Source organism: Oryza sativa, chromosome 11, assembly GCF_034140825.1.
Source record: "Oryza sativa Japonica Group chromosome 11, ASM3414082v1".
Lineage (NCBI taxonomy): Eukaryota > Viridiplantae > Streptophyta > Magnoliopsida > Poales > Poaceae > Oryza > Oryza sativa.
In genome coordinates, this window is record NC_089045.1 from 12,327,389 (window position 1) to 12,456,718 (window position 129,330).

The 129,330-nt window shown below is 42.7% G+C and overlaps 2 protein-coding genes and 2 long non-coding RNA genes across 10 annotated transcripts; 1 reads left to right on the plus strand and 3 right to left on the minus strand.

Moving 5' to 3' along the window:
• Positions 1-25,551: 25,551 nt before the first annotated feature.
• On the minus strand, positions 25,552-33,294 carry LOC107278362 (uncharacterized). 7 transcript variants are annotated; one of them, XR_010737802.1, is made up of 10 exons: positions 32,800-33,294; positions 31,136-31,253; positions 30,721-30,780; positions 30,210-30,636; positions 28,051-28,167; positions 27,515-27,802; positions 26,820-26,927; positions 26,587-26,723; positions 26,023-26,079; positions 25,552-25,896 (listed from the first exon to the last, which is right to left on the minus strand). It is a non-coding gene; the product is annotated as an uncharacterized lncRNA (long non-coding RNA). The 7 variants fall into 7 exon arrangements; XR_010737805.1 differs by having other exon boundaries at positions 26,023-26,076; positions 26,587-26,644; positions 27,573-27,802; positions 32,800-33,254; XR_010737803.1 differs by lacking the exon at positions 26,587-26,723 and adding an exon at positions 30,867-30,949 and having other exon boundaries at positions 32,800-32,940.
• Positions 33,295-63,009: 29,715 nt separating this feature from the next.
• Positions 63,010-78,963, plus strand: LOC4350353 (probable pre-mRNA-splicing factor ATP-dependent RNA helicase DEAH4). Its single transcript, XM_015762344.3, has 16 exons — positions 63,010-63,287; positions 63,859-63,951; positions 64,031-64,135; positions 64,962-65,179; positions 66,766-66,818; positions 67,397-67,513; positions 68,803-68,894; positions 69,658-69,744; positions 69,875-70,089; positions 71,444-71,536; positions 75,500-75,623; positions 75,702-75,843; positions 77,200-77,269; positions 77,687-77,844; positions 78,287-78,462; positions 78,547-78,963. Exons 1-16 carry the CDS (start codon positions 63,055-63,057, stop codon positions 78,695-78,697), a joined length of 2,127 nt encoding a protein of 708 aa, XP_015617830.1. The 5' UTR covers positions 63,010-63,054; the 3' UTR covers positions 78,698-78,963.
• Positions 78,964-103,539: 24,576 nt separating this feature from the next.
• On the minus strand, positions 103,540-105,414 carry LOC136354161 (uncharacterized). Its single transcript, XM_066305842.1, has 2 exons — positions 104,460-105,414; positions 103,540-104,012 (listed from the first exon to the last, which is right to left on the minus strand). The coding sequence occupies exons 1-2, from the start codon at positions 105,412-105,414 to the stop codon at positions 103,540-103,542; spliced, it is 1,428 nt and encodes a 475-aa protein (XP_066161939.1).
• Positions 105,415-110,320: 4,906 nt separating this feature from the next.
• On the minus strand, positions 110,321-112,619 carry LOC4350354 (uncharacterized). The gene is made up of 5 exons (XR_010737526.1): positions 112,419-112,619; positions 111,800-112,081; positions 111,600-111,704; positions 110,693-110,754; positions 110,321-110,598 (listed from the first exon to the last, which is right to left on the minus strand). It is a non-coding gene; the product is annotated as an uncharacterized lncRNA (long non-coding RNA).
• Positions 112,620-129,330: the final 16,711 nt, after the last annotated feature.

Genomic DNA, 129,330 nt, shown 5'->3' on the forward strand with positions numbered 1-129,330 from the left:
GGTAACTACAATGTTATTTTGGGTCGTTGTTGGATTCATGCCAATTGTTGTGTGCCTTCTACCTTGCATCAATGTTTAATTCAATGGGACGGCGATGATGTTGAAATTATTCAAGCGGATACATCGGCCGAGGTTGCAATGGCCGATGCTACTTTTGAGTGGCGCCATGGGAATATCCAATGCTTATCGGGGAGGGATCTTTCTAGCTACGATTTTATTAGTATCTCCGATGGCAAATTTGTATCTATCTCTGTAAAGCCGGCTAGTATAGCACGACTAAGCCATATAAATTTGTATAATGAGTAAGGAGGCTAATTTAGAATGGTTACAAAAGAGGGTGCAAGAATATCAGTCTACAAAGAACGATATTGGTGAAATCGTTGAAGGTTTTGATGAAGTGGAGAAGCTTGGACAAGGGTTTACATCGGCCGATCCATTGGAGGAAGTAGACATAGGTGATGGAACCAAACCAAGACTGACTTTTGTAAACAAAAATATGAGAGCCGAATATAAGGTTAAGATAATCGAGCTACTTAAAGAATATGTTGATTGCTTTGCATGGGAATATCATGAGATGCTGGGTCTTAGCCGTGAGCTTGTTAAGCATCGGCTTTCAATTAAACCGGGTTTTAGGCCTTATAAGCAACCGCCTTGTCGTTTTAATCCTTTGCTATATGACCGAGTAAAAGAGGAGATTGATCGGTTGTTGAAGGCGGGGTTTATTAGGCCATGTCGTTATGCGGAGTGGGTTTCTAGCATAATCCCGGTGGAGAAGAAGGGGAGTCGTAAGATTAGAGTTTGCATAGATTTTAGAGATTTAAATAAAGCCACTCCCAAAGATGAGTATCCTATGCCTATAGCCGACATGATGATTAATGATGCATCGGGTCATAAGGTAATTAGCTTTCTAGATGGTAATGCTGGCTACAATCAAATCTTTATGGCGGAAGAGGATATGTATAAGACGGCTTTTAGGTGCCCGGGATTTGTTGGTTTGTTTGAGTGGGTTGTCATGACTTTTGGGTTGAAGAATGCCGGTGCAACCTATCAAAGGGCAATGAATTTGATCTTTCATGATTCGCTAGGTATTATCTTAGAGATCTACATTTATGATATTGTTGTCAAATCGGATGGTATGGAAGGACACATAGCAGATTTGAGGTTAGCTTTTGAGAGGATGCGCCGGTATGGTTTGAAGATGAACCCACTTAAGTATGCTTTTGGTGTGTCGGCGGGGAAGTTCTTAGGATACATGGTGCATGAGAGAGGGGTTGAGATTGATTCTAAGAAGATAGAAAAGATTCGTGATTTCAAAGCACCGACATGTAAGAAGGAGGTCCAAAAGTTGCTAGGTAAGGTGAATTATTTGAGAAGATTTATTTCTAGCCTAGCGGGTAAAATCGATGCTTTTATTCCTATACTTCGCTTGAAAAAAGAAGCCGATTTTACTTGGGGGCAAAACAACAAGAGGCGTTTGAAGAGTTGAAGAGATATTTGTCTACTCCACCCGTTGTGCGAGCGCCTAAAGCCGGAAAACCTTTTCGGTTATATATTGTCTCCGAAGACAAAGTCATTGGTGCCGTTTTGACGCAAGAGGAAGATGGCAAGGATATATCATTACATATTTGAGCCGCCGTCTTTTGGATGCCGAAACGAGGTATGTCTTTATAGAAAGACTTTGTTTATGCTTATACTATGCTTGTAACAAATTGAGGCATTATTTGTTATCTAGTACATGCATAGTTGCTTGCCAAGCCGATGTTATTAAACACATGTTGCAAAGGCCAATTCTAAGTAGGAGAATTGGCAAGTGGGCATATGCTTTGATAGAATATGATTTGGCTTATGAACCATTGAAATCTATGAAAGGCCAGATTGTATGTGATTTTATAGTGGACCATCATGTAGATATTGCTTATGAGAAAGAGATTTGCCTAGTTGAAGTTATGCCTTGGAAGATTTATTTTGATGGTTCTTCTTGCAAAGAAGGTCAAGGCATAGGGGTAATTTTGTTTTCACCTAATGGCATGTGTTATGAAGCATCGGTTCGTTTGGAATATTATTGTACAAATAATCAAGCCGAATACAATGCTTTGTTATTCGGCTTACAAGTCATAGAGATGGTTGGAGCTAAGTATGTGGAAGCTTTTGGTGATTTGGAATTGGTGGTGCAACAAGTCGCCGGAGTCTACAAATGCTTGGACGGATCACTAAATAGGTACCTCGATTCATATTTGGATATTATTGCCAATTTTGATAATTTTGCTATTAAACATATTGCTAGGCGTGATAATTCTAGAGCAAATGACTTGGCACAACAAGCATCTGGCTATAATGTGAAGAAGGGATTATTTCTGATATTAGAGGAGCCGGTGCTTGCTTTTAAATCTTTGTGCGAAATTGGCAAAGCTGGGGACCAGGGGCGGTCTGACCGGCATTGCGTGGCCGGTCTGACCGGTGACCAGGGGCGGTCTGACCGGCTACATGCCGCCGGTCTGACCGGCGACCCCGAGCGGTCTGACCGGCCCTGTGTGGTCGGTCTGACCGGTTCTGGGCAGAGCGCTGGGGGGCACGTTTCAATCAATTTAGAGGCCGAATTAATTGTGAATTCGGACATTTGTGCCCAGGAAGCAGAAGAAGATTGGAGAATTCCTTTGATTCGATATTTGAAAGATCCCACACTTAAGGTTGATCGGAAAATTCGGCGGCAAGCATTCAAATACACATTGCTTGATGAAGATTTATATCGCCGAAATATAGATGGTGTCTTGTTGAAGTGCTTAGATGAAGATCAATCTAAAGTGGCTATGGGAGAGGTGCATGAAGGAATTTGTGGAACTTATCAATCGGCCCACAAGATGAATTGGTTGCTTAGAAGAGCGGGATTCTATTAGCCGAAGATGATTGATGATTGCTTCAAATATTATAGAGGATGTGAAGCTTGTCAACGGTTCGGCAATGTTCAATTGGCGCCCGTCGCCATGTTGAACCCTATAATCAAACCATGGTCGTTCCGAGAATGGGCTTTGGATTTTATTGGTCAAATTTATCCTTCGTCATTAAAGGAGAAAAGGTTCGTGCTAGTTGCTACGGATTACTTCACCAAGTGGGCCGAAGCCGTGCCTTTGAAGAATATGACTCATACGGAGGTAGTTGACTTTATTTTGAAGCATATTATCCATAGATTCGGTATTCCACAAACATTAACTACAGATCAAGGTGCTTCTTTTATGTCTAAGGAAGTGAAGAATTTTTCCGAATCTTATGATATTAAATTGTTGAGCTCTTCTCCTTACAACGCTCAGGCTAATGGACAAGCCGAGTCGAGTAATAAAACATTGTTGAAGTTAGTGAAGAAGAAGATTGAGGAATACCCAAAGAGGTGGCATGAGGTGCTTTCTGAAGCATTGTGGGTGCATAGGATATCTAAACATGGTGCCACTAAAGTCACTCCTTTTGAGTTGGTTTATGGTCAAGAAGCCGTTTTACCGGTGGAGGTAAATCTTGGTTCTCTTATATCAAGCAAGATGATTTGTCAAGTGAAGATTACAAGATGTTGATGGGAGACAACCTTGATGAAGTCATCGACAAGCGCTTGAAGGCATTGGAAGAGATAGAGAAAGAGAAGAAGAGGGTGGCCAAGGCGTACAACAAGAGGGTGAAAGAAAAGTTGTTTCAAGTTGGAGACTTGGTTTGGAAGACAATTTTGCCTTTGGGTACTCGATTCAAGGAGTTCGGTAAGTGGTCTCCTAGTTGGGAGGGTCCTTATCGAGTGTGCGGCATTGTTCGAGGGAACGCGTACTTTTTGGAGACACTTCAAGGGGAGCGTTTTCAGCGAGCGATTAACGGGAAATACTTGAAGAAATACTTCCCGAGCGTTTGGCAAGACGCTTAGGAGGTACTATGGCCGGTAATTGGGTTATCGTCCTAAGACCAAAAACGTGTTCTATGCTTTTAGATTCACGTTGTTCATCAAAAAGATAGGGGGGCATGTGTTTACACCCAAATTTGGCACCTAGGATTAAAATAGGAAAGATTGCCAAAATTTGGAAGTCTACCGGTTTCTTCCGAGTGGGCCGGTCTGACCGCCGTGTGTTGGGCGGTCAGACCGCCGGTTGAGGGCCGGTCAGACCGGCGGTGTGTGGCCGGTCTGAACGGCAGGTCCGAGTCCGACTGTGTTTCATCGGGTTTCGAGGTTTCCTTGCTCGGGAAAGCATGTTTCGGGTTTCCTTTAGTTTCTACCCCGAGTTGGACGTGGAGAAGGGCCTGTAGAGGGCAATACCAACCCCCTATATAAGGGACATGGCTGGTTCATTGTAAAAAACCAATCTACAATCAATCAATCGAATCGTTTTTCATATTGCTTTTAGTTTTCTCTTAGTTTGTCCATCTTTGTCGGTTTGCGCCGTAAACCGTCCGACGCCGCTGCGAGAGTGCGACATCTCTTTGTAGGTTTGTCCTGAAAACCTTCCGTTTTGCCCACGAGACGGGTAGTTATCTAGAAATCGGCTCCACTAGCCGGTTTAGTTATCAAAACCCATCTAGGTTTAGCTCTTTGCTAAATCGAGGTGGTTGGCGACTCTAGGATCACCGCAAGGCTTAAGGTACTGCGATCGTGCTTGTTAACTTGTCAAAAAAGTTGCCAACAGCACCAGAGCAGAAAAGCGAATACGTCGGTACAACGGCGCCCTATTCTTCCACCCATAGCCGGGAGCCGGCATGCAGTTCGTCCACTCGCCGGCGGCGTGATATATCCGATCCATCTACTCTGTTCCCAGGTGACGGTGCAAAACTCTTCGTCCATGCGTGCATGGGATATTCCCAGGCGGTTTTGCTTCGTTCCGGTAAGTCCATTAAGTTTCTTTGATTTTTCTTGCTGATCGAACCTTCCCTTTTGTTTTCTATTAGATCGATCTATTTCTATTCTAATGGAGGATCATCCAGGCGATCTCGCAGTCATCCGCAGACGGCGTCATCGGCAACCTCAGTTGTTCTCAGCCGGCGTCATTGTCAAACATACGTTGGTACTTGGTAGGTCAGAGTGGGCCGGGATGGTGTTATTTCATCGTTCTGCCGTCAGCTCGATTCCAGGGGTCGGTGATGCCCATTCGGATGATCCCTGGGTGTTGAATGCTGCATGCCATGCCGTTCCTCATTCTTTTCTGCTAGATCGAATTCCCATTACTGCTGCTAAATGGCAGTATATATATGGCACATGATTATTCATCTTCGTGCTGCCAAGCCGATGATACCTTGATCGATTACTCAGTATGATTACATACTGCTCGTTCTTCTACAATATGTACTGCTCTTTTTTTTTTGGTTATATACTGTCTTTTCTACCTATGATATGATATAGTCAGATGTATATACTAAGTAAAAGATCATATATACTGCTTTCTTTGGAGAAAAATATACGTACTAAAAGTACTTGAAAAATAGTATATACTGCTCCATCGAGAAATGTAGTATATACAACTAAAAATGACTATGAACATGGATTAATTTGTAGTATGTACTGACAAAAAGAAAAGTATGAACCTAGATTTGTAGTATGTAATGGCAAAAGGAAAGTTGTATCCTTTCATTCTAAGTAGAAATCAGTATATCTCAATTCATAAATCAGTACATACTGATTACTTGAAGAAATCGGTATAGCCCAGCTCTTGAAGAAATCAGTGCATATCCACTCAGACAAAAATCAGTATATACTCATTCCAAGATAAGTCAGTATATACTCGTTTTAAAAAAAATCAGTATATACTCATTCCAATATATGTCAGTATATACTCATTCGGTCGTTCCAACAGTATATTGCAGCTACCAATATAACACAAAGTAGATTATACTGACCAAACATAAAAAGTAGTCTACGTGGTATATACTGAGCAAACAAAAAAGCAGTATAAACTCCTTTAGCCACGATGATGCAGTATACACTGACCAAATATAAAAAGTAATATGTTCAGTATATACTGACCAAACAAAAAGTAGTATGCAGTATCAAACAAAAACGTAGAATGCCTAATATACTGAGCATACGAAAAAGTAGTATATGTACTGACCAAACAGAAAAGCAGTATATACTCATTCAGTCCGGATCGATGTAGTTGGAAAGAAAATTTCAAAGCAACTGCGTGCCAACGCTCTCTCCATTAAAAAAGGGGAGTACATAACACCTAGGTGTACAGAAGAGTCGTCTCTCTCTCTCTATCTCTCTATATATATATCTCCGATGTCAATTGTTCGTCATAGAATAATAATAAAAAACACCTTTGATTTTACAATCTCCTCCTTGATGAACACATTGGCAAACTCATTAAAAATGTTTTGGTGTTTGGAAAAATAAAAACAAAAGTGGTAAAAAGCACACTTCGTACAAACGTACACATCGTGCTCAAAAATCCAAAAGAAAACTTATCCCCCTTTGTAAAAGAAAGAAATTCCCAATTGAACCAACAAACGTGCTCTTCTCAACAACTCTCCAAAAATTCACCTTGCTTCTTCTAAAAATCCAAAAAATTTTACATTACTTCTCCCCCTTTTGGCAATGATTTCATCAAGCATAGGAATTATGTTCATTAATGTTCAAAAGCTTAGCATACATATAGCATATCAAGTCATGTGTTGCAATAAAAAGAAGATGAACCCATCTATAATATAACAAGCATGTATTAAAGTATAACCATGAACCAAAGATTTTACAATTAAGCTTGAATCAACAATCAAAATTCATGATTTCAAACGATTTATAATGCAACATCTTAACAAATACATAGGTTGAAGAATAAACACTAAACACATATACCTATTGCATTTATCACTCTTTCTCAAATAACCTTTAGCACAAAATAACCAAGAGAATTTTTAACTTTTTCTTTTCTTGAGCCTTTTTTCTCATATTTTTCTCTTTTATTCCGGATACGTCCCTGTCGTCAAGACAGTTTCCAGAGATTCGGCACCTATTATTTTGCTCACATCGAATACGTCCTTGTCGTCAAGACTGTTTCCAAAGATTCGGTATTCATTTTTTTTCATATTTTTATTCTCTTTTTCACAATGAGCAATTAAAGCTATTTGAGGAATAACAATTCAATAAAGCATATATATAGAGTATTTACAAATCAAACCATATGCTAGCATCAACATTGCATTTTTTTTAATTCAAGTATAGAATTTAAGTGTCATGCATCATCTCCCTTAAGAGCAAAATCTAAATCTCATGAAAAAACTAGAATACATACAAGCTATGCTAGAGACAAATAAACCTTCAAAGTATTGCTAGCATGCACAAGAAAATACCATATGCATAAACAAAGCTCTCTTTTATCAATTTTTCTCATTGTCATATTATAGCTTGATAAAACCATGAGGTACTAATTCCCCCTCAAAACATGCCAAAAGGATGAATTATGCCCAATTCACCATGAAGAAAAGCAAATCGATTAGAATCCAAAGGTTTAGTGAAAATATCAGCAAGTTGCAACTTTGTGTCCAAAAACTGCAATTCAACATCTCTCTTCTCAACATGATCCCTCAAAAAGTGAAAACAAATATCAATGTGCTTTGTGCGTGAGTGTTGAACAGGATTCTTAGCAATATTGATAGCACTAGTATTATCACAAAAGAGAGGTACTTTCTCAAAAGTAAGACCATAATCTTTCAAAGTAGATAAAAGCCAAAGAATCTGTGAACAACAATTAGCAGCAGCAACATATTCAGATTCAGCAGTTGATTGAGCAACACTAGATTGTTTCCTAGAAGACCATGCAATCAATGATGTACCAAGAAAATGACATGTTCCACTAGTACTTTTCCTATCAATTCTACAACCACCAAAATCAACATCGGAATATCCACTTAAGCATATAGAAGATGAAGTAGAATACCAAATTCCAAACTCAAGTGTATGATTCAAATATCTCATTATTCGCTTGACCACTTGACGATGTGAAGCACGAGAAGAAGCTTGAAAGCGTGCACACAAACACACAGCAAATTGTATGTCTGGCCTAGAAGCAGTTAGATACAACAAAGATCCAATCATACTTCCATATTCCTTTTGATCAATAGCTTCACCATCTTCATCAGGATCCAACACAGCTGTAGAACCAATTGGTGTTGAAATTGGCTTGCAATTCTCCATCTTGAACCATCTCAAAAGATCCTTCGTATACTTCGTTTGATGCACAAAAGTACCTTGAGGTGTTTGCTTAATTTGCAATCCCAAAAAGTATGATAACTCACCCATCATGCTCATCTCAAATTCCCTGCGCATAGTCTCAGCAAAATCTACAACCAAAGCATGAGTCGAACAACCAAAGATGCTATCGTCCACATAAATCTGAACGAACAGTTGATTATCACCATGCTTAAGAACAAAAAACGTTTTGTCAACCTTTCTTATTGTAAAACCTTTCGCAAGCAAAAAGTTCTTAAGCCTATCATACCATGCCCTAGGAGCTTGTTTCAAACCATACAAAGCTTTAGACAACTTAAAAACACGGTTGGGAAAATCAGGATTTTCAAAGCCTGGTGGTTGTTTGACATAAACTTCCTCCTGTATAAAACCATTTAGAAAAGCACTTTTCACATCCATTTGATACAATTTAAAACATTTTGAAGCAGCAAAAGCCAAGAAAAGTCTAATTGCCTCAATTCTAGCAACAGGAGCAAAAGTTTCATCAAAATCCAAACCCTCCACCTGGGTAAAACCTTGAGCAACAAGTCTAGCTTTATTTCTCACAATCAAACCATCATCATTTTGTTTATTTTTGAAAACCCACTTGGTTCCAATAATATTATGTCCAGAAGGTGGTTCAACTAAAGTCCAAACTTTGTTTCTCTCAAAATTTTCAAGTTCTTCATGGATGGCGTTAATCCACGATTCATCAGTTAATGCATGTGATACATCTTTGGGTTCAAAAGAAGCAACAAATGCGGAATTTGCACAAACATCATGAGTCGTTACCTTAGACCTTGTAGTCCGCTCACCTATATTACAAATGATTTGTTTCGGTGGATGTCGTCGTTGAATGTGCAAAGGAGCAGCAACTTCTGAAGTTGATCCACGTTCTGTATCAGTACTGGTCGAAGTAGTAATCTCTGGAGGACCATCTCGAACAGTATCAACAGAACCCTCAGCCGATGACCCTGGCCGGTCTGACCGCTCCTCCTGAGCCGGTCTGACCGGAGGTGTGCCGGTGGTCTGACCGTCCTGGCACCCGGTCTGACCAGCCGAGCCGCCCTCATCGTCGTCGTTGTCGTCGCTCTCGCCTTCAAAAATACGACCATCCTCCCCCTGAACCTGTGACAGTGTACCTGCAATATCGGGTCTAGTACCTGGACTAGCCTCATCAAAAGAAATTTCGCAAGTCTCAACGATTTTGTTAGTCTCCAAAATAAGTACATGATAGCCACGAGTATGTGCGGGGTAACCAAGAAACACTCCATTGGTAGAACGTGCCTCAAACTTATCCAAATTTCCAGATTTCAAGACAAAGCACTTGCAACCAAAAACACGCAAATGTGAAACTTTGGGTTGATGTCCAAATCGCAGTTCATAAGAAGTTTTTCCAAGTTTAGATCTCAAGAAAACCCGATTTGAAATATAACAAGCAGTGTTAATAACCTCAACCCAAAATTTTCTAGGAGTATTATATTCATCCAACATCGTTCTAGCCATCTCAACCAAAACACGATTTTTCCTTTCAATAACACCGTTTTGTTGAGGAACACGAGTAGAAGAAAATTCATGTTCAAGACCTCTTTCATTGCAAAATTGTTCAAAAGAAGCATTTTTAAACTCACCGCCATTATCACTTTGAATTCTTTTCAAAGAACCAGGAAATTCGAGATCCAATCGAAGAAACAAACTATGAAAGTGTTGAAAAGCTTCGTCCTTAGTTGCCATAAAGAAAACCCAAGAGTATCGAGAAAAATTGTCAACAATAACCAACACATACCACTTTCCTCCAACAGATTGCACTCTAGCTAGACCAACAGTGTCCATATGTAATAACTATCCTGGTGCATCCGTCATCACATAAACAATAGGAGCATATGAAGAAGCAACCATCTTAGCATGACGACACGGTGTACAAACCAAATTAAGATCTTTCTTAAGTTTAGGTAAACCACGAACAAGATCCAAACCACTTAACCTAGTGAGATGATCAAAACCAACATGTCCAAGTCTACGATGCCAAAACATCACATCTTTATCAAACTTAGCAACCAAACATGTTATCACAGGTGAAACAGGATTTTCAAAATCAGCTTTAAACAATCTTCCATAGCGAGAAATATTCAACACAGAATCATCACAATAATAAAAAACTTTACTTCCAGTTTTCTTAAAGTGAACCTCAAAATTTTCATCAACAATTTGTGAAACCGAAAGCAAATTGTACTTTAAGTCCTCAAACAAAACTACATTCTTCAATTCAAATTTTTCATTTACCTTAACCAAACCTGTAACGAGAACGGCACTTGTAGAAGCATCACCAAAGATAATCGATTCAGTCTTGGATGCCTTTTTGAGAGAGGAGAACCAATTTTTATCACCGGTCATATGCCGCGAACAACCGGAATCCACGATCCACACGTTCTCCTTCCTTGCCACCAAAGCCAACACACAAGCAGAAGTCGAAGCCTCAGTACAGGGGTTAGCTGATAATAAAAATTTAGGAATCCAGTACTGAGACACACGACCAGAAGATCCAATAGGCATATATCCACGTGCAAAATCAATTCGAGAATTTTCAGAAAAATTTCTTCGAGGCCGGTCTGACAGAGGGTGTGCAGCCGGTCTGACTGGGGGCCGATCTGACCGAGGCTTCACCGCCGGTCTAACCGGTGTCCGGTCTGACCGAGGCACATTAGCCGGTCTGACCGATCGCCGGTCTGACCGCGGGACCCACTGCGGTCTGACCGGTTTCCTCGAGGGAAAACCAGATTTTTGCCACTTTGATTTTGCAAAAGTAATCTCTCTCTCTCTCTCCTTTTTCTGTTTATGAGCTAATCTGAAACAAAAACCAACAATATGTCCATCTTTGCCACAAAAAGAACAAGTATATTTTTCACAATGATTAGACACATTGGTAGCATTAGAAGATTTAGCAACACAAGCAACAATAGGAGGTTTTGCATGGACAACATTGGATTTTGAAGAGGATGCACTCAAGGTAGACATGATACCAGCAGATTTAAACACAGTTTTATTAGCATCAGGTTTAACCAAAATCTCACCCCTTCTAGCACCAACACCTAACACAACAGGAGGATATCTAGAATTATGTGCATAAGAATTAAAACCTAAACCACGATTATGTGTGCTAACCTTTGATTGATCCAAAATCATGTTGAGGTTCTTTTTACCATCAGAAAATATTAGCAAAGAATTTTTCAAATAAGAAACCTCTTTTTCCAAATTAGCACAATTTTCACAATCTACCATGACACCTTTGCTTTTACGACATTTGAGGCAAGAAAGCACTTCATTGTTTTTCACAACATCTTCCATGTACTCAACACGACCTAAAGCATCTTTTAGTTTCATCTTATTCAAATTACATGTTGAGCAATCCAAAACATCATGAGGTTGTTTTAACTTTTTAGAGAAATCATGTTAAACATCAAACTAGCATGAAAAGCAATTTGATATTTTTGCAACAACTTTTTAGTTAAAAACAACTCATCCAAAGTGCGTGTGTGCAAAGCAAAACTACAAGCAAGAGAAGATTTGTTTTTCAAATCATGTGCAACATTAACATCTCTAATTTTCGAAATCTCATTCACTAAAACCACACAATTTTTGCAATCATCATCATTAGGAATAAGAGATTTTAACCTAGCAATTTCAGAATTAAGAGATTCAATGATAAATTCCTGTTTTCTATACATCTTCTCACACTTCATATTTTTTGCACTCAAAATATTAATAGCTTCTTCAAAAGTACTTACCTCATGATCTTCATACTCTATGTCCGATTCACCACGCACCATGACGTAAACACCGGAGATGTTCTTTCCCTTATCATCATCTCCACTCTCACCATCTACATCGCTTGATGGCTCAAATGCGGCGTAGACTTGATCAAAAACCCTCCTAAGATTCTCCTTGAACTTCCTCCCTTGGGATGTACCCTTCGGCTTGTTGTTGTTGGTCTTCTCACCATCTTTGTCTTCTCTTTTGCCTCTCCCAAACTTAGGACAATGCAAACGAAGATGATCAATTGAACCACATTCAAAGCAACGATTTAGATCACCTCTTTTCCTGTTCCTAGCATTATTCATAGCTCGAGCAATTCTGTTAGCAACCAAAGCCAAATCCTCCTCCTCAATCTGTCCGAGTTGATCATCGGATGTGGCATTAAAAACAGCAAGAAAAGAAGACTTAGATGAAGAAGCATCAACATCCAAAGAGGAAGAAGAAGAAACCAAAGCACTCGACTTAGAATCACCTTTACGAGAAAGAACGTTCATCTCATGTGTTTTCAATTTTGTGTAAAGTGAATCCAAAGTCAAAGTAGACATGTTAACAGACTCCTGAATAGATGTAACTTTCATCTCCTAAATAGACATATCAAGACCATTCAAAAAGTGACGAGAAATCTCAGATTGTGGATAATTAGCATCATAAGAAGAATCAACAGATCTAAGATCACTCAAAATTTTATTAAACCTAGAAAGATAGTCATCCAAAGCTTCTCCAGGTTTCATCTCAAATTTAATATACTCCTTTTTGAAAATATCACGATGAAGTTCTTTAATGTTATTTGTTCCTTGATGAAAGTTACTCAAAGCATTCCAAATTTCATGAGCAGTTCGAAAATGCGCAACACGATCATAATCCGAACGAGAAATACCACTCAAAAGAATGTTGCGAGCTTTGCAATTTTGTTCAAAAGCAGTTTTTTCAGCAGTAGTATTAATAGCTTCAGGAATCACATAAGGATGAGAAACTTTTCTCCAAATATCATAATCTTCAGCCATAATGTAAGATTGCATCCTACTACACCAATGAGAAAAATCCGTTCCATCGAAAACATGAGGCTTAGTTGAAAACCTAATAGGAGTAGCCATGGCAAAAACTCTAGATCGATAAAAATCCAAAGAAAAAAACAAGGCTCTAATACCACTTGTAAGATCGAAACACAAGAACTAAGCCAAGCAGAGGGGGGGTGAATGGTTGGTATACCCAAAAACCAAAAAACTTTTAGCAGAAATAAAAGTTACCCTCGAAATCGACGGAAGTCAGTCTGACCGAGATTGAACTGCCGGTCTGACCGAGTGGATGCCGCCAGTCTGACCGCCGTGCTCCCGCCGGTCTGACCGCCGACTTGTCGCCGGTCTGACCGCCGATGAGTTACCGGTTAGACCGCCGAAACCCGGTGAAACACAAATCGAAGAATTCTTAAAGTAGATGACGACTTTATTGATTCTCTCTGTGTTTACAAAGTGCACCAACAGCACTCCTTACAAAAATCTCGACTAAACTCGAAACCCTAACTCAAAACTCAACTCAATTGCTCTCAAAAGCGATACAGGGAAGCCTCACGCTCCCCCTCTATTTATACATGAGGTCGGCAGTATAAAGCCACAAACCAAACTCATACTAAGAGTCCTAAACACCTTAGGAAACCCTCTAGTACAAGACACAAACTTTACATAACCAATCATACCAAATTTGGACTCCTTCCAAATTCGACTCCGCATCCCATACGCACACAATAACTCCATCGTATGCCATATGGAATCTCCATCAACCACGTGCATCAACTCTAGCCTAGGTATCCCGCATGATCTCTGACCACCACGGACGTCGTCTTATCCCCAAGCCGACTCCCGGTCCATCACTGCAAATACTCTCCCGAGGCATCGAGACACCTACACATGAAATAAACAAAGAAACCATATTCCGAGACCAAGCTATCTCCAACTTGACTCATTAGTAGCAAACAATAGTATTACATACATATAGTATCCATCTAGAAGCCATAATCATGAAACAATCACGGATATCCAAACAAACAATCCGAAACCGAAACTGACACAGGGTCAGCCGGTCAGTCCGCGGGTTGCGCCGGTCTGACCGGCATACACAGCCCGGTCTGACCGGTCACATGAAATAACAGCAGTATCCTGTAGATTCACCTGTAAATTCCAATCATCTCCAAAACCACTTCAAAAATAAATTCCCTATATATATATATATATATATATATATATATATATATATATATATATATATATATATATATATATATATATATATATATATATAAGGAATGCAGTATCTATATGCAATCTTGGATGTGAGATTGGTATGTGGCAATTGGATGGTAATCCAGGTTGTTGAATTTATTATTATTATTATTATTATTATTATTATTATTATTATTATTATTATTATTATTATTATTATTATTATTATTATTATTATTATTATTATTATTATTATTATGCAAACATAAATGCAGTACAGGAAATAAAGACAAGCTGTAAATATGAATTATGTACAAGATATAATGTAAATTAGATACTTAGAACATAGTAGGTTTATATAGAACGGTCCAGGTGTTCATTCATATACCTTGATAAGTTGAAGGTAGATCCTTCTGAAGATTACACCAAGGACTTGGTACAACACGTTCGTAATTATACAGGTACAGGACTCTCACAAGGACTCTTACATAGACTCTCACACTTAGACTCTCATGAGTCTTTTATTTAGGTTATACTATAGTACAAACACTTAGATGGAGTGGAGTGGAGTGTGATGGCTGGTGGAGAGGCGAGAGGAATGGTTGAGTGAGATGTGTTGTGGTTGTTGTTCTTGTGAATAATGCGATGCTTGTGGAATGCGATGGTGAGCCCCTTATATAGCACTCGGTAGAGAATCTTCATGATATCTCTTCTTGACTTCAAAGAGTTTATGATATCCCTTTAGACTTCATGGAGAGAATCTTTGGTGATGACGCTTTTGACCTTCAATAAAGATGTCATAATATCGCCTTTTGACTATAGGCTTATCTTATCTAGAATAGTGTAGATTCCTTATCTTGAATAGTGATCTTTGTCGGGGATGACAGGATCTTTATTCATTATCTTGGTGACAAGATCTGTCGTCATACCTTGACTAAATGTGCGTTGGATTGAAATCTGATGTTCCTTCATCTGAATCATTATCTTGCTTAATTGAGTAATAAGGAGGTATTGGCGAAGATGGCTTAATTTGGCTGTATTGTACCATATCTTCGTCTAGACTTCTGCATGTGGAACTAGATTTTGGTGATTCTTCCAATCTTTTAAACATGGTTTCATATACTTGAAGTTGCAATTCTCCCTTTGTCAACTCGGGTCTTGCCTTTAATAATTCTCTTGTTATATCTTCTTTTAATTGAGCCACATGAGATTTCTTGTTTTTGGCTCGAAACTTTCTTCTTCAATTACTGGTGTGATTGCAAACTTATCCCACCATCTTGCATAATAGTTTCGCTTTAAGGTTGCTGGGAACTCCATTCTTTGAATATTGAGATCCCACTTTAGTATCCAAGGCATCCGTGTTTCGGCACAAAATTGCATAAGAAAAAAAGGATATTCCTTGAGATCCTTTTTTGATTCTTGTGTAATAACTTTGATGATTTCTTGTGGTAGGATTCCAGGAATGGCCCCTGCTTTCAGCCACCATTTGCTGAAAAACCACAGTGGTATCTCCTCACATCCTTCTTTGAAGCGAATAAACCATGAATGCTTCATCTGGGAATTTTGTATGAGGAGTACTCTTTCTCAGGCCTTCTGATAATCCCAATAGTTATATCTTTTATTTGCACAGGATGTAGAATATATATTCCTGGCTACATAAGAATTTGATGATTTATCCCAATCATCGATACTTATAATTTTTTGGATCAATAATTTTGTGAATCCCAATTCATCACCATTCCTTGTATGGAATATCTGTGCACTTCTTGTCTCGCATAATAGTCTCATAATAATTTTGATCTTTCCGTGGATATTCAGGGATAAAATATTAGTGTTGTGGGAAATACTTTCCCATAATCTTGATAATATTGAGATCAGAGTCTCCAAATTCTAATGGCAGAATTACTTCCTCTATATTGAGGATATAAGATGAATTATTCCAATACTTTTCTCGAACTGTAGGGGTTCTAGGAATGATATTTCCTAGTTCATTATATTTATGCTTATTTGGTGAACTTTCTGTAGTTCTCCCTTGGGCTGATAAGTCCCTTTTAGGTGCCATAGCCCTGTAAAAATTCACGAGATAAGAAATCTGGTAGGGAGTTTAATTCTCCCTTGATATGTTCTATTTCAAAGTCAAAGCATGATAATATTGCTTGCCATCTGGCAAAAATTTGTTTGGAGACTAAGTTCTCCACATCCTTTTGGAGGACATCTTTTGCTGCCTTGCAATCTATACGCAGCAAGAATCTTTGATTCAATAATTCTCCTTGGAATTTTGATATGACCTTTACTATGGCCAATATTTCTTTTTTGATGGTTGAATAATTTTTTTGAGCCTCATTCTAGGTCCCAGAGGTGAACCTGACCAACTGCTCTCTGGAATCCTTTTTTTGTTTAAGAATTCCTCCATAACCATAATATGAGGCATCTGATTCGATAATTTTGAAGGCAACTTGATCTAGGATATAAAGATAGGGCAAGGTTTTGACCTTACTTTTGATCTTCTTAACAGCTTGAGTATGTTTAGCTGTCCAAGCTGGAGGCTTTTTCTTTAACCTCTCGGTTAAAATCTTTCTGTCTTTTTGCAAGATCTTTATAAAAATTGGAGACATAGTTTAAACACCCTAGAAATCTTTGCAACTCTGTTTTATCTTTTATCTCATCTGGAAATTTTTCTGCAAATTCTATTACTCTTGCTACTGGTTGAACTTGATCATATTGAATTTTATAACCGAGAATTCAGAAGGAGCATTTTTTTTAAACCAAACGGCATTACTTTCCACTCATAATGACCAAAAGGAGTAGTAAAGGCAGTTTTATATCTATCCTCTTCTTTTATTTGGATTTGCCAAAACCCAGACTTCATATCAAATTTAGAATATATCTTTGAACCCTGAATCCTTCGTATTAAGTCATGCTTATAAGGTATTGGATACCTTATCCATTGTAGAACTTTATTGAGAGGTTTCTAATTGATAACTAGCCGAGGAACTCCTCGTTCTTTTTCAGCAGCATTTTCTACAAAGAAAGCTGCACAACTCCAAGGAGAGGAACTTTTCCTTATTAATCCTTTATCTAGCAGGTTTTTTATTTCTTGCTTGCAAATTTCTAAAAGTCAACTATTCATCTGAATGGGCCTTGCTTTAGTGGGAATCTTATCTTCATTAAAATTAGAGATATAAGGAAGACCTACAACATGCTTTTTCCTATGCCAAAAAGCTGATGGGAAATCAGAACATATATCTTTTATAAACCTTTTTTCTAATAGTATAATTTTTTCTTGAAACCTTGGATAATTAAGGGTTTGGGAAATCCTAGCATTTTTTATTTCAGAAGATATGTCACTCACAAATTGCTCTTTTTGTGTGATAATCTCCTTTAAATAGTTTAACATGGTTTGCTCGGGTTTAGAAGAAAATTTTAACTTCACATTTTTATCTCTGATTCTAAACTGGATACCTTTTTCAGTAACAATAAAGGGTTTTATTAAGGATAAGAATGGCGTTCCCAAAATATCTCCTTGCTTTAGATCTTTTATAAGCAAAAAGGAAGTTTTAATGCAGACTCCATTTATGCAAACATGAATAGAAGGGATTTTGTAATTGACTTTTAGTAAATTTCCATCTGCAGCATGGATTTTATGGGAGGATTTTTCAAAGTATTTGAATGGGACAATACCTTCACGAATGCAGTTCACATCAGCTCCTGAATCAATTAAAGTCTTATAGCTGAATTGGAATCCATCATTGAATTTGTACCTTACTTCTGCATACCATTTCTGCTTAACATAACTGTTGATGGAGTTGACAACCTCTTCATCTTGGCCCATGCAACTATTATTTTGTAATTCTAGACTTCGAAATTTACCCTTTAGGTCTCTTAATTCCTTTTTAGTATAATTTTGTTCTTGGAAGAGGTCATTAATCTTAAGTTTTCTTTTGGTCCTTTCTTCCTCAGGATTAAAAGTGCCAAATTGATTTGTATCAGAAATAACAAATATGCTTCCAAAAAGATCTTGCTTATGGACTAGGATTTCATTATTTGTGCAGAAGGCTTCAGCCGAGATTTGATTCTGAGATTTTCTTTCAAAGGAGTTTTTGGTTCGAGAATGGTAACAAAGTGTTTTATTTGGATTAGGTTGGATATAGATCTTGGAGAAGAGAACATTATGGAACAATCTAAATTTTGATCTGGTAATACCTTTAGGATCATCGATTATGTTGTAGAAAGAGGTATTGATGACTCTGGTAATATAACTCTCGAGGTCTCTGTTTACCGAAGAGTCGATTTTGTTATAAAAGGTAGAAACTTCTTTTTGGAGCGTCAATTTATCGTAAGATGACGCTTGGATTTTTGTCAAGGAATTAGACATCTGGTCATTAGTATTAGGAAAATTGTTGGGAATATCAAAGGATTTGGCTACCTTATCTTTAGGAGTGGTGATAAAATTGCCCTTTTGCTGTTCGTTGTTGGCAGTTGGAATAAGTATAGTTGTAATAGGATAAGAATAAGGCAAAAGATAGGTTTCAGATTGAGGTCTAGATACCTCAAATTGAGAGTGGGAAGAAGGATCTTCATGGCTTCTTAGAATAATGGGTTCCATAGGAATTGTTTTGGAATCTTGTTGTTCAGGGGATAGATCTTGAGTTTTCTGTTGTTCTACTAAATATTCTAGGAAATTATTCTCTGTGGATTTCTCATAAGTGCTTTCTGGAAGACAATTTTTTCCTCTGATATCCTGAGATTGTTGAATAAGTTTAAAAGGAGAATAAGTAATATAAGTTTTACTGGTTGACCCATAATCTGAAAAGACCTTAATTACTGACTTGTCATGTTCTTGTTTTCTCTCTTCATTGCATACCCCTTTTCCTTTCTTCTGGGTCTTAAAAAATTCTTCAAAATATATAATCTGGCTATTCTCATACTAGTCAAAGAAGAAAATATTCCTCCTCTGTTCTCTCATTTCGTTATGCCAAACTTCTCTTATCTTCATTCTGAATGATTTGTCAACCTCTTCTAGATATCTTTTAGTTTTAGTTCTATTTTTGGGGAGTCTTAGTTCTCTCATAAGCAATTCTTTGTCAATTTCAAACTCGTCTTATTCTATGGCAATAACAAAGCCAACATCAAGCTCGATAACATTGATATCGAAGTCTGAGATTGAAGGTTCGTCGGAGTTGTCTTCATAGGTAGCATAGACAACATTTTGAGGTTTTGTCCTAGGCCTAGAATCTAGACTGACCGAAGGTCTGGACTGGAGAAAGGCTTTCTGTTGTATCAAAATAGATCACATCGTGTCTTAAGATGAGATTTTTTTTTCGAATGTAGAAAATGCTACTGTATCGAGACATCCTAATAGATCAAAATACACCTTATACTTCTTAAAAGTAGGTAGCAGTAAATCCTACCGATGGCCGGCCACGTCTGTGCGACTTTGATGCGGCGAGGTGGGGAGGTGAGCAGGGGCTGCATGCCTGCAAGATAATTAACAAGGATTTGGATGGTGATTTGTGATTTGTGATATTGGATTCTTGGATTTTTGGTTGGTGATTTGTGCTAGAGTATAGATGACGGCAGTGGAGGTTGTTGCTACTGTCTGATTTGATTTTTTTGGGGGGGTTTTTTAAGTTTTCTGATTTGGGTTGCATGTTCGTCTCTAAGGAAAGCAGGTAGACATCTGCTCAACCTTTTTGTTTATTATTTTTGGAAAGCAATATTGCATATTATATTTCTTCCATCTTGCAAGTGCATGCTGTCGTGAACTTATTTTCAAAATATTGAGCTACTTGCAAAGGAGCATGAATTATGATTTATGATTGGTAATTTCGGGATTAGTAAGGATTCTTGATTCAATTGAGAGGAACAGATCAAGTGAGCTGGGATTGTTGATTTATGATTGGTGGTTAGTCATACTAACTAATTTCTGGTCTCTCTCACCTGTCAGCTCCACGAGTAAAAATCTCAGTATATGTGCTTTTTTTCCATATATCTATTTTTTTAAGATCTCTGTCACCTGATTTCTGATTGGGGCATATATCTATCTTTTTTTTTCATATACTCTGCAAATTTTTGTTTTGGGTTTCTAGTTCATTATACGATATATCGTTTGTGGCCCTATTTTTACAGGTAATATCAAACCCAGAGTGTCATTTATAGATATGTCATGCTCTTATCGTCGTCTAGAGTTATATTGTTGGCAAATTAAAAGAAATGAGGTAATATCATGCATAGAATATTATGTATTTTAAGTAGATAACATTTGTGAAATGTCATTTGGAATGTGTACAAAATTTAAATAAGAGCACAAAATTAAAGTATCGTGCGGGTTATACCCCTTCTGGTTCAGTTTGCTGTTGGGCAGCACCGGAAGTTTCTGGTGCCGCTGCTTTTCTGTGGATCTTGAACTATTTTCCTCCCATTTTTTACCGGCAAGATTCATATGTATAGGTTCTCGCTCTGAATTTTACATGCATTTTCAGATTTAGTGATAAGTCACATGTAGTAGTTCTCTTTACTTTTTGGCTTTTGGTGCTCGGGGAGATAAATTTCGATGTTCTCGTTACTAGTAGCTTCTGAGATTTAAGTAGATATGTCAGTATCTTGTGAGACTAAATTTCCCAGTTCAGAAGTTGATAGGCTCACTGTTTTCTGAATTTTTCTTGTTCAGTAGTGCACACAAATGATCTTTCTTTGAATCCGCCATGTGGTTTAGCTTTTGACTGAATAGTACATACTTCGTGATCTTTTCTCCTTGGATGGATCTTGTGTTCTCTCGATTAACAAGTTCAGTATTTTTTTTTCTCCTTGTTTATATGGTCAATTTATTTGGCATCAAAGCTCTACATGTTGTGCGGGTTATGGGATATAGAGTATTATTTTCTCGATGTCATTTGAACTGGGACGAGAAACCTGCTGACAAGCTTGCGTCTATGTTGATACGGAGTATATTATATTTTGCATTTTCCCTCTATGAACGGATGAAAGTTCTTGGTTGCATGAAAAAGAAAATCTCTTGGTTGATGATATTCCCCTGAATATTTTTATATGCTCCCTTGATTTTATATGCTTGCACAGATGACAGATTTATGTTCAGCTAAATGTCAGCATGGAGATATAACAGAGATACACCATTTATGAATGATTTTTTGGACCGGCGAATGAGCACACATAATTTGTGCACACTTTAGGTTGTCATTTTGTATATTTCACTTTTGGACATCACACGGTGAATGAACAAAATATCAACGGGGGTACCGGTTGTTTTTAATAATAATAACTAGCATGGTGGCCCGCGCAGATTGCGCGGGCTAGCATCATTATATTTTCTCTCATATAATAACATATATGTTTTATCAATTTATTATTAAAATATATTCAAATGACAATATAATTTTAAATTTTACTAACTTTACGAAACTACTAATCTGTATATTCATATTGTATTTTATATACGTGTTAGTTATTAATTATTTTTAATATCAAATTTTAGTTATTTACAAATTATATTCCTATATGGACTCTAGACTCGTCTTTCAATATTTTTTATTTTTTAATTCCGAACTTTCGTTATCTATAAATTGTATTTATATATAAACTCTATGCTCTTCTTCCAATATTATTTATTTTTAATTCTGAATTTTTATTATTTCTAATTGTATTTCCATGTGGACTCTGAACATATCTTTCAATATTCTTTAATTTTTAATTTCGAATTTCAGTTACTTCTAAATTGACTTTAGACTCTTCTTCCCATGTTTTTTTAATTTCTAATTTTAATTAGTTGTAAATTGTATTTTTATACAGGCTCTATACTCTACTTTTAATTTTATTATGTTTATTCCGAATTTTAGTTAGTTTTAAATTCCTATATGGACTCTATGCTCTACTTCTAATATTTTTTATTTATTCATTCCGAATTTCAGTTATTCTAAATTATATATTTCTATATAGACTCTATTTTTCTTTTTTTTTGATTAATATGAGAATTTCTATGCCGTAAGAGCAAACGTGGAGGCTCTTTTTTCTATTCCTTTAATAATAATAATAATAATAATAATAATAATAATAATAATAATAATAATAATAATAATAATAATAATAATAATAATAATAATTATAATAGATATACTTGCATAATACATGTCACTTTTGAATATTATCACATGGTAAGTGAATATAAAAGGCCAAATCTTTATATGTTGTAACGGAATGAGCTCTACTAATCCTATCTTAGTATAAAGTTATCCCCCACTAACTCCTTAACCTTAACATGCAAAGATGCCACATTATCATCCACTAACAAGATGTCACATTATCATCCACTAATTAACAAGATGCCACATCATTATCCACTAACAATCATCACATTTAAACATCATGCAAACATGCTATATTTTTATAGTTTTTATAATTTAAAAGCTTTTCAAATACAAACATGTTAAATTATCATCCAACATAATTCACATAATGTTTCAATGTATATCTTTATTATGTTTTATGATATCATATATACTTATATAGTTCATCCTCACTTAGTTAGTGCTTAAATAATTAATCTATGGTTTAAATTATCTTTCTCTTTTTTCTCTAATTAAGTCATATCACATCAATTGTTTTTAGCCTTTAGATGATTAATCTACCGTCCAAACTATCTCCCTACTTTTCTTTTTCCTTAAAGTCATATCACCTTACTTTTTACGTTTGAATCACCATTCTACGTACTATTTAAATTTAAATTATCATAAACCACATTAATTTACTAATATGATGTTATCTAGCTATCTTACACGCTTTTTTTTATTGTTATCATACTAAATTTTCGCAGCAATGCGCGGGGTTTCACCTACTATGATAAAACCTGCACGTAGCAGCACACTCGCCGTGTACTTCCCTGTCTCCCCTAGCAGGTCAACATGAAAGACAAGGGTCATCGCGTCCTATCCGACCCTACTCGAGCAAAGCAACAGGACACCAAAAAATGAGTTGATCAGATAGCTTGGAGTCGAAGGGTATTATCGGCCGCTCGAAAAAAAAACTGTGCATGCATGCCGTCCTGTACTAGCTTTTCACCTTGATTAATGCGTTCAGCACACACCCGAATATAGGCACAAGTCCATACATATGCGTGAATCTTGGCATTCTTCAATGGTCTAGATTCATGGTGCAGATGCACCTCGGTTCATATGTGACTTTCCATATATATATATATATATATATATATATATATATATATATATATATATATATATATATATATATATATATATATATATATATATATATATATAGGACACTCGTATGGGGCACCATGGTGCCCGGGCACCATGGTATCTAATGCACAAAATCACTCAAATTTTTCAAAATTTTCAAATTGTGAGTATATACCTAGTTATAATAATTTGATTCATACCTATACTTATCAACAAAACAACTCAAATTTAACTTTATTTCACAATCCATGATTACATACCTAACTAATTATATGTATGGATGCTATATACCTAGAATCAAAATCTAACAAAAACAAGTTCAAATTCAGTTCAAACTTGCTTTAAACTAGTTAGTAAAGTAGTTAATGTTAATACCTAAGTAATTGAAAAAGTTTCATACTCATTTGAATTGGGTATATACTCAATTTCAACAATGGTGCCCGGGCACCATGGAGCACCAAACAAATTTACTATATATATATATATATATATATATATATATATATATATATATATATATATATATATATATATATATATATATATATATATATATATATATATATATATATATATATATATATATATATATATATATATATATATATATATATATATATATATATATATATATATATATATATATATATATATATATATATATATATATATATATATATATATATATAATACGTAACAAACACTAGATGCAACTTATCATCTCCAAAACCGACCAGCAAAAACTTCTGAAAACTAGAAAAATAGAACCCTGGCAGAAAGACGATTCCGTTTTCGTAGGTCTCGACGACAACAAGCACATGACGACGGCGACGGCAGTGGTACAAAACGTGACTAGAAACTCAAAACTCTAAACGGACTAGACACTAAGACCAGCAACTCGACGCGACGATGCAACGCAAAACTCAAAAAAGCAAAAACTGAATGAACAATGCAATGGCACAAATATGGCTAGGCACAGGATGCAATTTTTTTGAATGGTAATTTTCTTGTTATAGGTAGATAAAAACTCACCAAGCAACAAAAGCTCTGATACCACCTGATAAACCCTGAGCTCAACTCGAGACACTCAAGGCTGTTGTTAGCCCGATCTTTCGGTGAGTTGATGATAACTACGATTTGGGAGAAACATTAACGACCCCACTACAACCGTACTAAACGTTGTTGTGTTGCGCCTTAGTGATCGATACACCTCTCTGTGGGTTGTTGATCTTGCCGGTGCAGATGAACCTTATTCCTGCAAGCAAATCGAAGAAACAAGCAAGAACAAGATAAAAGCAATCTGAATTGCAAATAGGAATCGAGTACAAATGATAAGTTTGGGATTCTGTAACGAGCAAACCGGCGATCTAACCGATCACGGGATTACCCGGCAAAGTAGCAAAGCTAAACTTTAATCTAAACAAAACCCAAGAAATCCTGAAGGGGTACCTAACTATTTAAGGAGGTGGGACGATGACCTAGGGGTCCCTAGGGTTGTGCTCTATCTGGTTGGGGCGCACCCCACATGGGCCCCACTTGGGCCAGGGTCCCATTGGCCCAATATAGGTGACGCGGCACCTTGTTTCTACGATTGCCGTCGACTGAGATGGAATCTGGGGACAAGACTGGATCCATTGGAAAGAGGATTTGGAGGGCTTTCCATCAAGTACTCATGGACCCAAAACGGAGCTCGTATGCAAATTTGGCGGCCGCTTGAAGTCAGCAGTGTAGCAGGTAGCCGAATTGGATTCCAGAACTTTGTCAACTTGATCTTGATGTTAACTACGGTTGTATCTATAGTAGCCATGGTCACATGAGTGAAATGGCTGAGAATGGGAACATGGGAACGTTGGTGTTAAATGTGCCTATATATACAAATGTTGCATAGGGGTTACAATTGTAAATGTGCGTTCCAATCTCTTGTTTTTTATGCCTAGCTACTGTTGACGGCTGTTGACCAATCTAATTGGTCACTGTTTGCAGCCTGTGCCGTTCCAAGGATGCTCTACCAATCTCAGCGCATATCAACGGCTGTGGACGTGGGAGCATATGCTCCCATGGTCCAAACGACATTTTCATATATACTAGAGGGTGGGGCGCGCCAATGGCGCGCCGTCTGTGCACAGTTAGGTTAAAAAGAACAGGTGATAATTAGAATAGTCGAAAGAATGCAGGCAAACACGAAAATTATCGTCAGAGGTAAGCACACACAGCGCTCTGGATTACATACGCAGAGACATTGCATGACATTTCTATGTTCATTCACCCCAGTGCTAACCGAACTAAACAAGCTGAAATAGGAGACATTGTATGGCATTTCCATGTTCATTCACCCCAGTGCTAACCGAACTAAACAAGCTGAAATAGGAAGCCTAGGTTTTCTTTGGTAGATAGTATATCAAGCTTCTAGATAGTATGTACATACGAAGTGCACTTATGCTGGATCATATTTACAGTAGAATAGTGACCATGCTGCCTGCAAAACAAACATATATAAATTGCTATAAGTATTCAGTAGCACTATAACTGTAAAAATGGACAGTTTTAAAAAAAACCACATATAAAGCACCCACTAAACCAAAAGAGGGATGCAGTGAATTACTTTTCTTTCTTGATTACAGCCTTGGACCTCTGAGTGTAACCTGAAGTTGCATGGCTGCTGAATAAAGCAAATAACATAACCATTTAACTATAGTCAATCTAAAATAGGAGTGCTCAACCAAGTACGTTCAAAGAGTAAAGTGTAATAACACTATATTTTTCTTTCTTTCCTCCATTAGGAACAACAGCTTCTTCCTACTGAACACAAGAGCTAATGTGCTATAAATATTGCTCACAATTTCTATGTGGCTGCTGTAGTGCCAAATAAATAACTGAGATAATAGGCACTATTAACATGACAACTAAATTGTAATAGAAATTGATTGGGGTGTGAATTTAATACTAATATGTACTGGAACTGACCACAATTAATAGATTTTGAGTGTCAAACTATAGTTAAAAGTAATACAAACTGAAACTATAACTATAGTTCGAAATACACATACTATGGAAAAAACGTGATATAATACAAATATGTACTTGTACCTGATACATAAACAGAGTTAGGAAACAATTGCATCAATGCAAAATAAAATAAATCAGGAAATGTAAGTAGGAACATTACTTTGGTATCGCAGTCACTGAGGAGCAACCACCAGAATAGCTAGATCAATATGGACTTGCTGTCCTATGATAGTGAGAGCATGATAAAAACTAACACGGCTGAGATGGGCTTTATTTTGCAACAGCTGAGCTGGCAGACTACAAAGCAAATTTTGAAAAAAAAAAAGAGAAAAAAAAGTGACATGTACAAGTCAAAAGCATTGTGTTGTTCAATGAATTTTGTTGCAACATTACCTCAGTTTCCCATGGATCGATATTCTTCAGCTCAGCTACTGTTTTCTGTTCCACTCAAGCCAGACACCGTGATGCGCCAAAAGATTCAGCCATGTGGTATGTCAATTACTGATTTTAAAAGGCGCCATTTCATAGAGTGCATTGAAAAGAACAGACAAAAGCCATAATCAGGATGGAAGTGCATACCAAACATGTGTATGTGTAAGCGGATTTCATATAGAAAAATTTCCATCATATCTTGTCTAAAAGCAAATGAAATATGATGCAGCAAAATTTATCACCACTCCACAACAATGTATTGACTAATAAGAAACAATCCGAATAGCTATTTCCTGGTAATATATAGTGGTAGTATTTTACGACAAAATTACAGATATACAAAAGGCACATTTTTATAAGTAAATCAGGCTAATGGTACTTATTCTTTTTATTGTAATGGGTGTGTGGAATGTGTTACAACACATCAGACCGATTATAATTTATAAACTGTGTATGATATTACAGTTATATATCAGCCTAGATGATATATACAGTTATATAAGTAATTATAAGCTGGTTATTTCATTAATATATAGCTGAGCCAACCTACAAATTAAAACCGAAAGTATGACAGATCTTTTTACTTAAATTGAAGTGCCATGTGTAATTAACTCGACACAACCTAGGGGTGACGGGATTAATTAATTGATACTTACTATTAATCTTTGTAGTGCCAAAAAAAAATTCCCCTCTGGCTTGTTAGAGACGACGGACCTGGCGTAGTCCTCCACGGTGATGTTCTTCTGGTAGTGGTAGACTGGTAGCACACCTCGCAGCCTCCGACCATCTCGTTCAGCGGCTCTTAGATTGACCCCAGCATGGCTACGTGATATACGGTGACCCACCATTGCCCGTGAGAACACTGGTTATCTTCTTAGCCTACGATAGGCCTAGATTCCGAGCCATGGCTCACAGGAAGTCAGGAACTTGGAGGTCACTTGCCTCTAAGGAATTACATGAAATGCAAGACATGAGAGAAACAAAAGAGAGCATACAACTGATTGAAAGCACAGGCGATGAAATGCCTGATGACGTGCAAAAAAGAACAAAACCAACAAAATCCCCCCAGGGAGAGAAGCAAACCTAGGAAAAACTGGCCCTTTGGTTCATCAGCCTGGAGAAACCAAGAGGCACATAGACAAGTGCATTGTAATAGGAAGAACTATGATTCAGGAAGGTGCCAAGAACAAACCCGGGTGGTGTGCCTCCTAGATCGGCCGCCCGCCCCATCGACCTTGGCTCCAGATTCGCCACCATCCTCAGATCCTCTTCTTTCCACCACGCCATTGGCTACTTGCATCTAATGCCGCTGCTCATGAATTTTCCATGTGAAAAGACTAATTATGACTTATACCTTAGTAATATCTTACTTAAATCAAGCATAGTAGCATCTTACTAAAACCGTAAGAAAAATGAAAGTACAAAAAAATCTCGAGCGAAACAAGACAATCCCATGGGTGTAATTTTTCAACTTGCAAGAAAATTTACCCAAGTAACAATACGCTAATATGTATGAACTATCAATTTCTGACCTAAAAAATTACCAGCACTACAAGATTAAAAGTGAAAATTGGGACTGGCAAAGCTGCTAGATAAAAAAAATCCAAAGCAATGCCCTATAGAAATATTAGGATATCAGAAAAATGAACCAATAGATAATGTTACACCATTGGGAAAAATTTTATCATTGGCAACGCCGTTGTGATTTAAATAGTAGAAAAATGCAATCTTGGCACCATCTACAAAATAACTCTTCGTCTTCATAACAAAAGCACATGTAAACTAATGTTCTACTATTCAATCCATCAGTACATTAAATTAGCATGAATACATGTTGACTAAAAATAAATATGCTGAGGTTTATCTAAAACACCATTTCATTTGAAGCAACACAATTAGAGGATAAAACATATGGCATCCCATATTAAATATTTCCATGGTTTCAACAAGTAACAACAGCATTTGCACCTAGATAATCCAACCAAATCACTGAAACTCATTCTCAAGAAATGCAACTAAATGGAAATTTTGAAATAGCACATTATTCTACCATGGTGTACTAAAATAAATTTGAAAAATTCTAAATCATTATAAGTAATTCATGCTAAAATGAATTTTCAACCACATGATATAAATCAAACAACATGATAATTTAAATATGGTTACAGGTAATGACAAGCATATCATGTATATAAATGCTGGGGGCGCCTTGGCACGCCTCCTATATATAGTTTGCTCGAATTGCTGTTTCGAGCAGTGGTACCTACTATGTATTACTTCGTACATAAGAAAGAAAAATGACAGAAACCTTAAAGGTGCATTATTTGAATGATAAATAGTCAGACTATGCATGAGTCGCTGCATAAAATTGGTCGTGCCTGTGATTACATTCTGTGTTGACAACAAAACATGCAAGTAACAGAGCCCTGCTAAATCTACATGACAAGTAACAATTACACAAGTCCAATGGATTGACGAGATAAGAGTATTAGTCAATAGATAGTCCAGACTTCAGAGAATATATATGATTGCTTCCAAGCGCTTCTTAACGTAGAAATGGGAGATGCAAACTGCTCCAATCTGAATGCTATTGGTTGCCACGAAATCTATCCATCTCATTCTGAGGTTGCAATGACCATCTATTGACGTGAGTATGGTGGTTGGGTCTCCTCCAGCTTGTACTTGAATGGTTTAATTTGAACTGGCTTAGTGGCCATATGTCATGTTGAATACTGTCTTGTGAAATATTGGTGAGAAAAGCAACAGTCAGTTTGGCATGTTTTCAAACTTCGCTGCTCAATGGTTGTCTTGTTAATGGTTACCGTCTAAAATTTTTTAGAATGGTCAAGGACTTTTTGATATTTCCTCTATGAAGCTTCTTGTGTCACTTCGTAGGTTCCTCAAATGGGCGTTCAGTTTATTTGTTCTTTTAATGGATACACTGAAAATAGATAAGATATGAAAATCGATTTGAAATACATATGTGCGTGGATAGTTTGAAAAAATATGCTAAGCTCACATGAATTTTTGTAACTGCATTGATCATCACGGTTACATAATTTATCTGTGTCGCCTTCAGAGGATGCTTCTGTAATGTAACGGAGGAGGATTATGAGTAATATAACTGCTATATGAGGTACTAAAGGCAATAATAACTTTATAAGAGTAGATCTTGATCTGCGTGATTCTAAATTTATTTGAAACGTAAATGCGCAAGGATAGTCTGGAAAGTGGAAACAGATGATAAACTTGCATGGATTTTGGGAACTGCATTGAAGACGTTGATCTCCAAGATATGAATCCATTCAAGAAGAAAGAACGAACGGATAGGGCCGAAGGAGGAAGATTTACCAAGATGAGTCGAAGAGGGTGGCTATTCAACCTTGACGAAGTCAGCATGCCAATTTTTTAGGTCGAGACCAACACCTCAGCAGCGTCATGTTGCTCCTTTCCAGCTCCTCCTCACCACACTGGCTGCTGGCCTGCATCAGCATGTCCTCCGCCGCCCTAGAGTGAGGGCTGCCAACGGCAGCCATCATCTTCTTCACCAATACCATCACCTTCTCGAATGGATCTGCTCCTCCTTCCCCGCGATCGAGGGAGACCGGGACAGCAATACACACAGATAAGATCATATATACACCTTCTTTGAGCCACCAAACAGCAAGCATGTGATAGCTTTCTTGACATCAGAATGACCATAAATTCAAGGGCCAATCATTGAGCAAATCTTGGCATACGCATTTGACCTCTGTACAAATTCTTAGAATTCCATTTCCTACAAACCAACAAGAAAATTAACGATGTAAATATGTTGTAGCACCCTTCAACAAGAAACTTGGAATTTTGGAAAGCAGACTACCTCATCAAGTGTAAAATTTGAGGGACCATTTGAGTTGGCATCTAGGGAGGTACCGTTTGTCTATATGGAATAATAAGATTTATTAGTACAAGGACCATTTGAGTTGGCATGGAGGAACATGGACTCATGGAGTACAAGGACTTCACCTTGCAATGAGGCATTAAGGACCAATGATGTTTTCTCAACAATTGAATATGTATATTCTGTTTTATCCATCCAACATATAAAGCTGCCATATTGAGTTTATATTGCTTACAAGTTATACCCAAACTCCGTACAAGTTACTAAACAGAATATGTACAGGAGGCGCGTTGTTCTAATCTCTACAATAATAAGTGACTCAAACTGCACATTGATTGATTAAAAAGAATTGAAAGCTTTCAGCAAGCAAGCAGATCCTATAGATAATTGTTACCTTCTGAAAAACTGGATATCCAGCTTTAAATCTTATGCAAAGGAAGACCATTATTGGCTAGAATGGCCCAGCTCTTGTCACAAGAATGGGTTGCATAGGAATGTTAATATCTCAAAATCTGTTCATGTTGGAAGAGATGGAGTTAGTTTTTGTTCAAAACCAAAAATTAGTGGAACTTTAAATAAAGGCAAAATTTGCTAAAGAACATCTAAAATTTGTGTAATTGGCTGAAGGACACTGCAAAATCGTGTCACTGCTAAGGGACACTACAAAAATGATGTAATTGGCTGTTGGACACTGGAAGCATTATTTTATCATTTTCGAGCAAAAAGTGGAGAGAGAAATTTTAAAAATACAAGTTTGCCCCTGCCTCTTAATTGCACAATCCAAGCGCTGGTTCACAGCCAAGTACACACTTATTGTGGATGAGCTGCCGCTTGAGCAGGTGTGAGGTGAGGTGCGTCATTGCCGACAGTCAGGGGCATCATTGCCGGTGGGGAAGAGCGCTAGGCCCAAAATTAACCTCTTTCAACTTGAAGTACAAGGCAGCGCAGAGCAGTAGTATCCCAAACGTGGGGGTGTCTCGGCCAGCACCGCCGCCATGAAAGCTTTTCCAGCGTTGCGACCACCATGTCGTTCGCCGCCTCCGTATTTGGCTTCAAGGTGAGCACGAAGCCAAGTCGAATGATGGGTGGGCGCAGAAGAACGCCGCGTGCGATTGTGAGTAGAGCTGCTGATGATGGAGCAGGAGCTCGGGTTGCAAAGGGGAAACAAAATGTAAAGCTCGATACCAAATTTTCCGCATCGCCGCCGCTGCCGCTTGCATTGGACCATTGCCTCCTCGCGTCCGGCCACCCCGCCGTCGCTGCCCTTCCTCTCCCTGACGCGGCCCCCACCTCCACCGCTTCCTCTCCCTAACCCTGTCCGCCGACGCTCCACCATCAGGTCGGCCTACACCGACCCCAAAAACCCATCCCGTTTGTTGCTCAATATTGAGCTGAAGCAAGAAGAAGAACAGTGCCAGGGGCACATTCGTACTTTCCACGGTTTTTCTCTCTCCATTAGCATCAAATATAATAAAATAATAGATCTAGTGCCCAGCAGCCAATTACACCATTTTTATGGTGTCCCTCAGCAATGACACGATTTTACAATGTCCTACAGCCAATTACACAAATTTTGGATGTCCTATAACAAATTTTGCCTTAAATAAAATACTCCATCGGAATATAATCAAACACTGAAACCATTGTAAAAGCCAATATGTCCTATGTATTACATCCACTACGAAGCAATATTCGACGAGTACAATGGAACTTAGAATCTCAATATATGAATTACAATGTATCATTATAAATTTCAGTTGCTTTCAACCTCCTTGCAGTTTTAGGAGTAGGATTAATACATAGACATGGTTACTCTAAACAAATTAGCATGTTACCGCACTTTAAAATAAACTAAAGCATAGTTAAAAACACCCATCCATGACCCGCATGATATATTCCAGGTTAGCAAGTTAAATATAAGCTCAGGCCCTCCTATATAAAGCCGTGGCATTTTGGTTATCAAATTTACAGAAAGTAGCAACGAACACAGAAATGTCACCTTGGTCTACCAAAAGATGCGGTATCAGATGGGACTTTTGCAGGAAGATCTGGGTGTACCTTAGTGCAAAGCTTCTCAGCTTGCTTGTAATCTTTTTAGCTTCAACTTGCATGCAACATTGTTCAAGTCACGAGGCGGAGGCGGAGGCGGCGACGGGCACGCGGCGGTTGTGGCGGCCGTGCTCCGAGATGGGGTCGGCACGAGGCGGAGGTGGCGGCGCCGGAAGAAGGAGAGGGAGAAGGTGAGTCGGGAAGGAGGAGAGGATGACGACGCGAGAGGGAGGCAGAGGTGGCGGCGCGAGACGGCGGCGGCGGCGCGAGGCGGAAGAGGGAGAGGAAGAGGGGGAGGCGGTGGCGGCGCGAGACGGCGGCGGCGGCGCGAGGCGGCAGAGGGAGAGGGAGAGGGAGAGGGGGAGGCGGAGGCGGCGGCGCGAGGAAATGGGGACGGCGCAAGGGGGAGGCGGAGGTGGCGGCGCGAGGGGTGGCGGCGGCGGCGGCGCCGGAGAGGGAGAGGGAGAGGGTGCGGGCGGCAACGGAGGGTTTGGGGAGTTAGGTAGTGGGCATTATTTTGCGAAAAAGCCCCTATTATTTTCACTTTTTACATATAGGTTCCTATCCGCGATTTCTCCTCTCCAAATACGTTACTGAGAGACCTATACGGAATTACGAACAAATATGAGAGTTTCTTTGCAAAATCCGACGTGGCGTGCTCCCCGGCCGCCCAGCCCGCCACACTTAAAGGTTTCTTTTAGTGTTGATTAAATTACTTTTAGAGTACTTTTAGATTTAATTAAATTACTTCCTATACATTCATAATTTTAGATTTAATTAAATTACTTCCTATACATTCATAATGCTAGAGGTGACTACCTATTATTGTTTTAGTCAATTCCATAGTTTGTGCTAATTAATTTAGTTTATAGATAGAGTTATGTTTTTATCCCTACAATGGAATTACCCCTAATGTTATGACAAAGTTACTTTCGTTTTGTCTAAAGTTACTTCTATAATATATGTAAATTACATTTAGACTTTATTGAATTTACTTTTGTATGTCTAAGAAGTAATTTAGTGATATCCAAAAGTGAAGGAGGATCGGATGTGAAGGAGGAATCGAGATAGAGATTGTCCCGGAAACAGAGTGAAGATCGGCTGAAGTCCGAATCGGCTACGACTAAGATCGGCAGAGTTCGAGTCGGACGGGGTTAGCCGATTGAGCCGAATCCGACAATATGACACAGCATATGTTGTCGGTTTAGGTTGACGTGCTTCATGATGATTTCCACGCATGGATAGAGTCCTGAGAAGTCAATTGTATCTATTACTTAGGATATTTTATGTAATTTCCTTAGAGATATGTTTGGGCAAAAGTCTACTGCAAAGACTTATGGTATCTTAGAGTTTGTTAGAGATAAGAGTCGTGTCCGATATGAACATATTTTGTAATTCTCGGGTATAAATAGACCAAAGCCCCATGTAATCAAACTAACACACGTTCAATACAATCTCGGCGCATCGCCACCCTTTTATTTTCGTTTTGTTTCGACGAGTTCTTACTTTTAGGTTGAGCTGCATCGGTTTCGATCTTCAACAAGAGGTAAAACTTGTTATGGTGGCTTGCGTTCTCGAGATTAGTGCTTCCATCTTCATGATACTCTAATCTTGTTTATGTAATTCGACGAGTTATCATATATCTTATATAATCTCCGGCAATATCGCTATCTAACCTACAATCGGCTAACAATTGTTACTAGAAGGCAGCCGATTAGGTTAAATACCGATGTTGACTTAGATTATATAGGATATCTACCACTCTATGACATATCCGACGACTTGATTGTCTAGATATTGTCCTTCTTTTCATACTTATAGCTTCATCAGTTGAGTTTGATCTTATGAGTTGTGATTAGAATCTTAATCTCTAGCCTGTCTTTGGTTGCTGATTAGGGTAGTATTGGGGTTTCAGCCGATCTTATCTGATTTAACTACATTTATCCTACATGCTTCTTTGACATGTTAAATTTGCCCTTTATGTTAAGATCTCGTTGCATTTAAGTATATTAGGCTTTTTGTTTGATATATTCTACTCGCTTTAATATCCTAATATAGAGTAGTATCGGAGTATTAGCCGATACATGCTAGATCTATCTGATCGGCTATGCTATGAACACATATAATCTCATTATTAGTATATATTTCGATCTAAGTGATTTATACTGTCTCGGCATGACGACCGATCTATCCCAATCACTTGATTTAAGTATATATCGATCTAAGGATTATATATTGTTAATATCTGCAGCCAATCGAGTAGATTTAGTTCTTTTTATTTCTTAATGACTGCCGATCGATGCAAATATGACGTCGGCTCAAGGATAAATGATATGTCATCGGCACTTAGCCGATCGGCTATCGTTTATGGATTTAACCGCGGTTTTCTTTGTCTTAGTTTCCTGTTGATTGCATGATCAAATCAACTGGCACGCTCACACACCCAAAGGCAAGTTTTGGACCTGCACTGGAGTTAAGCAGATCACCCAGGCCTCGTGTTTTTACATCAACACGCTTTTGGCACGCCTAGTGGGACCGATTAGAAGTCAGAACCGCAACAGCATTCTCTCATGGCTGAGAAACCACCAGCATCGCCATCTTCGGCTGGCAAAGAGACCCCTACCAAGAATCTAAAGTCTGGTGCATTTGAGGTTCACGAAGGAAACATTGCCCCCGTCACTATAGACAAGCTAACACCTGAGTAGAAGAATGAGCTCAATCTGATGATGCAGCAAACACAACACCAATTCTTGAATTCATTCATGGAGACCCGTAAAGGAACAATTGTTCAGAGGTACAAGATGAAATTAGTTGCTGATGTTCCTAGGACAAATTCTTCCAAGGATGGAGAAGTACAACAGGTCTCAGATGGTACAACTCAATCAGGCGATAAAGGCGCTGCAGATGGCTCAGGTGACAAAGGTGGTGGTTCTCAAGGGGCTCAAGGTGATGGTTCTCAGGGATTTCATGGTGAGAATCTTAACCAAGATGGCAACACGACACAGCTACAGTTTAACAACTTCCAATATCGGATTGACTATGCCCTACAACATGCTTTGATTAATCAATCTGGAATGTTAGTCAACACTTTGTCAAACATGGTGAAGTCGATGGTTGATGGCTCAATAGCTGAATACCAGGCTACAGGACCGGTTTATTTGCCAGGAGGTGTTTTCCCAAACTATTGGCCCTTGATCACTAATAATCAGCCAGCTGTTCAGCCAATTCCTCCCAATGCACCATCGGCTCAACCGACAGCACCAGTATCGGCTCCTGCACCAGCTACGCCATCATCGACACCAGGTCAATTAATTAATCCTCGATTGTTGGTAAGAGAGCAGCCATAGCATAGTGGACAAAATGTGAATCGGCTAACTCAAGACCAAGTTGCAGCTATGTTTTTACCACCTCAGCCTACTGTTGACCTAGTCCAGCAACAGCCGATTCAGCAGACGCCACCAAGGCAGCAGGTTGTGCAGCCGATTCAGCAGACGCCACCAAGGCAGCAGGTTGTGCAGCCGATTCAGCAGCAAGGTTTGCTAAATGCATCGGCCGGGTTCAGAACACCCGACAATCAGCCAAGGCAGCACGCTGCAAATCAAGTTGTCCCAGAGCATTTAGTTCATAATGTGCATCCAGATCAAACGGTGATACCTCAAGTGATTCCCGAACATTTGGTGTGCAATATACAGCCAAACTTCCAGAATTATCAAGGGGGCAATTTGAATTATCAATATCAGCCTCCATCACCGCAAGTTCAGTATCAATAAGGAGGATCGGCTCAGCCTCAGTTTGCTCCTCAATACAATCAATTCGAGCCCGTGCCACAACAAGCACAGGGAGTGTCTCAGCAAAGGCAATGGGCCGATATGATTGCAGATGTGATAAGAGAACAGTTTGGGCTCAAGCCGAAGAATGCTGGAAACTTGTATCGGCATCCATACCCTGAGTGGTTTGAGAGGGTTCCATTGCCTAACCGATTCAATGTTCCAGATTTTTCAAAGTTCTCAGGACAGGACAGCGTTTCAACCTGTGAACACGTTAGCCGATTCTTAGCTCAATGTGGGGAAGCATCGGCTGTGGATGCCCTGAGGGTCAGGTTGTTTCCATTGTCTTTGTCTGGATCGGCTTTCACTTGGTTTTCTTCTTTGCCATGTGGATCAATCAACAGTTGGGCCGATTTGGAGAAGCATTTTCATAGCTATTTCTATAGTGGGGTTCATGATATGAAACTGTCGGATTTAACGGCGATTAAGCAAAGACATGATGAACCTGTGCAAGATTACATCCAAAGGTTTAGGGAGATGAGGAATAAATGCTACAGCTTGAGTTTAACTGATGCCTAGTTAGCCGATTTGGCTTTTAAGGGTATGATAGCTCCGATCAGGGAGAAGTTCTCGTCTCAAGACTTTGATAGTTTGTCACATCTTGCACAGAAGGTAACTCTACATGAGCAAAGGTTTGCAGAAGCCAGGAAAAGCTTTAAAAAGGTCAATCATGTCTTTCCCTACATCTATGGATCTGATGATGATGATGATGATGATGATGATGATTCTGAAATAGCTACAGCCGAATGGGTTAGAAGCAAGAAGTTTATACCATGCCAATGGGTGAAGAATTCTGGAAAAGAAGAGAGGTATGATTTTGATATCACCAAGGCTGATAAGATCTTTGATTTGCTACTTCGGGAGAAGCAGATTCAATTTCCTGCTGGTCATACAATTCCATCTGCTGAGGAATTAGGCAAGAGGAGGTATTGCAAATGGCATAATTCTGGGTCTCATTCTACCAATGATTGTAAAGTCTTCAGACAGCAGATCCAGGCGGCTATTGAAGGGGGCAAAATCAAGTTTGATGACTCCAAGAGGTCGATGAAGGTCGATGGCAATCCTTTTCCTGTTAATATGGTGCACACAGCTGGCCGAACAGCCGATGGAGGAAGAGCTAGAGGTTTTTAGGTGAATTTGGTTAGGATTATCAGTAAGTATCAAAAGAAGTATGACAAGCAGCAGGAGAGGCATTATGAAGAAGGTAATGGCGGCTTTGATCCTCATTGGGGTTGTGAGTTCTTTAGATTTTGTTGGAATGAAGGTATGAGGTTGCCATCTATTGAAGACTGTCCTGGGTGCAGTAATGTTGCAGAAAGTTCAAGTCGATTGTATAATAGAGGCAATCGGCCAAGGCAAGCGAGAGTTCGTGTTCATTAAAGATTGGGCCCAGTGAACCAAGACCATGACCAAGAAGACAATAAAGGCAGGAAGACTCAATGGTGTCCTTCTGGTATTTTTACAAAGAATCAGAAGAGAAGGGTTCAAAGGTTGAGGAACAGGGAACGCTTTCAGGAGGTTGAGAAAGAGATCAACCATCGGCTGAAGAAAACGAAGCCAAAGCAGGAGTGGCGCGTTAAGAATCGGCTTCCTATAGCCGATGAAGTCACAGCCGAGAAGCAAAAAGATTGGCTAAAGGAAAACGTGTTGTGACTGCATCGGTTAACATGGTTTTCACACTACCTGCAGAATTTGGGGCCAGGCAAGCCGATGTTGATGAAGTGGAGGAAGAATCGGCTAAGTTGATTTTATCACCGGAACAAGCAGTCTTTGAGAAGCCGGAAGGGACAGATAATCGGCATCTTAAGCCATTGTATGTAAACGGCTATGTCAATGGGAAGCCGATGTCTAAGATGATGGTCGATGGTGGGGCTGCAGTGAATTTGATGCCTTATGCTACATTTAGGAAGCTGGGCAGAAATGCTGAGGATCTAATCAAGACAAACATGGTGCTCAAAGATTTTGGTGGCAATCCATCAGAAACCAAAAGGAATTTTCAATGTGGAACTGACAGTCGGCAGTAAGACTCCCTACAACGTTTTTTGTCATCGATGGGAAGGGTTCCTACAGCTTGTTGCTTGGAAGAGATTGGATTCATGCCAATTGTTGTATTCCTTCAATCATGCATCAATGCTTGATTCAATGGCAAGGCGACAAGATTGAAATCGTGCCAGCCGACAGGTCAGTTAATGTTGCCAGTGCCGATTTAGCTCTTTGGGAGATGGATGGTCTCGATTGCTTATCTGGAAAAGTTTGGGATGGAGATCTTCTAAAAGTGTCCGATTATGATATACAGCCAATTAAAGATGGAGAGCCCAAGTTATTATTTTAAGGGCGTCGTGGAGGGTTCAAACGTTTACACCAAGGACATAGTAGATGATCTCGATGACAAGCAAGGACAGGGTTTCATGTCGGTTGATGATTTGGAAGAAATTGAGTAGCCGATCAGCTGGTTGATGCTGCTTCAGGGCACAAGATTTTGAGTTTTATGGATGGAAATGCAGGATACAATCAGATTTTTATGGCCAAAGAAGATATCAAGACAGCTTTTAGATGTCTTGGTGCAATCGGCTTGTTTGAGTGGGTTGTAATGACTTTTGGCTTGAAAAGTGCTGGAGCTAAATATCAACGGGCCATGAATTATATATACCATGATTTGATCGGCTGTTTGGTTGAAGTATATACATTGATGATGTGGTTGTTAAGTCTAAAGAGATAGAGGACCACATAGCCGATTTGAGGAAGGTTTTTGTAAGGACTAGGAAATATGGCCTGAAGATGAACCCGACAAAGTGTGCTTTCGGTGTATCGGTTGGCTAGTTTTTGGGATTTATTGTTCACGAGAGGGGGATTGAGATAACTCAAAGGAGTGTTAATGCAATCAAGAAAATTCAGCCTCCAGAGAATAAGACAGAGTTACAGGAAATGATCGGCAAGATAAATTTCGTTAGAAGATTTATTTTTAATTTGTCTGGAAGATTAGAGCCTTTTACGCCATTGTTAAGATTGAAAGCCGATCAAAAGTATACTTGAGGGTAGAGCAACAGAAGGCTTTGGATAGTATTAAGGAATATCTTAGCTCTCCTCCAGTTTTGATTCCTCCACAAAAGAGGATACCTTTTAGATTATATCTATCGGCCGGTGAGAAGTCGATTGGCTCAGTCTTGATTCAGGAGCTTGCAGGGAAAGAAAGAGTTGTATTCTATCTAAGTCGTCGGCTCTTGGATGCAGTGTGGAGAAGTTGTGCTTGTGCTTATATTTTCCTTGTACAAGGTTAAGGCATTATCTATTGTCCAACGAATGCACTGTCATATGCAAAGCTAATGTCGTTAAGTACATGTTATCAGCTCTAATTTTGAATGGAAGGGTTGGAAAGTGGATATTTTCCTTAACAAAATTTGATCTTCGGTATGAGTCACCGAAGGCAACCAAGGGGCAGGCTATAGCCGATTTTATTGTTGATCATTGTGATGATTCAATCGGCTCGGTTGAGGTTGTGCCGTGGACTTTGTTCTTTGATGGATCAGTATGCACTCATGGTTGTGGTATCGGCTTAGTTATAATTTCTCCTCGGGGGGCATGTTTTGAGTTTGCCTATACTATTAAACCTTATGCAACTAACAACCAAGCTGAGCATGAGGCAGTTCTCAAAGGGTTGCAATTACTCAAGGAAGTTGAAGCCGATGCTATTGAGATTATGGGGGATTCTTTGCTAGTGATCAGTCAATTGGCAGGAGAGTATGAGTGCAAAAATGATACATTAATGGTTTATAATGAGAAGTGCCGAGAGCTGATGAAAGAGTTTTGGCTGGTGACTTTGAAGCATGTATCTCGAGAGCAGAATATTGAAGCTAATGATTTGACCCAAGGGGCGTCGGGATATAAACCGATAATCAAAGACATCAAAATTGAGGTTGCAGCGTTAACAGCTGATGATTGGAGATATGATGTGCATCAATATTTACAGAATCCATCTCAATCGGCTTCCCGGAAATTGCGATATAAAGCGTTGAAGTATACTTTATTGGATGATGAGCTCTATTATCAGACGATTGATGGGGTGTTGCTTAAGTGTTTAAGTGCCGATCAGGCCAAGGTTGCAATCGGTGAGATTCATGAAGGAATTTGTGGCACTCATCAATCGGCTCATAAGATGAAGTGGTTGCTTCGATGTGCAGGGTATTTTTGGCAGACAATGCTGGAGGATTGTTTCAAATATTACAAGGATGTCAAGATTGTCAAAATTTTGGAGCGATTCAGAGGGCACCAGCATCGGCTATTAATCCTATCATTAAACCGTGGCCATTTAGAGGTTGGGGAATTGATATGATCGGCATGATTAATCCATCATCAAGCAAAGGGCATAAGTTTATATTGGTGGCAACTGATTATTTTACCAAGTGGGTAGAAGCGATTCCTTTGAAGAAGGTTGATTCTGGGGATGCTATACAATTTGTTCAAGAGCATATAATCTATCGATTTGGTATTCCTCAAACCATTACAACCGATCAAGATTCAATCTTCGTATTCGATGAGTTTGTTCAATTTGCCGATAGCATGGGTATCAAACTGTTGAATTCTTCACCATATTATGCACAAGCTAATGGGCAAGCCGAGGCATCTAACAAGAGTTTGATCAAATTGATTAAGAGAAAGATTTCTGATTTTCCTCGGCAGTGGCATACTCGATTGGCCAAAGCATTTTGGTCTTATCGGATGGCTTGTCATGGATCGATCCAAGTCCCTCCTTATAAGCTTGTTTATGGACATGAGGCTGTTTTACCATGGGAAGTTAGAATCGGCTCAAGAAGAACAGAGTTGCAAAGTGATTTGACAGCCGATGAATATTATAATCTCATGGCCGATGATAGGGAAGACTTGGTTCAGTCTAGATTGAGAGCCCTTGCAAAGGTTACCAAGGATAAGGAACGAGTTGCTTGGCATTACAACAAGAAAGTGGTGCCCAAGACTTTTTCGGAAGGTGAACTTATGTGGAAGTTGATTTTGCCGATTGGGACTCGGGATAACGAATTCGGCAAGTGGTCACCAAATTGGGAAGGACCGTTCCAAATCTATAAGGTTGTATCTAAGGGAGCTTACATGTTGCAAGGACTCGATGGAGAAGTTTATGGACGAGCGCTAAATGGAAAATAGTTGAAGAAATATTACCCAAGTGTTTGGGTTAATGCATGATCGGCCGGTGTTGCCGATACATGATAGCCGATGTATTTACATCACCTTGAAATGGCCGATATTGTTATATCGCCCTTAGTTGTTTTCATATTGTAATCGGTTGTGGTCTGCCGATGTGCAATGGCCGATATTGTTATATCGCCCTTAGTTCAACTTATAATTTTAGCAATGCCTTCATCTTTGTAAAATTAGGGGGGCACATATATGAAAAGTTGCAAATTTTTGAGCAAAATGTGGAGTTATATTGAATCGGCATAAAGATTATCAAGATGAGTTAGATAAAGAGCCAGAGTTTCTTAGCCGATTACAAAATTTCCTAAGATCTATTACACAAGATATCACAGAGACAAGTAACACTGGATAGCCGATATAGCTCTTTGCCTAATTTGTTCTACTTCTTCAATGGATTGAGCATCTTGAGCATCGGTTCCAGAGATGACTTTTAGAGACTTGGTCATATCTGCGACATTCTTGATAGCCGATTTCAGCCTTGCCTTCTGTTCTTCGACAAACTATGGGAGATCGGCTAGCTTCTTGTGTTCCAGATCCAGTTCGGCATTGCATTCTTGGAGTTGTGCCAAGAGCTCAATCTTCCGAGCTTCAAGCCGATCAATATTAGACATGATCGGGCCTTCAGATAGTTGATCAAGTTTGGACTTCTCTTCATGCACGAGTTGCTGATTGGCCTGGATGGTAGTGTCACACCTCGAAGTTCTTTCCCAAGCCTAAATTGAAGTTATAAATGGTCTCAAGAAAATACATGTGTAAAGCAAGAGTAAACCTTAATAAATTAATGCAAATAATAATCGGAATTGGCATGTGGAATTTTTCTTGAGTTCTACATGTCGAAATTCGCTAACAGGATTTTTAGTGGAATTTTCAGAGCCCTAGAAATAGTTTTAACCAATTAAAATTGAGCATAAGCAATATTTAAATCCCTGGGAAAAGTCTTTTTCTTTTTCATTTCTTTTCCTTTCTCTTTTTCTTTGAATGGGCGGCCGGCCCATTCTCCTTCCTTCCTCCCCTCCTGCTGGGCCGGCCGAAGGCCAAGGCCCAGCTAGGCCGCGCGGGCTGGCCGCCCGCCTCCTCTCACCCGGGTCGCCGACAGGTGGGGCCCACCTATCGGACCCGTCTCCCACCTCGCGCCGCGCCGCCGCGCCCGCAACCACCGCCGAAACCGCCGCCGCGCCCACGTCCGCGTCTCCCGGGCCACGCCGTCCACGTCGCCCTCCCGCCCGCGCATGCGCCGCACCTCCCGCGCCCGCCTCCCCTCTCTCTCCCGCCCGCGCCCGCGCCCGAGATGGCCAGGATTCGATTTTTGAATCCCGCCTCTCTCTCCTCTCCCACTCCCCCGCGTTGGCCGGCGGATTCCTGCCTCTCCCGGCCACGTCCGGCCCCCTCTCTCCCTATTTAAGCTCCGCCGCCACCCCCTCTCTCTTTTTCCCCATTTCACCGAACTCCCTCGTGCTCCCCATCACTCCCGCGCCATGCAACCACCCGCCTCCGCCGCTCCCGCCACTCCGGCCGCCTCTAGCCGCCGCTAGGCTCGCCGCCGCACCGCGCCGTCGCCGTCGTTGGGTTCGCATGGTCAAGGGCCACCCCGTCCACCCCTCCTTCGTCGAGGTTCGCTGCCGGAGCGCCGTTCCCACCGTGCGATGGTGAGAGCCGCCATGTCCGCCGCCTTCGGCCATGGTTTCCGATCGCCGTGGTTCGTCTCCCTCCCTCTAACCTCTCTCTTTTCCTTCCTTAGGGCATTCCAGACCTCGTCCGCCCGTCGCCGCCGTTTGCCCGTGGTCGTCGTCGCCGTTCGCCGTCGTCTTCCTCCGCGCCGGCCACCCTTGGTGAGGCGTCCTCTCCCCTCTATTCCCCTCCCTCTCCTTCCTAGGCTTAGCGTCGCCGCCTTCGCGTCGCCTTTGCGTCGCCGCCTCCGCCGCCGGTTGCCATCGCTGGCAACGCGTGCGCGCGCGCGCCGTCGCCATCGCCGTGGCCGGTCGGCCGGCCTTGAGCCGAGCTGAGCCGGGTCGCCGCCGCCCGTCCGATCGGCCCCGGGGCGATCTAGGCCGTCGGTCCCATGGACCAGCGGTGGACCACCCGCGTGGTCCCGGTCCACGGTGGACCGGCAGCCTTGGGTCGCTGACCCGGGGGCCCCACTTGCTGGCGCCCCTCTCTCCCATTGAGCCGCTGACATGCGGGCCCCGCCCGTCGGCGCCGCCCCCCCTTGATGACGTCAGCCCTGGGATTTATTGCGCAATAAATGATTTAAGGACTTTTTGTTATAGTAATAAATACAATGAATCTTCTAAAATTCATAACTAATTCATCCGTGCTCTGTTTAAGCCCATTCAAGTCTCAGTGAATCAATAAAAATGTGTAGAATCCATTAAAAATGGTTTTGTTCTCTGTTTCAGTAGTCTTATAGCCTGTTTGTATTGTTTGCTTTGTTTGTCGCTTAGATTCCGGTTCTTCCAACGCTCCGGTGTACTTCGAAATAGTCGCCGAGGTTCCTCCAGCAGCAGAGCAAGGCAAGTCATGCTTGTCACTTGAACATGTTGATCCTATATTGCAAATGCTCTATTGTTTTTCTTCAAATACTGCATCATTTTATAATGTTACTATGGGATGTTTACCTATTGTTACAGCCATGCTATTTTGGTACCATGTTGCTTTGTTAGCTTGGGTTATAACATGAATAGACTTTGGACTAGGGATTGCTTAGCCATGCTTAGTTCAACTAGTACATAATGGGGAAAATCCTATTAATGTTTAGACTGTTGGTTCTAATGGTATTGTTGGATTAGTGACACCGCTTCGGTGTTGGTTAATTAAAATGAATCACATGGTGGGCTGTGGGTGCATGGTTTTGCTAGTCGCACCCATGGCAATTAAGGACCGGTTCGCGGGAAACCCTGGAAGAATTTATCGTGCTTACCACAAGCCAGCGTGGGCAACGGCTGGGCTTGTAGTGTAGCTTTCCTCTAGCTGACGCATCTAGGCAAGGGTGGGTGTGATGGAGCGGGGTGGGCCCTGCGACGGCCTCTGTCGCTTCCGGATTCACCTAGGCACGAGAGGGGACTGCCCGCTGCCTTGCGAGGAGTGGGGGTGAAACCTGAGGTGTGGTGTGCTTGGTTAGAGGGGGTTATGCGAAGGGTCCTGTCACGACCTCTTTCCGGTATGTCGTGGTGGCATGTCGGTGCACGGAAATGTGTCGTGGGGCTGTGTCTTGTGGGTACTGTTGTACACCTCTGATCAGAGTAAAACTATTTAAATAGCCGTGCCCGCGGTTATGGGCGGTCAACCAGATTCACCGCGATTAGTCTCACCCTAGTTTAGTCTAATGAAATTGGATAGTATAGGTGGATGGTTAGGCCTGTCGCAACGTGGTATAGCATTGGACAGTGGATGAATAATATTGATTAATTATTACAACTGTTTAATTCTTTCAACTTCTGTTTTTAAATGCTCGCTTTATGCAAATGAACCACTCTAGCTCTCCTTTGATAATTCCCTACATCATACCCCTATTCCAGTATGGCTTGCTGAGTACAGTGGGTAGTACTCAGTCTTGCTCTATTTTCCCCAACCCCAGAGTACGAGTATGTGTCAAATGGTGGTTTCTCCGAGGAGTAGGCTTCGTCCGTGCCGTCGAGGATGCCTGTGGAGTGGTGTTCCCGCTATAGATCAAGTCAAGGCGTAGCTCCTGTTATCTTTCGTTTTTCCGCTGCATTTATGTAAGACTTTTATGATGTTTGTAAGACGTGGATCTGAATGTCAACATTGTCGTTTGTATACCCTGGCCGGTCCTGGATGGGGATTTTAATGCATATTCTGCTTGGAATTCTATTCGGGAATTTCTGGGCGTGACAGGTAGTTTCAATCTCTTTGCGTTCTCGGCGTTCGACTAATCTCTGCTTGGCTTTCTCCAGTTTGAATTGATGCTGTTCAAGATAAGCAGCTGGAGTAAGGACATCGGCTAGTTCTTCAGGAATCAGAGTTTGAACTTCGTGTAGCCGAGCCCTAATTGATCCACAGTCGACCACCAAGCTGTCTAAAGAAGATGCCTCTAGCCGATGAGAGATATCTTCAAGAGTTTTCTTCACATCATTGGATAAGGGGGCTATGGCTTTGCTTGTGGTGTCCTCTTCTGTCTCATCAAAGTTGTCCTTGATGTCAAAAGAGAATAGATCGGCTAAGACCTGCAAGAACAATTTCAAGAGAGTTAGGAGCTAAATAGACATAGCCGATCTAAGTTCTTGTATCAAAGGGAAACTTACTGGGATAGCAGGAGCGGCTGGTTGTTCTTCTTCCTCAACATGGTGACTCCCTATAGCCGATGGAGTTTGGTCACTGGATGATTGCTGTACAGGGGAAGAAGGAGGAGGAGGAGGCTGAAAAGAGACAAGTATTAGACAAGATCGGCTGAGATCAACTGGTGAAAAAATTAAGAACATCTTACTGGTGGAGCCGGTTTGAGAGTTGTTGCTGCCGATTTCTTCTTCATAGCAATTCTCTTTTTCTGCAAAGGCAAGATTAATAAGTAATCGGCTGAGGATAAAATGGTTATAAAAGGGAACCAGGGAAAGATATTTACCCTCGAGAAATGAGCTGGGGCAGAAGGAGTTGGAGGGGTCTGCTTGGGCGAAGCCGATGGTGTTTTCTCTGTATCGCTCACTTCGGCTGCAGCTTGATCAACATCTTCTCCAATCTCTTCTTCATCCAGAGCTTGTTCAATGGATGGATCTAGGGCAGGCAAGTCATCGGTTGGCTTGGTCTTCTTTGACTTAGCTTTCTTCTTTGGGGCTAGAGCCGATGTGTCTACAGCCGATGCTCTGGTTTTTCTCTTTTTGCCGGTATCGGCTGGTTCTCTAATAAGCCCTTGGAGAAGAGTTGAAGTCTTGGGGGCATGATAGCCGATGACGGGGGTAGATGGCCCACCTCCATTTGGAATTAGACCTGGGACATATTCGATGTCTCTGCCACTATTGCTTTGGTGTGGAGGGGAAGATTCTGTTGTCTGCAAAATAGAAAAGAAAATTAGTCAAGTTGTGAATCAGCTAACACTTATTCAAGCGAGATTAAAGCCAAGATATACCTGAGGGACAATGTTCGGGAAGAGATCTGTCATGTACATAGAAGCCGATTGATGGAACAGATGCAGCTTCCATTCGCCCCACCATTTGTCAAATGATCTGCTCCTAAAGGTTGCCAACTCTATGTTTTCAATACTGCCCAAAGGAGGTCCGTGAAGATTGAGCAGCCTATCCATCATTAGGGTCGATGAAATTTCCCCTCGGCATTGAATTTTATCGGCAAAGAACAGACCGATTGGTAGTTGACCCATCCCAAGTTGTCTGGCAGCACTCATCGGATGATAGAACTCATAAGAGACTTGAATATTCCTCCCTTGATGAATGCCAACAGGAAGGATGCATGGGCTGATTGCAGCCGAGAAGACTTCTCTGGACTTTTGGTATCTTTCATGGTTGATGTCTTCAAATCTAAAGTCCGATGGATGCTCTAGAAGTGCTGAGTCTTCGTAGGGAACCAAATTCGAGCATCTTTCTGAAAGCCCTCATAAAAGTTACAGAACTAGTCCTTAAGCAGTTCAGCTGATAGCTTTGCCCCTGCGTCGGCTGGTGTGGAAGCATATTCTCCATAGGATGTGCATCTACGGTTGGTGCGTTCCTCCCCATCGTCTTCTATGATTGGCTCTAGTCTTGGGAATTCGGCTTCTGTCATAGATGGCCGATTGACGAATTTCATGGCCGTCAGGTTTAGCCAAGTTTGTAGTAGCCACCATGGTCCACCTGCTCCAACTACTGAGCCGACGGCTATCTTAGCTGATGCATTGTTCAACATTTGGTACAAATAGCCGAGGAGGATTTTGCCTAAGGGGAATTGTCTCTTTGATTCCAAGGCCTCGGCTACAAACTGCCAGTTAGTTGCAGGCCGCAGCTTGATCCACAGAAGAGGAATTTCTCCAGCCACATAAGCAGAAAAGCTACATGCTCTTGGGGAGTGACAGATCCTTGGCCCATATATGCTGCTACATAACCGGACCAGCCGCCTATGCTCTTGGTCCTAAAGTCATACTGATTCTTGGTGTTCAGACTCATAGGGTTAGCCGATGAAGTTATATCTAATCTGGTAATCATGGTGATGTCGATTAAAGTTGGAGTCATCGGCCCTTAGTTGAACAAGAAAGCGTTGATGGTGTTAGACCAGAAATAGGTGGCGGCGGCCATTAAAGGTTCATCTTTAGCTGAATTGGCTATGGTAAGGTCAAGCGCTTGGCCGATTCCGATTTCGTCCCAGTGAACTTTCTTGCTAGTCGACATGCGCTTGTACCATGTAATCCAGCTCTTCTCAGGTGAAGTTTTCTCAAGAGATGGCCAAGATTTAAAAGTATTTTTCCAGTGACCTAGATTTGGGTTGGCTAATCTGAAAGGAATTCTATTGGTCTGGCCAATGATGAACTCAGTAGGATCAAGGTTGCCGATTGGGCCGAGAAAGTAATGGTTTTCATGGGATAGGCTTGGAATTGCAACCAGGTTGGAGAGATGCTACAAATCCAAAAGAACAGAGAAAGGGGAAAATAAGATAAGGAAGAGGAAAACCAATCTATTGCGAAAAAGAAGGATCTAGCCGATGAGAACTTACCCCCGCGTACTCGGTTGATGATACGGCAGACGGGCTGGCGGAAGACAACATCGTTGCAAGCGGAAATCTGGCCGGAGATGAGAACGTCTGGAAATCGCCTTGCGCGTCGGGGAAATCGCCGGAGAGAGAGAGAGGACAAAGTTGGCTAAGGCAGTGAAGACGGAAGTAACGGATGAAGTTTTTCGGGGATGACAGTTAGTATTTAAAGCACTGTGTAACGGTCGAAAAACGGCAAGTGCGGATTTCTCTCGGAGTCGGCGTATGGCAAATCCGAAACATTATCCAATATTCCAGACTTGGGGGCCATGTGTTAATGACCAAATCTGGTAATCCAAGGATCGGATGTGAAGGAGGAATTGAGATGGAAATCGAGATAGAGATTGTCCCGGAAACAGAGTGAAGATTGGCTGAAGTCCGAATCGGCTACGACTAAGATCGACAGAGTTCGAGTCGGACGGGGTTAGCCGATTGAGCCGAATCCGACAATATGACACAGCATATGTTGTCGGTTTAGGTTGACGACATTTTCATATATATGTATATATGTATATGTACATATACATATATACATATATATATATATATGTACATATATATAGTAAATTTGTTTGGTGCTCCATGGTGCCCGGGCACCATTGTTGAAATTGAGTATATACCCAATTCAAATGAGTATGAAACTTTTTCAATTACTTAGGTATTAACATTAACTACTTTACTAACTAGTTCAAAGCAAGTTTGAACTGAATTTGAACTTGTTTTTGTTAGATTTTGATTATAGGTATATAGCATCCATATATATAATTAGTTAGATATGTAATCATGGATTGTGAAATAAAGTTAAATTTGAGTTGTTTTGTTGATAAGTATAGGTATGAATCGAATTATTATAACTAGGTATATACTCACAATTTGAAAATTTTGAAAAATTTGAGTGATTTTGTGCATTAGATACCATGGTGCCCGGGCACCATGGTGCCCCATATGAGTGTCCCCCATATATATATATATATATATATATATATATATATATAATCCAAGCCGAGAGTGGAGTTACGTGAACAGCCGTCTGATGGAAAACAACTTTCATGTTCGGTTCAGAGAGCACTTTTTTCGTATTCGTTCGAACTTACTTAGTAGTGAATTGGGAAATTCATTTTCACCGAGCTCCGCGCACCTTTGGTACTTCAGGAGGGCAAGCTGTTTTATAGTGACTTCTTTCTTAGGGTAACACGAAAGTTGTCCCTTTATTATGGGGATTTACCCATAAGGGAGATGCACAGAGGAAGAGAACGAACTTCATATATCCCTTTTTTACTCAATCAAGAAACAACGAGGGGTTTCACGGTCGTGAGCTCCATTCCAATTCAACAGACTCTCAGAATTATTCGCTCTATTATTGCCTCAGGATGTGATCGGGATTAAGCCGCGTGTCGATACCCGGGGGGGGCCGGACTCAAGGGATTCATTCTTTGTTGGCGAAACGATGGGGGGGGGGGAGAAAGCACGCCAGTGGAGATGATCCCTCGGTTCGTCTGAGCCGGACCGGAGTCGAATACTTCGGATCCTGCATCTGCTTCAGTTGATTAGGTGCAAATGTGCCTTTTGGACCGATCGAATCTTAGGAGCTGGTAATCACTGATATGCTCATATTGGTGACGTTATTGGTAACATGGTTTTTTCGCTTGGATTTTCCTCCTTTGATAGATCATATTTATGATACAGTAAATATCCCTGAATATTTATAGTATCTTCGATAAAGTGCTAAGAAAAGAACAAGTAAACTAAGGGACGGCCGAGAACGATGTCCTTTCTCGTGCCTAATGCCTAAGCGGGAGCGCCCCTCTGTCTGCTACCACCGGTTGAAATTTATGCCATAATCAAGGAGTGCCCAGAATGGTACAACGTTTGGATACCAGATTCAGAGACATTTCATTACTGTTCGCGAGCCGGGCTGGGCCTTGATTCCTTTCATAAAGATGAAGGGACAGAGGTGACTCTCTGCAAGCAAGCGCACTAATAAACTGAGTAAGGTCAATGCACTACCCCATTTCTACTACCGAAAAAACCTAATTCAGCTCTACGTAAGATAGCAAAAGTACGGTTGAGCAATCGACATGATACCAAGCCTGCCAAGTGGGAGAAGGGGCGAAGCGAGAACTCAGGAATGAGGCTCATATGACTCCACTCGTAGCGCATGTGCCATCAGATCCACTAGTCTCACTGTACCAGGAAGGTCGATTATTTGTGTCAGAGCCGTACGAGATGAAATTCTCATATACGGTTCTCGGAGGGGGGTTCGGGCTGTGTTAATGGGGGCGTGGTTTGGTAATACGCCAATTTGGCCTACCGTAAAGTGATCACATACCGATTCGCCACGTGAAAGCAGGGTTAAGGTAGCTTGCCCGCCAAGCCGCCTATAGGCGAAGGGCCGAAGGATGGAGCGTACAAAGTCGATCGTGCACCTGTCGTGTGACCCGACTACAGAGACTACAAGCCAACGCCGGAAGCGACTCGCTTCTATTCTACGATAACCCGCATATTCTACCTTTTGTTCCCCTTCCTCTGGCCCCAGAACTCTGATCGTCCCTAGTAGCACTCCCGACCCCTTGTTGGGCACGTTTACGCATCTCTTGACCTATCCACATGACCCGCTTGGCTAACTAAAAGAAGCTTCTCGGAGCAATGTGAAGACCAAAAATGCCGAACATGCATTCTTTTCTCGGTTGCGGTGTCTGCGCTGGTGAATGGAAGCCCCCGCAGCAAAAAAGAAGAGGCTCTTCCCACGGCTCTGTCACCATTGACTCTATTTATTATTATGGTACCCTCCCACCAAAAAAAGATGTGTGGTTCGGTGGTTCGACCAGAAATGCTATGCTTATGCACAATTCGCCAGGAAGTTGGTGGGCTCATCATGAATTAGGTCGGGGTGGCTGGTGGTTTCGGGATCCCGTAGAAAATGCGTCTTTACTTGCATTTCTTTGTCCTACTTGGGCTTTATCTGAAGATGTGCGAAAAAGTCTAGATTTCATCATCAAACGTAGTGAGAGCACTCAGAAACCCGGGAGGCCAGGCAGTGAAACGTTCCGTAGACTGCTCACCCGGCCACACCTCGGAGCCGAGAAGTGCATTGTTGGAACTGGATTGGAACGCCAAACAGCTCTAGATTCGAAAAAACACTATTTTTTATCCAGCAGCTGCTTTTATTTTCTCTACGAAGAGAGTGGCTAGCTAGTGCAACCACCCTTGCTTTTGGTTTATTTTCAGTCAACCAATAGTAGATACAGGAGGAGGTGGAGCAACAAGATAGAAGGGAAAACATCTGTACTATGGGGAGGACTATCCAAGCCGAGAGTGGAGTTACGTGAATAGCCGTCTGATGGAAAACAACTTTCATGTTCGGTTCAGAGAGCACTTTTTTCGTTGAGATAAGATTCAAGAGCTATAAGCTCACCTTGGGGTTCCTTATAAGCACTTGTCTTCTTTCTAACATCACCAGGTGTCAACCCAACCGGTTCTCTTCGTCTATCCTTCAGTACGAGTTATCCGGTGCTTTGGCTTGGATTAGGGCCGATAGTAGTACACTGTTTGGGACGGAGTCAGGGCCCTTCTCACCTCCTACAGCTGCCTCCCCGGCACCACCACCATAATGAATGGCTCAAACAAATAGGAGATGAGAGAGCCCTTGATGCGGATGATGCCCCCCCTCATTTTCCTAGATCCGAAGCCGCTGCCATTGCTATTATTAAAGGTACTAATGAAGCTCTTTTACCAAGGAAGGTCAACCTCTCCAAGCTTTGCCACAATCAATAGTTTAGTTGGTTGGGTCCTGTCGATCAAGTTATAGGAGCTGCTTGCTATCTATCAAAGGGTAGTGGCGGGCGCGTGAGTGTGCCGACTGCAGAGACTACAAGCCGACGCCGGAAGCAAGCACTTGCCCGCAGCTCCTGCCGCCTGCCAAGCGGGCTCCGCGCTCGTTATCCTGACTTTGAGCCATCAGTCAAATTAAAAGCAGCGCCCTGCCGGCATCTCCTGACCTCTGTTCCTATGGGAGAAAGAAGGTGTGGCTTTGGACCCCAAACTCTTCCATGAAGCACGCCCGCCCCGTGTGCGTCTTTCACGACATGCCCTGGTCCCGGGTTTCTTCCTGTGAGGCATAGCATAAATGAGACTGCTGATCATTTTGCTTGATTGAGTTGGAGGGAGTCAGAGACTACCACGGAATCCTTCCATAGTCACCACCAGGGCCCGGGCCTAGTGAAGCGGGTCCTTCCGGATCCGCTGCGGGCAAGTCAGCTGACTATATGGAAAATAGAGGTCTAGCCACAAAAGGTCTTCCTCACTCAAGTAGAATTAGAGAACTGGCTAATTGTACGCAGCAGGAGCAAGGGAACTCCCCTGGAAGGTAACTTGCCCGGGGGAAAAGTGGCATCCAGCACGGGTCCAATAATTTGATCGATAGACATTCCACTGCTGAATGATGGAAACGGAAGCTTTTTCTTACTGATGGACTGGGAGTTCAGACTGACGGTTAGATGGTTGTTCGCAAACTCAGATTTTGACTATGATTGGGCCGAACAGTGGTAGAACCTGGTGAACTGGGCCTACTACTAAACATTGATTCTCTCTCCTAACCATTGCTTAGGTGCATCCTACTGGGTAGTCCTAAACTTCAGTACTGCTCCAGAGAAGGGAAGGCAGATGTCAGTGAAACGGGTAATAATACACCCTCGACTCAACCAAAAGCTCATAACTTGGTTTATTCTTGTCGTTTCGAGTCCTACGCGGGAGACCAACCTAGAGCATGAATACTCTTAGCGTTTTTAAGCTGGCTGCCTTTTCTAGCGCGCGTACTCTTCTGTGGAGTCGCACAATCCTCCTTCATGATTCGTCTCCTCAACCATCTGTATGTTTCACACGGCGCACGATTCCATGGATAGTTTCATTCGAGCTTTCTTTTTTTTCAACAGCTCTTCTTCTTTGTCAACGCTACTAAGGACCTGACGGTTCGCCTCTTATCTGGCTTATGCGGCCGAACACGCATCTTTCCTAAAAGCAATTTCTGAGGAGCTTTACCAGTTAGAAATTTTGAGGAAAAAGGGGGGGAATAAGAAATTGGTGTTTCTTTGATTGAGAGAAGGATAAAGCAGAAAAAAAAGACTTTACTGAAATTCCATTCCAAAAATAGGATACTTACGGCTTCCACCCGCCCGGATGGGTTCGCCCCTACCACAATTCGAAAGTATGTTCTCGTTCATGTTCCAATTTCCATTTCCTAAATCGTTTGTTTGGAGGTTGTAAAGAAGATAAGTTGACTCAGGCTATTTCTTCAGCTTAGAACTATAAACTTTGAGGTACCTTTTGTGCTTTAACATGTGAATAGCATCCGGCAACCAATATTCGTCTCCTTTTCTTTACGGTTAACAGGGTCAACTAACCAAAAACCTTTGCGGTTCATCACCAGTTACGGATCAACTATCACCATCACCCCGATCACTCCGATAACCCCGCCCCTTTCCTGTCCGTCCCGACCGGCAGCAGTTGGGTTTCCCCATCTCTCCTCAGCTTCCCCAGTCGCCTAAGCCCGGCCCGGCCCGCGTTAGAGGGGAAGATTAGCAAGTAATAATTCTTTTCTTTAAGAAAGGGATCGTAGGTGCGTGAATAATAATCTTGGTTGGAACCATAGTCCACTTGACGACTTTACCCCACCGGGTTGTTTTCCCTAATACCTCTATATGCTGTAAAATGAAGGTACTCTTTTTTTCATGCTACGACCGCCGATTGTTCCTGTGACCACACAAAGCATATTCTCTTGATTTCTTCACTGGCACCCTTATCCAACTGTATTAAACCTTAAGCAATCAGGGTTAAGCTAGCTCATTGCCTGAAAGTGGAGCTCGTATTATACACCTTGACCCCCACCTTTTTTTAACACATAGAAAAAGGGCTGAAGAAACCAGTCCATGACTTAACAAAAGTAAAATGCTACCCCCAACTTCACTAGCGAAAGACTTGAAGAAGGAAGCATTATGAAGGGGAGTACTCTTCTTCTACTGAATGCGTAGAGAGCTCCGGATTCTTTAGCAACTAGGAGAGCGACAGAGCTTCTTTTTTGAAAAGGCTAAATCCCTTTCTTCAATCCCACCTGCGGAGGCCCCAGTCTTTTTATTCCCCCTAGCATCTGTCACGGTCACAAAGGTCTTATTTTTCATTCGGGTCGGTCACTTTTCCGGGCCGGGATCGAGAAGTGGAAGTCATAAAAAAGAGATGTTTCTCTTCGCACCTCAGATCAAGAGGAAAGGTAGCTTGTCAAGCTGGTCTCACTATTGGAAATTCTAGCTTTGTAGATCGTGTGTCCTGCGCATTGATCCGGCAGCGAGACCCGCCCTCCTGCACTTGGTTGACAAACCCTGAAACCATAACACAGATTTCAATCTGCTCTTGGAAATCCTCGAATAGAAAGCCCTTCTCAAGAAAGTGAGCCACTCAATCTGAGCCAGCGGATTCTCATTCAGCTGTGCCGGTGCGCAAAGTAAGCACGCTTAGACAACGATGTCCTCAGTCAAATCCAATTCAATAAAGAACAAGAAAATGTAGGTGAACAAAGAAAGAAGGCAACTGCACTGCTTCCTGTGGGAAAGGCCATGTTAGGCCGTGTGGTCGACGCCTTGGGAGTACCTATTGATGGAAAAGGGGCTCTAAGTGATCACGAACGAAGACGTGTCGAAGTGAAAGCCCCCCTAACCTGATTTTGATGTCTTCTTCGTTCTCAGTCCCTATGGTCCATTGTAGGATGATTTTTCTAAGGCCTTGAATTCGTTGGCAAGGTGATCAGGGTCCTCTCCCTGGTCCTATCGAACCACAAAATCAAAAATTCAATAAAAGGTCATAATGGTCGGAAGCTGTTCACTACTTTAGAACCATCCAGAAGGCAAGAGAAAAAAGCACCTGAGGTCAGGTGTTTCTTAGGAGCATTCAGCCTTTTCCTTCAGCTTAGCGCCCTCACTGCTACTTCTCTCTATTAAGCTGCTCTCTGGGTCCGTCCATAAGCATGCATACTGGCGCTCTCTTATTGGCTATACACACACACACACACACATATATATACATATATATATATATATATGTGTGTGTGTGTGTGTGTATAGTACTTTTAGATTTGATTAAATTACTTCCTATACATTCATAATGCTACGAGGTGACTACCTATTATTGTTTTCAGTCAATTCCGTAATTTGTGCTGATTAATTTAGTTTCTAGATAGAGTTATGTTTTTATCCCTACAATGGAATTACCCCTAATGTTATGACAAAGTTACTTTCGTTTTGTCTGAAGTTACTTCTATAATATATGTAAATTACATTTAAACTTTATTAAATTTACTTTTGTATGTCTAAGAAGTAATTTAGTGATATCCAAAAGTAATTTAGATATATTATTGTTAACGACCCAATTTGGTAATCCAAGGATCAGATGTGAAGGAGGAATCGAGATAGAGATTGTCCCGGAAACAGAGTGAAGATCGGCTGAAGTCCGAATCGGCTACGACTAAGATCAGCAGAGTTCGAGTCGGACGGGGTTAGCCGATTGAGCCGAATCCGACAATATGACACAACATATGTTGTCGGTTTAGGTTGACGTGCTTCATGACGATTGCCACGCATGGATAGAGTCCTGAGAAGGCAATTGTATCTATTAGTTAGTATATTTTATGTAATTTCCTTAGAGATATGTTTAGGTAAAAGTCTGTTGCAAAGACTTATGGTATCTTAGAGTTTGTTAGAGATAAGAGTCGTGTCCGATATGAACATATTTTGTAATTCTCGGGTATAAATAGATCCGAGCCCCATGTAATCAAACTAACACACGTTCAATACAATCTCGGCGCATCGCCACTCTTTTATTTTCATTTTGTTTCGACGAGTTCTTGCTTTCAGGTTGAGCTGCATAGGTTTCGATCTTCAACAAGAGGTAAAACTTGTTATGGTGGCTTGCGTTCTCGGGATTAGTGCTTCCATCTTCATGATACTTTAATCTTGTTTATGTAATTCGACGAGTTATCATATATCTTATATAATCTCCGGCAATATCGCTATCTAACCTACAATCGGCTAACATTTGTTACTAGAAGGCAGCCGATTAGGTTAAATACCGATGTTGACTTAGATTATATAGGATATCTACCACTCTATGACATATCTTATGACTTGATTGTATATTGTCCTTCTTTTCATACTTATAGCTTCATCAGTTGAGTTTGATCTTATGAGTCGTGATTAGAATCTTAATCTCTAGCCTGTCTTTGGTTGCTGATTAGGGTAGTATTGGGGTTTCAGCCGATCTTATCTGATTTAACTACATTTATCCTACATGCTTCTTTGACATGTTAAATTTGCCCTTTATGTTAAGATCTCGTTGCATTTAAGTATATTAGGCTTTTTGTTTGATATATTCTACTCGCTTTAATATCCTAATATAGAGTAGTATCGGAGTATTAGCCGATACATGCTAGATCTATCTGATCGGCTATGCTATGAACACATATAATCTCATTATTAGTATATATTTCGATCTAAGTGATTTATACTGTCTCGGCATGACGACCGATCTATCCCAATCACTTGATTTAAGTATATATCGATCTAAGGATTATATATTGTTAATATCTGCAGCCGATCGAGTAGATTTAGTTCTTTGTTATTTCTTAATGACTGCCGATCGATGCAAATATGACGTCGGCTCAAGGATAAATGATATCTCATCGGCACTTAGCCGATCGGCTATCGTTTATGGATTTAACCGCGATTTTCTTTGTCTTAGTTTCCTGTTGATTGTAGGATCAAATCAACTGGCACGCTCACACACCCAAAGGCAAGTTTTGGACCTGCACTGGAGTTAAGCAGATCTCCCAGGCCTCGTGTTTTTACATCAACAATTATAAAAGTAATTTGTAAGTTTTCATCATAATATAATCATGTTAGATCTTGTTGTAAAGATTTAATTGCAACGAACACAATGGTGTAATCGGATTGTAGACCGGATAAGTAATTTGAGAGAAAATTTTATAAGAAGGGAAAAAAGACATGGATGCCTAACATTCTGATGCTTCTCTCAAATTCTAAACTCTGATGCTTCTCGACTAAATCGGATGGCCGCGCCAGGTATCACTGCGTAAGACCAGATCAAGAGGCCTCTCGTTATAGATTTTACGTTTTCTTCTATAAAAGGCAAAATATGGATGGATGCTATTATTCTATATTTTTATAATAAAAGAGATAAATGTGTTTCAAATCTACAGTCCATTTGGCTGTTAACGGTCGTTAAGTGCAAACTTTAGGTATTAATTCATGCATAAAAGATATCAAATATATTATCAAAACTTAATCGTAGTAGTTTACTACTAATCACTTCCAATAGTTTTAGTAAATATATGTATGCAGGTCATTTAATGAGAAAATACACTAGTCATGCGATGAAAATGACCCTCCAACCAATCATGCACGAGTACCAGGATTAGAGGGCCCACCTGACAAATGAAACCGACTTAAAGTGGGGCCAAACCATCCTAACCGCGATAAGGGCCCACCAATCAGTCTCCTAGTCAACAGAGAAGACTAGGAGGTGGAGCCCAGGGGTCACCCGAACCCCTGGTTCAGCTGAACCACCTCTGGCGCATCTCATCCTAGCCTTCCATGTCTAGGTCCCAAATGGCTTTCCAATGATGGTTATGCCCGATTCTCGGCCTGGATAACTGTTACAACCGTCATATAGAGGCTATAAAAGGAGGAGCTCATGCACCTTCAACACACACAACTTGAGCTCAACTAGAGTATAGCTCACTTGTAGTTTAATATTTAGTATGTTGGCTTAGTAGAGAGTGAAGGGAAGCTCTAGAAGGAATTCTCCAAAATATCAAAGTTCCTCCAAGAATTTCACGAAGGAGTGCCGGAGTGTTAACATTCTTGCAACGGAGTTTCGAAGAAAGTCGGAATTGTCAGCCATCTTCTCTCGCTTGTACCTCGACAGATGGTTCTTTTGTCAAAGTAAGTGTTCGAGTTTCTTTATGTTCTTTAATTAGTTTATTTAAGAGAGTTATATTCTCATCGGTGCAGGTTTGTCGCTTAGTGTGCAATTTAGTGCTCTAGTACTAGGACTCTGGATAAAGAAGGAACTTCCTTTTTGAGTTAATGCAAGCTGTTGGGTGTTGAGTCAATCAGTGTAGAAAAACAAGGGTTAATTGAATCCATGCCACTACAAATGTGTCAAATCAGAAAAACGCCACTACAATTCGTGATATCCACTTGGTGCTACTGAAATTTTGTAAAATTATAATCATTTCTTCGCCGTTCACTTTTCTGTCATCCTCGTAAGATCCACATCCCTTCCCCATCCGCTGTCGTGCCCTCCTTCTCCGGCGTACGCTAGAGAGACGAAGACGAGCAAGATGCGTGGCGAGCGAGCGGCCGTACTGGCGAGCGGTGGGACCAGCAAGCGGCGGGATGCGCATCCCGCTTGCCGCCGCCCTCACCGACGAGCTCTCCTCCTGCTCCGCCCCTTCCCCATCGCCATCGTTCCCTCTGTCTCCTCCGGCACAGGCTGGAGACGAAGACAAAGACGACGAGCGGCGAGCGAGAGGTGGGACCAGCAAGCTGCGGGATGGGCGTCCTGCTCGCCGCTGCCCTTGCCGAGGAGCTCTCATGCCCTCCTGCCCCTTCCTCATCGCCGTCGCGCCCACTTCCTCCTCTGGCGCAGGCTGGAGCCCAGACGAAGACGACAAACGGTGAGCGAGTGGCGGGATGCGTGTCCCACTCGCCGAGGAGCTCTCATGCCCTCCCGCCCCTTCCCCATTGCCGTTGCACCCACCTCCTCCTCCGGTGCAGGCTAGAGCCCAGACGAAGACGACGAGCGGTGAGCGAGTGGCGGGATGCACGTCCCGCTTGCCGCCGCCCTCGCCGAGGAGCTCTCCACCCGTCCCGCCCCTTCCCCATCGCCATCGTGCCCCCTTCCTCCCTCGGCACAGGTTGGAGACGAAGACGAAGACAACGAGCAGCGGTACCGGCGAGCGGCGGTGGGATGCGCGTCCCGTCCTACCCCTTCCCCATTGCCGTTGTGCTCTCCTCCTCCTCCGGCGCAGGTTGGAGACGAAGACGAAGATGACGAGCGGCAGGACAGGCGAGCGGCGTGGTGCGCGTCCCGCTCTCAGCCGCCCTCGCCGAGGTGCTCTCCACCCGTCCCGCCCCTTCCCCATCGCCGTCGTGCCCTCCTCCTCCTTTGGCGTAGGCTAAAGCCCAGAGGCGAAGACGACGAGCGGCGAGTGAGCAGCAGTACCATCGAGCGGCGGGGTGCGTGTCCTGCTCGCCGCCGCCCTCGCCGAGGAGCTCTCCTGCCCTCTTGTCCCTTCCCCATCGCCGTCGTGCCCTCGTCCTCCTTCGACGCTGCTTGGAGATGAAGACGACAAGGAGATGAAGGCACCGTGACAGAAAATGTGACAAAAATGACGGAAAACGTGATGGAGTGTCATGGTTCTAATTTTAGAAGATTTCAGTGGTATCTACCCTGTCGAGGGAAGACCCTCAATAGCGGGGAGTCGTGAGACCCTCCTTTCGTGAGTTCGGCCGGAGGCTCGTCTCTCGTTAGTCGCTTGCTCGTCCCTACGACTCTCAGGAGTGAATGCACGCAGTCGGATTATACAGGTTCGGGCCGCTATTGAGCGTAACACCCTACTCCTGTGTTTGGGATTATGGATGAGTTTTACAAGGGTTTTTTTTCCTTGAGAGAGCGCACTTGCTTCCTCTCTTCTGGAGTTCGGGTTTTCTTTTTCTTTTTTTGGCCCTCTCCCCCCTCCTTTTCTTTCCTAGGTGGGCAGGGTCCTCCTTTTATAGCTTAAGGGGATACCACATGTGCCACCTCTACTTCCCCTCCATGGGGGGGGGGGGAAACCCCACTCCACCTTTTTGGGTTTCAAACCGTGCCTTCTCTCGGAAGCTAACCAATAACCGATTCTTGCGCGGAACTCGGCGCCGTCCCCCCTGACACGGGGGTCAGCCCTGTCATTCCCTTATAAATGAACGATGACATGCAACAGCCCTTCCTCGAGTAGCGTCCGGATGTGACGGGTCATACCCACCCCCACTCCGCCGGGGACAAGGGCGACATGAGGACATGATTGCCTTATCCATCGGATGGGACGGAGACGGGCCGGTCACAAACCGGTCATACCCGATGGACAGGGGTTAGCTAGGCGCGCCGCACGTCTGTCCTGACCGCATTAAATGCGGTGAGGGACAGTTGGGGCGTCGCACATTTATGGCTATTCAGCCTGCGCTCCCTTCTTGCTCTCTCTCTCTCTCTGCCGCGCGGCAGCCGAGCGAGGGCCTCGGGGCGAAGCCGCGGGAGAGCCCGAGGGGGTGACGTCATGCCCCGAGGCCCCCCCCTCCCGCGCTTCTACGACTCGCGTGGCGCGCGAGTGGGGCCAACCTGCGGAGTCACGTGGCCGGAAGGAAAATAATTCTCCTCTACTCCACATACCCCCGGGCCCATATCTCCGACATACCCGATTTCATGAATAGTAGTGGCATTTTTCCAATATGGCATATTTACAATGGCATGGATCCAATTAAGGGAAACGAATGGGCCATATTGTTAACATTTGTGCTTGAGAAGCCTACGAGCCCAGGAGGCCGAAACTTCATTTCATCACAGAAAAAGTACACAGAAGGTCCCTCAACTTGTCATCGAGTTACAAAATCATCCCTGAACCATAAAACAAGATATCCGGCGTCCCACAACTAATCAAAACCGGTCACTTTAGGTCCTTCGGTGGTTTTGACCCTAGATTTATCCAACGTGGCGTCTGAGTCAGCGTGGGACCCACGTGGGCCCCCACGTGTCAGTATGCCACATCATCATCCTCTCTCTCCCCTCCTCTCCACTCTCCCTTCCTCCTCCTCCTCTCTCTCTCTCACTCTTCTCTTCTCTTCTCTTCTCTTCTCTAGGCGAGCTGGCCAGCAGCTAGGGAGGAGGCCGCCAGGGCGAGGCAGGAGAGGAGGAGGCAGCGGGCGGCGGCTGTGACGCGGGGGAAGGTCGTTGAGCAGCGAGCAGCAGGGAACAACAGAGGCTGAGCACGTTGGCGCACACACGCAGCTTCAGCGCGTCGCGTGGGCACGACGACGACCCGGTGCTGGCCGCCACGGCCATGGTGAGGAGGCTCACCGCTAGAACAAGCACCGCCTTCGCCGCCATTGCTATAGATCGAGCTTTGCTAGGCTGCTAGCTTGTACTTGTAGCTAGCTCGAGCTTGCACTGCTACTGCTGCTTTGCTGTGTGCTGGGCCTGGGAGTGTTCATGGCGAGGTGTATTGTGTATTTATAGTGGCCTTGGAGAAGAAGATGAGAGGAAGCGACGGCGCGGGAGCACCGGACCAGGAGGGCCTCCCCCCACGCCGCCCCCACCGCCACCGCCACCGCAACCGGCAGGTGGGAAGGAGGCCGACGGGGCGAAGCGGGGAGGCCGGTGAGTCTGCAAAGTCGCAGATGATGCCGCCGTGATGAGGTGCTCCTCCTCTTCGACGGAAACGGGGAGCAGGCCCACGCCATGGGCGTCGAGCTCGACCTCTCCGACAAGCCCGCCGGGCTCGACGTCCGGTCTCGCCGCTACGCGTTCCTGGCAGAGGACGGCGCCCACTGGGTCTAGCCGATGGCTGCCACTGCCAACGTCAAGCTCCTCTCCGACGGCCGCTGCTTCTTTCCCCGCTAGTCTTCGCCAGCTAGCGTCGCTGCTGCCAACGAGGGCCAACACCGCCAAGTTTAGGAGGACGCGCGGGCGACCGCTGGAGTCGCCTCCCGTCGAGCAGAGCGGAGAGCGAGACGACGCAAGGCGAGGGCGAGGAAGAGGCTGTCGCCGGTGGCGCCGCCGCCGCGTCCGTCTCCACCTCCGCTCCTCTCCCCGCCCATCGTCAGCCTAGCCCCGCTCCTTCCTCGCCGCCCGTCGCGCCGGCCCTCCTTTCCACTGCACTCCCCCCTGCTGGCCGCCAGCCACGCCCGCCGCACACGACCCTCCTCCCCTGCCGGCTGCTAGATGCCCCCGCCGCACACGCTGGGCCAGGGCCTCCTCCCATGCTGGGCACCGGCCGTGCCCGTCGCGCTGGCCCTCCTCCCCTGTTGGCCGTCGGACACGCACGCCGCACTCGCCGCGCAGGACCTCCTCCTCCGCCAGCCGCCTGCACTCATCCCCTTCCGGCCGTGATCCTGCAGAGGAGAAGTGAGAGAGAAAGGAAGGGAGAGGAGCTTACGTGGCATCCTGACATGTGGGCACATATGGGTCTCATACTGACTCAGCCGTCACGTAGGAAAAAACTGGGGTCCGAGGGACCTAAAATGAACGGCTCTGTGAGTTGAGGTACGTCGAATACCTGGTGTGGTTCGGGGATGATTTTGTAACTGGATGACAAGTTGAGGGACCTTCGGTGGACTTTTTCCTTTCATCACCGGGCGGCAGTCCAACGGCCGGAAAAACCAGAGAGAGAGAGAGAGAGAGGAGGAAAAACAAAAACAAATCAAAACCCTAACACATCCCAGCGGCCTCCTCCGCCATGCCATCGCCGCCGCCGCCGCCGCAGCCGTCGCCGCCGGAGCTGCCGATCTCGGAGCACGAGGACGAGATCATGGCTGCGGTGGAGGCGAACCCAGTGGTGGTGGTGATCGGTGAGACCGGCTCGGGGAAGAGCACCCAGCTCTCCCAGATACTCCACCGCCGCGGCTACACCCGCCGTGGTGCCATAGCCGTCACCCAGCCCCGTCGCGTCGCCGCCGTCTCGGTTTCCAGGTAACCCGACTCCGTGCTTCGCTTGTCTTCCCCCACGGTGGCACGGTCGCACCTGCGCGCGCTCGTTGTTATCTGCTACCTGGGAGTTTAGTACAACTTCCCCCTTTCTATTCATGTTGTTATTTTCAAATGTTGGTTTCCTTTTAGCTCAGGGTACATTCTTACTGGGTTCGTGTGGGTCTGGTTATGCCTGAAAAGCTCTCAGATGTGTTGGATTTTGGCCATTAGCACTTAAGGGATACGAAAATTGCAGATTCATCTTGAAATTTAGAATCGTGATGGTGGAGATACGAGAACATCGTTTGTAAAAACTGCAGCTGCTTTCTGGATAGCCAAGCCATTTATTTTAATTTAGAAGTGTTTTAAGGGGAGAAAACTTAAGAACCTGCTTGTTAAGAAATTTTGAAGTGGTTCTTCCTGGCGAGCAGCACTATGTTTACAGCATATGCATATTTATACATGTACAGAGAAGAATAGTTTTCCAGTGTAGTCTTGTGCTATGCCTATATTCAAGTGTGGAAAATGTTTTTTAGGATGCCATTATGAATGCTGGCAATCTGAATATTTGCAGGAGAGTAGCACAGGAGCTCAGTGTTCCCCTTGGTGATGAAGTTGGTTATGCCATCCGATTTGAAGATAGAACTTCAGAGAAAACCTGCATAAAGTAAGCCTCAGAGGGTGTTTATGTGACTTGAATTTCTTCTTGAACAATATGCGAACTCATTCTATTTTCGGATATGCAGGTACCTGACAGATGGTGTTCTTCTGCGCGAAAGCCTTTCAGACCCTGAGTTGAAGCAGTATTCAGTAATTATTCTGGATGAAGCTCACGAGCGCAGTTTAAACACGTATGCGTTTTATATGTTCAACTGATCTATAAGAGTTTGAATTAAAGTTTAGCACTTTATCAAGTTTGCTGCTTACTCTTCAGTTATTCCACACCCATTTCTTGTTGTTTGAATTGAAAACTTGTGATTTGAAAACAAAATAAGATAATTACCGGGAATGGGTCATACACTACATTTAGTTATAGTAATATGCTAAACTTTTGTTGCTTATACACTACATAGATTTACCCAAGATTGATTGCATGCCTGTTGAACTTTTGTTGCTTATGTGTCCGGTTTTTGGAACAGTGAACAAAACAGTGCTGGGAAGCCATTCTGTGTGCCATGAAACTGGGAGTCAACATAAATGTATTGGTTATATTTGGTCTTCCTGTACCTATTTTATATAAATCAACTTAGCTTTGCCTTTTCTTCTGATGCGTTCTTTCTCTACTGCTAGGAATTAGTACCTATACGATATTTTCACTCACAAGTAATGTAGACATCTAGTATGTGTTCTCAAAATTGACTTTGATATAATCGATAGTTCTCTATATTAGATGTTTACCTGGACAACTTTGAATGGGAGGGCCTCGGATCGCAAATGCCTAGTAACTATTTACTAACTGTAGGATGCAACTTTACTGTGGTTTTCGTTCTCCATATTTTGCCCATATTTATTATAATTGGTTCTCAGATGCTTCAATTGTAAGCTAGCAATTGTATTTTTAAAGTGATCGATAGTCAGTACTAACTTTTTCTTGTTTGGCATCGGCCACACGACCGCTGGATTTTGTTGCTATTTGTTGAAAGCTTTAGTCGCGTTCTGATATTTGTTTGTTTACAGTGATATTCTTCTAGGTTTAATGAAACGATTAATTAAGGATCGAGCTTCAGATTTGAAAGTTCTGATCACTTCTGCTACTCTTGATGGTTTGAAAGTGTCAAAGTTCTTCTCTGGATGTCCTGTGTTGAATATCCCTGGAACCTTATTCCCTGTGGAGAAGTTTTACAGCACAGAACATCCAACGAATTATATAGAATCTTCTCTGAGAACCGCTATAGGTAATTATCATTTTCTTTATGTGGCTATATTTTAAACCTTGACAATGACATGTGAATATTGTTGGTGCATCTCTATTAAGTCACTATGTGTTATTTCACTACTGGAATACATCAATCATTGTCATAACAGATAAGCTATGTAACAAATGTCATGGATGGTTTTGATATGTGCCCATGAATGGGCTAGCATTATAGTGGCAAGAGGGTAACTAGGCCAGTTTCCCTTGAATCTCTCTTACAGTATTCGTCCTGCTATGGTCAAGTTGGATGGACAAATAATGTAAAAAAAAAAGATGAAATAAGTGCTGGACCTGCTACACCTATGAATAACCTCTTTAAAGCTCTGGCGAATTTGGGATGTGTCTGTATCTGATGGCTCTTATTTATGTTAAGTACACTCCGCACTGGTTTTACTAACATTATAAAACATCATTTTAAAAAACTACTTTTTTTAAAGCCATATCTTGGGATACCATCATGGTTGTTAAGGCGCCCCTAAGGCGGTAAGGCGCTGCCTCCGCTTTACGGGAAAAACTAGAGAAAGGGCAAAATCAAGGGGATAAACCAATCCTGGAGAAGGAGCGGCAGCAGGGGAAGGGGGAGGAATGAAAATAGCTGACCTATGTGGTTGTCGCTGTCGTCCCCGACCACTGGCAAAGCCAGATCCACCTTCCTCGATGCCCAGCACCACCTGATGATGAGGAGCGGTGGCGGCAGGGGAAGAGGGAGGACCAGAGGGGATGGACGCGACGGCTGCGGAGAGGTCTTGCCGTCGGTGGCAGTGGAGCGGAGGCGAGTAGGTGGCGCCGATGGGATTGAGGATGGGGATGGGGACGGGGATGGGGATGGATAGATAAATATCTGTCACCATCTTCCATTTTAGTCCTTGGACTCTAGATATTACAAAGAAGTCCTTCATTTCCTATTTTCATCTTCCATTTTAATCCTTGGACTCTAGATATTACGAAAAAGTCTTTCATTTCCTATTTTTCTATCTGTATAAGGCGTTGCCTCGCCTTATGCCTTACTGCCTAAGGTGTAAGGTGTGCTGGGTCCTCGCCTTACGCCTTACCGCCTTAACAATACCATGATTTTTTTAACGAAATACACATATTAGTGTCAGAGGAGTATGTCTGCTGACATATGATTTATATTCATGCTGGAAAAATCAAATTTTTTATTATTTGAAAATAATAACAATATATTTTGTTAAACTTTTGGGCCATGGTGTTTCATATTTGCTTAACTATTTGATATCTATACTCCTTTAAAAGAAGACAATGGTGGTGGCAGTGAATCTGCCACCCACCAACTCTGTTGTATTTTTTTACCAACTACTCCTATGTGTACTTTAATTTTATAAAACAGTACTTCTACATATTGTTAATATCTTATTTCATCCCTAGAATTTATGTTTACCATGCAAAGACATCCACAGGGAATCAGGGATGATATTGTTCCAAAAATCTTACAATTAACTTGTTCCAAACAATGTTAGCACATGTATAATTCATTTTTATCCATAGCAAATCACAGGTATTTAGCTAGTGTTTCTAACAGTTCCAAACATTCTTTTTCTTCAACAGATATTCATGTTAAGGAATCCCCTGGTGATGTCTTAATATTCATGACAGGAAAGGTTAGCAGAATATATATTTTTTTTGCATGCTTGAGCTTGATGTTTCTGAAACTTTGAAGGATATTTTTTTTGTTCTATTTGACACTAAGGATATCGTCAGAGATATGCTATAAAATCAGTAATACTCCTGGATTTTTGGGCTTTCATCTAGTTATAATTTAATGCCCCAAAACAGCCCCGTGTTTACTTTATTGTATATCTCTACTACTTAAAAGCGGAGTCCTCCTCCTTACTCTTCTTCCATCGTGTAATCAGTTGTATCTCGATTCTCCCTCCATCCCTTCTCTCACCCCACCGCCCATAAGTGGTTGGGTCTCGATTCACACTCCCAACCCATCCCTAGTCATATGGGCCCATGCAACCCATTCTAATCATATGGGCATGTTGCAATGCATGGGCATGTTACTAGTATGGCAAAAAAACACAACGTTTACTGGTCTGTTTTTGGAACACTGATTAACTAAACATTTATGGATCAATGGATGATCTCCATTTCTTTGCTAAACTTTTCTCCCTTTCTTTTGTTGTACTCCGTACTTACACAGACCTTTTGAATTAATTGAATGGTATTTTGTCAGGATGACATTGATAAGATGGTATCAAAATTGGAGGAAAGAATTCAAAATCTAGAGGAAGGTTCTTGTATGGATGCTCTTGTCCTTCCACTTCACGGTTCTTTGCCACCTGAACAACAGGTAATTCATTAATCTTCCATTCTAGTGTATTGTTATATTTGTTTCTTGCATATATGACATCCCATGAATGCTTGTATATGACATTTTGGACATGTATGTGGTCTCCAATATGCGCCTTTGAATACTTTGTTTGATTATGCTCATGAAAATTTCGTGGAGCTTTTATATTACTACCTCCGTTCTTTTTTGGTGACTTTTGGGACATGACATAGTCATAAAATTCATTATTGATAGCGATATGAAAGTATTCTTCATGACGGGCCTATTAATTTCATTTTCACCTATAAATCTTTTAGGTATTCTTCATGACAGGCCTATTAATGTCATTCACCTATAAATCTTATAGCGATTAGGAGGTGTTTGCATTTGTTTATGAGTCAAGATTCCAAGGTTTGACTGCACACGTTCTAAAACATCATCTGTTTGAGAATAGACGGAGTGTGAAATACTATTATTAACAAATTTGATAATGTCAACTTCACCTGAAATATGTTTTTTATATACTGATGTTTGAATTTAAGGAAATTTGAGTGTATGTTTTAGATTATAATACAAATTTGAACAGAGAATATATTTTAATCTTTCAGTTACTTAATCAATTTAATTTTTCGTATATGAGCTTATCTAGTGATCCATAGCTACTGAACCTAATAAACACACCTGGCCATGTTTCTTCTCCATTTCTCTAATTGATCAATGAAGCTTGGCATTGCAATGTACAGTTCCTACACTATTGCAGCTAAGTGAAATTTCTTAGCAGGCAAAAGTCTTCTGAACAAGCCTTACAATTACTTATCTAGTAGTAGATTATATTAAAGCAAAATTTGTAAGATTTTGTGATGTCACTGAAAAAAATTGCCAACTAGGAATATTTCAATGTTTATTTTTCCTTTTTTGTTGTGTGTATTGCTTGCTGTTGATCGACTTTCTTGGGGGACTAGAGTATCTTTTTTATTCTGTGCTTGCTGCATTGCTGCAACAGGATAACCTTGGATGATATTTAACCAACCCCCTAACAATATATGGCTATGATAGCAAAATTTAACTACCTGGGGATCACGTTCTAACAAATGGATGCACTGATGGATGCGAATTATAATAGGCTCAACTGAGAGTTGAAAAGCAAGGTCGATCCCGATTTGTTGCCAAAGCTGCTGTTTTGGTCTAATCTTTTTGGGTTTAAGCACACTTATTAGTATTTATATTCATTAATTGTCCTTCATTCCATTTGTTGGTAAATGTTTGATGCTCTATAGTATCATTGCTGATGTATTCCCTTGTCACAATAGGTCCGGGTATTTGCTCCAGCACCTCCAAATTGTCGACGCTTCATTGTTGCAACAAATGTAGCTGAAACATCTCTTACTGTGGATGGTGTTGTGTAAGCAGCAAACTGCAAACATAGTCAGTTAAAGTGCACATATACTTTCAGTTTCCATCTTCAGCCTTTTTTATTTATTTAGTGATAGATTATTGTGTTTATGATGTATTTAGCTGATTTTGTGGAAAAGTATATGCAAATAAATACTTTTTTTAGAGTTATGCAAGGAAATGGCTAGAATTTTTGTTATGAACTACTAGTAACATGCTATTAAATTTATGAGAGTTACATCAACTGATCTGCTAGTATCAGTTTTTGAAGTGTATTTTTGTAAAAAAAAATGGTAGGAGCAAATGGCTATAATATCATTAAATTCACATGAATGCTTATATTCTTAAACTTAAAAGGAAAAAAATATATGGTTTATATGTTGAATTCACAAACTAATTATCTATTTGATTTTATATAAAAGAAATATGCATAACTTGGAGATACCTTGTACATGTCTAGGAGGAAAAAGCTTGAATATAGCTTTGCCACTCGCTCTTTAATGTACGTACGAAGTTGTGATTTGAGTATGATCTTTCATCCTGAGAAATTAGTGTTACGATTAAAATAATGTGCTGATGAACATTTGTGATTTCATTAGCTGTTTTGTTAATAAATAAGAAACTGCTGAACTGATATTGCGTTATCAAAATTTGCAATCTTTCTATTACCCTGCTGAACTTGGAATGGCTGCAATTTTGTTCTTGGAGACGTGTTTTTTCCTTTTTCTTTTGGGTTTGTATGCAAATCACTAAAATATTTTTTTATGCACTAGGTTTGTGATTGATTGTGGTTATGTAAAGCAACGCCAGTATAACCCATCGTCTGGAATGTATTCACTTGACGTAGTTCAGATTAGCAGGTAAATACTATGTTGCACACACTGTGGTTATCTGTCTACTGTCTTCATCTGTTCAACTAGATCATGATCCTGTTCAGAGATATCTAGTTATGATCCATAATATTTACCATACTACTTCTTGAATAACAAGAGTGCAGGCTGACCAGCGAGCTGGGCGAGCTGGAAGAACTCGGCCTGGGAAGTGCTATAGGTTATACCCAATTTCCATTTATCAAAAGGAGTTTCTCGAGGCTACAATCCCAGAAATCCAGCGTTCTTCTCTTGCCGGAAGTGTTTTGTATCTAAAATCGTTAGATCTACCTGATATCAACATACTGAAGTTTGATTTCCTTGACCCACCATCTCGTAAGATAAAACTCCAGAATTCTCTATTCTTAATTATAGCTCTTCAATCTTCATCCATCTTTAATGCTTTTTTGTTGTTAGAAATCACTTTATCTATTGGATTAGCTCCAAAAGGCAAACATAGACAACGGCCATTGGCAAAGGAAAACGAGAAGAACACCCTAATCTACAGAAACTAGATATATACTCCCTTCGTATATAAATATATGATCCCATTGACTTTATTCGTTCAATTTTGGAAAGTTTTACCATCAATAGCTCTCAAAATATTTATTTTGAAAACATAAAAAATCATATCGGTAGGTTTTTCTTTACAAGTACTTTTACAATATTATAATTTGTTAGATATTATCGTTATATTCTAATAGACAAGTAGTGGTCAAAGTTGCACACCAAAGATTGAATAAAGTCAATTGCCATATATTTGAATACAAATGTAGTGCTATTCACAACATAAGTAGCTGTTGGTAAAATCTTGGTTCTGCATGGTTTAACTTAAGTTATTACATTTATTGTTCTAGGTCCAGCCTCCACCCAAATACTTTCATGGTGGCTGGACGAGCCTATTTCAAAAGGCATATGACCTACTCCTTCCGTCCCATTTTAAGTGCAATCATGAGGTTTCGTGCCCAACTTTGATTGTCCGTTTATTTGAAATTTTTTTATAATTAATATTTTCATTGTTATAAGATGATAAAACATGAATAGTACTTTATGTGTGACTTATGTTTATAATTTTTTTTCCAAAAAACTTTCAATAAGACAGACGATCAAAGTTGGACATAGAAAATCATGGCTACACTTAAAATGGGACAGAGAGAGTACTAACCTTACGCTCCATTTGGCACTGTGGTGGATTATGATAATATCTTTTGATGCACCTGTTTTAGGAGTTGATGCCCGCTAACTCCTAAAGCCCAACATGCAAGTGTGCCACATGATCACCCTCTAGCATTTATTATCTAGAATATTTTAAATCACATGCAAGTGTACCACATCATCATCCATAGCAGTTATTATCTAGAGTATTTTAAATGTCATGCAAACATGACATATCATTTACAATTTTGTTGTATTTTTAGAACTCAATATGCAAGCAATGTCAAATCATTATTTCCACATCATTTTTACATTATTTAAACATATACATATACCATTTATACAATGTACAATATGCATTCATCCACATATCCCGCAGCAAAGCGCGGGGATATCAACTAGTAGCTTACTATTCCTGTTTGGTATCAGGAGATCCTCAGTGAAACTGCATCCACTTCTTTGCCTGTACAAATTGTCTTGTGAAATAAAAACTAGTATTGTCTATCTCTTACCTTTGATGCACAATGACCTGCAGGTGAATCATTAGAAGATGCTTTGAGGCAATTATACCTCATCGATGCAATTGATGAAAATGGGCAAATAACAGATGTAGGACGAATTATGGCAGGTATTCTCAGCTTGCTTGTCCCATTTCAATTGAAATGAAATCAGGTGGTTATTTGAGTTTGTCTTCACTCTTGAACAATGTATGCAATTAAAGTTTGATCAAATCACGAGCATATCTGGTTTCTTTTTCTTTTATTTGAACTTCACATGGTCTAATTTTATTTGTTGCATACCAATATAATATTGTTGTATCTTTAGTTCAATATGTGCATGTGCGTTTTTGATGACTCTGTTAGCACATCCAGCACATGAAGTAACTGTTGATGTGTGGAGCGGCAGCATGAACAGGGATGATCATTTTCTGTGTTTGTCATCTTCTTTTTGTTAACCTTTTGGCTTTATTTTAAGAAGTTTATACTCTTAAATATGTAACGGTCTAACCTCTAATGTTCTATATAAGGAGGCCATACCTGGCAATGTTTTGATATTTCAATTCAGAAATGTCTGATATATACAACTGTTAAGAGGTCTAATGTTTTTGTGCAAAGCTTCAGGCAGTTTATGTTGACATTGTTGTTTTATTGGTATTTCTAACAGGAATACTTACCTAGTAGCCTCCGGTCAGATTACTGCGTTTTGGGGATTTTTCTTTTTTTTTTACCCCTCCAGTGTTTGCCGCGTGTTAAACTGTTTTCTTTCCTAGCTGTGACTGGCTCTTTTTTCTCTTAATGACGTAGCTGGTGTCCAGTTTTGTTTGTTGACGTTTCTACAGGGGTTTCGTATACGTGCCGGTCTTTGGGTTTTTACAATTTTTGTAGTTGACTTGCTTACCTGGTTATTTCTGCTCTGCGTGTTTTTTCCTTGGTGTGTTCGGCTGCTGCTTGTGCACGGCTTGTGTTTGCATGCGTCCTGCACGTGGTGCCATGCGCTTGTGTGTGTAGCCTCGTGGGTGTGCCCATGCTGTCTTACGTGGCTGCTCCCAACCCTTTTGTTTCTACTCCTATTTCTTATTTTCTTTTTCCCTTTCATATATTTAGCCTTGATCGTCCCAAAGTTTTTCATGCTTGCTGTATGTTACGTTTCCTTAATCAACGTTGTGTTGTCATCTTCGGTTGCTAGGTCGCGTTGTGCTGCTGTTCGGTGCCGTTCTTGTTTTGATCTTCAAGCTGGCAATGGTCTGTTTATTGTTTCTTGTTTTACTTTTATAATTTGTACAGTTTTTTTTCCTTATACTACAACCGTGTGTTTTTCCTCCCGTTGACTCAAATCCTTTTTGTGTTCACACTTCACAGTGTGTTCTCCGATAGAATTGCTATCGTTCTCTTAATTTTGCTTTGCACTTATGCGGGTATGCCACTGGTTGCTTGGCGCTACATATAGTTTGTGCTGGATGATTCTGATGATTCTATTGTTGCCTCTTCATTGAGCATGAAGGTAGCAGCAGGAATCCGTCCACATATACCCCATGCCAGGTAGCCTGAAATGTCTACAGGGCTAGAAATCTCAATAATTCTCATCTCATCCATGAGCTGAAGGAATTTAAAAGATTATGAGTTTGGGTTTTTTTGTACCATCCTTGAGAAATATGTTGAAGTACCAAAAATTTTTATGTAAAATTAGTATCTCGAGGTATCAAAATTTTACACTACAAAATATAGTATCTCGAGTTTTGTCTTTTCCACTGGTTTCCAACCAGAAGCAGCCTTCAGGAGTGTATAGTGCACTTTTTTCGGTTTCAAGGTAGTGCCATGGTTTCTTACACTTATCTAAGTGCAATTCCAGGTCAAGGAAAACTCCATTCCTAATCTGTTATCTGATCAACTGATAAAGCAATGAACCAGATGGATTTGTTCTCGCAAGATGCTTGTTGGGCATAGACTAGTTTACTAAGCTAGAAAACGTACTATATCTATGCTTGCTTTAATGCTTTGAAGTGGAACAACAGGCTAATATGGAACCACATGAGAGCGAACGGAAAGCATATTTGGATTTTAGGGGTTTTTACAACAAAGAGTGAATTTTTTAGTTAATCACGGCACATATGCATGTTTACAAGTTTCTATAAGCAATATTATATGATAGTTGATATTAACCTGTGCTGTGATCATCATGTGTGGATGTGCGATCATCAAGTTTCTATAAGTTGATATTTTATCTTACATTAGCCATGTGTGGATTGTCATCATGTGTATAAAATATTTTTAGTATTCTTTTAGGCCAAATAAAACTGAAGTGAAACGAGTAATTGCCTGAGCGCGGCGTGTCGCCGCGTGGGCACGTCTAGTTTTTTAATGTCTGGTGAGTTTTTGTGTAGTAAGATTTGTTCCCTGTGCAATGGCCATAGTTTTCCTCTTGTTTTGTCTTGAGTATGAGCCGTTTACATGTCTATATAATGTTTGGAATTTGAATATCTCCACAATGTTATAGAACCTGTCTTGGGAACAAGCTGTTGCTTTTGTAATGATCTGGAAATTTCCACAGTTTTGTACTATCTGCTTCTAATTTTCTAGATATATGATATTTATTGGGAAAATTTTGTATTTGCAACTAGTAACTTGTCTAATACTCCCTCTGTTTCATATTGTAAGATATTTTGGGTTTGTCATAAGTCAAACTTCTCAAGTTTGACCAAGTTTATAGAAAAAAAGTAATAACATCTACAACACCAAATTAGTTTCATTACTATTTGTATACTATATTTGTTTTGTGTTGAAAATATTGCTATTCATTTTTCTGTAAAACTTGGTTAAACTTATAGAAGAATAGAAGATTGACTTAGGACAAACCCATAATGACTTATAATGGAAGGAAGAAGTATCAAGTTGTCAACTATATATTCGAAAACCATTCTTTTCACATGCCAGTGTTCCATCAGGTCACATTCTTACATGACTGGTATATGAGAAAACTGTTGTGAGATTTTTACTTGTAATTCATAACTTCTTAAATCCTGCAATATGTTGCTAGGCTTGATAACCAATTGTTTACCTATGTCATCTGAGCCCATTAGTTCCCATATAAAAGCAGTGGTCAATATCTCCAGGTCCAGCAGCATTGCGCACATGAACAGTACCCGCGTGGTTACTGTTCAAACGTATGAAGCTCACGTGATTGCTTTAATTTAGATTAATGAGTTATTTATTACCATGATCTTAGATATAAGTTTCTTAAGAGGCAATATAAGGATGGGGCTGTATTTCTGTTCATTAAGCAAGAGATAAACAAGTGTCTTTAGTCTCGCCATCTTCTTGCCTGCCCTTGTGGTACACAGCCTCCATGGTGCCAATGTGCCACTTGGGTCAACTATGCCTAAGGCCCTTATCTTAGTAATGCCCATTACATGCTATTGTATTTTATGATTGTACGCGACATGATTTGCTAGACTAAATATGGTGCTTGTAGTAGATATAGGAGTATGACGTGGGTGTGGGTCACTCTGTTTGTACCTGTTGACTGACTCTGGTTCAACAAAACCAATTTTACTTTTGTTGAACTAGAGTGGGTCAACGGGTACCCACAGAGTAATTTGTACCCATCTAAAAGTAGCTATATTATTCCTACCCCTTTACTAGAAATGTTGCAATTGCTTATCTGTACTGGAGTACATAACAGAACCTAGTGGGTACTGGGTAGCGATGATGCTGAAATTGTGAGTGTGTGATAAATTATGATGGCTTCATGATGGACTGTTATTCACATGTGATGAATTCTGTTTGTTGGATATGATTTGTGTGTATGCCACTGATAGATAAATTATTTGTGATGGACACAATGTGCAAGGGTGATGCCAAATTTTTGTGGCAGCCAACGCACCCCCTTCTGCCTAAAAAGACTTGGTGCCAATAACCCTTGGCTCCAGTTACCTGATGTTGACCCATGGCCACGTCGGGATCCAGCGTCGCACAGCTGCACCAGGGTTGATGGTGCTGGAATGTTGTTTAGAAAAGAACCAGTACGTCAAAATTCTAGTGTCAAGTAACTTATGGACTTATGCAAGATATGTTGTCCCGTGATATGTGTGCAGAGCTCCCTCTTGAGCCTTCTCTTTCAAGGACTTTGATTGAAGCAAACGAATTGGGATGTCTATCTCAGGCATTGACTGTTGCTGCAGTTCTGTCAGCTGAAATCACATTCCGGTCAACTAGAAGGTGGGCATTTTGTTTTGTAATTCATCTAAGCTACTGTAACACATTGAATTTTATGGTGAACTTATTGCACCCTTACAGCAAAGACATGGAGGGAAAGAGGAAAAGGCAAGAGCTTCCTGATGGTTCTGGTTGGGGCGACCATATACAGTTGCTTCAGATATTTGAAAGTTGGGATCGAACAGGCTATGATCCAAGATGGTGCTCAGATCATGAGTTGCAGGTGAATGAAAATAACATTTTGATTCTAATATGATACAGTGAAAGGAATAAAATTATTAAGTACTAGTGTTGCAAAAATAAATGCAACTGTGTTGGACCTTCCTGCATAGAACAAGCCGAATCACAAAGCATGATATAATACCTGAATTTTATTTTAAATAGGTCATCGAAGCATGTCATGTTAAATGGGAACATATCCTATGTACACAAGTTTCTGATACACACTCTGTGCACAGCAATTAACAAATGTCTTCGAAAATTCTAGAAAAAATTGGACATGCAATCCTAATAGTACTCCCTCCATTTGGAATTGATAAGTGCAAAAGCAAAACATTCAGAATTGATCAGTGCATAAGAGCAGGTACAATAGCAGGCTATTAGCCGGCTATAAACATATTTTAATGAGATAAATGATGAGAGAGAAGAGCAGCGGGCTACAGATTTGTAGCCAGCTGCAGCACGGACTCCAAGACACAATGTGTGTATGACAGGTGGGACCATATATTAATAGTATAGTAAGCAACTATTGTATGAATTGGCTATTAGATTGGCTATAGATGAATTGGAGCTAGTAGTGAGCTATACTATTGAACTTGCTCTAAGGATGTGGTAGCTGTTCAGTTTTGCATGTAAATTTATTGTTTTCCCATGCAAGGATTGGGTGGCTCTTTGATTTACATGCTAGCCAATCAGTTTTGCATGCAGATTTATTGCTTTGGCATGCAAGGATTGCCTGGCTCTTCGGTTCTCATTCAAGCCAATCAATTGAGCAAAAATAGGATGCTTCATTGAATAAAAATTGGCTGCTCGTCTTCTCATTTTGCATGCAAGTGTTCCTTAGTCTGGAGCCCAGGTGAAATAGGTTGATCAAATTCGAATGGAGGGAGTATTACACATATGTGTAAAGTCTCATCTGAAAATTCATTATATTTTAGCCGTAGCAAAAAAAGAAAAAACTGTCAGGTATAAGAGTATACTATCAGAATTTTGTCTTTTATGTTACGTCTAAAAATAATTAATTCAAACATGAGATTTCACACATAGGTGTAATACAATTGAGAGTACAAGTCTACTTTTTTCTAGAATTTTTGGAGATATTTGTTAGTTGGTGTGCATGAAGTGTGCACCGGAAGCTTGTGTGCATATGATACGTTCCCATCTTAAATTGCCTTTTAGCATTTATAGTTTTCATGCTAGCAATGCAAACTTTGAAACATATAACAAGGATAACATTGTGTGATCATCATATCTATATGCCTGCATATACTGTTTGTCATGATACTTACAGACTTTATACCCCCTAGATAGTTTTCTAGACATTAGATTACAATGTAGATCACAGAACTATCTTTTGCAGGTGAGAGGCATGAAATTCAGCAAAGATGTGAGAAACCAATTAAGTCAGATTATTCAAAAAATTGCAAAAGGTCGGTGATCAGTAATTCTAGTTTCTGTTTTATTGTGTACCCACCCTTTCAAAAACCTACTACCTGTTTGCTTCTTCCTTTCCTGGGACACCTCTGTTGTTGAGCTGTTTTTTCCTCTTTTGTCAATTCGTTGTTCTACTTTTTGAATTTTAACTTCTAGGAACTACCACAAAGATATTGTTACATATGCCCTCCATGAAGATGTACGTCCTACCTCTAGAACCTCAGTAATATCCATGCAGTGCTCGACTACAGATGCAATATAACCTGAACTCATCTTGCTCGTATTGCAACCAAAATATGTAATAGATCCAGAGCCCAGCGCATTACGTATTCCAATGTTCACTCAACTACTATGTTTAAGTTTGGCCCGTATATCAAAAACTACTAAACCTACCTCTTTTTTTGTAAATTTAGGTTCAACAGATGTGCAAGCAAAGAAAGAGCGGAAGAGTGACCCTGATTATAGAAAATTAAGGAGAGCTCTATGTGTTGGATATGGTAACCAGCTCGCTGAGAGGATGCTGCATCACAATGGTTATCATACGGTTGGATACAGGGCACAACTAGTGCAGGTATTGACTTCTGCAATCTATCAGATTAGTTTTGCTATAGTGTCAAGCATAAATGGCAAGGGTAAATTGAGATGATTCTGGCGAATGAAACATTAGCCAGCTTAACCAAACCAAAAGGTAGCAGTTTTTTGTGCCAAACTTTTTACTAGATGTAGAAGCCAATGAAACTTTCAGTTGCTACTTGAACTGTTTAGATATGCTGAATATGCTTTGCTGAGAGTATGCAGTTTGTTCTCGGGTAATTGTCGACAAAGTATTTTAGATATGCTGGATATTAGCTGCAAATAATAGTTGTCTCATGCAACAGGAACGCATGAATCTCACAGTGACTGGTTTAAGCTGTTTTTGTAGAATTTTGTCATTTTGGTTTTGACTACATTCTTTAGTTTACAAACTTAATTACTGTTGACCCTTTACAGTTTGTTATATATTCTTTTTGCAGGTGCATCCATTTTCCGTACTGGAAGGTGATGAATACGGGAAACTGCCGGTATATGTTGTCTACCATGAGTTAATAAATACTACTCGTCCTTTCATGAGAAATGTTAGTGCCGTGGATCAGTCTTGGGTTAAACCTATATTGAAGAAGCTTGAAAGATTGGACATGAACAAATTAAGGTATGAAATATATGGGTTAAAATAATTACTATTTCTAACATGGCAATTTATGCTACTACAGTAATAATCTCAATTATATTACAGTGGTGGTTCCAGCGGATCGAAAGATCCAGAACCTCTAGAGGATAAACAAGTAAGCTCCCCAAAGAAAGCAATGGATGTTAAACAATCTGACGTGGACAGTAAAATACAGGCAGCTCGCGAGCGCTACCTGGCTCGAAAAGGCAAGAAATGACAGTATGTGCTTAACCAAGCTATTCTTTGGAGGGTAGGTCCCATACGTAATGAGAGGAACAGGGAGTGATAACATGACAATCTTCAGTATCATATTTCCCTACCTCTTATTACTTACCATAGCAGAAGTACTGTAGGTACAAGCAGAGACATTTATGTGAGTCTAAATTTCATCATATCCATCCATTTGTCAAGCTTGAGAACTTTGTAACCGTTTAAAGGCCTGTTTGGCTGGTGTCTTGGTGCCATATGCCTGAGGATTTTGCATGCCAGAGAGCCACCCGAGATGATGAATTTTGCCTAGTCAGGCAGCATGTCTCTTTTGATTGTTTGGTTTCGCACAGCTGTCTGAGGAAAAATTGGGTTAGGCTTTAGATGATTACTGCTAATCAAATGTTGATCGGAAGATAATCTTGCTACCATTGCAATCATGCATCGCCCCTTCAAACAAAATCCATCCACTGCCAACTTTCCGTAAACAAATAATTTGCATACTAAAATCTATCCAAATAAGCTCTTGAATCTATTCAGCGAAGTGGAAGCTGCAGAGATGACTGGCGGTTCACATGATGGCTACAGTGCAGCGGCGGCGCTGGCTGCAACAGCGTTGGCAGCTTCGCGCAACGGCCTTTGCGGCGGCAAGATCCTGTGACCGAGGGTACCAATCAAGGGCCACATCTTTTACCCTACAACATATATGTTGATGATATATGTTGATGCTAAAATGTGAATCTTAAAATTTAATTTTCGAGTTAATTTTGAGGGTTTTTTTTATCGTAGTTTCATTTTCAACATTGGCGTTCAAGTCATTAAGAACACATGTAAAAGTTTTAAGAGTAAATTTCACAAAACTACAGGTATTTTGCATAATTTATCAAAAAAACTACATATTTAAGATTTAAGAGCTTGTTTCATAAAACTACAGATTTAGTGTCTCAATTTATCACAAAACTACAGATTTATACAAACTATCACAAAACTATATATTTAAGAATATGTTTCGCAAAACTATAAATTTAGTGCATTTGTTTATCATAGAACTATACATTTAGTGTCTTCATTTATCACAAAACTACAGGTTTCACAAAACTATAAGTTTAGTACTAAACCTGTAGTTTTGTGATAAATGAAGATATTAAATTTGTAGTTCTGTGAAACAAGTTCTTAAATCTGTAGTTTTGTGATATATTGTGCAAAGTACATATAGTTTTATGATAAATGAAGACATTAAATCTGTAGTTTTGTGAAACAAGTTTTTAGTCCTACGCTGAGAAAAGATAGGGGAAAGAGATAAGGAGTTAGAGGAAGGAAAGAGATAAGGATAGAGGAAAAAGAGATAGTGGAGAGATAAAGATGAGAAAGTCTAAGTCTATGGTGGTTCGATATATTTAAGACGTGGGAGGGAGATAGTTGGTGATATCAACCGGGATTAAAGATCTATTTTCTCGGTGCTCTAACGTTGTCTAACACAAATAGAACCGGGACTAAAGATGATTTTTAGTCCGGGATTAAGGGCCTGTTTGGTACAGCTCCAACTCCTAAATATAACTCTAGGAGTTGAGTCTGGAGTGGAGTTGTGGAGCTGCCTAAACCCAGCTCCACAACTCTAGTACATTTTGTGAGAGTTTTATCCAACTCCACTCCTAGTTTTGGTGGATCTGAAACTGTTTGGCTGAGCTCCTGGAGCTGGAGATAGAGCTGTGCCAAATAGGCCCTAAAGATCATGAAGTCCCCGTGCACTTTTAAACTGAGACTAAAAATGGTTTTTAGTTCCGGTTTTTAGTTGAACCGGGACTATTGTGGCTTTTTGGCAACCGATCAAAAATGGTTTCTCCAGTATCTAGATGTGTTATATTACACATTAATGTTACTGTAATCATACTAAACTTCTGCACGAGGTTTCATCTACTAATATAAAAAATATTTCGCCCGAAAACTACCAATGGATAAAGAAAGTCACTATCGGTCCCCTGTGATCGCTCCCGCCTCCTCCCGTGTGTCACTCTCATCATCTCGTGCGTGCTACTAGAAACCGGCGTGCTCCCCATTAGTGAAGAATGAGAAGGATAGGGAAGGGGATTTCATTTGCAAGTTAGTGAGGGGAACTGTTGGGGTGTACTTAAAACAACCAAAATTTTGAGATTAGAAGCCATGCTGAGCATCTGTTGGCGATGCTCTTAGAGCACCATCCAAAAATCCAGTACCAAAACTATTCATTTACTTTCATCTAACCAAACCTGGATTTTTATGATCATTTTTTTTTACATAAAATGGCATATAGGTGTTGATGCGAAAAACACGAGGCCTGAGAGATCTGCTTAACTCCAGTGCAGGTCCAAAAATCTTGCCATTAGGTTCGTGAGCGTGCCAGTTGATTTGATTCTGCAATTAACAAGAAATAAAGTGTTTGGAGAGAAAAAATAAATTTTCGTCCCTCCGCACAGGGAAATAAAATAAAATAAGATGCGCGGGCGTGCAGTGTACTAAGTACACAAATAAAATAGACGAAGGAAAATGCATTTATTATAATTCTCAAAGAATTAAAAAATACAAAATCCTTGGTCAAATGCTCTCTATGGCCTGTAGGCAAGGTGGATCTGAATTGGCGATTGTGTTCTCCTGTTTCCCAGGGTCTCGGAAGACACCTGGTTAATTACTCTCGCGAGTTAAACTCGTGAGAAACCTCTGATTAAGCTGTGCTGGTCGTCGTTGGTCTTTGCTTCACATTCTCCCACTAGAACGGATACCCTCATCTCAATCGGGCGGTAAGCCCCATCTCAATCGGGCACAGCGTCCGTCACAGGCTAGAAGTCACTGATGTGAAGAGTTATCTCAATCGGGCAAACGGCCGTCACGAATGAATATATCTCAATCGGTTCCTAAGTAAAGCCCATCACTGATAGCTTTGACCCAGACGACCAGTCAAACTATAGCCCGTCACAGATGACCTATCTCTATCGGGCCACAACTAGCGCCCGTCACAGATGACTACTAACCTTTATCGGGCCTAAACTAGAGCCCGTCACAGATGATACTCATCTTAATCGGGCCTAAACTATAACCCGTCATAGATGACTGATGACCTCAATCGGGCCTAAACTAGAGCCCGTCACAGATGACTGCTGACCTCAATCGGGCCTAAACTAGATCCCGTCACAGATGACTAGTGACCTCAATCGGGCCTAAGCTAGAGCCCGTCACAGATGACCTCATCTCAATCGGGCATTTAGTTGTGGCCCATCACAGATGACTATAATCCACAAAAAAAATAAATTTTGTTTTTTGGCTAGCCTCAGGCCTTTGCTAGCCATGTCCGCTGCAAAAATGACAGAAACAAACACAGATATCCAATATCCCCAGCTCCCCAGCATCACCCATTCATACATATGCATTAACATACACAGACATCAACATATTTCACACAACCACACATTCACCGCCATCTCATATTTCACATCCATTCACATATTTCACATCCATTCAAATATTTATCATATTTCACCTGCAAAACCGAGTTAATTGGATCAAATATTTATTTAGCAAGTCTTAACATAAACATATGAAATATATACATAAATATAAGCATCACAGTTACATCATCACAGTTGCATAATAAGTGTTCATCATTGCCTAAACATAGAAGTTCAACATTGTTCATCATTTTAGTTTAAGCCTAAACATTCCTTTGGGGTTAATTATTTCGCGGAGGATGAAGCTGGCTATCTCCTCGCGAACCTCCTCAAAGCTGGTAGTCAGAGACTTGGTTATTGTGCCCTACATTGTCATAATTCCAGATTAGTTGATCGATCATATATAAGTACTAAAATGTAGTTAGTCTATCACAATTGAGACCACCGACCTCAAACTCAGCCAAAGTCTTCACCTTTTCTCTATACAGAAGTCGCATGTTGTGGCACACATGGAATTCGCACTGGTCACCTATTTGTTGCTTCACCGGGAAGTCTTTTTTGTGGATGAGGGTGTCATGTCCTGTCTTCCTGAGGCCTCCTCTTTGCACGTATTGGGCCCACGCTTCATCTATCGCTAGTTGAATTGGGGTCCAATCATATGCGTTCTTATCAATTCTGGAGTTCAGGTAATGACATGTACTCCATTTAGGTGTTATGACCAGAAGGATCCAATGGGCACTGCGGCATTAATATAGTGAAAGTTAATTAAGTACTCAAGCAATATGTCATGCTGTTGTGTATATTTAGTTAACACACTTACTATTGATTATAGGCACACATAATGTACTCCTTGTCTCGGCGGGACCACAAGGTGTCGTAGATGTAGTTGACCATTCCTTGACGGTCATTCTGGAGATTTGTGACAGTGACCACTTGTGGATCAAGGAAGGCAACTTCCAGTGCATGCTTCTGACACCATTGACAACTTAACCTACACACAGGATCAACAATCTTGTAAGCAAGTTAAACCGATTGTTATTACCAGAATGAGTTGGGCGACAATATTTACAAGGAGTAGCACTTAAGGAGGCTTGTGTCCACCGCTCGGAGCCTGTAGAGGTCGAAAAGATCCTTAAAGTCGACCACGACATAATTTGTTGGACCAAGGAATGGCTTTCCATCGTGCTGTCCAAGGATATCGGTAGCTTTACTTGGCTTCCTGGCGTTAGATTTCTCCATGTAGTATAAGTGAAGGTCCTTGCAAGCGGTGCCCATTGCGGCAAGCACGTCATCTCCAACCAATGGCATGCCTAGTTGGAACTCCTGTGGAGCGACGTATTTCTTCTTGACCTCTTTGCCCTTAGTCTCTTCCTGGCCCTTGCCCAGATCTAGCTTTCTTGGAGCTAGAAGCGAGGCCTGCACCTTTCCTCCTCTTCCTCTCCCCTTTGCTTCGGGTTTATCGAGAGTAATTCTCTGAGGGGAAGAGTGTGCCTTCCTGCTCTTCTTCATCGGTGGGGGTTCATGAATCGTCTTGCTGTCGGCCTCCGTTCGGTCCTCCCCAAAATCCGTGTCGTACTGCATCTGCACATCGTAAGATTGTGCATGACGATCTTGAGCAGGAGGGGCTGAAGGAGCAGAGGCGGGTCTCTTTGGTGGACGACCGCCTGGTGCAATGGTTGGCCTCGCTGTAACCCTGATCTCAATGAGGTCCTTGGGCCATTGGATGAAGGTACCACGGGCATTTCCTAGTGAGAGGACCTCGTCGTTCGGTGGATACTTCAGAGGGAACAGCTCGTATTTGGGCTTCACCGAGTCGACTTGAACTTTTGCACAGTCGGCCCTGAGTTGCGCTCCATGCACTCTTGTCTCTGGGGTTGGCTTGTACGCAAGTCCCTCGGCTGCTGGAACAGTGAAGGTCAGCATCACCCTAACTATGAGGGTGCAGCTCGTTGGTTTCTGCGATAGATTAATCAATTTTTTTAGAATATTATATATCATATGGATTCGTTATGTCTTTCATGTATTGAGTAAGTTCACGGTTACCGTTATGTGGTCGACGGTGCTGTCGACCGATGTTGGATTTTCCGCCAACTCAGTTGATGTGCAACTGCTGCGTTTTTCGATGGGACTTCCTAACTCTTTGTGCGCAGCAGCAGTGGCGGCCTGGGGGATCTGTTGCTCTTCTCGGATCTCTTGCCTAATCTTGGCCCTCATCGACTCGAGCTTTTCGTCGAATTCATATGTCAGCTCAGCTCATATCGACTCCCGGATCTTGGCTTCAAGGCGTGCATCTTTCTCCGCCTTGTTGGAAGTCCGCTTCTTGTACTGCCACGCGTAGTCTGGAAATCCATACTTCCAGGGAACAGAAGACCCAACGCCCCGTGTCCGTCCACGGTGTTCCTTGTTGCCCAACGCTTTCGTGAGGAGGTCGTCCTCGCATCTTTGAGAGCAGGCCTCTTGCGAGGCTTGTTGCTCGGCAACCAACTCCTTCTGCATTACAATTTAGTGGGGTCAAATAAACTGCACGATGGGAAACAATGCGAACATCTAGTTTGACTAGACACTTACTATAGCTTCGTATACTCGTTGATCTTCTGCATTTGGCATGAAGATTGTGCCATCATCATGTTTCTGGTACCTAGCCCTGGCCCAGTTCCTAGCCCGAGGGTGTGGGATATCGCCAAACACGAGCGGTGTGCACGATTCCTCCGCTTCTTCATCCTCACGCTGCCATTCCTCTTCCTTACCGGCATATCCGGCGGTACCAAGCCGGTGCGGATGCTGGTTCTTGGTCTGGAGCAAGCGATATGCCTCGCTTCTAGCTTTGGACTCGGGGGTCGACTTCTTCGCATGGAATTCCTCCCAGACCTGTTCTGTGATCCAAGGAAATTTCTCTCTTGGATCTGGATTTGCCGGGTTGTAGACGAACTCACCGACTAGCTTAGTCTTGAAGTTCTTCCAAGCAGTGCCCATAACCTTGAAAGCAGCCCGCCTGAGACGGTCCTCATGCTCCGCAGGATAATCAAAGCTCTCCTTGAACGTTAGCCAAGCAATGTCCTTCTCTGCGACCGGCACGAGCTTGAAGTCGTCTTGCAGAATACTGAATTTCTGCCTCCCTATGACCCCGCAGATAGACCTAAATCGGCTCAATATTTTCCTTGGAGATGTCGGCAACCCTACGGCGTCCACCGCTGTTATGCGGAACCGTTCCTTAGGAATTTTGTTCCCTGTCCTAGGAGTACGTGCCCTTGAGGACCCACTAGTTGTCGTCGACATTGGTTCGCCTTGCTGAGACATTGTCTACTTTTTTCCAAAAAAACAAAGAAAACACAATTGAGTGCTACAATCTATTACAATCTATTAACCACATTTCACAATAATTTCATTCATGCACCACATTTCATCCCAACATAAATAAACCACATTTCATCCCAACATAAATAAACCACATTTCATCCCAACATGAATAAACCACATTTCATCCCAACATGAATAAACCACATTTCATCCCAACATAAATAAATCTCATTTCATCCCAACATGAATAAACCCAACATGAATAAACCACATTTCATCCCAACATGAATAAACCACATTTCATCCCAACATGAATAAACCACATTTCATCCCAACATGAATAAACCACGTTTCATCCCAACATAAATAAACCACATTTCATCCCAACATGAACCACATTGCATATAAATAAAGTTAAATGAACTACATTTCATCAATCACTACAATCATCTATCACAAAATTCATAAATGCACCACATTTCATCCCAACATCGACATGTCTCACTCACAGTTCAATCACATATCATCCACATCCACATTTCAATGACATGTCATTCACAGTTAGCAGAGGGCGGCGCGATGGAGGACTCACCTGAGGATGGCCGGTGGGGCTCGGTGGCGGCGGCGCCCGGGCTCGGTGGAAAGCGGCGCCGGTCGGAGGAGACACCGATCGGGCAGGTCGGCACCGGGCGGGCGGCGTCATGCTCAGTGGGGGTCGGCGACGTGGGTCGGTGAGGACGCGGGCGGCGACGACGAGGAAGGCCAACACCGGTCCGGTCGGTGTAAAGGCTCGGTGGCGGCGGCGGCGGGCTCGGGGGCGGGGGTCGTCGGTGAGGAGGCTCGGCGGCGGAGGTCCAAATGGAGGGCCGAGGAGGCTCGGTGGTGACGGCGGCAGGCTTGGCGAGGGAGGACGACTGCGGCGGCGGCGGGCTCGGTGGCGACGGCGGCGGGCTTGGCGAGGGAGGATGACGGCGGCGCTAGGGTTCTAAGGAGGCGGGAAACTGTAGCGGGACTTAGAAAAATTTTCGATCCACTCTGAGAAACCCTAGTTATATTAGAGTGATGAGTCATCTCAATCGGGCTTTGCCGTAGGGCCAGTCACAGATGACGCATCGGTGACGGGCTCCATACTAATGCCCGATTGAGATGACATTCAGGCCCGTCACGGATGACTCATCTGTAACGGGCCCTAAGATAATGCCCGATAGAGATAGATTAATCTCTATCGGGCTTGAACTAAGGCCCGTCACCGATGACTATTTTTCCATTTCCCAGGTAAGTCTTTATATTTGTGAGTACAAAATATATAGCTGCTGTATAATAATTTATTTTATTAGTTATAACACATTTTCGGATAGTAAATGATTTCAAATCGAAATATGGTCAACAACAAAATTGTAGAGGTTATCAAGATCTACAACTTTTATTTTGGTCATTTGTCTATATAACTTTGTTTCCAACAGCTTGAAATTGATTTTGACAATATGACAAATATAATCAACATTTGTAAATACTAAATGATTTGAAATGGAAATATGGTCAACAACAAAGTTGATCCTCTCATCAAGATCTATAACTTTTATTTTGGTCATTTATCTATATAACTTTGTTTCTAACAGCTTGAAATTGATTTTGACAATATGACAAATATAATCAACATTTGTAAATACTAAATGATTTGAAATGGAAATATGGTCAACAACAAAGTTGATCCTCTCATCAAGATCTACAACTTTTATTTTGGTCATTTATCTATATAACTTTGTTTCTAACAGCTTGAAATTGATTTTGACAATATGAAAAATATAATCAACAATTGTAAATACTAAATGATTTCACATGGAAATATGGTCAACAACAAAGTTGATCCTCTCATCAAGATCTACAACTTTTATTTTGGTTACTTCTTCATCCGACAAAGTGATAGTTATATTATTCATAAAAATCACATTTTTCTCATCTGGTTTACAAATATCAACACAGATATGTTAATTTTGTAAACATTGGTACTATCACTTTGTCAGATGAAGAAGTGACCAAAATAAAAGTTGTAGATCTTGATTAGCTGTACAAGTTAGCTGTTTATGGCTTTCCCATTTAAAGTCATGTAATATTTACAAATGCTATTTAGATTTGTCATATTGTCAAAATCAATTTCAAGCTGTTGGAAACAAAGTTATATAGAGAAATGACCAAAATAAAAGTTGTAGATCTTGATAAACTCTACAATTTTGTTGTTGACCATATTTCGATTTGAAATCATTTATTATCCGAAAATGTGTTATGACTAATAAAATAAATTATTACACAGCAGCTATATATTTTGTACTCACAAATATAAAGACTTACCTGGGAAATGGAAAAATAGTCATCGGTGACGGGCCTTAGTTCAAGCCCGATAGAGATTAATCTATCTCTATCGGGCATTATCTTAGGGCCCGTCACAGATGAGTCATCCGTGACGGGCCTGAATGTCATCTCAATCGGGCATTAGTATGGAGCCCGTCACCAATGAGTCATCTGTGACGGGCCCTACGGCAAAGCCCGATTGAAATAGATTAATCTCTATCGGCCGTAAACCAAGGCCCGTCACCGATGACTCATTTTCCATCTTTCATTTGTTGTGAGTGCAAAATATATAGCCTATATAATTTTTATTTTGGTCATTATTCTATATAATTTTTTTCCCAACAGCTTGAAATTGATTTCGACAATATGACAAATCTAATTAACAGCATTTGTAAATACTAAACGATTTCAAATTGAAATATGGTCAACAACAAAGTTGATCCTCTCATCACGATCTACAACTTTTATTTTGGTCATGTGTAATAAAACAAAATTAGCCATATTAATGACTACACATATCAAGTCTTTGCAATAAAACAAAATACTTCATTCATTACAATAGATAAGTACAAATGCATCAGTCACAAGGTTATGCCTTCGGTATGATCTGAACGAGCATATGCCACAGGCTCTTGGGGATCATCGTCAAGGTCAATGTGAGGTCTTACATGAAGATTATGGTTGTATTCTTCTTCATCGACGATGTTGTCAACTGCTACAATTCGGCGCTTTCCATCCCTCACGATGTGCATCTTCTTGTTTGAAGGGTCTTTTATATAGAATATCTGCTCGACCTATTTCGCAAGTACAAATGGTTCATCGTCGTATCCCACCTTAGATAGATCTACTAAAGTGAAACCTTCCTTGTCGGCTTTGACACCAGTGCGTAGATTCACCCAACGGTAGCGGAACAAAGGAACCTTGAACTTGACGTAGTTTAGCTCCCAGATCTCCTCAATGCGGCCGTAGTATGTGTTTGACCCAACTTGATCCTGGAATGCATCTATACGGACGCCACTGTTTTGCACTGTGCATTTGTCATCTTGTTTGACGGTGTAAAATGTGTATCCATTTATATCGTATCCTTGCCATGTGTCTATGGTCCAAGACGGTCCCATCCCCAACAACTGTACTGTCTCATTTGGGACAACCGTGGACATTGTCACACGATTCTTGAACCATTCGTTGAACCGAGAATTATGTTCTCTGTTAATCCATGCATCAGATGGCCCCAAGTTCTCATCTCGGATTTTCGCTAAGTGCTCCTCAAAGTATGGGCCAACTTCTGTCATATGTTGGAGCACAGCGTAATGAGCCTGCGCGTACGACGCTTGATCGGGCTTAATTCTTTTCCTTCCGATTGTGCCAACACCTGACAACCTTCCCTCGTGACGAGACGCTGGAACTCCGATAGGATCGGCATCGGACATGTAATTGACACAGAACTCAATAGCCACCTCGGTCGTGTAACCTTCAATGATGCTCCCCTCGGGTTTAGCTCTGTTACGAACGTACGACTTCAGAACTCCCATGTACCTTTCAAACGGTCACATTTCCCTTAGAAAAGCTGGACCACATAGTTTTGTTTGCTTCACCAGATGAACAGGGAGATGAACCATTATAACAAAGAAAGACAGTGGGAAAAACATCTCCAGGTGACAGAGGGTATTCACAATATTGGTCTGCAGCCCATCTAGATCTTCTGGATCTATAACCTTCTGTCCAATTGCATTGAAGAAGGCGCACAGACGTTGGATCGTGTGACGCACTTTCGGTGGTAGAATGCCTCTGATAGTAACTGGCAAGATTTGTGTGATTAGCACGTGGCAATCGCGAGACTTCATTCCAACAAGTTTTAGATCGTCCAATTTAACATACTTACTTATCCTCGCTGAATAGCCCGATGGAACTTTAATATCCTTCAAGCATGATAACATTGCGATCTTCTCATCCTTCGACAGTGTGTGGCAGGCTGGAGGGAGGTACACTTTACCTGTCTCTGCATCTTGTATGGGCTGGAATTCGCTGCGAATATTCATGTCCTGTAGATCAAGGCGCGCGTTCAACCCGTCCTTTGTCTTCCCGGGAATATTCAACATCAGGCCAACCAAACTCTCACACACATTCTTTTCTACATGCATGAGATCAATGCAATGACGGACATCAAGATCTTTCCAGTAAGGTAGCCGCCAAAATATGGATTTTTTCTTCCACATACCCTTCTCCTTTGTCTTGCTACGTTTTCTTTTCTTCCCAAACTCATTGCTTATGTCCTTGACCATATTGTGGACCTCATCTGCGGACAAATCTTTGGGAGCAGGCTGAAGTTCTCTCTTACCATTAAAAATTTTCTTCTTTCTTCTAAATGTGTGACGTAGCGGGAGCCACCTCCGGTGACCCATGTATACCATCTTTCGTGATTTCTTCAGCCACCGGCTTCGTGTATGTTCCTTGCAATCGGAGCATGCCTTCTTTCCTTTTATAGTTTGTCCGGAAAGATTACCGAGTGCAAGGTAGTTATTAATGGTGCAAAACAATAGAACTCTTAGCTTGAAGTTCTCCTGACCATATGCATCCCAAGTTTCCACACCTTCTTTCCAAAGAATCTCCAGATCGTCGATATCATTGCCGGGTTGCCTTGGACCTTGGATTAACAAGCACAACATAATATATTTCCGTTTAAAGCATAACCATGGTGGGAGGTTATAGTTCGCAATAAGAACTGGCCAAGTGCTGTGAGTACTACTCATGTCACCGAAAGGATTCATGCCATCCGTACAAAGACATATCCTCATGTTTCTAGGGTCAGCAGCAAAGTCTTTGTGTTTTCGATCTATATTCCTCCATTCAATCGAATCCGCTGGGTGTCTAAGCATACCATCATTCCTTCTTTCCGTGGCGTGCCAACGTACTAACTTCGCTTCGTTCGGGTTGGCAAAGATTCTCTTGAAACGATCAATGATAGGTAGATACCACACAACCTTTGCCGGACCACCCCTCTTTGACTTATTTCCTTCGTCAGCACTTTTCTTTCGCTTGTATCGAGAAGCCTTGCAGATAGGACAAGCATCCAAGTCCGCATATTGCTTGTGGTACAATATGCAGTCGTTGGGACAAGCGTGAATTCTACGGACCTGCTTTGCTTCGTATGTCGTCTCGGGCAATGTGTTCTCAACAGGAAGCATAGCCTTCAAAATTCCTAAAAGATCTGTGAAACTCTTGTCTGTCCATCCACTACTTACCTTCAGCTTCATTAGGTCCAAGGTAACTGACAACTTAGTGTGTTTTGCTTTGCATCCAGCGTACAAAGGCGTCTCGGAATCACTTACCAACCTGCTGAATTTCATTCCATCTCTCTCATTCTGGGCTGGGTCCTCAACGTCACGTAACATGTCTTGCAGCAGATCGTGATCCACATCAACCATTTCACCGCCCAATGGAGAAGGTATAAACATTTCATGCTCATTTTCATCTTCCTGATTATGCGCACCACTTCTGTCTGCTGCTGCTCCACTTCCTGATTCTTGCTCTCCATACTTCACCCAACATGTATAGCCCTCCATGAATTCTCGTTGTATCAGATGACCGTGTACGTCCTCTCCGCTATCAAACATATTCTCGTTCTTGCAATCTGCACATGGACAACACATATAATCACTGTTTCTTCTTATCCGATCCTCCTCCGCGGCGTTCATAAATTTTATTACGCCATTTCGGTACTCCGTAGAATGACGTTTCAAATTTTTGGCATACATCCAACTTCGATCAATTGCTACAAAATAAAAAAAACAAATTAGAGGCACATATTATAAGATCAGTATTGCAAAAGTAAGACGTGATGAAATTGCTCAATTAATGATTTATATTACTCACTTGATTGATCCATTTTGATCACTTTTGGGAATTTAATTTCTGTTTTCCTTGGAAAAAGGACAAAAAATGCCCCCAACAGCCTCCCACCAAAATAGTGAACAGTGGGATACAGTTACACTAGGTGGTGGGGGGTATTTATACTGTGCAACAAATATCTGTAACGGCCCTAAAACAATCAACCGTGACGGGCATACAAGTAATCTCTATCGGGCCTTAATAAAAGGCCATCAAAAAATAGTGTCATCTGTGACAGGCAATAAACTTATCTCAATTGGGCCTCTAGTTGGAGCCCATCACAGATGACCCTCATCTGTGACGGGCTTCTTTTAGGGCCCGATTGAGATATGGAACCCTCATCTCAATCGGGCATCAACTATAACCCGTCACAGATAAGTGTCATCCGTGACGGGCTTTAGTTTTATGCCGATATACTATGGCTGTGCGACCATATCTCAATCGAGCGAAACTTCGGCCCGATTGAGATTACTTCCTTGTGACGGCCCGCAAATTCCAGTCTTGTTATGGGCCGTCACAGATGGAAGGATCTGTACTAGTGTCCCATGCATGACGGTGATGGTGGTGTAGATGTGTGTGGGCATCGACAACGGTCCACGGCCTCGTTGGTCCGTGCGCCGGTGTTGGTGACGTCATCTTCATATAGACTCTTCCCGCCCTGCCATTTAGCCTCGTCGGTGGAGGTAAAGATGGTGCTCGTAGTGGGGACTAGCATGGCATTGGCTGGGGTGAGAATAAGATGACGGTGTCGGTAGTGGTGCTGAGCTCGAGTATGTTCATGGTGGCCATGAAGAGGTCATCAGCGAAAGCACAAATGACATCGGTGGTCACAAAGAAGTCATCTTGATATTGCTAGGAGTAACAGAGACACCAGTGGAGATTCCAAGCTTGTGGTCACTTGCGGTTGGGGTAGAATCACCCATCTAGCCTAGATGGCACTGGTCGACCATTATCATGGTACATGAGTCAGCCTACTGATCGCTGCAGCACGCACTTAGTATTGAGTGGTTTTATGGGATGTTAGGGGCATAGCCTAGCCTGGGAACGATGAGATGCGTTCCAGGAGCTGGGTGGCCCTCTTGTATATGCGCCGACAATCGGGGCTGAACTCAAATGATGTTGAGCCGTCTCCGATCGTAGTGACTTGACTCGGGAGTGCGCCGATGGCGGCCATGAAGAAGCCGTCATGTGTATGGGCGCTGCGGAGTGATAGAGGCACCGGTGGGGATGCCGAGTTCGTGATCACTAGACGGTGAGGTGAGGATTCATGTGAGGATGACACTGGTGGCAGCAGCGAGTCGGAGGACTTCGCCGGCAGCAGACGAACGGTGGCGGGGCATACATATATATAACTGTTTCGTTCATCGAACGGATGAGGTTGGCGAGCGTGACGCCATCGTCGTTGGCGTGAGGATGACTCCGGTAGTGACGATGGACGTGAGGTCATCATTAGCCGGCGGATACTCCAAGCACGTTGGTGATAACAGTCGGCGGATCCAAACTTGCACGTTGGCGACGAATGCGCGATTGGCACCGGCAACGGTAACAAGGCCGAGCTTGTCATCGGCAGAGAAACGACCGGCGCCAGGACGATGACCAGGGACAGGTTCGCCATTGGTGGCAGCCAGGAGTATAGACGCCGATGGTTGATGACCACACCGACGGCAGCTCCAAGCTTGAGAGACGGTCGGCAGGGGAGAAACGGTCGGCGCCGGCAACGATGACCAGGATCAGGTTCGCCATCGGTGGCAGCCGCGAGGATAAACGATGATGATTGATGATGACACCAGCGCCGACTCCAAGCTTGCGCCCGTTGTCGGTGAAGGCACGGTTGGCGCCGGCGACGATGACGGGGTCAAGCTCATCATCAGTGTCAGCCATGAAGCGAACACAGGAGGTCGACGATGCGCGAGCACATCACCGGTGGTGACGGCAGGAGTGAAGACGCCTTGACCGTGCGGGCCGGTGTGATGACCGACGGCAGCGATGCCATGATATCTCCCAACAGACCACCGAACCTCGTCATCACCGATGATCCGCCACCCTTGCGTGTATGCTAGCTGAAATGGAGAAGACAAGAGACAAAGAAACAAATAGCATTACACATGGCAGGTAGCAGCATCACCGCCATGTGCTGCCGATCACGACGTTCCACCTCTTCTTCTCTGTATGTGTGTCTGCTCTCGGCGGCGATATGGCGGCACAACTTGTGCTGCGTGTGTGTCAGTCTCTCTTCTCGTATGCCTCTGCGTTTCTGTCTTCTCCCCTCCTCCTTAGCACGCCTCCTCGCCGGACGCCGAGATACTGCGGCCAACGTCACCGGCCGCCGAGCACACGCGTTCCCGCCGGACGCCGAGATACTCCGGCCGAAATGGCGTGTGCCTCTCTCTCTCTCTCTCTCTCTCTGTGCCTTTTCGTGTGTGTGTTCTGTCTCTGTGTGTTGTGTCCCTGTGTTTCTCCTGTCCCCCTGTAAAATGAAATGGACAATCTTTTATAGGGGTGATAAGTCGGTTCACAGGCTAGCTCATACATGGATTAGTATCTGCTCAACCAGCCAGCCGCTTCCATCTATAAGCCAAATTTCCATTTAGCAAATATCATGATTATGATAATTCCATTGTATTGTGATATGATTATTGAAGCTTCCATTCTATGGTGATACGGAGAGTAGTATTTCCATGTGAAATCTCAGGTGCTTGCTGCTATTATCTGTTTCGTTTCCAATCTGACGTGATATGGATCAATTTTCCTTGTATACTTATACGCTCACGCACTGCTCATAGAAAGAAACTTTCATATAGAGCTATCTTGCCCTTTTGATTTCCTTGGTTTCCATGCAAGCATGTACGTGGTTTCCATGCATATGATGTGAGAGATTAACGGCCGGCAAATCATGTGATTAACTTCCTCTAATGACAGTGATACAGTGGCATATGCTTCCATTCCCATGAAAACATTCACACCTTTTTCCTTCCATCAGCCAACCATGAAATTGGATCGATCACCCTATATCAAAATGTCGCGAGTACGTATATACTAGAGCAGCCGACGGCAAGTGTCTCACAATATTCATACGTATACGCCATGTACGCCAGGTTGTGTTATTAGTGATAATTAATCACCAATTTCGTTATTATATCGCCGTTCCCGAAATTAATACTTTGACACACTTCATTTCTTTCATTTATAAAAAAAATGTACAAAATATCGTCGAACATAAAGACAGAAAAATAGCAGTTAAATCTATAAATGATAGCCGATCGGCCAGTTGCCGATGACATATCATCTATCTTTGAGCCAATGTTGTATTTGAGTCGATCGCAAATATAAATAAACAAGAACGAACTAAATCTATTCGATCAGCTGTGGTTATTAATGAAATATAATCCTAATATCGATATATACTTAAATCAAATGATTGGGATAGATCGGTCGCCATGCCGAGACAATATAAATCACTTAGATCGAAATATATATTAACAAGAAGATTATAAGCATTCATAGCGTAGTCGATTAGATAGATCTAGCATGTATCGGCTAATACTTCGATACAACTCTATATTGAGATACTAAGACAAGCAGAATATACCAAACAAGAAGCTTAATATACCTAAATGCAGTAATATCTTAACATAAAGGGCAGATATAGCATATCAATTAAGCACATAAAATATGAAGCTAAATCAGGTAAGATCGGTTGAAACCCCGACACTACCCTAATCGGCAACCAAAAGCAGGCTAGAGATTATGATTCTAATCACGACTTATAAGATCAAACTCAACTGATACAGCTATAAGTATGAAAAGAACAATAAAAATCTAGACAATCAAGCCGTTGGTTGTTTCATAGGATGGTAGATACCCTATATAATCTAAGTTAACATTGATATTTAACCTAATCGGCTGCCTTCCAACGATAGATGTTAGCCGATTTGAAGGTTAGATAACGATATTGTCAGAGATTATATAGAGCATATGATAACTCGACGAATTACATAAACAAGATTAGAGTATCATAAAGATGGAAGCACTAATCCTGAGAACGCAAGCCACCATAACAAGTTTTACCTCTGGTTGAAGATCGAAACCAATGCAGCTCAACCCGAAAGCAAAAACTCGTCGAAAGTAAACGAAAAGTAAAGGGTAGCGATGCGCCGAGATTGTTATTGAACGTGTGTTATTTGATTACATGGGTTCGGGTCATATTTATACCCAAGATACAAAATATGTCCTTGTCGGACATGACTCTTATCTCTAACAAACTCTAAGATACCATAAGTCTTTGCGGCAGACTTTTGCCTAAACTTATCTCTAAGGAAATTACATAAAATATCCTAATTAATAGATACAATTGCCTCCTCAGGACTCAATCCGTGCATGGCAATCCATATGAAGCACATTAACTCAATCCGACAACGTGAACCAAGTCATATTGCTGGAATAGGCTTAATCGGCTAATCCTTGTTCGACTCGAACTCTGCTGATCCTGATTGCAGCCGATTCAGACTTTAGCCGATCCTCGCTCTGTTTCCGTAACGATCTCCATCCTGGATTCTGCTTTGGTTTTATCTTCATCTCCGATACTTGAATTATCAAATTTGGTTATTAACAATAGGTCCAAGGGGAATTCGAGTTTTCTCCATTTTTTAATGGAAAATCACCACAGAACTTCAAGCAAAATGGAAATTTCTTTTTTTTTTGAAAAAGAAAAGAAAAGTAGCTATTCCTCAACGCACAATCCCAACCTTGTAAACATTTAATTAGGAGAGTAACTATACATCGCTAGATATTTTTTTAAAAAAAATACTTTCAATAGTATAATTAGTGTTTAATTATATTAAAACTATCATGTAACCAATATATAACTCGTATATAACTTAAAAAAACACGTTTGTACTTAGTTGGCTAGCACCTTGAGCATCCACTTTCAACTGTTGCAAGTTTTTTTTCCCACCCTACATGACTCGAAGCAACCCAACATTTAGAAATTTGAAAGTTCTAGAAGACCAAAAAATTTTCTAATGTTTAGTGATTCCGATAACCATCGCAAGTCATCAATAATACTTTATGTGATTGATCATTGATACAAAACAAATCCACCCGACATGGTGTCAGAAATGTTGTAGCCATAAAATTGCTTCCTCATTTTTTTTGCATATGGTTCGTATCGCCGATCAGACAGATGACATAATAGCGTTGCTTAATTATACAAATAGCACGAATACACTAACTAAATTATTTACCCTACTATAGTTTATCAACTGCAGTCCTATAGAAACTTTATTCATTAAATCCAACGACCTATATCGTCCAACCCAACGCTCCAAATCATCTCACGTTCCCCCTCCCCTCTCTCCCACTTTGCCTGCACGGGTCGCACGCCACCCCCACCATGCGCCGTATCTCGCATGCGTTGCACCAAATCCTAGCTCAAGTATGCCGCAGCCCGCAGGCGCTGCCGCGCCATGCCCCCCGACCCTCTTGCCGGTCTCCTCAGCGCCACCGTCGCGCTGACCACATCCCCTTCTGTACCGCGGCACCACCGAAGACTGTGTCGTGGCAGGCGTAGTGCTGGGGGACCTACACCCACACCCAGCCATCGATGAGCTCCTGGAGGTGGAGGGCATCTCTCTTGCCAGTGGCCTGACTTCTCCCTCCTCGGCTCCTCACCTACGCCGACCTCCTTTCCTCCGCAGCCTACCTCGGAGTCACAGATTGTCACCACCAACAAGGTCAGTTCCTATCACCCCTGCTCCACTTCTTGAAGAGCTGTTCCATTTGATGATTTTTGTGGCAGCAGAGCATATATGTGAGCCTGACAGGGAAGCTCGAGGACGTCATGTGGCAGCCATGCAGGTGGCCAACTCGACGATGGCAGGCACATCAGGCACAACTACAAGAGATTTTATGATAAGTGACGTTTCATTTACGTCACAAACAGTGAAATTTACGTCATGTTATGTAATCTGTGACATTCGTCACCTATCATGCGTCTCTAATGGCGTTCTATGACGAAATCTTATTTTTTGTCATTAATCTAGTGACGATTCTTCTGTCGTGATAGAGTTATGACATCCATTTTCGTCACCATCAAGCCTAAAAATCGTAATGAGATTCTATGTGGCCTATTAAGGTCCATATAGTGAGCAACTTGTTTATGGGGTAGACCTATTGTAAGTCCAATTAGATTTTAATAAATTCAGCCCAATTATACTATATCCATCCATATTAAGTGGGCCATACATATTCAAAAGGGCCAATAGGCCCAACCATTGCAATGAAATTGAATCTAGGCCATTGTCACGCCCAGAAATTCCCGAATAGAATTCCAAGCAGAATGTGCATTAGAATCCCCGTCCAGGACCGGCCGAGGTACATAAACGACAAAGTTTACATACAGATCCACGTCTTACAAATATTATAAAAGTCTTACATAAATGCAGCGGAAAATTAAAAGGCAATTGGAGCTAAGCCTCGACTTGGACTGCAGCGGGAACACCACTCCACAGGCATCCTCGACGGCACGGACGGAGTCTACTCCTCGGAGAAACAACCATCTGACGCATACTCAAACTCTGGGGTTTGGGGAAAATAGAGCAAGACTAAGTACAATCACCGTACTCAGCAAGTCATACCGGAATAGGGGTATGATGCAGGGAATTATCAAAGGATAGCCATAGAGGTTCTTTTGCATAAAGCGAGCATTTATAAACAGTAGTTGAAAGCAGAAAAACAGTTGTAGTAATTAATCAATATTAACCATCCACTGTCCAACGCTACACCACGTTGCAACAGGCCCAACCATCCACCTAGACTATTCAATTCCATTAGACTAGACTAGGGTGAGACTAATCACGGTGAATCTGGTTGACCGCCCAGAACCGCGGGCACGGCTATTCGAATAGTTTTACTCTGATCAGAGGTGTACAACTGTATCCACAAGACACAGCCCCACGACACGTTTCCGTGCGCCGACATGCCACCATGACATAACGAATAGAGGCCGTGACAGGACCCTTCGCATAACCCCCTCTAACCAAGCACACCACACCTCAGGTTTCACCCCCACTCCTCGCAAGGCAGCGGGCAGTCCCCTCTCGTGCCTAGGTGAATCCGGAAGCCGCATAGGCCGTCGCAGGGCCCATCCAAACTCCATCACGCCCACCCTTGCCTGGATGCGTCAGCTAGAGGAAAGCTACACTACAAGCCCAGCCGTTGCCCACGCTGGATTGTGGTAAGTACGATAAGTTCTTCCACGGCATCCCGCGAACCGGTCCTTAAATGCCATGGGCGCGACCAGTAAAACCATGCACCCACAGCCCACCATATGATTTATTTTAATTAAGCAACACCAGGACGGTGGCACTAATCCAACATTAACATTAGAACCTACAGTCTATACATTAATATGATTTCCCCCATTGTGTGCTAGTTGAACTAAGCATGGCTAAGCAATCCCTGGTCCAACATCTAGTCATGTCACATCCCAAGCTAACAAAGGAGCATGGTACAAGAATAGCATGGCTATAACAGTAGGTAAACATTCCATAGTATTATTGCAAAACAATGCAGTATTTGAAGGAAAACAATAGACCATTTGCAATATAGGATCAACATGTTCAAGTGACAAGCATGACTTGCCTTGCTCTGCTGCTGGAGGAACCTCGGCGACTATTTCAAAGTACACCGGAGCGTCGGGAGAGCCGGAATCTAAGCGACATACAAAGCAAACAATAAAAACAGGCTATAAGACTATTGAAATAGAGAACAAAACCATTTTTGATGGACTCTACAAATTTTTCTTGATTTACTGAGACTTGAATGGGCTTAAACGGAGCTCGGATGAATTAGATATGAATTTTAGAAGATTCACTGTGTTTTTACTATAAACAGAAAAATCCTTAATTGAATTATTGCGCAATAAATAAATCCCGGGAGAGAGAGAGGGGCGGCGCCGACATGCGGGCCCCACATGGCAGTGACTCGGGGGGGCGGTTCACGGTGGACCGAGTCCACGGACCGGGGAAGGCGCGGTGCACCATGTGGCGCTGACGTGGCGCCGACGCGGCGGCCACGCGGCAGCCACGCGGGCGGCCGAACGGACAGCCTCGATCTACCGCGGACGGCGGATACGGCTCGCGGCCGGCGCGCGCGGGCACGGCTCAAGCCGGCCCGGCGGCCATGGCGCTTATAGCGGCGACGCGAGGCGGTGACCGGCGGCGACCGGGGAAGGGGTGGCGCACCACGTGGCGCTGACGTGGCGCTGACGCGACAGCCACGCGGGCGGCCAAGCGTGGAGTGGGTTCCGGTGGCGGATTCCGACGGAGGAGGGGTGGACGGGACGGCCCGCACGACGGCGTCGACGGCGCGGCTCGGCACGGCGGCTAGCGGCAGCTAGTGGCGACCGGAGCGGCGGCGGCGGCGGTGGAGAGGAGGGCGACAGCGCTAGGGCGATAGAGGGCAAGGGGAAGCTTGGCGAAATGGGGAAAAAGAGAGAGGGGAGAGTGGGGATGCTTAAATAGGGGAGAGGGAGCTCGGACGTGGCTGGGAGAGGCGGGAATCGCCGGCCAACGTGGGGGTAGTGGGAGAAGGGAGAGAGGCGGGATTCGAAAATCGAATCCCGGCCGTCTCGAGCGCGGGCGTGGGCGGGAGAGAGAGGGAGTGGGCGCGGGAGACGCGGGCGCACGCGCGGGCGTGGCCGACGTGGCCGATGTGGCCCGAAGGAGGCGGGAGCGTGGGCGCGGCGGCGGCGGCTGGAGGTTGGGGGAGGACCCGACAGGTGGGCCCCACCTGTCGGCGACCCCGGGAGAGAGGGAGTCGGGCGGCCGGTTCAGCTGGGCCTCGGCCGGGCCCAACGGGAAAAAGGGGGCAAGGAGAGAATGGGCCGGCGGCCCATCCCGAAAGGAAAAAGGAAGGGAAAAAGAAAGAAAAAGGAGGAAAAGAATTTCCAGGGAATTAAATATTGCTTGTAATCATTTTTAATTGGTTAAAATTATTTCTAGAGCTCTGAAAATTCCATTAAAAATCTTGTTAGCGTATTTTGACATGTAGAACTCAAGAAAAATTCCACATGCCAATTCCGATTATTATTTACATTAATTCCTTTAGGGTTTCACTCTTGCTTTTACACCGGTATTTTCTTGGGACCATTTATAAATTCAATTTAGGCTTGGGAGAAGAACTTCAGAGTGTGACAAACCTACCCCCCTTTAAACAGAATCTCGACCCCGAGATTCGGAAGAGCTGGCGAAGAGGTGCGGATGGGCGGCCTTTAACTCATCTTCCCTTTCCCAAGTTGCCTCTTCTTCTGAGTGGTGGCTCCACTGAACCCTGTACAACCTGGTAACCTTATTTCTGGTTCTTCTTTCTCTGGTCTCAAGAATACAAACCGGCTTTTCCACATAAGTCAGATCTTCTTGAATGTCGATGTGCTCCGAATCGGCTTGTTCTTCGGGTACCCTCAAGCACTTCTTTAACTGGGACACATGGAACACGTCATGGATGCCGATCATGTTGGATGGAAGTTCTAGCTGATAAGCAACTTCTCCTCTTCGTTCCAAGATTTTGTATGGTCCCACGAAGCGTGGTGCTAACTTGCCTTTCGTCTGGAAACGGTGCACTCCCCGGAGCGGAGTAACACGAAGGTACACGTAATCCCCTGCTTCAAAAGTGAGCTCCCTTCGGCGGTTGTCCGCGTAGCTCTTATGTCGAAACTGGGCAATTCTCAGCCTCTCTCTGACGGTTCTGACTTTCTCTTCTGCTTCCGTTAACACTTCTGTTCCAAACAGTTGACGTTCGCCTGTTTGATCCCAGAAGAGAGGTGTGCGGCACTTCCGGCCATACAACGCTTCGAACGGCGCCATTTGTAGACTGGCCTGATAGCTGTTGTTGTAAGAGAACTCCGCATACGGCAAGCTTTTGTACCATGTTCCACCAAAATCAAGCACACAAGCCCTTAACATATCCTCCAATATTTGATTGACCCGCTCGGTCTGACCATCGGGATGGTCTGCGGGTGGTAGGCTGTGTTGAAGTTCAGCCGGGTTCCCAATTCCTCTTGCAATTTCTGCCAGAACTTTGAAGTGAATTGGCTCCCTCAATCAGATACTATCTTTTTGGCTACTCCATGCAGACACATGATTCTCGAGAGATAGAGCTCCGCCAACCTTTTGCCCGTATAAGAAGTATGCACTGGAATGAAATAAGCAACTTTGGTAAGTCAATCCACGACTACCCAGATTGAATCATGGCCCGATGATGTCCTGGGCAGACCTGTTATGAAATCCATTTTAATTTCTTCCCATTTCCATTCCGGGATCTGAAGAGGTTGTAACAATCCTGCGGGTCTCTGGTGTTCTGCTTTAACTCGCTGACAGACATCGCAGAGCGTGACGAATTTAGCTATTTCCCTCCTCATGTTGGCCCACCAAAATTTTTCTTTGAGATCTTGGTACATCTTGGTACTACCCAGATGAATGGAATATTGAGCCTGATGAGCCTCGGTGAGTATCAGATCTTTCAGCTCTTTGTCATCAGGCACGCATAATCTTTCTCCCATCCAGATTGTGCCATGTTCATCCTCAAGGAAGTCCCGGGCTTTTCCGACCCTCATATTTTTTTTTCAGTTCAGCTATCTCCGGATCATTTACTTGAGCTGCTCTGACTTGATCCACGAGCGTAGGCCGTGCCTCTAGAGCAGCTACGAACCCGTGTTCTACGATTCCCACGTTGAGCCGTTCAAGCTCCTGCTGCAATTCCTTACACACGTCCTCGGTGCATAAGGCATTGCAGTAGCTCTTCCTGCTTAATGCATATGCCACCACATTGGCTTTGCCCGGATGGTAGTGAATGCTCATGTCATAATCTTTGATTAGTTCCAACCATCTTCGCTGTCGGAGATTTAGATCAGGTTGGGTGAAGATATATTTCAGACTCTTGTGATCCGTGTATACTTCGCAGCGGTTGCCAATCAGATAGTGCCTCCAGATTTTCAAAGCATGAACCACCGCTACCAATTCCAGGTCATGCGTTGGATAGTTCCCTTCATGTGGACGCAACTGCCACGAGGCATAAGCGACCACTCTGCCCTCTTGCATTAGAACACATCCAAGCTCGTGGCGGGACGCATCACAGTAGACCTGGAAGTCCTTTGTTTGGTCGGGCAGAATCAGAACTGGAGCAGACACTAATCTCTTCTTGAGTTCCTCAAAACTCTTGTCACACTCGGCCGTCTATTTAAATTTCTCGTCTTTCTTAAGCAACTAAGTCATAGGTCTGGCAATCCTGGAGAAATTTTCAATGAACCGACGGTAACAACCCGCAAGTCCAAGAAAACTCCGAATCTGTGACACGGTCTTAGGTGGGGTCCACTTGGTAACTGACTCCACATTCGATGGATCGACTACCACGCCCTGAGCTGTAATGACGTGACCCAGAAACTTGACTTCCGACAACCAGAAGTCACACTTGCTGAACTTGGCATATAATTGGTGCTCCTTCAACTTCTCGAGTACCAGACGGAGATGTTGCTCATATTCTTCTTCAGATTTTGAATAGATGAGTATGTCGTCAATGAATACCACAACAAACTTATCCAGAAATTCCATGAACACCTTGTTCATCGGGTTCATGAAGAATGCAGGTGCGTTGGTAAGTCCAAAAGACATAACCATGCACTCATACAACCCATACCGAGTGGTGAAGGCTGTCTTGGGGATATCCTCTTCCCGAATTCTCAACTGGTGATAGCCTGATCGCAGGTCTATCTTAGAAAACACTTTAGCTCCTTTCAGCTGATCAAACAAATCATCAAGCCGCGGTAAAGGATATTTGTTCTTGATTGTGACCTCATTGAGTGCGCGATAATCAACACACATTCTCTTCGTCCTGTCCTTCTTCTTCACAAAAATGACCGACCACCCCAAGGTGAAGTACTTGGTCGAATGTACCCTTTCTGCAGTTGCTCATCAACCTGCTTCTTGACCTCTGCTAGCTCATTGGCTGCCATCCTGTACGATCTCTTGTAAATTGGAGTGGTCCCCGGTGCCAAATCAACCCGGAATTCAATCTCTCTCTTGGGTGGCATGGTAGTGAGGTCTTCGGGGAACACTTCTGGATACTCGCAGACTATGGGGATATCTTCCAATTTCCGCGAACTCTTCTCCTCGGTGGCCACAAGGTTTTCCACCTCAATCTGATTTAAGGAGATTCCTTGCTTCGGTGAGACTAGTGACTTGTACACCACAGTTTCTCCCTTCTCATTGGTCAAGGTGACTGTGCGATTCGCACAATCAATGACTCCCTTGAACTTGGTCAGCCAATCCATCCCAAGGATGACATCTAGATCTTTGGATTCAAGAAGGATGAGGTTGGCTAGAAATCGTGATCGGTGTATTTCTATTAGCACTGAAGGGCTATAACTGATCGAGGTTGAACTATTTCCCGGGGTATGAACCCTCATTAGTGTACTAATCTCTTCTTTTCTTAACCCATGCATCCCAACAAACTTCTTTGAAATGAACGAATGCGTTGCACCAGAATCGAAAAGTACGGTTGTAGGGATTGAGTTAATAGGAAACGTACCCAGTACGACCTCTGGTGCTGCTTGCGCCTCTTCTGCGGACGCGTGGTTGGCACGAGCTTGGGCAAACCTTGGCCCGGCACGCCTTAGCTTAGGGCACTTGTCAGCAAAGTGACCATGCTCGCCACAGTTGAAACAGGACCTTGGCTTTGCTCCAGTCTCCTTCTTGGCTTGGGCTGATGGAGCTGACTATGCTGGTGCCATTGGCAGGCGCGGAGCTGCACTGCGGTTGGGCTGACTTCCCTGGTGATTCTGGCTGCCACTGGCGCCCTGGTGGAAGCTGCTCGAGTTGAAAGGGCGATGCTGGCGGACGATCATGGTGGTAGGTCCACCCTGCTGTCCGGGAGTGAAGCGCGGGCGCTGGTGGCTTCCTTGGTTGGACCGGAACTGCGCTGCCTTTCTCTTCCTGTCCATTTTGTTGCGCTGATCCTCCTGACAGATTGCCTTGTCAACCAGCTTCTCAAAGTCGGCATAGTCTCTAGAGATTAACTGGTTGGTCAGCTCGTCATCCAGGCCTGCTAGGAACTTCTCCTGCTTCTCGGCGTCGGTGCGGACATCCTCCGGTGAATATCGCGCTAGACGATTGAACTCATGGAGATACTCAGTCACTGTCCTGTTGCCCTGGTGGAGTATCCGGAATTCCCTCTTCTCCTGTGCCACAACCCCGTCTGGCACCTGCACCTTCCTGAAGCTGCGACAGAACTCCGCCCAAGTGACTTCTGTACCTGGCGGGCGGGTAGCCATGTGATTGTCCCACCAAGCTGACGCGGGGCCCTGGAGCTGGTGTGTGGCAAAGGCGACCTTCTCCTGATCATTACATTGCAGAAGGTTTAGCTTCTTCTTTATGGCATGGAGCCAGTCATTCACCTCCATGGGGTTGGTGGTGCTAGAGAAAGTGGGTAGCCTGACGCATAGAAACTCTGGTAGCTTGGACTGAGGGGGAGGGGGACCAAACTGCTGCTGCTCGGCTTGCTGCTGCATCCTCTGGTGCATCTGCTGGTGCTGCTGCTGCATCTGCTGCATCATGGCCGCCATCATCTGAGTCTGATGGGCCATCACTTGTGCGAGCGTCGGGTTCTCGGGGAGTGGTGGTGGACCGTGGCCAGAGGCGCTGTTGGGATGCCCACCGTCGGTGCGTTCTTCGCCGTTGCTGCCCTCACCTACTGCACGGCTGCCATTCCTGGTGTTGACCATCTGGAGGGAGAGCAGACGGAGGGGGTGGAAAAGAAGAAAAACAGATGCTCAGGAACTAAGCTTTATTATATAGGAATTTAAACTGCAATTGTTCTGATCTGAATTAAAACACTTAAAACAGCAAGCAAATCCTTATTAAGATAGCCATATCATAGGCACATGATATCGACCGTCGACTGACCCCCAAGCGAACAGACCTAAACACTCAAACTAATAGACAAATACTAAGCAGTCGGTAAACTAAGGGAAAGCGAGCCTAATGCTCGGAACGGCTCCTGCGGTCGATGGAGTCGAAGGCGTCCTCCTGCTCGTCACCAGGTCCCTCTGAGCGGCTCCTGGAGTCTTGCAGATATGTCTCGCCGCTGCCCGGCTCTGTGCCACTGGAACTGCTGCTGCTGTGGTCGCAGCTGCCACTGGGAGTAGCAGGCAACCAACCTCCATTGCCACCGGCTGGACCCCTGGCGACTGATGCTGGAGCGAAGGAGAGAGCGGACGCGGGAGCTGACACAGGGACGGGAGCCGGGACTGGAGCTGGAGCTACGGGAACTGCTGGAACTGCGGGAGCTGTGGGCGGAACTGGAGGAGCTGCGGGAGCTGCGGGCGGAGGTCGGTTCCTGGGCGCAAGCTGAATGCGCACGGGTGTAGTCGTCGACTTGCGGGGCGTGGTGCGGATCCGGACTCCTCCTAGCGCTGGGAGGCCCTTCAACTGAGCGTTCTCCTTCTTCAGGCGTGCTATCTCATCCTTCAAAGCTATGATCCTCACGAGCTTCCCATCATTCAAGGCCTTGGACATCTTGTGCAGATCCGAGTGCATCCTGTCCATTCCCCTCATCACGGCGCACATGTGACTGAAGGTGGTGTCGTTCTCACCGGCTGTCAGGCGAAAGGTGTTGACATCGTCACCACTTGCTCGGCGAGGGTGGAAATAGTACGCCGTGTTGCAGAAGATGTAGTTGTGGCGCCCACGAAGTCTGGCCATCATCCGATATGCTGCCTCTTGACAGGCGTGATCTGCGGTGCCTCCAGATGCTTCAACCACCATGTTAGCGAGGCAGGTGCCCACATAGCCATGAACCTCCAGACGAACACGGTGAGGAAACTCGCCACTGAGCGGCGGAACAGTCGAGTACTCTGGCGTGTTGGGGTAGCCCACCACTAGGGTCATGTGAGCCAACTCTGCCACAAAGTCGTCCACGCCTTCTCCGCGGTGGTTGGGTGGGTGGTCGGCCATCTAGAGAAGACAAAGGGGTAGGATCAATGCATGCTCAAATCCAATTTAAATAAAGCTGTAAAGGACTCAAATAAAATAAGCGAGTAAGAGCGGAATTTTATGCATAGATCATTTTGCATGAGAGCGAATAAATAAGACAGACTTACATAGCGATCAAATAATGAGAAATTATATACTTACTAATAATAACAATAAGAGCATAAATACCTAGCAACCCATATTCCTGAGTTAGGACCTAATGCATTCTTCCCATCAAATCCCGACTGACTGTCAAATAAATCTCAAATAATTTTACTAAAACCCTAGACTGACTTGATTTGACAAATCTCACTTAAACTAGCGACCAAGATTTTTCCCTTGAACCACAAGAATAGATCCTAATTTTCCTGGAACAAATCCAATTGCAAAGAATATATGCAATGAAAAGGATTCAGAGGGCTCTTAGGTTTTTCCATTTGGCTTGTCCTACGGTCAAGGTCGGCTCTGATACCAACTTGTCACGCCCAGAAATTCCCGAATAGAATTCCAAGCAGAATGTGCATTAGAATCCCCATCCAGGACCGGCCGGGATACACAAACGATAAAGTTGACATACAGATCCATGTCTTACAAACATTATAAAAGTCTTACATAAATGCAGCGGAAAATTAAAAGGCAATTGGAGCTAAGCCTCGACTTGGACTGCAGCGGGAACACCACTCCACAGGCATCCTCGACGGCACGGACGGAGCCTACTCCTCGGAGAAACAACTATCTGACGCATACTCAAACTCTGGGGTTTGGGGAAAATAGAGCAAGACTGAGTACAATCACCGTACTCAGCAAGTCATACCGGAGTAGGGGTATGATGTAGGGAATTATCAAAGGATAGCTATAGAGGTTCTTTTGCATAAAGCGAGCATTTATAAACAGTAGTTGAAAGCAGAAAAACAGTTGTAGTAATTAATCAATATTAACCATCCACTGTCCAACGCTACACCACGTTGCAACAGGCCCAACCATCCACCTAGACTATTCAATTCCATTATACTAGACTAGGGTGAGACTAATCACGGTGAATCTGGTTGACCGCCTAGAACCGCGGGCACGACTATTCGAATAGTTTTACTCTGATCAGAGGTGTACAACTGTATCCACAAGACACAGCCCCACGACACGTTTCCGTGCGCCGACATGCCACCATGACATACCGAATAGAGGCCGTGACAGGACCCTTCGCATAACCCCCTCTAACCAAGCACACCACACCTCAGGTTTCACCCCCACTCCTCGCAAGGCAGCGGGCAGTCCCCTCTCGTGCCTAGGTGAATCCGGAAGCCGCATAGGCCGTCGCAGGGCCCATCCAAACTTCATCACGCCCACCCTTGCCTGAATGCGTCAGCTAGAGGAAAGCTACACTACAAGCCCAGCCGTTGCCCACGCTGGATTGTGGTAAGTACGATAAGTTCTTCCACGGCATCCCGCGAACCGGTCCTTAAATGCCATGGGCGCGACCAGCAAAACCATGCACCCACAGCCCACCATATGATTTATTTTAATTAAGCAACACCAGGACGGTGGCACTAATCCAACATTAACACTAGAACCTACAGTCTATACATTAATATGATTTCCCCCATTGTGTGCTAGTTGAACTAAGCATGGCTAAGCAATCCCTGGTCCAACATCTAGTCATGTCACGTCCCAAGCTAACAAAGGAGCATGGTATAAGAATAGCATGGCTATAACAGTAGGTAAACATTACATAGTATTATTGCAAAACAATGCAGTATTTGAAGGAAAACAATAGACCATTTGCAATATAGGATCAACATGTTCAAGTGACAAGCATGACTTGCCTTGCTCTGCTGCTGGAGGAACCTCGGCGACTATTTCAAAGTACACCGGAGCGTCGGGAGAGCCGGAATCTAAGCGACATACAAAGCAAACAATACAAACAGGCTATAAGACTACTGAAACAGAGAACAAAACCATTTTTAATGGATTCTACACATTTTTCTTGATTTACTGAGACTTGAATGGGCTTAAACGGAGCTCGGATGAATTAGATATGAATTTTCGAAGATTCACTGCGTTTTTACTATAAACAGAAAAATCGTTAATTGAATTATTGCGCAATAAATAAATCCCGGGAGAGAGAGAGGGGTGGCGCCGACATGCGGGCCCCACATGGCAGTGACTCGGGGAGGGCGGTTCACGGTGGACGGAGTCCACGGACCGGGTAAGGGGCGGCGCACCACGTGGCGCTGACGTGGCGCCGACGCGGCAGCCACGCGGGCGGCCGAACGGACGGCCCCGATCTACCGCCCGGTAGATCGGACGGCGGATGCGGCTCGCGGCCGGCGCGCGCGGGCACGGCTCAAGCCGGCCCGGCGGCCATGGCGCGCGGCGGCGCGGCGCGCACACAGCGGCGACCGGCCCGCGGCGGAAGACGACGGCGTCGCGGCGACGCGGGTGGCGATAGCGGTGGCTAAGCGGTTAGGCGGCGGCGCGGCGGCTAAGCGGCGCGGGAGAGAGGGAGAAAGGGGAGGAGGGGCCTCACCGGCGACGATCGGCGACGGCGAGCGACGGAGGGCGACGGCGATGGCGGGACGAGCTCTGGAACCACCTAGCGAACAAGATGAGAGGGATTAAAGGGAGAGAGGAAAATGGGAGAGGGCGAGGACGCCGGCCAAAGGCGGCGGCCATGGCGGTGCTCACCGGCGCACGGCATGGAGTGGATTCCGGTAGTGGATTCCGACGGAGGAGGGGTGGACGGGACGGCCCGCACAACGGCGAACGCAACGGCGCGGCTCAGCACGGCGGCTAGCGGCGACCGGAGCGGCGATGGCGGCGGCGGAGAGGAGGGCGACGGCGCTAGGGCGATAGAGGGCACGGGGAAGCTTGGCAAAATGGGGAAAAAGAGAGAGGGGAGAGTGGGGATGCTTAAATAGGGGAAAGGGAGCTCGGATGTGGCCGGGAGAGGCGGGAATGGCCGGCCGACGTGGGGGAAGTGGGAGAGGAGAGAGAGGCGGGATTCGAAAATCGAATCCCGTCGTCTCGAGCGCGGGCGCGGGCGGGAGAGAGAGGGAGTGGGCGCGGGAGACGCGGGCGCACGCGCGGGCGTGGCCGACGTGGCCCGGAGGAGGCGGGAGCGTGGGCGCGGCGGCGGTTGCGGAGCGCGGTGGCGGCGGCTAGAGGTTGGGGGAGGACCCGACAGGTGGGCCCCACCTGTCGGCGACCCCGGGAGAGGAAGTCGGGCGACCGGTTCTGTCGGCCGGCCCAGCGGGAAAAAGGAGGGAAGGAGAGAATGGGCCGGCGGCCCATCCCAAAAAGAAAAAGGAAGGGAAAAAAGAAAGAAAAAGGAGGAAAAGAATTTCCAGGGAATTAAAAATTGCTTGTGCTCATTTTTAATTGGTTAAAATTATTTCTTAGAGCTCTGAAATTTCACTAAAAATCTTGTTAGCGTATTTCGACATGTAAAACTCAAGAAAAATTCCACATGCTAATTCCGATTATTATTTACATTAATTCCTTTAGGGTTTCACTCTTGTTCCTTTAGGGTTTCACTCTTGCTTTTACACCGGTATTTTCTTAGGACCATTTATAAATTCAATTTAGGCTTGAGAGAAGAACTTCAGGGTGTGACAGCCATGCACACTCAAAAAGCCCATATATCAAACAGAATTAGCCCAATTAAAATCTAAATCTGACATCTTATAGCCCAATTAACAAAATTCAGCTCACATTTAATACATAATCACAAAACAGGCTATCATAAATTCAGAAAAAAAAAAGATCACAGGTTATCCGTAAATCAGTTACATGACAAGTCAGCTAATTACATCCACAAATCACTATCCAAAGCATGTTCAATTACATCACAGGTTCACTGACCAGATATAATACATCACTAGTACAAGTCACTGACCACCAAATCCAGCCAAATGCCAAATAGCCGTTCACACATTGACCTAAGCAAAGTCATATCCAAATCACACGAATCAAAAGATCTTGAATTAGCAAGGTAACATTAAGAGAATAGACAAAAACCTTATTGAGGCTGACCTGAGTGTTGCGGCCAATCAAACGACAAAAGGGCATATGCTTCCTTGTTGCTTCCGATTCATCTATCCATAGCAAAAGAGGTGTTACTTAGGCACAACAAAATCCTGATGTTATATATAGAATTAAGCTTTGATTATGTGTAAATTAAGCAAGCAAAATGTGAGATTGTCTAATGCCAGTTGATGTGCATGAATACTACCATAAATCCAAGATTTTCCTTCAGCTATCACGTTTTATTTTGCTGCTGCAAAACTCTAAATCAGCTACCGAAGCTAGCCATTTCATCATAAAAAAACAAGCTCGCTGCGCCATTGGCTGCGTAACTACAGAACTGAAGAGGTACAATTTCATGTATTACACAAACACATACATCTCATAAGTGCCCTTGCCTTAATTAGCATGATAACTTCAAAGAGAGAAGCAATAGCAGCTCCATTTAGTAATAACCCAATTATGTGGGACTTTTTGAAACTTCCTGAAGGTTCCTTTGATGCATGACAACCCAAAATCATCAAGAATGAGGGTCCTACTGAATTTATGTCACCTTAAGCAATTCTATGACATGATGGTCTAAATTTTAACAATTGGAAGCTCTACATGTACAATTGCAGACACACCAATAATCATTCAGATCAGGATACAATTGTAAGCTCTACATGTACAATTACTTTCCATGAAATGAACTAATATTCTAGCCACCTATGCATTTGTAATGCTTAGCATATCCAACTCTGTAAGCAAAGCTACTACTTCTACAGTTGTACTGCTTGGTTCGACACCATCAGAAATAGGACTAATCAACATGGCAATAATTCCCAACTACACGTTTCATCCCAGATTTGATTGAAGGGTTATTGCAGTTATCTGCTACATGGGAATCACTGACATTCATTGTATCAGTACTTACCAAATTATACAGTTCTTTATATAACATCGAGACTGTCTAGATGTAGGAATTCATGATACTCAATCTTCAAGAATGATTTTCCTCCTACAGAACAGCTTTTATAATCTGCACATAGCATTTACAAATATTTTGGGATAATGAATAATTCATGTACCATATAAGAAAAGGAAAGATATTGTGCAGAATTAGCCTTTTCGTACGTGTTTAAATCAGCGCATTACATGCTGCATTTGGCCTTCATGTACTCCCGGCTGCTGCCCGGAGAGGTGGCGGCGGTAGTAGGTGTCCATGCCACAGCCGCGTGCCTCCGCTGCGTCGCCATGGTGGTGATGCTACACTGGGGAAGCGGTGAGGGGGGACGAGACCCTGCGCCCTGACGAAGTCAAAACACTCCTGCAGCCTCCGCCTCTCGAACTTGGCAAACCGCAGCTCCGCGCCTCCGCCACCGCAGCTCGCCGTGTACACCAGCTTTATCAGAGTCCCTGCGAACAAAAAGAAAAAAAACCCACGAGTCCATCCCTCCACCACGACCGAACTACTTCGCGCGTGAGAGAGCGAGGAAAACCCGCGAGCCGATGTCGAGCGCGAGGAGCAGGGGCGCGGCGGGCTGGCGCGGGAGGTACACGGGCGGGAGGGGAGCCGCCGCCGCCTCCACCGGATCTGGGAGGAGGGAGGGGAGCCGCCACCGCCGCCGCCTCCACCTTCCGCGCAGGAACCGCCTGGAGCCGCCGCCGCCACCGCCCTCCGGCAGCTGCTCCGGCCGGAATCCGCGCCGAGAGAGGAGAGGTGAGAGGGGAGGTGAGGGAATGGGAGGGATACCTGCCCCGGCTCAGACGCCGCCGTGAAGAGGCGGAGACGGATGCCGGCGCTGTCGGCGGCAGATCCGCCGCTCCCGAGCCTGGCAGCGGCAGAGACGGAGGCGGCGCGGTAAGCGGTGAGGGGGGGAGTAAGCCGGAGAGGAGAGGAGAGGAGAGGAGAGGAGAGTAGAGGAGAATGGATGGTAGTGTGGCGGCTGAGGGTGGAGAGAGAGAGAGGGGGGAGGGGTGGAGAGGAGGGTTTTATATGGGGCTAAGGTTAGGGATGGCGATGAGAACTATTAGATCGGAGATGGACGGTCAGAAATAGTTGGGCCATTTGGGCCTAAACATGAATGATCTTATGGTATTTTTAATTTTAATTTATGAACAACATCAAATTTAATTTTAGGCTGCTTTTTATGTTTCAAATGCAAAAATCACAAACAACAAAATTTTAGAACTCATCGAGATCTACAACTATTGTATTGGTCTTTTTTACAAATAAGTTCATTTGAACAATTCAAATTTTGAATTTTTAGAATTTGACAACTTCGAACAAAAATTGGGGTTAATAAATGATTTCAAATGGAAAAGTCACCTAAATTAAAGTTGTAGAACTCATCAAGAACCAAAATTTCTATTTTGGTAATTCCTCAATCTAACTCTATTTAAACAATTTGAAATTTGAAATTCAAAGTTTGAGAACTTCAAATAGAAAATTTTATTAGTGAACGACTTCAACTGAAAAAAGTCATCAACAACAAAGTTGTATAATCCATCTAGATCTACAATTCTTATTTTGGTCATTTGTTCATCTGATAAAGTATTTTTTAACATTGTTCATAAATTTTACAAATCTTCCATATGGTTTCATAAATTATAAGAGAGGTGTGTAAATTTTGTGAACAATGTTACTATCACTTTATCGGATGAATAAATGACCAAAATAAAAGTTATAGTTATTAATGAGTTATACAACTTTGTTGTTGATGACTTTTTCAGTTGAGGTTGTTTAGTATTTGAAAATGTTGTTTAAAGTTGTCATAATTTGAAATTCAAATTCAAATTATCGAAACAAAGTCATATAGCAAAATGACAAAAATAAAACTTATAGATATTGATGAGTTATACAACTTTGTTGTTGATGACTTTTTCAATTGAAATCATTTAGTATTTGAAAGTGATGTTTGAAGTTGTCATAATTTGAAATTCAAATTCAAATTATTGAAACAAAGTCATATAGAAAAATGACCAAAAAAAAGTTGTAGATCTTGATAAGTTATACAATTATTATTGACAATTTTTTCATTTGAAATCTTTGCTACCTGAAAAGTTATTTGAATTTAGAGGAGGGAGGTAAAATGGACTTTTCGGCGAGGGGTAGCAAAAAGGCTGGGCCGGCGGCCCGAAGAGGGAGGAAGAGGGAGAGATAGGCTGCGGGCTGAGGGAGGGATAGAGTAATACTTGGGCTGAAAAAGGCCCAAGTACATAGAGAGGAATTTTAATTTGTTTTCTATTTATTTTAATAGGTTAAATAAGTTTTGTGGTATTAAAATTAGTTATTGAGCTCTGAAAATTCACGAAAAATTTAAAATAATAATTTAGACCACGTAAAATATTACAAAAAATATTTCCGTCCATGATTTTTAAAGGAAAATTTTAGTTTCCTCATTAATTCACTTGATTAAATTGCGTTAACTTTTAATACTCCATCCATCCCATAATGTAAGGTGTGCACATATTTCAAGATTCAACTTTTAAACATTTGGCCAACACTTAGTATAATATAAAATATTTTATTTGTTAAAAATTATATCATTAGATTGATATTTAAATTTACTTTCATATGATTATAGTTTTGTTGCTATAAATCTTATAGTATATGAGAAATTATAAGCTAAATATTAGTTTTGGAGACCGTGCCAGCTTTTACCGCGCCTTATATTATGGGATAGAGGGAGTATATTTTTTTCAAGAAATGCATTATATATATCTATGACAAATTAATATTCGTCACAATGTCCCATTGAAATACTTTATGACGATTTCTAGTTGGTGTTAATGACGAACACATTTTTTTCGTCACTAAGCCATCCTCATCTCATACTAATCGTCATAAAATGGAATGTGCTAATGACGAAGAGCTCCGATGTCACGAGGAATTCGTCACAGAAGATCATATTTCTTGTAGTGATGGCAAGGCATGCAATGGGGTAATTGAGGAATTGAATCGTGAGTACTGCTAGCTCCATGTATATGTAATTCGCTTTCCAGTTAGCAGCACCAAATTTTGGTCTCCTGCTGTCCTATTTAGCAGCACTACTGATTGTACTTTAGTTCCTAATGAGAGTGCACACTAATTTTGTTGAGGAAAACAATTGCAGTTCCAACTATAATCAGCTGATTATTTGTGTTTATTGTGTTGAGTGCATTACGAAACAAATTGATTTCATTTGATCTGAATAGTTTTTAAAGCATATCGAACAAAAAAAAACTACAAAACTGCTTTGATTGTTTGAGATTAGGCTATAATATTACTTCATAATGGAGCTTTTCCTGACACTTTGACTATCATCTTCCGGTGTAGACAAAAAAAACCTTCTGTCGACTAGAGTTTGATGTCGATTTATCCACACTTCTATGACTTTTAGAGGAAATGTGCTGCTTCAGTTCATCACAAATTATATGTGTTTGGAAGACTTAAATTCAGAATGATGCGGTGCCCTAATAATTTTCTACATTTTCTCTCAGGATTGACCTTTCAATTGCATCTTAGACTTTTGCATGGTCTACAACCGGTAATAATCTTCTGGTAATATCTACATTTCAGGTGACCAGAGACCATAACATATGCAAGGCATAGACTTTTGTATACTTTGGCATGCTGTAGACTTTGGCTGGTTCTGAAACATATAGTCATGAGGTAACCTATCTGATTATTAAGTTTTAATATTTTCAATTGGTGATTTACGGTGTTGTCGTTGTCCACATGCCTCCGCAGACGAAAATTGTGCCTCGCCCGAGCCCCACTCTTTGTTAATCACCACCACAGTCCCCTCGGCGCCAAGACGGACACCACCTGCTAGTCCATAGGTTGCTGGTGGATCCAGTCCGCCGGTCATAGAACCCAAACCTTGGACTAACGCGGATAACCTTTTTTTAGGAAAACTATCAGACATTTGTCCACAGTATAATTTTATGAAAGTGAATCAAAATGTTATTTACAAGACAAAAGAAGAAACACAAATAACCTTTATTGGGGCTTGAGAATTTTTTTCCCCGAGATATTGGATAACCATTGCGTGGGCTTGAGAATTCTTTCACCGGGCATATTGTTTTGGTAGGTACATCTGTTAGGATGTTGCCGTTTTCATCGAAAGCACTCTTAATGCTGTGCTTTGTGAGGGCATATAATAACAGGTGAATCTTCCCCTTATAGATGTTTTTGAGGAGCTGAATACATTTCACAAGGGGCTTTCATCAGAAGATGCTGCAGAATGCTTGCAGCTGTCTGGTGCAAACGGATTGGAGAAGTGTGTAAATTGACTGCCTTTTTCTGATCATCGTTTACGTACATTCCTACAAGACAAAATTGACTGCCTTTTTCTGATCATCGTATAATTTTATGAAAGTGAATCAAAATGTTATTTACAAGACAAAAGAAGAAACACAAATAACCTTTATTGGGGCTTGAGAATTTTTTTCCCCGAGATATTGGATAACCATTGCGTGGGCTTGAGAATTCTTTCACCGGGCATATTGTTTTGGTAGGTACATCTGTTAGGATGTTGCCGTTTTCATCGAAAGCACTCTTAATGCTGTGCTTTGTGAGGGCATATAATAACAGGTGAATCTTCCCCTTATAGATGTTTTTGAGGAGCTGAATACATTTCACAAGGGGCTTTCATCAGAAGATGCTGCAGAATGCTTGCAGCTGTCTGGTGCAAACGGATTGGAGAAGTGTGTAAATTGACTGCCTTTTTCTGATCATCGTTTACGTACATTCCTACTCTGAACTTCTAGTCTTTTTCTTTACTTCATTTTGGAGTAGAAGAAGAGCATCACGTTCCTTAGCTTTATGTGGAACCATTTGTTGAGATTATAAGCATATAATGATTTAATCTATTCCATAAATAAATCATGACATTACAGATGAAAACTAGCATGAACGCATCATTAGATCTACATATATAAACTACACAGTATAACATGAACAGATCAAATATGCGCAACATATTGAACACGTACCGAGGTGGCGGAAAGACCGGCTGCTTGGTCGAAACTTTTCGCAGGCGTCTACGAAGGCATGCAGCACGCGAGCGAAGAGGAAGACGAGCCGTCGCGGACGAACAGGGAGCAGTTGCGCAAAGCGCTTCCCAAAAACCTTATTGCCGCCTTCTCCCGGTGCAGGACGTCGAAGGCAGAGGTTCCGGAGACCTGCTCTCCCGATCGCCGGTGTACGCCGGCGAGCGGGATGGAGTAATCTACGAGCGACGGCGCAGCACAGAGTAGGAAGGCAAACCCTAGATTGATTTCGCGTATATTGCGTGAAGACGGCGGGTTGGTTTATATAGAGAAGGGTCGCTTGATCAGGGCGCCCGCACGATCTCCACTGCGCGTAATCGAATCGGATAAGTCGCGCGTAACTTATCCGGACTCCACGCCGTTTGCACGCACCGGATTTTTCAGAACGTTTCCAAAACAAAAACGAATCCGAATTTGCAGCAAAACAAAACTGCAAAAGGAGGCTGCATCTGCGCAAGGTGAGGAACCTGCCCTGCCAGGCGAGGCGAGGCGAGGCGAGCGAGTGCGCGCGTGTGTTCCCCCCTCTTCTCTCCACCACACATGCTTCAAGTGGCTAGGAGGGCATCCTCCCTTTTAAGGAGGTCCCCCTCTCCTAGAATAAGCAAGGTGGTACTAAACTCCACATGCATGTCATCCCATGAGGTGGGCTTTTGTGATTTTCCAAATAATTAATCTTCGAGTGAGCTAAGGCTCATTCATTAATTCCAACAATCCCCCACCAAATCTCAAAATCCCACTGAGATTTGCCTTTTCCAATGTACTGTTTATATACCAGCGGTTCGATGGAGACCGATTAAGGTTGAACATCCACCTAGAACTCCAAGCTACACTTACTCACAAATTGAACAATGGACTATGCCTTGAATTGCAAGTCTTATGCAAGCAAGTTTCACTCAGAGTCTTATCTGGTACTAGACCGTTTGTAGACTACCCCTCGGGTGGAGCGTATAAGTCATACTCCTAGGTCTATAGTAAGCTTCCTAGAAGATTCAGCCAAAATCTCCATAGACTGCGACCAACAGTCAAGCTCACAAAGGTGAGTTCTTTCAAGAATGCTATGCAGGACAACATCTTCGCTAATTAAAGCCAACAGAACTCATTAAGGCATAGCCAACCTGCCTTGCAGCTCACGAGAGTACATGCATCTTCACTTAGAGAGGGTATAGATTGGTACTCTCCTCTAGTTTACTAATGGTTTGTTCTTCCCAGATTCTAATTCACGGGATCTCCGATCACATAGACTGGGTTACCACCATAGTATAACTCACATGGGTCTCAAACCCATCTCCTTCGATGCATTGTCTATCACATTTCGTGATAGTCCCTTCGTGAAGGGATCTGCTAGGTTTCTAGCTGTTTGGATGTAATCCAACGTTATAACTCCGGAGTTTCTTAATTTCCTGACAGACTTCAATCGTCTTTTCACATGTCTAGACGATTTCATATTATCCTTAGAACTATTCACTTTGACAATTACCGTTTGATTGTCACAGTTCATAAGGATAGCCGGCACCGGTTTTTCAACAATAGGCAGATCCATTAATAGATCACGCAGCCATTCTACCTCAATAGTAGCAGTATCCAGTGCCGTCAGCTCTGCTTCCATGGTTGACCTCGTCAAAATGGTCTGTTTGCAAGACCTCCATGAAACAGCACCACCACCCAGTGTGAAGACATATCCACTAGTGGCTTTTATCTCATCCACATCAGAGATCCAGTTAGAATCACTATAACCCTCCAGTACCGCAGGATACCCAGTATAGTGAAGCCCCAATTCCACAGTACCTTTCAGATAGCGCATTACTCGCTCAAGCGCACACCAGTGATTATCTCCCGGATTAGAGGTAAATCGGCTCAACTTGCTCACAGCAAAGGAGATATCAGGCCTAGTTGCACTAGCCAGGTACATCAACGAGCCAACGATTTGGGAGTATTCTAGTTGATTCCTAGCAATTCTCTTGTTCTTGCGAAGCAACAAGCTAGGATCATAAGGTGTTGGAGAAGGCTTACTATCAATGTAGCCAAAGCGATTCAAGATCTTCTCCACATAATGGGACTGCAAGAGTGTAATCCCATTCTCACCTCTAATTAGCTTAATGTTTAAGATAACATCAGCTACTCCTAAATCCTTCATATCAAAATTTTGAGACAAGAATGATTTAACCTCATTTATCACCTCAAGGTTTGTCCCAAATATTAGTATGTCATCAACATACAAGCATAAAATAACTCCCTCACCTCCACCATGGCAATAGTACACACATTTATCTGCCTCATTGACTGCGAAGCCTGCAGATGTCAATGTTTTGTCAAATTTCTCATGCCATTGCTTAGGAGCTTGTTTCAGACCATACAAAGACTTCAACAATTTGCACACCTTGCCTTCTTGACCTTCAACTACAAACCCATCAGGCTGATCCATATAGATCTCCTCATCCAGCTCTCCATTAAGAAAAGCTGTCTTAACGTCCATTTGATGAACGAGAAGACCATGTGAGGCTGCTAGGGAAAGTAGCACACGAATTGTGGTCAATCTAGCAACAGGTGAGTAAGTGTCAAAGAAATCTTCGCCTTCTTTCTGAGTATAGCCCTTAGCAACAAGCCGAGCCTTGTACTTTTCAATAGTACCGTCAGGCCTAAGCTTCTTTTTGAACACCTACTTGCATCCCACAGGTTTACACCCATAGGGTCGCTCTGTCACCTCCCAAGTCCTGTTAGCGATAATAGAATCTATTTCACTACGGACAGCCTCCTTCCAGTAGTCTGCATCAGGAGATGCATATGCTTCTGAAATTGACTTAGGAGTGTCATCCACAAGGTACACAGTGAAATCATCACCAAAAGACTTAGCCGTCCTTTGTCTCTTACTCCTTCGAGGAGCTTCACTGTCATCCTCCTCAGTGACATGTTCATGTGTATGTTCAATTTGTTCTGGTGGTGTGATTGAACTGGGAATTATTTCAGATGGTTGGCTCGAACTACTATGTGTATTCTTCATTGGGAAAAAGCTCTCAAAGAAGGTAGCATCACGAGACTCCATAATTGTACCAACATGCATGTTAGGTACCTCAGATTTAACTATTAAAAATCTATAGGCAATGTTGTGATAAGCATATCCCAGAAAGACACAGTCTACAGTCTTAGGTCCAAGTTTGTGCTTATTCGTTATTGGTACATTGACTTGCGCCAAGCACCCCCATGTGCGCAAGTAAGAAAGTGATGGTTTTCTCCCGATCCATATCTCATATGGTGTTTTGTCCTTATTTCTGTTAGGAACTCTGTTTAACACATAATTTGAGGTCAACAATGCCTCCCCCCACCATGCCTTAGGTAGTCCCGCAGTGTCCAACATGGCATTCACCAAGTCAGTCAGTGTGCGGTTCTTCCTTTTAGCAATCCCATTAGACTCGGGAGAATAGGGGGGCGTCCTCTCATGTATGATGTCCTGTTCCTCACAGAATAAGTCAAACTCGTTTGAGAAAAACTCTCCACTACGATCAGACATAAGTCTTTTTATCTTTCTGTCAAGTTGATTTTCAACTTCTGCCTTATAAATTTTAAAATAGTCTAGAGCTTCGTCTTTCGTTTTCAACAAGTACACATAGCAAAATCTAGTAGCATCATCAATCAAAGTCATGAAATATCGTTTTCCACCCTTTGTCAACACCCCATTCATTTCACAAAGATCTGAATGTAAGAGTTCTAGTGGTGCCAAGTTTCTTTCCTCGGCAACCTTGTGAGGCTTGCGAGGTTGCTTCGATTGCACACAACTATGGCACTTAGAACCTTTGACAATGGAAAACTTAGGAATTAAACACATGCTGGAAAGCCGAGACATCAAGCCAAAATTAATATGACATAAACGTGAGTGCCAAACATTAGCCTCATCATCCACACTGCCACAAATATGGTTCACAGACTTATTGCAGAAATCAGAAAGGGAAAAGCGGAACAGGCCTCCGCACTCATAACCTTTACCAATAAAATATCCATGTTTGGACACGACTACTTTATTAGACTCAAAAACCAACTTAAATCCAGCTCTAGTCAGACGGGAGCCACTAACAAGATTCCTGTCGATAGAAGGGACATGCTGCACGTTCTTCAGCTGCACGATCTTTCCCGAAGTAAACTTCAGATCTACCGTGCCAACACCATGAACAGAAACATGTGACCCATTCCCCATTAGGACGGTGGAACCCCGTGCGACCTGATAAGAAGAAAATAATGAGATGTCAGCACAAACATGTACATTGGACCTAGTATCAACCCACCAATTAGTAGACTGATTAACTGAAAAAATAGCAGGTAAATTACCATACCCGCTTCCATCTCCAGTGTTGCTAATGGTCACATTAGCAGACTTAGAAGTCTGCCCTGTAGGTGCCTTCATCCCCTTGCGCTGTGGACACTTCCTAGCCAGATGACCAAGTTGGCCACACACAAAGCAAGTCCTCTCATCCTGATTAGGATTGTTGTTGTTCTTCTTCTGCTTCTTGAAGTTGGTGGTCTGCTGAGCTTTGTATTTCCCCTTGCTCTTGTTCTGGGCCTTGTGCACAACATTGGCACTGGACTGCCCACCATCGCCCTTAGACGCGGCATCTTTTTCCCGAGCTTTCTCCTCAACATCAAGAGACGCTATCAACCCCTCAACGGAGTATTCCTGTCTCTTGTGTTTGAGTGCAGTACCGAAACTTCTCCAAGATGGAGGTAGTTTCGCAATAATGCACCTGGCCACAAATTTGTCGGGTAAAACACACTTAAGGAGTTCAAGTTCCTTAGCCATGGTTTGTATCTCATGAGCCTGTTCGACTACAGAACGGTTGTCAGCCATCTTGTAGTCATGAAACTGCTCCATGATATACAGATCATTGCTAGCATCAGTAGCACCGAATTTAGTATTCAGTGCATCCCACAACTCCTTTGCGTCGGTCATATGCATATACACCTCGACCAGACGATCGCCAAGAACGCTAAGAATGCATCCTACACAGAGAGTAGTGGCTTCCTCGAATTGCTTCTGCTGTTCAGCAGTAAGAACTCCTTCAGGTTTGCCAGTACTCACCCAGAAGCATTTCATAGCTGTCAGCCACAGAGTGACCCTGATCTGCCATCTCTTAAAATGCACACCGGTAAATTTATCCGGCCTCAGTGCATCGGCAAAACCAGCCATAGTAAAATCACAGTGCCTATAATAAGTTTTTGGATTGTTGAGATTATAGGCATATAATGATTTAATCTATTCCATAAATAAATCATGACATTACAGATGAAAATTAGCATGAACGCATCATTATATCTACACTTGTAAACTACACAGTATAACATGAACAGATCAAATATGCGCAACATATTGAACACGTACCGAGGTGGCGGAAAGACTGGCTGCTTGATCGAAACTTTTCGCAGGCGTCTACGAAGGCACGCAGCACGCGAGCGAAGAGGAAGACGAGCCGTCGCGGATGAACAGGGAGCAGTCGCGCAAAGCACTTCCCAAAAACCTTATTGCCGCCTTCTCCCGGTGCAGGACGTCAAAGGCAGAGGTTCCGGAGACCTGCTCTCGCGATCGCCGGTGCACGCCGGCGAGCGGGATGGAGTAATCTACGAGCGACGGTGCAGCACAGAGTAGGAAGGCAAACCCTAGATTGATTTCGCGTATATTGCGTGAAGACGACGGGTCGGTTTATATTGAGAAGGGTCGCTTGATCAGGGCGCGCGCACGATCTCCACTGCGCGTAACCGAACTGCCAGGCGAGGCGAGGAGAGCGAGCGCGCGCGTGTGTTCCCCCCTCTTCTCTCCACCACACATGCTTTAAGTGGCTAGGAGGGCATCCTCCCTTTTAAGGAGGCCCCCCTCTCCTAGAATAAGCAAGGTGGTACTAAACTCCACATGCATGTCATCCCATGAGGTGAGCTTTTGTGATTTTCCAAAGAATTAATCTTCGAGTGGGCTAAGGCCCATTCATTAATTCCAACACCATTTGTCCTGAATGATGGAGGAAGCAACAGTGATGGCATTGGTCTTAACCAATGGTGGTGCAAGTGATCCGATTTGTTTTCTATGGTGTATAGGATATATACATCCATGGTTGTTCACAAAGGCAAAATTCAATGAGAGCAACCCATAATGGTTTTTTTCAATATTCATTCACTCACTGTTTTTTTTCTCAAAGCCGAGGTCCTGATTGGGAAGATTTTCTGGGAATTGTTTGCGTCATGAATCAATTCAACAACCAGATTCATTTAGGAAAACAATGTAGGCAATCTTGCTGCTACACTCATGGCCTAGTTGGCACTAAAAACAAATGTTATTTTGTAATGTCGCACTAAATTCCTTGTTTGGGGTCATGCCTGCAGCTTGCAAGGAGTTTGGGGAAGTCAGGCTCACACTTCAACACAAGCAGTCATCTGTTTCAACCAAATGATAAGAAGGATCTGATAACATCAACTGCATCTTGGCTAGCAATGGGTTGGATTCTCAACGGTCTGACCTTTGTGATGGGGCCTCTTAAAATGTTAAAGCTCAATGGTGTTCCTCACATGGTATTAATACATTCTTTTGATACACTCTTGCTTTTAGGCTACAAGGAAAGTATTGACTGACATAGCATAGGCTACAAGGAAAGTATTGACTGACATAGCATATGGTACAGAGCAATTATGTAGTGTGCCATATACTTGTGGGATACAATTACATTGTTTCAAACATGGTAGATTGATTTCTGTTTCAAAAATATATGATGATGTTCTCAACATACTACTCAGTGTTGGTACTATATTGATTTTTTTTATATATATTAACTTCTCAATAGGTAACCATCTGGTAATGAGATAATGCTTCATATTTGATACATGAATTGCATTATTTTCATTTTTTTTTCATTGGTAACCATATCTGTGTGTGTGTTGTTGAAGTCGACAAATATTGCTGGCACACACACAGGTCCTCTTTTGTTCCGTCCTTATCATTGATGTTTAAACGCACATGTTCATCATAGATATCGAGACATTGAGTAGAGAATGCTAAGTTTTTCGGAGACAAAGGTCTTTTGCAAGATGACAGAAAAGTAAATGAGATAACAAATTCTATCATAACCCAAGCTAAATGATTTGGTCTTCCAAAACCAAAGTGCTTTCATAAAAAAAAGGGCTATTCATGACAATTTCCTCTACATGCAAAATGTGATTAGGCTGCTTCATCGAAAGAAAAAAGGCACTCTCTTCATCAAGGTGGACATATCGAAGGCCTTCTCGAAACCCTGCAAAATCTGGGGTTCGGTCAAAAATGGGGAAACTGGATCTCCAACCTTCTGGGAACCTCATCTTCCAGAGTGTTGCTTAATGGAATCCCAGGGGAACACATCAATCACGCGTGTGGGCTCAGGCAAGGTGATCCTCTATCACCAACGTTGTTTATTCTCGTGATGGAACCTTTGCAACAGATCATAAAGAAGGAGGAAGAGTCCTTTGTAATCACTAATCTTCCTCAAAGACAGGCAAGATTCCGATGCTCCTTATATGCGGATGATGTTGCTCTCTTCATGGCACCATCACAAAATGACCTTCAAGCACTGAAGAAGATCCTTTCCCTCTTTGCTCAAATAAGTGGACTGCACACAAATCTCACCAAAACTGAAATCTTCCCAATATCATGCTCTGGTATTGATGTTGAAGGCCTTCTCCCTTCTTTCACAGGAAGCCTGAAATCTTTCCCCTGCAAATACCTCAGTCTCCCCCTGCACTTCAAGAAAATTAGGAAATTAGACTTACAACCACTAATTGATAAGGTGGGGGGGGGGTCATATTCCAGGGTGGAAAGGATGTTTCTTCACAGCTACAGGCCGCAAGGTCTTGGTGAAATAAACTCTCTCAGCTATGCCAATTTACCACATATTTGTCATTCCTTCTAACAAATGGCTTTACAAAAGAATTGACTGCTTTAGACGGCATATTTTGTGGAAAGGGGAAGATCCGGAAGTGTTTCCGTGGGTTGTAGCCTGCTAAATTGGAACTCGGTTTGCAAACCAAAGTATTTGGAGGGGCTTGGTATTCTAAACCTAGAAAAATTCTCGAGAGCACTCAGGCTTCGCTGGCTATGGTTTGGATGGAAAGATGAAACTAAGCCGTGGGTTAACATGGAGACACCCTGCGAAAAAATCGACCATGCCCTTTTTCAGGCGGCAACATAGATCTCGATAGGAAATGGGAACAAAATCAGGTTTTGGACAGACCATTGGCTCGATGGAAGAGCACCTCAACACATTGCGCCCTCTATTTTCAAGCTTGCCAAAAGAAAGGGAAATAATCTCCAGGTGGAACTGCAAGACAACCATTGGATTGCCATGCTTAACCCGATTACATCTGTTTCGGAGATTGAGGAACGGGTTCAGCTAGGGAGCAAAATACAGGGTGTCATTTTAGATGAACAAAGAACAGACGACATCTCCTGGAAGTGGACTGCAAATAGAGAATACTCGGCAAAGAGTGCATATCAAATGCAATTTCAAGGGGAGATAACACATACAAATTTCTCAACTCTTTGGACAACGCATTCTGAACCAAAGCATCGTTTTTTTGGCTGGTTGATCCTGCACCAAAGAACACTAACAACTGAAAACCTTCTCAAGAGACATTGGCCATGTGATTGGATATACAGTCTCTGTAGAAGTGCTTTTGAAGATTCAAATCACCTAGCTAAATAGTGTCCTTTCACAAGCAGAGTTTGGCACCACGCCTCAAGTTAGATGGGCTATAGTTCTTTCTTTCCTCAACAAACGACTCATGAAAGCACAACAGATTGGTGGGATATCCTAAGTTCTGTAATGCCAACCGCTATGAGAAAACAAATCCTAGGAGCCGTGCTAACTACCTGGTGGAATGTCTGGTTGGAGCGAAACCGTAGAATCTTCCAACATGTCTCACAAAATGAGTTGCAGGTCGCCTTTGCTATAAAGGAAAATATAGGCCATCTTATTAGCTCTAGACTCTCTTGAGCTAGAGATCTGTTTAGGGGGGCTCACAATCTTTGTAATATCGTAACACAGGCCCCTACTACATGAGAGTCTGCGATTTTTTGTAACCTTTATTTATTTCTTCTAATATATCCTGCAAGTCTTTTGCCGTTATACGTTTCAAAAAAACATTAGAGTTGATGGATGGTTTCGATTTTTATGTCTACGCACTGATTGTGAAGTTGTGCATTAGGAATTATTTCCTCTGTTTCACGGTAATAAGACGTTTTGGATTTTGAATAGATTCATAGAGAGATCTACATATATGTTTAATATATTTGTCCAAATTGATATGCATATCACTGAATCAAGACAAGGATGTCAAAATGTCTTACAGTGTGTAACAAAGGGAGTATATGTTTTCGAAACATGAAACTTTTTTACAAACATATAATAACTCATGTTTAATTTTGAACCTTCTATTTTATGCTTGTTTGACAAAAACATATATTGTATTCCTTTGATTATTTAATTTGTATTACTAAATATTACCGTAGCGTTAGCACGAGCAAATTACTAGTATCAAATTGTTTCTATATACTCCGTATTTAGAAGTTTTTCTTCTGTCACTTTTGCAAGCATGAATTTTGATAATTTACCATCTAATTCGTGCGTCTTGATCTTTTTACCACCTAATTGCATGCCTTCTATAATATACAATCAGGACTGCGAATTGTTTTATTTGACACCACTTTTTCCTTTTCTTTTATGTATTTCTGATTTTCTAATTCCATTTTTTGTTTCCTTGTTAGATTGTCAACATTTTTGCCCTTGTCCCACATGTCATATCAAAGAAATGTTCTCTCCCAAATTCACAATCTTAGTCTGTCGCCGCCGAGCATCACCCCAGCCACTGTGCGCCCTGCGGTGGTGCTGCCCTAGCCACTGAGCGCACAGCCCGACGTCGCTATCCCCATCTCAACGCCTCGTCCGTCGCATCATCATGCAGTGGCCCTTGGTTGAGAAGAGGAGGCGAGGAGCAGGCCCCAAGGGCAAAGCAGCAATTGGAAGAGAAGATAGTGGCAAAGTTGCTGGTTTCTTTTCAATTTTTCAATAGATAGATTTTGGTCTCTGTTGGTGTCTCACGGTGCGACACGTCTTCATTTCTTTTTCCTTATTTACATCTGGGTGAGTTATTTACCATTTCATCAGGTTGCTCATCGCTGCTTTACCATCACGTGCAGATGCCGGTTTGTTTGTTAGTTGGAACTTACTACTCCCTGTGTTTCTCTTTGATTGGCTAGTCCAGTGGCTAGCTTAGATGAGGATGAGTTACCGCCTTTGTGTGCTGTCACAATTTTGTTTGTTCTTCCTTCCTCTCCTGGCGTATATGTTTGCTTGTGTTTCCTTACACACAAAGGTGAGTTCCTCCACCGCGTCTACCTTAATGTGCCTATCTTCCAAGCTTTACCCTAGAGCTTGGGGCTATCACTCCATTTGCATCGGTGGTTTGTAGGATCGTGCACACCTTCGTCGTCGGTGTTGACGATGGAGGAGTACTCCGACCAACATTCACCACGTCGTATGAGAAGATGTTTTCTCAGTGTCCGCGTCGATTGCCACGTGAGTGCAGCGTCTGACGATGATTGTTCATCTCTGAGTCCGAGCTCGCCTACACAATTATAAGCTTCCGAGGTCGTCGATTTTATTGCTGGCTTTCACTGTCACCCATCTCTGACGATAGTGACTATGGGTATTGCTGGTGTTCACTATCACCCATGTACCACGAATTTTGATCTCCTTGATGTTCCCTGAGCCAGAGTCCCACCGTTGTTTGGGGTTCAATGCTAGACAACAAACTTTGGCGACTCTGGTTTGTGGCAGATGGTAACACCGATGCATGAGGATCAGCGGCTCTACCATCATTAGAGGACCAAGAAGCCTTTTTACGCCTCTAGCTGATCTTGCAAGATGGCCACAATGACCACTTCGGCTATGTCGTGCACACTGCATTGACATAGCATCTTCAACATTGGTGAAGAGCTCACCAAACCCCCTATCGCTCACCTTATTGGCATGGACTTCATCAAGGTTGGTTCGAAGATCATCGGCATCACCGGAAAATCCAACGGCGCCAACAATGTTGAGAGCGACATCACTGACACCAGCTCAGGGAAAGTGTTCACCGGTTCGCCAAGTACAACGCTATCAAGCTCGATAGCAAGATTTACCACAAAGACATAATTTGCAAGCTTGCTTACGGAACCGAGCTTAGAGGTGGTTGACTAGGCCAGGGCTGGCATTGGCGAGACATGGTCACCCTTACCGCAACCTTTTGAGCTGCCACATCATGTCGCTTGGACCATGCACCACAGGTCATATCACCATGGTCTCCTCCTCTCCACAGGGGACTACACGAAACCTACATGCTCGACAACGGCCGAACGATGTCACAACCTGGGTGAAGCTCCACGGCGAGCCAATGTCATTCGAGGAGCGCGCTGTGTATACCGACGACTACATGTGGCCCTCTCTGTGCACACTGATAATTAACCTCCTCTCACCAATTTGTTCACATTTTGTATACAACTCTTCTCAGTCTTTGAAAATTTAAATGGCTGTTCAATCTATGTATGAAACTTTATCGGTCGCGCAGCATGACGCCGCATGCTCTCTTCTAGTTGCTCCCAAAATCAATTGGAAGAGAAGATGGTGGCAGAAGGAATTGCTTGATTTCATTTTTGCTCATTTGCCCTGTGTACATGATACCCTTTCAAGCTGATGTATGCAATTTTCTGGTAGCATGTATAGTGTAACCATATGTTGTACAGTGTTGCTCTCAAATGCAACTTTTTGATAGCATGTACCTGTAAAGAAATGGGAACTATCTAAATGCAATGATCAATTTTTGACAGGATATTGCAATACTGCCAGCTACCTGAAATGAGAACTAAAATGTTTAGTTCTTGATAATATAACATATATGTCAATTAACTAAAGAAAACCTATGAAAACCTTTGGCAGCTTGTATCCGTAATATGTATTCATACATGAAGCCAAACAAGTTGAATAACCAAATTTGAGAATTCCATCTAGATTACTTAACCAAATATGAGAATGTGACCCATATTATACATAACCAAGTCATACAAGTTCAGATTTGCGACAACATCTTGTCGCCGGAAGGCCCCAAGCTAGTGTTTGTACCGTTGCCCCACTGCCGTGATGTCCCCCACAAACTTCGCCATTTCTTGAGCGCAAATGCACAATCGTTCCATCGCCTACGTCTCTGGTGCCATCAAGTTCGTCGCATTGGTTGGCTACGACGAAGCTTCTTGTCCCGAGAACAAGGTGAAGCTCAAACACTAGAAAGAGGAAACAACAATGGGTAGCTTGACTATCAGAGACATTTGGACGAGCGAGAGCTTCAACGCGATGAAAAGGATAAGAACAATTCACAGTCCCGACAGTATATTATGAGCATATTGTCCGTTTTCAAATGCTTTATTTTCAGCGAGAGCTTCAACAAATATGTGGATATCCTCTTTCTAAACAACTAGGGATATTTTGGTCTCAAAACTCAAAGTGGCAAAGTATTCTAAAGGTAACCTATTAAGTGACATTTTATCCTTTGCTTTTTAGTGGGTGGCATTTCATTGAAACCCCACAAATAGAGTA

What these genes read in the sequence shown, in the direction of transcription:
- LOC4350353 (XM_015762344.3), top strand. Translation starts at nt 63,055, where the DNA reads ATGCCATCGCCGCCGCCGCCGCCGCAGCCGTCGCCGCCGGAGCTGCCG. An exon ending in ACATTCCGGTCAACTAGAAG is followed by an intron (nt 75,624 to 75,701) that starts GTGGGCATTTTG and finishes GCACCCTTACAG; the next exon opens with CAAAGACATGGAGGGAAAGA. An exon ending in TTGGACATGAACAAATTAAG is followed by an intron (nt 78,463 to 78,546) that starts GTATGAAATATA and finishes ATTATATTACAG; the next exon opens with TGGTGGTTCCAGCGGATCGA.
- LOC136354161 (XM_066305842.1), bottom strand. Translation starts at nt 105,414, where the DNA reads ATGGTCAACACCAGGAATGGCAGCCGTGCAGTAGGTGAGGGCAGCAAC. An exon ending in CAGCCAGAATCACCAGGGAA is followed by an intron (nt 104,013 to 104,459) that starts GTCAGCCCAACC and finishes CACGATTTCTAG; the next exon opens with CCAACCTCATCCTTCTTGAA.